Genomic DNA, 125,568 nt, shown 5'->3' on the forward strand with positions numbered 1-125,568 from the left:
AATAAGCCACGTGAGTTTTGTATTTTAAAGTCAAAAGGAACTTAACAATGTAACATTTCCCTAGTGTTTCAAGGATTAAGTAAGATTCCTATTTTATCCCTTATCAACAAACCTTAACATAGTTTTTGAGACCTTATGGATCATGTAGTCCAATACTCATTTAGAGATGAGCCAGTTAAGGCCAAGAGGAAACATTTATTACTTTGATCACAATAAATGTTTATTGAAGCCTATTCTGGCTTGTTGGGGGTATAAAATACTCACAGCCTAGTAAAAGAAAACCATAAAAACACTGGACAATGTTAAGATCAACTTTCAGATTACGATAGTCAGCAATGTAGAATATAATTTGGGAATTAACAATCCAACCGGCAGAAAAGTAGTACTAAAGCACTGACTTCAGTCAAGCAATCCTGACTGCTAGTTCTTTTTTATTTCTGACCCATTATTAGTAATACTACTGCTCATAAGCCTCTTTCCCTAATAAGAAGCCCAGGACATGGGTCCTAAGCCACAAATAGAATCCTTGAGACAAAAAGGGTACATACATCAAAGCAGACAGCACCAGGGAGAGTATGCCACTTGAGAACACCAGAGGCAAACAGACCATTGTGTCATTTTTTATTGACAAAAATAATCCAGCAAACAATATTCACAGACGGCGACCACGGCGACCACCCTTTCTGCGAGTACTGTCAGAGGGGATTGGAGTGACATCCTCTGCGGAAAGGAAGAGATAAAACATTATGTTCCTGGGACCATATAATACTAGGAAGTTTTAAAATACATAATCAACACAGTATCAGAGCTGTAAGAGACCTTAGAACCTTCTAAAATGGTTTCTACCACAGAGCAGAGAATAGCAGAACTAGGTCAGGCAAAAGAAACAAAAGCCTGCTGAGAAAAGGGGGCAAAACACATTTGGTGAAGAAATGTCATGTGATACTTCTTGGTAGGAACTGTCTGATCAGAAACCAACACCTTCAACAGACATTCATCTATCTTTGAATAGAACTACAGGTAATCTAATCAAGTTCTCTCTGCAATCACGTGTAACCCACAAGAAAGGAATAACTCACCAATCCGCCCGATCTTCATTCCAGAACGTGCCAGGGCTCTCAGAGCTGACTGTGCACCAGGGCCAGGGGTCTTAGTCCTGAGAAAAGTCATCAAGTCAGAAAAAGTTCCTTCATCTCTCCCTGAGCTAAAAATATAAGGCTTGAACACTTACTTATCATCATGGGCTCCAGTTGTATGTGCAACATTATACAGCATTTTACAGTTAGAAGAGACCTAGCACACATTGCCTTCTGTCCTCACAACAAGCTGATAAAGTAGGCAAGGCAATTATGGGGGACACTGTGATCCCTATTTTATGGATGAGAGGGTGAAGTACTGAGGGTTCTACAGTAATAACCTACATGGCCTTTAGGCATATCTTCTTCCTGTTTCTTGCTTTCTTCACTTGATAAACAGAAATCATAAAGCCTACCCAAGCCCACATTTGCTTCCCTCAAGAGTTTGTTCTGAGGATCCACTGAGATGGCTGTAAAAGTGATCTGAAAAATCCAAACCCCTATACAACTTCACAAGATGACTGATCTTCTATCAGCTTTCCTGTGATGCCTTATGGTGGCATGGAAGTGACACAAGGTACTAAGGCAAAACAAAAGGAGCCATATACACCAAGTTGAAAAAGCTCTGACTCTGTCTCCACTAAGTCAAGGGCTGAACTTTCCTATTTACCACTATTCTAATGGAAAACTACGTACAAACTTTCAAGGTGTGAAGGTATCTAAGTCTTTTGACTAGAGAGAAAGTACTCATGCCAAAGACAAGTAGGCCTGGCATACCTGCCAGTGAGGTACCTTTCATAGGCCTCCAGGGCAAGGTGAGATTGACTCTCCAGGGCTTACCTAAATGGTAACACAAACTGATAGCCTAAAGAATGGAAACCTCTTCTACCCAGTTTCTCTTCATTTCAGGCACTTAGCCCACCATTTCCTGGGCTAGAGTCCTCTCTTAATACATATTTTAAAAGACCCTAGCCTCATGCTCCCTCCGTAGTAACCAGACTAGTTGCATTTCCAACACTACCCTGAAAACCACAGTGTGGCAGTTCAGACAACATGCAGGGCTGTCTGGGCACAGTATGCCCAAAGATTTGATCCAATGGAATCTTAAGTTCTCCCCTGTATTGTGGTGCAGAAAATACACCTGAACCTAGAGCCAGGGGACCAAAATCTGAACCCTAGTTCTTTTGCTTACTACCTATACAGCAAGGAGCAATTCGCCAGCAAGTCCCAGGGAATTAGTGGGAAAGGTTACCATAAGCAAGGTGACAGTTTTTTATTTTCAAGATGGCACTCTTTCCATGAGACCATGCCATCTCACTGAAGATACCAGGAAACACACACCTATTTCCCCCTGTGGCCCGAAGTTTGATGTGAAGGGCAGTGATGCCTAGTTCTTTACATCTCTGGGCAACATCCTGAGCAGCCAACATAGCAGCATAGGGAGAAGACTCATCTCTGTCAGCCTTGACCTTCATCCCACCAGTCACTCGGCAGATGGTTTCTCTGTAGACAAAAATGCCATCAATCATTCATCGAAATGAAAACTCCCAAGGGACACAGATAGCTAACATTCTTAGTGGGACTTCTATCCAGATACTCACTTGCCAGAGAGATCAGTCACATGGACAAAGGTGTCGTTGAAGGAAGCAAAGATATGGCAGACACCAAACACATTCTCTCCTTCTGCAACTTGAGGTCCAAGGCTGATGACCTGCTCTTCCTTCTTTTCCTTCCCCTTGCGAGGTGCCATTTCTGGGCAAGAGAGAAAGATACATTTTCAAAGATATTTTCAAATACGTGCCATTTTTACACTTGCAGGATTTCTTCCCCTAGGACCAGTCGATTCAACATTTTCACTTACTTCAAAAACATACCACATGGAGGGAATGCACAATGAAACTACTATGCTATAAGGGAAATCAGGTTATAGCTTCACACAAAAGCTAACAGGTCAAAAACCACTCATTTAAAAATGGCTACACACACCAGGCTTTTCATATAGTAGGCACACAAACTTCTGGGTCAGGCAGTGTAGAATAGTTAAAAGATTGCTAAACTGGTAAGCACTTTAAGACCTGAGTTTGAATCCTGGTTGTCAATAATCACAGGTTCTTAAATAGTCACTTCACCCCTCTGATTTCCAGTGTCTACTATTTACCCTGTCATAAAGAAAGAAATGGTAAGTGCTACATAACTGTGAACTATTATTAAGTGTTAATAAGATGCTAGTAAAATGCTTTACAAAGCTGATAATTTAATCTGGATGAAAAATATAAAATCAATCATGTTTTTAAAAAAGCTTCTAATTTGCAATCCTTCCAAAAGAATGAAGTATATATAAATAGTAGTAAAAGAAAAAAAAACTATATAATGATAATACAGGGTCTGGAAAACACCTTGAGAGACCTCTATTTTACAACTGGAGAGACTGAGGACCCAAGAGAAACTGTGATTTGTCTAAGATCTCACAGGTCATGAACACCTAACTTTGAAACCCAGGTTATCTTTACCAGACAACTGCTTAATAAATTTTCCCCCTTCCTCAGTCATTACCACCCCTAGTACTAGCTGCTATTAGAATGACCTAAATTTTTCAACAACAAGAATTTCTTTGGGACTCATGTGACAGGCAGGAGGGATACAAATGAAACAGTCCCTACCCTCAATATGCTTACATTTTTAATGGCATATTTAGATAATTTTCACATGCTACAATTTGAAGCACTGGGTCAGGAAACAAGCACAAAATAAAAGCTCTTGATTAAATGCTTTTGGTTGCCAAGAGTTCGATTCCAAAAAGTGGTGTATAATATGAAGAATATTAAGACTCAGTTCCACTTCTGAACCTGCCTCCCTGTCAAAGTGTTAAAGAGTCAAAGGTGAACCAGTATTATCTGTTAGACTGGGAGCTTCCCAAAGACAACTGTCTTATTCATCTTCCCTATGCCCCAGCTAGGAAAGTGCTTTGCACATAGGCTCACTGACTTAAGAGTTGGAAAGGACCTAAGAGATCAACTAGTCTACCCCTTTAGTTTTACAGAAAGAAGCTAAGGCCCATAGATTAAGTTATTTACCCAAACATGCACAGGTAGTGACAGTTCTGCAACTTTAAGCCTCTGAATCCAAATCCAATGTTTTTCCCATCCAACTTAGCTTTCCTCCTTTCACAGGGTGGAAGAATTTTCCACAGCACCTCCAAACCCCAAATAGTTTCATCAACATACTAATTCTGCAGAGCAACTTATCTAAGAAGGGACACTGCACTCCACTCCAGGTCTGACTAGTTTTACACTTCAAACTGAAATATTAAGCTCTTGTTGGTCTGTAATATAAAATTCAACTACAATCACACAGAATGATTACTGGTGTCTGAACTCCTAAAGAAGTTTGGTGTCCAAGCTTCCACTTGGACAGTATCATGCTGTCTTTCTTCCATTACATTCTCCTGAGGTAGGTAGTACAAATAATATCTGTGTATTTCAAATGCAAGAACTAAGCAGGGCTTAGAGGCTCAATTCTCACCTAGTCAGTGGGAGAAAGAGGTCTCATCTATTTAAAAAGAAGTTGGAAAGAAAAGAGCCAAATGTACAGGCCATTTCTCAACTGAAAAATGGGTCAAAGATATAAATAGTCCCCTGAAATCCAAGCTATTTATAGTCATGAGAAAAAATGCTCTAAATCACCACTAATTAGAGAAATGCAAATTAAAGAAATTCTGATTCCACCTCATACTCATCCAGAGCAGCAAAACATGACAAATAAGGAAAACAATAAACTCTGGAAGGGCTGTAAGGAAAAAGACAATATGTTGCGCTGTTGGTGAACCTGTTAACAGATCTGGAAAATGATTTGGAATTTGACACAAAAAAATTACTAAGCAACGAATGACCCAACTATACCACTGCTAGGCCTATGCCAAAATGAGATCAAAGAAAAGAAAAAAGGTCCTTCATGGACAAAAATTTATAGCAGCTCTTTTTGTAATGACAAAAAAACCTTAAAACTAAGGAATGCTGATCAATCAAGGAATGGCTGAAAAACCAGTCTGTGTGACAGAATACAACTGCCAAGTCAACAAGAAAATAGAAAATAAAAAAGACAAGTAAAGACTTAGATGAACTAACTGATGCAAAGTGAAGTAGGCAAAAAGCATAACAATTTATGATATTATTTATCATCGATATTATAAAAACGAACAATTTTGAGACACTTATAAACTGATTAAGAATGAAATGAGCAGAACCAGGAGAACAAGTTATACAGTAACACCAAGACTGGAAAAGCGTGAAAGCTGATTCCTGAGATACATAATTTATTTTGCTAACTACGAATGGTTACAAGAAATTTCCTCTTCTTTTCAATAGGGTAGGGGCAGATTTCTGGTCATTTCAGAAACGGTGGAGGGGGAGGAGGTGTTGGCTACAAATGTGACAAGTTGCACGCTTCCTACTGGGTCACTGTATTTATTAACGGTGTGCTTGTTACAAGAGCCTTCTCGTGAAGCGAGAAGAATAAGTGCATGTAACGTAAAATGCACACAAACGTAAGCTGGACTTTACTCTGACGCTGCCTCCAGAACTGGCAATGTAGCCTCAAAAATGCTCCTTTCCACGTGTTACTCCAAGAACTACGCCGCGCCGACTCCCCCTCCCGGCCCGGGTCGCCCCACACTGTCCAGCGCCCTGAGGCTCTCCCTGAACCGGGGCCCCTACGTCCCCCAACCCCGGAGCCGCAGACCTCTCTTCCACCGCTGATCCCAGATTCCCTAGCCGCACCTCCCCCCGCCCCCTTCCCCAATGGCGCTCCCGCCGGGGCCCCAAACCCCCCCTTCCCTGCCCGTCCCTGGTCCCCGCGCCCTCCTTCCCAAGAGAAAGCGGCGGCGATGAAAGGGCACAGTGTCAGCTTCTCTCCTGAGAGGTCCCCGGGCACCCCCGAGGCTCCTAATCCAAGGATGGGGACCGATGGTGGGGAGGCCGCAGCCCCTTACCTGTTCCTCTGCTTGGGCCGCCACCACCGGAAAGGGAAAGCAGACGGTCACGGGGTCCTGGGTCCCCTGCGATCACCCGGAAGTTGTACCTCGGAGAACAGGAAATGAATGGAAGAGCTAAATTCCCCTCATTTCCTGAAGATAAAAGTAAAACTTACATTCTAAAAGAGACACGAGTCATTTGCCGGACGTCGGAAAAAAGTAAAATTTAAATAATTTGGAGATGTTGTCTTATAACTTAATAGGGGAAGAGGAAGAGGCGTGTCCCAGAATGGCGGCGTCCGGAGGACGACATCGAGACGCCTTTCCAAGATGGCCGCTTCCATGCTAAACTACTTCCTCCGTACATCTCCTCCCCTCCCCCCAAGTGGAGGGGAATTAGCTTCTTTAAAACCTAAAGTGATAAGGGGGAAAGTTGTGATGATTATAACTAACAAAAATGACTCTTTTGTATGCTTTCTTAATGTCTACAAAACAATTTCTTCGCAGCAAACTTCTGAAGTAAATATATCTTTTTTTCTTATTGCACCCATTTTGCAGAGGAGGCTATTGGAGGCCTAGGGTGGAGAAATGAGTTGCCCAAGGTCACACAGCTAATGAGAGTCAGGGTCCAGATTGTGACTTCACTATAGGTTGGGAGCAGCTATCTGCCTGCACCAGTGGAGCTGGTTTTCTTACAGAGCCTTTAGTCCCTGTTCCAATGAAATCCCAACCTGGGCCACAAAAGGGATTCAGCAGTTGGTGAGGAGGGCAAGGCCAAGGCCCCGGGGGAGGGGGCGGGGGAAGCCTGGGAGCAAGGTTACCAGGAGGCAGAAAAGGAAATAATTAATCAATAAGCATTTATTAAGCACCTACTATGTACAGGGCACCATGCTAAGCGCTTTACAAGTATCTATCAGTAAACATTTATTGACCATCAGAGCTAAGGAACACTCTGCCATAGTGGGAAGATCTGGGCGCTGGCGGGAAGGTGAGGTCAGAAGACCTAAAGTGTAGTTCTTGCTCTGCAATTAACTTTCTCTGTAAGACTGGACAAATTATTAATCCTTTTTTGGCCTCCGTTCTAAAATAAGTGAAGCATCCTAGATCGTCCCTTAGGTGCTTCCAGGCTCTGACATTCTGTACGCTCAGAGACTTTACAGTGTGGAAGACTGGGAACTCACATCCTAGGGCCATATTTGAAAAGTACATTTCCTTTCTGCCCCAGGATTGTCTAACCCTAAAACCCTTGGTCCCTCATCTAGAATCACACAGATCCAAGAAAAGATGGTTATCATTCTCTTCTCTCTTTTTAATCCTTCTCATTTTCCCCTTCTCCACCCTACCACCCCCCAAGCCAATATCAATTATACTCTCCCAGCCCTTTCTTCATCTCTGCTCTGTCCCAGGCCCTTTGCTTTTACCTCCTTCCCCATTAGCTGAAACCCCTCCTTCTTTCTTTTTTTAGATTTTCAGTGGCCCCTGGCTTTATTAACCATTTCTATGGCACCTTTGTCCCTCGGTCTTCAGCCTCATTAATCTCTGAGAAAGGACCACTGGATGTAATGGCTGTGGGGCCTTGTGATCCCAGAGTGTGTCAGTGTGATTGACCAGGATAAGAAACTGGGTTCCTGCTGTCGCTCTTGGCTCCTCTAATGCACAAAGAGGAGCTTTTGTTGTCTCTGTCATTTTCCCACTCTTAAAGAAGGACATTCCCTAAGCTCTGTCCTCTGCCCTCTTTCTTCCTATTCCCTACTCACTTCTGCTGTGGTTTCAACTGTCACCTCTGTCTAAGACTTACAGCTCTTTTTCTCTAGCCACAACCTTTCCCCCAAACGTCAATCCCATATTCCATCTGACTGCTGGCATCACCAGGCCTTTCAAACTTAGTACACCACAAATTGAGTTCTTCAGCTTCCCTCATATACTAGCTTCATCTTTTTCCTTCTTCTGTCAAGGACATCACCATCCATCCCATCCTTCCACAGTTTCCCAGGTGTACAACTTCTGAGTTATCCTTAATTCCTCATTTCCCCCTCAGCCTCTATATCCAACTGGCTGCTGGATCTTATCTCTCCCAACTTCACATCTTTTGTACCCATCCCTTAAGACTTTCATTACCTCTCACCTGGATGATTGCAATAACTTCCTAAATGAACTGTCCCCTTTAAAGATCTCCCCTCTCTAATTCATCCTCCACATAGCTGCAAAATTGGTAAAGCACATGGTAAGGTGCAGGTCTAATCATGTCATTCCCCTGCTGGTAGGCAATCCTACTAGATCTGCCTTATCCACTCACTCCTACTCTGCTCTGTGACTCTTCCAAACTTTCATCCCTCCTCAAACCTCCAATGACTTTCCTCCCACTCTCTTAGCTGAGAATTTTTCCTCACATTTTATAGAAAAAAAATAGAGGCTATTTAATGTGATCTCCCTCTTCTCTCCTCTTCCTCACCTCATATCACTCATTTTTTTCTTCTTATGAAGTAGTAGCTTCTTATGAAGAAGTAACCTTACTCCTTACCAAGGCTAGCCCTTCTACTTGTACAAGTAATCTCATTCTATTCTGTTTCCCCAACAGATTGCCCCCTCTGTCATCCCCACTCTCGGTTATTTTCAATTTCTCCTGGTTCACTGGCTCATTCCCTACTGCTTACAAGCATGCCTCTGTTTCCCCTTCCTGAAAAAACCTTCACTTGATCCCTCTATCCCTACCAAGTGTCCTCCTATATCTCCTCTGTCCTTTGTAGCTAAACTCCTCAAAAAGGCCATCTACAATGGGTGCCTCCACATTCTCTCCTCTCCCTCTTTTCTTAACCTCTTATAATCCAGCTTTCATTCCATTGAATGACCTTATCATTCCACTGAAACTTCTCTCTCCAAAATTACTAATGATTTCTTAGTTGCCAAATCCAATGGTCTTTTCTCAATCCTCATTGTCGTTGACCTCTCTGGAATCTTTGACACTGTTGGTCACTCTCTCCTTTTTGATACTCTCTTCTCTCTAGGTTTCTGGGACTCCATTCTTCCCTTCTTGGTTCTCCTCCTATTTTTCCAACTTCTCCTTTTTCTCACTTGCTGGATCTTCTTCTAGATTGTGCCCTCTAACCTAAGGTGCCCTTGAAGGTTCTGTCCTGGGCCCTCTTTCCTTCCTCTTTACTACTTCACTTGGTGAACTCATCAGTTCCCATGGATTTAATTACCATCTCTATGCTGATGATTCTCAAATCTACCTATCCTGCCCCAACTTCTTTGCTCAGCTCCCATTTGCATTTCCAACTGTCTTTTAGGCATTTTGAATTAGATATCTAGTAAATGCTCCCCCATCCCCATCCCTGCCATCTTCCCTATCACTGTAGAAGATGTCACCATCCCAACCTAAGAGTCATCCTCAATTTTTCACTATCTCTTATCTCCCGAATAATCAGTCTGTTGCTAATGCCTGCCAATTTCACCTTTGCAACATCTCTCAATACTCCCCCCAACAACTTATCTCTCCTCAGATACTGCCACCACTCTAGTACAGGCCCTCATCATCCCACACCTGGACCATTACAAGAGCTTGATGGTGGGTCTGCCTTCCTCAAGTTTCTCCTTCCATTCCATTCTCCTTCTCCAATCCATTCTCCATTCAGCCCATTTTTTCCTAAAAAAGAAGGTCCAAGTATGTTACACACACACACACACACACAGAGCACTACCACCACCACCACCATCACTCAGTACTCTCCAATGACTCCCTATTTCCTTTAGCATCAAATACAAAATCATTTGGTTGGCATTCAGAGCCCTTCATAACTTAGTCATCCTACTTTCCCAGTCTTCTCATACCTTACTCCCAGACAGGTACTATTTAATCCAGTGACCCCAGCCTTTTGGCTATTCCACAAACAATTTACTCCTCAAAGTTCCAGACACATTCTCTCTGGCTCTCTCCCAAGCCTATTCTCTCTCTCTCTCTTTCTCTCTCTCTCTCTCTCTCTCTCTCTCTCTCTCTCTCTCTCTCTCTCTCTCTCTCCTGCTCTAATGATTGCCCTCCTTGGCTTCCATCAAGAACCAGCTAAAATCCCTTCTCCTATAGGAAACCTTTCTCAACCCCTATTAATTCCAGTTCTTTCCCTCTATTAATTCCAACTTATCCTATATATCTATATCTATATGGATATATAGATATGGATAGATAGATATACACACACACATACATATATATGTATAGCTTGTATGTATATATTTATTTCTTCATTGTCTCCTGATTAGTTTGGGAGCTCCACGAGGGTAGAGACTATCTTTTCCCTCTTTTTGTACCCCAGTGCCTAACACACTGACTGGCAAATAGTAGATACTTAGTAAAGGCAGCTAGGTGGCACCGTGGATAGAGCACTGGGTTTGGAATAAGCAAGACTCATTTTCATGAATTCAAATCCAGTCTCAGACACGTATTAGCTGTGTGACCCTGGGTAAGTCACTTAATCCTGTTTGTCTCAGTTCCTTATCTGTCAAATGAACTGGAGAAGGAAATGGCAAAGCATCCCAAAAGGGTCATGAAGAGTTAGACAAACAAAAGTGCTTATTAAATATTTATTGATTAATTGATTTAAGGTTCAGCTTAGGCACCATCTTCATCAAGAAGCCTTTCCTGGACCACTTTCAAGGCCACTAGATGGCATAGTGGAAAGAAAGTTGGGCCTGGAGTCAGAAAGAACTGAGTTCAAATCCAACCTCAGACCTAGCTAGCTAGCTGTGTGATCCTGGGCAAGACACTGAAACTCTGTTTGCTTCATCTGTTTCCTCATCTGTAAAATGGAGATAATAACAGCACCTACCTCACAGGATTGTTGTAAGGATCAAATGAGATAATATTTGAAAAGTGACACATAATAGATGCTATATAAATGTTTATTTCCTTCTCATCCCCTTCCTCTGCTTCCAAGTTTTCACTCAAAGTAGTCCTTTTACAGCATACACACTTATTCCATCCGTGAAGCCAATGCTCTAAATATTGTTAGAATAACTCTCTGACTCTCTGAATGACCATCAAGACAGATCTTGAGGCAAAGAAGGGAGGAGACGGGGATCTAGGTAATAAAGTTACTGAGCTAAGTTGAGCTGTCATCTACTCCACTGAGAATACAGTCAAACTGTAGAGCAAGGGTATGGCAGGAGCGACAAGGCTGGAGATGTGCCAGGCAAAGCTTCCAGATGTATCGCTTGATCCCAGGTTACTACCTTTTCCCTTATCCTCACACCAGTAAAGCAGACTTGAAATATATTGAACAACAAAATGCCAACTTCTTGATATTGTTCAATAACATCTCTTTAAGGAGATAAAGAACAACAAAGATAAGATGGTTAGGAGACATCACTTACCCTCTCTGGGTTCAGTGTAAAATAAGGAAGTCAGACTAAATGGTCTGTAATGACCTTGAAAGGTTTAAGACCTAAAATCCTATAAGTCTGTTTATCATATAAACTTAAAAAAAGAAAGTGAGAGAGAATTTGGAAATTCCAGGGAGGCAGATTTCAGTTCAGTATAAGAAGAGCTTCCTAACATTCAGCTCCCAACAATGCCTCATGAGATAGTGAGCTTCCTGATCTCGAAATTGGATACTATAAAGGGGACTCCTATTCAGGTATAGGTCAGAGAAGATGCTCCTGAGATCCCTGCTAACCCAAATTCTTTAATTCTAATGTCTTCTTGTGTCTTATTCTCTCTCTTCATCTATGAATTAAAGGATGATAGAAAATAAGTACTGCCATAAACATCTATTTCATTTCTAATTTTCCTACCAAGGAGGATGATCTTTAGAATGCAAAAGATGGAGCAAAGCTAGTTTTGAGGGCACTGGAACCTACAGTATGTGAGGAGATGATGAGAAAGCACCTAGCTGCCCACGTTGAATTCAAGTGGCTAAGCCCAGATGTATTCCATCCCAAGGGAGGACTGAAAGACTGGTTAATGTGATTGCTAGACAGTGATCTTTGAGAAATCATAGAGAAGAGGAGAGGAGCTAGGAGATAGATGAAGGATAACTTTTTATTTCACTTGATCCTCACAACAACTCTGTGAAGCAGATATTATTATCCCCATTTTACAGATGAGAAAACTGAGGCACAGAGGAAGTAAATAAATTGTTCAGCTTGAAATATTCAATGGTAATTAGTGATGTGAGACTGAACCTCAGGGAACAGACTGGGGTTAGGAGTCATCTACTCATAGAGTTGATGAGGTTACCAAGAGTGAACATAGAGGAATAAATGAAGAAAGACCAAGAAAGAAACTGGTGGAAGACCCACAGTTGAGGAACCTAAAGTGGAGGATGACCCAGTAAAGGGTCAAACAAATCAGGAAGTGTTCCAGGAGAGACAAGTATCCAAAAAAAAAAAAAAGCAAAAAAAAACCCAAACAACCCTAGGGAGGAGAGAGTATCCAGGGGAGAAGGTGGTCAGCAATGTCAAATACTGCAGATAAGTCAAGAAATAATAGGGTTGAGAAAAGTCCTAATTTCATCAGATTCAGCAATTAAGATTGAGCATCAATCAGTACTTTGGAGAGAGCACTTTCAGTTGAGTGACAACAAAAGCTTAATTAGAAAGGACTGAGGACTGAGTGAAGGTGAACAGTGTAAACAACATTTTTCTTAAGGAGAAAAGGAAGCTATATGTTAAATATCCTTCCCTTGCCCTCCTTCAAGAATTCAGATTTAACAAACACTTCATACCACTTACTATGTATAAGCCACTGTTGATGCAAAATAGAAATGACATCATGCATCAAGAAGATGGAACTGGAATGTTCTTTGTTCCCCATTGCTACTTACAAACTTTTTCTCTGCCACCAATTCTCAATAACCTCTTCTCAATCCATATTTACCACCTAATCAAGATTTTAGTAGCTGTTATCTACTCACCATGAAGACTTTCTCCTGAATGAGTTCCCTGCCTGGCTCATACTATCTCTCCTCCTTCCCAGTTCCTGCCCTCATACTAGTGTAGTTCAACATACATGTTGATACTTCCTCAAACACTCCAATCTTCCAGTTTTTCAAATTAGGTACTTCCTGTGATTTACTTCTGTACCCTACCTCAGCTACACACACTCTTGATCTTGCCATCACCCATAAATGTTTCATTTCCATGTTTATGAACTCTGAAACTCCCTTATCTGATCACACCCTGTTGTCATTCCACTTGTCCCTACACCCTGCCATGATCTTTATTGTGACTTCTAATCCCTCAACCACTCGGTTCTTTCCCAGGCCACATCACTCCTGTGCTGGCTATCTTCTCCTCCCTACCCAGTCTTCATTCACCTTTGCTGAACTATAGTTTTCCTTTCTACATCTCAACTTTCCCCATCATGGTTTCCATATGTCGTGGGTCAGCACAAGAAATTAGATGGGAATTTTGGGAGGATTTTGCAGAAGCTAAAGATTACACCCAAAAACCAGTAGATGACACACACAAAGTGTCAGAAATGCATAAAATATATGTATAGTATTGTATAATACTGATATAGTATTGTATAATACTGATATATTTTATATTTTGATACCATAATAATTTAGACTTCTTCTCTGGCACAAAGGGAGGGTCAAAACATTTTACATGGATTTTCCAGATCACCAGGGCCTCATGCCTCTAACTCCCTTGATGGGAAAGGGATAACTATAGTTCAAGCTTTCTTCTTCTCTGAAGATCATGCTGTGCCAAGCCTTAGACTTGGATTAATCCTATCATCTGATGCCTTCATCCCTATTCATGTGCTGCTGAACAGAGTTGATGAGAATCACAAAACCATGCTGATTGGGTCCAGTCCAAATTTACATTATATAATCTCAATTGGATGTTCACTCCTGCTGCAAGACAAACTTTTTATACATCTCTAATTGATTCACTATCCCACTCACCACATACTTCTTGACCAAACCTTTCCATTTTTATTCAAACCTCACCCTCTCAGCGAGAGTCTTATATCTTATTTCACTGAAAAAAAATGGAGGCCATTAACCCAGAACTCTCCTATATCCTCTCCTCAGTTAATATCACTTAGATGCTGCTTCCTCTCTTTTGCCCATCTCACATGAAGACCTTTCCCTTCTCATTGCCAAGTCTAAATACTAAATAGTAATCGTTTCTCTTTTACCCAGGAATCCTGAGGGTCTTCTCCTCCCAGTTTGATTTTTTTTTTTTTGATTAAAGGGGCCATCTCTTGAGCAACTACTTAAAGAAACCAATTCATTGAATGGGTGTATCTCACTCAAAGTGAGAATGCGATAAGACCTTAGCCTGAAGGAGCAAGGGTCTCCCATTGCATCCTGGACCTTCTCCAGTCATCCTGATGAATATCAGGCCACTGGATCCAGATGGCTCAGGAGAAGAAAGGGAGGCTGGTGACCTTGCACAGCCCTCTCTCATTCAAATCAAAGTCAATTGCAAGTCATGTCATCATCTTAATGTCATAGTCCTCTTTGAGAATGAAGGACAAACACAACAACAACACAACAAGCCAAGTCTAATCCCTTTTAATGTGATCCTATTCCATCCTTTCTTCTCCAGCATTTTGCTTCCTCTATCATTCCCATTCTCTCACTAATCTTAAATCTGTTCCGTCTATTGTTTGCTTTCCCACAGCCGTCAGATACACCGATGTCTCCCCCATCTTCAGAAATCCCTCACTTGAGCTCTCCATCCCCAGTAGACATAGTTTCACATCTCTCTTCCCTTTTCTGACTAGACTCCTTTTGGACAGTTATAAGTCCTCTACTTTCCCTCCTCATACTCTTCTTAAATCTCTATAGTCTAGCTTCCAAACTTCTTATTCAATTGAAACCACTCTCTCCAAAGTTACCAGTGATCTCTTAATCACTTAATCTAGTGGCTCTTTCTCAATCCTCATCCTTCTTGATCTCTTTATAGCCTTTGACATTTTCAATGACCCTCTTCTCATCTCTTTAGATTTTCGTGACACTGCTCTCTCTCTTGGTTCTTCTCTTGCCTGTCAGACTTTGTCTTTTGAGTTTCTTTTGCTGGCTCCTCTTCCAAGTTCAACTAACCGTGAGTATACTCCAACGCTATACCTTACACCCTTTCTTTTCTCTACTATTTTAATTGATCTCATTAGCTCCCATAGAACTCAACTTTCCACTATAATCTCTATGCTTATGATTCCTAGATCTACTTATCTAGCCCAAACCTCTCTTGGTCTTCTGTCTCTCCAGCTTCCAATTGTTCATCTTGAACTGGATATCCTATAGACATCTTAAACTCAACATGTTCAAAGCTGAATTTATTATTATTGACTAAAAACCCTTCCATCTTCCCAGTTTTTCTCTTACTGCCATCTTCCCAATCTTCCATCCTCAGCTCCTCACTTTCACCCTGTTCTATATCCAAACTATCACCAAGTTCTGTCAATTCTACAGTATATACCCCTTCTCTCCTCTGACATTACTACCGATCTAGTGGTGATTGGAGAGAATTCCAAACGCAAAGACAGGGATAATCATAAATAAAGGATGGCAAGGGGGATGAAACAGGGACAGAGAGAAGTCTAGTTTGCTCAGACAGAAAGTAGGTAAAGAGGAACAGTATGAGATAAGGAAAGAAGCACCTACTATAATGCCAGGTACTGTGTTAAGCTTTTACAAATATTATCTAATTTAATCTTGACAGCCACTGTAGGAGGTAGGTGCCATTAGTATTCCCATTTTATAATTGAGGAAACTGAGGCAGACAGAGGTTATGTAACTTCCTCAGGGTCACTTAAGTGTCTGAGGCTAGATTTGAGCTCAGGTCTTCCTGACTCAAGGCCCAGCACTCCACCCATTGTCATCTAGCAGCCTCATGAGGCTGAAAAGGGAGTCTGGGGCTCGACTATATGAAACCTTAAATCTTAGGCTAAGAAGTTTGACTTTTCCAATACTAAACTGATGATCCTTTAGAAAATATAGAGTCTCTGGGGTGGGGGGGGGGGGGAAGGGAAGGATATGACAAGATTCGTGTGTCAGAGTGATGTCCATGGGAAAGATGAGAAAGATAGATTGGAGACTGGTGGCAGAATGACTGGTTAGGAGGCAATTATATTAAGTGAGGAAAGAAGTAATGAGGACCTAAACTGAGGTGATGGCAGTAGGAATAGAAAGGAGGGGCCAGATATGAGAAATTATGGTAGTAGAATCAAGAAGACTAGACCAATTTATTGGCTTTGCATGATCAGGGACAGTCTACATGTTGTTTGATTCCCTGGGGGCCACCTCCAGTATCTTAAACTACTATATTAATGCATAAAATAAAAAGGAGTTTTATTTCTAATAAGCATGTCTAGAAGTAGGTTTCTATGCATAAAATCAAATCTATCATTATTTACAAATGCAATTTGAATTCACAATAATATATTCAGTTACTCCAATAGTTCACCGTAAGCTTTTAACATGGATAAAAAACCAATACGACACAAACATTTTTAACTCTACAATTTTGAATTCTGTAGAATTGGGGATATGTGAAAAAGCACCTAAAGAACCTCACTGAAATAAATACAAAGAGGTCTATATTCAGTTTTCACTCTAAAAATTTAAGACAATGCTGTTCTCTTTCTCTGGTCTTCAGTCTCTTCACTCTTCTCTCTTTGAGGAAAGCGATTGTATAATTTTTTAATCTATGTGTACTGGGGGTCTGGTGCATGTGCCCAGTGCCTTCTATAGGACCTCCCTGCTCTGTTCCCAGAAGAAGTCTCAGCAGGATCATTATATCACATAAGGGATAACTGCCTTGGAGAGACTAGAGCATTTTAGACATTCTGTAACTGATTGAGATCAAATATGTGGAAGATCAACTATATGTGGAAGAGGAGGCTTTTTGGCTTCAACATTTAAAAAGACTTTCATCAAAGGACACGAACAAACAGTTCTCAAAAGAAGAACTGCAAAGTATTCACATAAAAAATGCTCTAAATATCTAATAATAAGAGAAATATAAATGAAAACAACTCTTACATTTTGCTTCACACCCTGGAAATTGGTAAAAATGACAAAAATGGCAACAGTCAATGTTGGAGGAGCTGTGGGGACATAGGCACACTCATACATCATTGGCAGAGCTGTGAAAACATTTGGGAAAGAAATTTGGAATTATGAAAATAAAGTGACTAAAATGTCCATACCCTTTAAGCCAGAAACTCCATTACAAGGAAGCCATCGATAAGAAAAAGTTTCCATATACTCCAAAATATTTAGAGCAGGATTTTTTGTGATAGTTAAAAATTGGAAACCAAGTAGGTGCCCATCAATTAAGGAATGGCTAAATAAATCATGGTATATGAATATAATGGAACATTACTGTGCTATAAGAAAATATGTGTGTCAAAATGACGAATATAGAAATATGTTTTGCATGATTGTACATGTATAACCTATACCAGATTGTTTACTGTTTCAGGAAGGGAGGAGGAGAGAAAGGGAGGGAGAGAATTTGGAACTCCAAATTTTTATAAATAAGAATGTTAAAAATTGTTTTTACATGTGATTGGGGAGAAATAAAATATTATTTTAAAAAAGAAATGATATGTATGACAAGAAGCAGAGAAGCCTGGAAAGATCTATATGAATTGATGCAAATTGAAGTAAGCAAAACCAAGAAAACAGTATACACATAACCACAACAACTTAAATGGTAAAAATGACACACCAAAAAATTAAGGAGTAATAAAAATCAAGTAGAACTTGAAGAGATATGAGAAGACACCTCCAACCTACTTCTTCCGAAGTGGGAGGTTCACAGATGTTACACATTGAGCATGTTTTTGGACTTTCTCAGTGAGGACTTTGTACTGATCTCTCTCTCTCTCTCTCTCTCTCTCTCTCTCTCTCTCTCTCTCTCTCTCTCTCTCTCTCCCTCTCTCTCTCCCTCTCCTTCTCCCTCTCCCTCTCCCTCTCTCCCTCCCTCTCTCCGTCTCTCTCTCTCTGTCTCTCTGTCTCTCTCTCTGTCTCTCTGTCTCTCTCTCTCTGTCTCTGTCTCTCTCTCTGTCTCTCTCTCTCTCTGTCTCTCTCTCCCTTTCTCTCTCCCTCTCTCTTTCTCAGTCTCTCTCTCTTTCTCTGTCTCTATCCCTTTCTCTCTTTCTCTCTCTCTCTCTCAAAAAATACTATTTGTCATATTGGATGACTCTGTGAAAGGAAGTAAGATTTTCATTTTCAGGGAGGAGGACTGAAAAGGGGGGAATACATGTGATAGCACGTGATGTAAGAAACAGAAGATATCAACAAAAGTAAAAAGACCCACTAACTTCAGCTACAGTATCTTTGCCTTATTTGACTCTGGGGCATCTCAGTTACTCCTTCATTCATGGTTTCAGGTGAAGGGAATGGGGTCTCTGACTTTGAGAGTAAAGAGAACAAGCTATAGGATTCCAGGACTTCGAGGCGAGGCCAGATATTTCAGCTATCCTCTCATCAATGCCCAGAGAGTCAAGGAGCAATCTTCCAAAGTGACCTTCTGGACATATACTAGCAAAAGCTGAAATGAGGACTCTTCTGGAAGAGGTCCTGCCTTTGCACATGAACTTGGTGCACTGCAGGAACTGAATTAAGTTTGGGCTGATGGGACCTGGAGAAGAGTATGCCCCCAGCTATTTGGGTGGTAAATGTGCTTTGTTCTTGCTGTATCTTTGAAGTAAATATTCCTTTGTAAAAACTAATTGATGTTAAGTGGTTAAATGGAACTGGGTTACTAATCACTGTCTCTTAATAGTGAGGGAAATACAGCTGGTGGAAACTCCATTAGGGGACCGTAGTGAAGGTATGCTGTCCCCTCACCAAGCCTGAGGGGCGATAGAGCTGGGTAGGTCCAGACAAAACAGGACCAGAGAACTTTGGGACATTTGTATTCCTGCAGAGGAGTAAAACAGAAAGATGTATTTGCTGAAGTTATTTGTCACTACAAGGAGATTCAGCAGCAGTTAAAGTCAAAGAGAGGCTCTTTTCGTATTATAAAGTCTTCCAGCTAAGCCTGTTTGTAATCGCTTTATGCAGATTGCTTCAATCAACAGATCAATCAACGGATCACCGGAATTTATTAATTACTTGTTACGTTCCAGAACCTGGAAATACAAATATAGGAGCTAGAGAGTCCTTGACCTCAAGGGGCTTATAGGATACAACATGTTCACAGAGAAGTAAACATAGGTTGTGTACAAAATAAATACAAAGTGATTGGGGGAAGGTTGGGGGTCAGGGCAAAGAAAAACTGTGAGCACCAGTAAAGGCTTGTTGAAGGAAATGGGACCTGAGCTAAATCTTGAAGAGAGTTAAAGATTTTCTGAGGTGGTGGTAAGGAGAGAGAGCAATGGGGATGGCAGGGAAACAAGAGAAAGCAACGTCCTGTATTGGGAATAGTTGATTGGTCAGTTTGGCTAGATTGGAGAAAGAGAATGTGTAGACAGCTGGAAATACAGGCTGGCATCAGACTGTGAAGGGCTTTAAATCATGAATGCAGTGGGACAGTTTGTATTTTATTCCAGAAGCTATAAGGAACCAAAAAACTTCTTCCATTGGTCGGTGACTTTGCTTTAGGAACATAAATTTGGCAGCTGGGTAGAGAATGGTATATGGAAAGCAGATTGGAGAGGTGAGAGCCTAGAAGCTGGGAGACCACCTGGGAGGCTATTACAGTAGTCTAAGTGAGAGGTGCTGAGGGATTAAACTAGATTTCATGATTATGGTGTAAGTGGAAAGAAGAGGGTGTATGCAAGACAAGTAGAGAACAAAGAGTGAAAAAAAACCTTGCAACTTGGGCATCAATACCCAGAACGTTATAGAACCTCCTAATGAGAAAGATAACCATTCAGGAGTGTTTGGCTTAACCATTCACCTGAGAAAAACTAAGTGGATGAAGCTGGTACCTATTGTAAAAACAACACTGAAAGACTTTGGAACTGTCATCAATGCAGTGAAGAATCATGACTACAGAAAAGTAGCGAACTATTTCTCCTGCCTTATGATCAGTCAATAAGTAAACAAGCACTTATTAAGCACTTTTATATGTCAGGCACTATGCTAAGTGCTCTGAATACAAAGAAAAGCAAAAGACAGTCTCTGCTGTCAAGGAGCTCACAATTCAATGTCTCATTGCAGTATGTAATAAGGTATGTTTTTTAGACATAGGCAATGTGTTAATTTGTTTTGCCTGGCTGTATAAGCTATAACTGGGGACTGTTTTTTGTGTGTATGTGGAGTTCGTAGTAGTAGTAATAGAGATATAAAAAGAGAAAAGATCAGTAAACTTCTTAAGTGTATTTATTGTCTTGTTGTCCAGCTATTGATAGATGGTTGACTGGATATCAGAATACATATCACAAAATCACAGAACTTCTGAGTTGGAAGGAACCTCAGAGGTTGTCTAATCCAACTCCCTCATTTTATAAATGAGATAACTGAGGCTCAGGAAATTTAAGTAACTTGACCAAGATTTTGCAGGTAATAAATGTCAGAGGAAGAATTCAAATCCAGATCTTCTCACCCCATAGCCAGTACAGTTTCTGCAATACCACATTGGTCAATATACAAAAATGAATCTCTATAATAACACAAGTGATCTTCCAGTCTTCTATTCTCTTCCCTTTGTGACTAATGACATGCACCTTTGTAAGATTGTTGGCCAAGCTCAAAGCAGGAGACAGTGAGGAATCCATTTGTGTGGTTGAGGTTCAGTGCAGACTGTTGTTGGAGAATTTATCTATGACTTTTGCTTTACTTGTACCCATGCTGTGAATACAGATAGATCTGTCTATGTCCAGGGTACCAAAAAGGACTTATTTTCCTAAGCTTCTGGTCCTGTGGGTGGACTGTAGAGGATACTTGTATGGGAAAATGAGGAAATAAACCTCTGGACAATATTCACAACTTGGTGGAGAGGCAACAACATGACAATGAGGTGGTGTATAGAGTGCTGGGGTTGGAGTAAGGAAGACCTGAGTTCAAATACGTCCTCAGCTGTGTGACTCTGGGTAAGTCACTTATTCTCTGTTTGCCTCAGTTTCCTTATCTGTAAAAAGGAGACAATAATAGTACCTCCCTCCCAGAGTTGCTGTGAGGATCAAATGAGATAAAATTCATAAAAGAGCTTAGCACGATGCCTGACACATAGTAAGCACTATATAAATGTTGGCTATTTGTTATTATTATTATAATGACTACTGCAGTAAAATTCTGGGTTCAAGTCCTAGTTCCAGCTCTGTGACCTTGAGATGAGCATCAGTTTGAGAGAGGTATGTGGTCACTCAGCATGGGCAGGTAGGGATGGGTTGTGAATTGGATTTAAGTGAGATAGGGTTGCACACAGTTGTCAGCCTCACTCTTATTCTGAGTCATCAAAATCCAGTGTCAAGACCCAAGTCAAGCTGACTGGTGATGGCCCAGGATGCAGCGGATCAAAGACCTTGGTTTCTTTGATGTTTGACCAAGCTTTCCACAGCGCCTGCTTCAGCTAGCCTCATGGCTGATGGAACAGGCAGGGGGAAGCTTTCACTCCCCTAACTCAACTATGGGCTTGAGGCCTGTCAGTTTCCCTCAGCCTGGTTTAGGCTGGTCTGCCAAAACAGTTTACCTGAGAGGTTTCAACTGGAGTGGGGAGGAGTTGGTGAGTAGTAATAGTGATGAGAAATAGAAGAAAAGAAAGAAAGGAGTGACAATGAAATGATAAAAAAAAAAACAGAAGAGAACAGAAAGGAGTTCAGAAAGGGACTGAGAAGCAGAAATTTTATTTTTATTTTGTTAAATTTAACATACAAACTATGTAATAGAAGTTCACATTTTCATTTACAATCTTCTTTTCTTTGTACATGGAAATCTTGATGTTTCAGTTCATAATAAAAATAAAAAAATTAAAAATTACTTTGTATTCACCATGCAGATACTTTACTTATATCAGCATACATTACTCCCTTTATAGAAGGTTAAACTTCTTGAGTCTGGAAACGGCTTTTAAAAATATTTTTATTTGTACCACCATTGCCTAACACAGTGTCTGGCACATGTCAGGAACTTAATAAATTCTTGTGGATTGATTTGATTCAAAGTTTTCAAAAGAAGAATTGCAGAGTATAAATAACTATTTGAAAACATGCTCCAAATCATTAGTAATAAGAGAAATGGCAAGTAAAGCATTTTTGAGGTTTTCCCTCACATTATTACATTTTTAAAAAATTTTTTTTAGAATGTTGGGAAGACAGGAACACTAATAAATTATTGGTGGAGCCGTAAATTGTTCCAACCATTCTGGTTATCAGTTGGGAATGATGATAAGAAAGTAACTAAACCATTCATATCTTTTGGCCTGCTACTGAGCACGTAACTCAAAGAAGTTGAAGACAGAAGCAAAGGTCTAATATATAAAATATAATCTGAGCAGCACTCTTTGTAATAGCAAGAAATTAGAAACAAAATGGGTGCTTGGCAATTGGAGAATGAATAAAAAAAATTTGACATATGAAATGTAATAGAATACTATTATATAATAACAGCATTAAATTAGCCTTTAAAGTTTGCAAAGTACTTTACAAATATTAGCTTGTTTTAGCCTTGGAATCTGATGAGGTAGGTGCTATTATTATCCTCATCTTATAGATAAAGCAAGTAAGGCAAACAGTGAAGTTACTTGCCCAAGGTCACATAGCTAATAAGAAATGACAATATACACAGTGACAGAAACAATGCAAATGGAAAGAATAGCTACCACAAAACAGGTGAAACTAAATGCTGCAATAGGGTAAAGAATAAGATTGGTCTCAAAGAATAAATATAAGAAAATAACTCCCTCCCCCACTCCTTTGCAGAGAGTGGGGTCCACAGATATGGAATACTGCCTATCATGTCATATTTTGGAAATGTATTGATTCATTTTGCTAACTTTATATATCTGTCTATATAATAGATATATGTTTGTTTTAAGGAAAGTCATTGGAATCAATCACCCTACCCTTCGTATGAGGTACAGTGAAAAAAGAAAGGATCCTGAGAGAATTTAGAGAAACATGGGAAAATTTATATGAACCGATGTACTTAAACAGAAGAACAATGTATGAGATGACTATAATGATGTAAATGAAAAGATCACTAAAAGAAAGCAAAACTCTAAGTGAATTAAAAACCACTGATGACCAGGATTTCAGAGGAGTCACTATGGAACATGCTGCTCATCTCCTGACAGAAAGGTGGTGGACTCAGAATGCAGAGTAAGACTTTTCTTTTCTTTTTTGTTTTTTGGACATGACCAATTCAGGAATTTGTTTTGCTTGAATATACATGCTTGTAGCAGGGATTTTGTTTCTCTTTCTCAGTTGGAGGGGAGAAGGTGGGAGGGAGATAAGAAGGATTTTCTGTAATTGAAAAAAATTAATTAAAAAACAGTTATGATCCCCAAGAAGAGATAATAAAACATATCTCTGTCTTCACTGTTGTCAGTCAATAAACATTTATTGCCTCCTATTTGCCGGGCTGCAAAAGGAGAGAAAGTACTAGAGTAAAATATTGTTTACTATATGTTATCGTATGTTTTATATCTTCTTGGCCCTTTGAGGCTAAGATCATGTGTAGTATATCAGATGTGTTTATTGTATTTAGGTGGTGCTGTAGATGGAGGGCTGCACTTGTAGTCCAGAAAATATGAGTTCAAATCTTCATCTTAGACACTACTCTAGTTGCCTTCAGTTCCCTATGTGCCATAGGCAAATTACTTAACCTCTCCTCGATTCAGTTTCCTTATCTGTAAACTAGAGACAATAATAGCACCTAGCTTGGGAAGATCAAATGAGATAACATGAAATATTGTTGTTGTTGTGGGATGTTTCTGCATGACTGTTTTAATTTGTGCAAAGGAAGGGTTTCCTTTCCCCTCAGAAATGAGTGTGATGTGAAAACAAAAGGCATCAAGAGTCTCCATATTGAAGAAATCATGAATCCCTTGGTAGATGTAACACTGGATCAGCTAGGTAGCACATTATATAGAGCACCCAACCTAGGGTCAGGAAGACCTGAGTTCAAACATGGCCTCAGACACTTACTAGTTGTATGTCCCTGGGCAAGTCACTTATTCTTTGCCTCAGATTCCTCATCTATAAAATGGAGATAATAATAACACCTACCTCCCAGGATAGTCCCCAAACAAGACCCTCTATCTCTTGGCTGTGGGCATTTTTTCTAGCTGTCCCCCATGCTTGGAATTGTTTCCCTCCTTATCTCCACTGACCGTATTCCCTGGTTTCCTTTAAGTCCCAAATAAAATATCATCTCTAGGAAGCTTACCCAACCTCTCTTAAGTTCAATGTCTTCTCCCTGTTAATTATTTCCTATTTATCCTATATAACCTGTTTGAATATATTTGTGTGTTTTTTATCTCCCCTTTAGGTTGTGGGCTCTTTGAGGGCAGGGACGGTCTTTTGGTTCTCTTTCTATACCTATTGCTTAGTATAGTGCGCAGCATATAGTAAGCTCTTAATAAATGTTTATTGATTTATTGTAAGATAGTCAAATGGCTATTTGGTAATGGGTGCTGTTTAACCTTTTTATTCATGACTTGTTTATCCAAATCAAAGATGACACAAATGGGATGACAGAGTCAGGATCCAAAGTGATTTGCATAGGCTAGAATAAAGGAAGGAAATAAGCATTTAACAAGCATCCACTAAGTGTCAGACTCGGTGCTAAGCACCTTTTACAAATATATCATTTGATTCCCACAACAATCCTGGGAGGCAGGTGCTATCATGATACCCATTTTGTAGTTGGGAAAACTGAGGAAGACAGAGGTGAATTGACTTGTCCAGATTTACCTAGCTAGTTTGGTCTGAGGCTAGATTTAAACTCAGGTCTTCCTGACTCTAAATCCAGTGTTCCATCTATGCACCACCTAGCTGCAATTGAGTTAGGTTAAATTAAGATGAAATAGGCAGAATGGAAGATGTTACAGTTGAATTTTTAAAAATCAGCTTCCCCAGTACAACATGTGAGAAGCATGACTAGAAAGATGCTGATCTGAAAAAGATCTAGGGGTGGGGTCAGTAGACTGCAGGTTCAACATAAATCAACAATCTGATATGGCAGCCCCAAAAGCCAATACAAGCTTAGGCTACATTACAGGAGGCTTGGTACCCAAGACTAGGGAGGTGATGCTTCTACTACTCCATATCCAGAGTATTGTATTCAATTATGGAAGGATCTTGGGAAGGATATTGACAAGCTGAAGATCTTCCAGACCGGAATGGTCAAAGGTTTTGAGATCATGCCATAAAGTACCAGGAGAAGATGGAACGGGGGAAATGTGAGGTTTTACATTTGAATTCAATCAACTTCACCAGCATTCCATGTGGAAAGAGAAGGCTGGGTAAATGATACCTGTTATCAAGTATTTGTCATATGGAAGAGAGGGACTCAGATGCCCTAAGCCTATCTTCCAAAGGCAGAATTAGGAGGAATGGGGAGAGATGTTGGATCAGAGGCAAACTTCCTGTTAGAGCTATCCCAAAGTGGGGAAGGTGCGGGTTTAAGTTGATTCATTTCAAAGAAATATTAAGCACGTACTTTTTGCCAGGAACTGAGGGCACAAAGACAAGCTGGTCTCTACCTTCAAGAAGTTTACATTTTAATGGAGGACTTACAGAACTCTTTTGAGCAAAGTCTGAGTGAGCACTTGCTGGATATGTTGTAGAGAGGATCCTTCTTCAGGTATGAATCAGACCAGATGGCCTTTGGGGTCCCTTCCAATGCTGAAATTCTACAATTCTGTGGCTACTTTCAGGATTTATAAGTCATTTTCTGATTAATAGAGTTAGAATCCCTCAAAATAGTTTGTCTCTTAAGTAGGTTAAATATTTCCTTAACCTCATTTGAACTATTAGTTCCTAGCCAGTCTTTTTCTTTTAAACCTATAATAGCATAAAGACAAACTTTAGCCCTGCCCTCATTCTAATCAGCTAATGAGTAGGGTCTGAATTAATGAGGCATTACTGTGTTAAGTAATAATACTAACTGGATTCCTTTTTGCTTTGGGGATTCAAATAACTCATGTTTACCTTATACCTGGCAGCCAGTAAGGTGTAAGAAGACTGGAAAGGTGAGAGAGGGCTAGGTCAGGAGGGGCTTTGAGCTCCAAGCAGAGCCTTTTGTATTTGCTCACGAAGACAATAAGGAGCCCCTACAGTGCATTGACTGGGCTGGTGATGTGCTCAGACCTGTGCTTTATCGAAATCACTTTAGTGACTGAATAGAGGATGTATTGAAGTAGGAAGTGATGAGGCAGGCAGACCCACCAGGAGGGTTTGTGCAATACTGAAGGCAAAGGATGATGAGGGCCTGTACCAGAGTGTGGCAGTGTCAGAGGAAAGGACTGATATAAAGGTGAAATCAACAGGCCTGGGCAACAGATTAGATATGAAAGGGAGAGAGATATTGAGGAGTTGAGAATGACTTCTAGGTTGGGAGCATGAGAGTGGGAGGATAGTGATGTCCTTTACATTAATAGGAAAGGTAGGAGAATCAGGAAGGGTTTAGGGAGAAACAAAATGGTACTGGACATCTATTTCAAGATGTCTGAAAGGCAGTTGGGGATTTGAGATTCAGCAGAGAGGTCAGAAGAGAATTTGTGGCAGAATAGGTCGATTTGAGAATTATCAGTAAAGAGATGCTGATTAAATCCATGGGAGTTGATAAGATCACCAAGTGAAATAGTGTAGAGAGAGAAGAAAAAAGGGCCTGGCCCAGGACAGAGCCCTGAGGGATACCTATAGTTAGTTAGGAAAGTGTGATCTGGAGGAGAATCCAGCAAAGGAAACTGAGAAAGAACAGTCAGATATGAAGGAGGAGAACCAGGAGAGAGTGGTATCCTGAAAACCTAAAGAGAAGACAGTATCAAAGAGGAGACAGTTATCAATAGTGTCCAAGGCCAGAGAGAGCTCAAGGAGAACGAGGACTGAGAAAAGACCACTGTATTTGGCAACTTGGGAGAGAACAGCTTTAGTGGAATGACCTAGGTCATTCTACTAGAGACATTTTAAGTGGACACCGAATCACGATCTAATAACCCTGTTTTGTTTTTTTTAAGTCTTAAAATGTTTTTTTTAAAGTCTTTTAAGTCTTTTGATCACTTTAAAAAAATAAGATAATCCTAAAACATTCTTTTAACAACATGCTCTAGCATTTAGCTTGGAATAAAAATCAAGCTGACTGGCCTACAATTTGAACACTCCATCCTCATCTTTTTTAATTGAGACATTTGGCCTTCTTCAATCTTGTAGTTTCCCTCCTGTTCTCCAGGATCTTTTAAAAAATTATTAACATCTCAGCAGTCACACCTCTCAGTATTTTCAGTATCCTCAAATATTTTTCTTTTTTTAAAAATTTATTTATTTATTTTTAGTTTTCACATTCGTTTTTAAATTGAATTATTTTATTTGTTTTCAGTGTTTGACAATCACTTCCATATATCTTAGATTATTTTCCACTCCCTCTCTCTCCCTCTCCACTCCCTCCCCACTCTCTCCTTAAAACAGCATACAATCTTATATAGGTTCTACACATATATTACTATGTTGCATGTTGCATCAACATTCATTTCCACAAGGTTTTGAATTCCAAATTTTCTCCCCATCTTTCCCCTTCCCTACCCTGAAACACCATGCATTCTGATTACCCCTTCCCCCAATCTACCCTCCCTTCTATCACATCCCTCCCTTCCCTTATCCTCATCTTCTCTCTTTTCTTGTAGGGCAAGATAGATTTCTATACCCCATTACCTGTATTTCTTATTTCCCGGTTGCATGCAAAAACAATTCTCAACATTCATTCCTTAAACTTTGAGTTCCAACTTCTCCCCCTTCCTCCCTCCCCACCCATTCCCACTAAGAAGGCAAGCAATTTAATATAGATTATATATGTGTAGTTTTGCTAATGACTTCCATAATAGTCATGTTGTGAAAGACTAACTATATTTCCCTCCATCCTATCCTGCCCCCTATTTATTCTATTATCTCTTTAGACCTTGTCCCTCCCCAAAAGTGTTTACTTATAATTACTCTCTCCTCCCATTCGCCCTCCCTTCTATCATCTCCCCACTCCACTTAACCCCTTCTCCCCTACTTTCCTGTAGTGTAAGATAGGTTTTCATACCAAATTGAGTGTGCATGTTATTCCCTCCTGAAGCCAAATATGAGGAGAATAAACTTCACTTTTTGCCTCTCACCTCCCCCCTTTTCCCCTCTATTGAAAAAAACTTTTTTTTGCCTCTTTTATGAGAGATAATTTGCCCCATTCCATTTCTCCCCTTCTCCTCCCAATAGAATATTTTTCTTTTGGCCTCCTTCTTTTTTTTCCTCTGTGAATTCTGCTTGCTCTCCTTCCTACATTGTAGCTGCTCTAGACCATGCATATATATATATGCATGGGCAATCTTCTCCTTCCCCTTTCTTTTCTAGTTTAAAGTATTCTTGCAGATAAGATAGAAGGATATGAACAAGATGATCATATAGTTTGGTGGATTCATAGCTCCCCCCAAAATGTTAATTAATTGATGGAAATCTAGAGGGAGCTCTCTAGTGGGAGCTATTGAGTTCTGTGCTTGGCCCTGCCCTGTTCAACATTTTTTTTTTTACCAGGGTTGGAGAAATGGTATGCTTATCAGATTTTCACACCATAGGCTCATAGATTTAAAGTTGGAAGGAACCTTATGGGAACGTTATCTAATCCAGCTCTCCCATTTACCAGGTGAAGGAACTGAGACAGAGAAATTAAGTGACTTGCCCAAGATAATACAGGTAGTAAATCCAATTCAATAAACATTTATTAAACACCTACTATGTGCCAGACTCTGTGCTAAGCACCAGGGATACAAAAAGAGGCAAAGACATTCCCTGCCTTCAAAGAGTGGGGCCATCCCCTGACTATTTCTTAAACAGGCCTATTCAATGAATGGGTGTTACCTCAACCTAAGTGAATACCTGCATAGACCTTGGCCTAAAGGTCCCAAGGTCTCCCAGTGGATCATGGGTCATCTCCAGTCATCCTGATGAATATCTGGTCACTGGATTCAGATGTCTGGAGGAGAAGTGAGGCTGATGACTTGCACAGCCTTCCCTCACTCAAAACTAAGTCAAGTCATCATTTCTCTGATGGCATGGTCTTCTTCAGCAACGAAGGATGAATACAACAACAATCTACTGGGTAGCAGATACAGAATTCAAACTCAAGTTGTCCAAAGACAACTCAAGGCTGGGAAGGATAGTGAATAGGCAGGATGGCAGAGTTGAGATTCAAATCCCTCTCAATAGGTTGGAATGATAAAATGAAGTTTAGAATACCAGAATTGGCAGAAGCTTTGGAAATCATAGATTCTAGCCCTCTCCTGATATGTGAATCTCCTCTACAATCCTTATCAGGTGGTCTTTCAATTACACCCAACATTTATTGAAAGTTCACTGTGTGCGGTGTATGGTACTCATCACAGAGGAGTGAAAGTTCAAGGGTCTGAATGTCATGTATTAGCTCACAATTATTTCATTGGAGAACTGATTGAAAGAACTGGGCATGTTTAGCGTTTATTCCTTATTTCCACTTGTATCTCTGAAGTAATCTCTCCAGACCAGAGAGAGGTGCCTGCAGTTACGCAGAGGCAAGAACAGATTCCAACAGTCGTAAATGGCCCCTGTGCTGTGTATTTATTTTCCAGAAATGCTGCTGTTATCTTGTCCCAGTGAGCCTGGGGTTGCCCCTCACTCTGCTTTTACAACCTTACGGCCAGTCCAGCCGGTGCTTCTGGTGACAGCCTTCCCTTTCTCTGGCTCCCTCGCGTCTTTCTAGGTTAATTTCACCCCTTCTCCTGCCCCTTTCCCTTCTGCTCTAACTTTCCCCTCTGCAGCCCTGGTCTGTGTGGCTTCCACTCCATTTAAAAATCTTCCCTCCAATACTTGTACTAATGGTCTTTGTTCCACTTCATCCCTTGTGGATCCTCTTTCTGGCTTTTCCAGAACAGTCTTCCGGTGATAAGCTTTCTTTGACCCGAAATAACTTGTTAGTTTAACTAAAAACTCCGGCTGGCTTTTCCCAGGGTCAGCAGTCGCTCCGGCCCCAGCCTGTCCTTGGCCCCGGCCATCGCCCGGGTCCCACATCTGACAAGCACCCCCCTCCCCCCTTCCCTCCCATCCTCCCCACCCCTTTACTCCCCTCCCCTCCCCAAATCCGCCCCCAGACAGGGGTCAAAGGCAGACCCGAGCATCACGTGTTCGCACAGCACCACAAAACAGCAAAGAATCCGCCTTTGGAGTCAGAAAATCCAGTAGGAGATTCCGGAATCCTGCTGGGCCCCGGGCTCGGAGATTCCCTGCAGAATCGGGGCTGAAACCTCGGGGGAACCTACGGGATCCATCCCGGAACGCCAGAACCGGGGTGCGCTTCTCGCTGGGGAGGGAAGCTCTTCTGGGGGGAGGCGGGGAGAGTCCCCCCTGCGCTCCGCGTGCGCCCTATTGTGTGGGAGAACCCCCGGGCGGCAGCCCCCAGGGAGCGGCGGCCCCGGGACCCTCACAGCCCGAGCCCAGCCTTTCCCTTCCCGGGAAAACTTCCCGGCTCGGCCTGGGGGTGCCCTGCCTAGGGCCCGGGGGCCGGGCACCGGGAAAGAGGAAGGAAGGAAGGAGGGCGGGCTGGAGGCGCTGCGCTGTCGGGGAAGGGTTACCCGTGGCGGGGGCGGGGGGCCCGGGCCCGGGGGTTGCGGCGGGGCCCGGCCCAGGGCTCAGGCGGGGGTGGCGGCGGCCCCCAGCTCGTGGGGACGCGGCTCGGGGGCGCCGGGAAGCCTCGGCTGCAGCTGTCTGCGCCCTCTCCCAGGGGCGCCCGGAGCTCGGCAGAGCAGCAGGTAAGACGCGAGCCGGAGCCGGGGGCCCGGGGCGGGGGTCCGGGGGACCTCTCCCTCACCCCCTCCGCCGGGCTGGGGAGCCGTGCAGGCCGCGCAGCCGGAGCACGAGCGCCGGCGGCCGGGAGCCCCGAGCTCCGGCGTGTCCCGGCCGGGAGGGGCCCAGATACCGGGCCCCGGGAGGGAGCGCCCAGCCCCGAGCGCCGAGCGGGGGAGGGGTTGCGGGCTGGAGACAAAGGGGAGGGGGCTCCCCGGGCCCGGAGCTCCCCAGGGAAGGGGGCGAGGGGGAGCGAGGTGCGGGGCCGGGGCAGCGGCAGCTGGAGGTCACAGATAATGTCACTTGTGAGGAATTTTCCCCACCCCCCGGCCTCCCTCCCCTCACCCCCTCTCCACCCCCACCCCCCTTTGCCTCCTCTCCAGAACAGGGAAAACTTTTGTCTCGTGTGTCCCAGCTTCGTGGAAAGGGAATGGGCTCCTAAGGCAATGCGGCCCAACCGGTTTTCCCCCCAATGGCCTTTTCTTTTTGGGAAGACAGCGTGCGCCCTGCTCCCCAATCTCCTCCCTTCGGAACCCTTGGGAAATATATTACCCCTTTATAAGTACTGGTCCTTTCTTTTTGGAAATGAAGGTCAGGGAAGGCGAGAGGTCCAGGCCTCATTGGGCACCTTGTAGGCTTCAGTGACCCTTGGCTCGGGGTCCCGGGAGCTGGACTGTTTGTCCTTCGGCTTGGGGTTGAGACTACTTGGGATAAATTTAGTTCAATTTCCATAAACATTTATGGAGCTCCACTAAGTGTGAAGCCCTATGCTAGTTGCTGGGGGTAAGGAGGTGAAGTCAGACTTAGCCTCTGCCCACAAGGATGAACGTTAAACTTAACAGTACTTGACACCATTCAGCACCTTCTTCTCTGGACACTCTTTCTTCCTTAGACTTCTGGGACACTGCTTTTTCCTTCTAATTGTCTGATTACTCCTTTAACGACCAGTCCCTCTTCTTGTCCCTCAAGTGTGACACCCCTAAGGCTCTATCCTATAACCTCTCCATACTCTCTCCTTTGGTGATCTCATCGGATCCCATGGATTTAATTATCATTTCTATGCAAATGATTGCCAATTTGTATTAGCCAATGGCTCTTGCACTTGAGTCCTGCATCTCCAGCTGCTTTCTGGAAATTGCCACCTGGATGCACTGCTTGGCCCATCAGTCTTAACATGTTAAAAACTGAACTCTTAACCATTCCCTCCTAATCCTGCCCTAACTTCTAACTTTGAGATTTATTTTGATGGCATCACCATTTTCCACTTATGGAGACTGGAAAAGCTGGTACTGTCTTTGACCCTTACTTGTCCCTCAGAATCAAATCAGTTACCAAGTCCTTTAGAGACTGTACGTTCTTCAGATCTCTTGTATTTGTTCTTTCTTACCACCTTTGGCTAAGTCCTCATCACCTCTTTCTTGGACTGTTGTAATAGCTTTGTAACTAATTGGTCTTTTTGACTCCAATCCATTTTTTTTACACAGTTTAGAAAAACCTTTCTAATGTATAGATCTGATGTAACAATTTCTGGACTTAAACATTCAGTGGCATCCTGTTGCCCCTAGTTGAAAATATAGACTCCTCAACTTGATACTTGAGGTCTTCCAGATCTGGTTGTGGCCTTCCTTTCCAGCTTGAGTTCATGTTGTTCTCTGTTACACGCTCTGAATTTTAGCTGAACTGGACTTTGAGCTGCTGTTTGAACTTGATATGAAATCTGCCTCTGTGCAGTAATGTTGGCCTTTCTCCGTACCTTGAAGGTGCTTCCTTAACTCTGACAATGCATCCCTTCCGTGCAGACTCAATTCAGATGTTATCTCCTCTTTGAAATCTTCCTTGATTCCTCCATCCCGAAGTGTTCTTTCCCTCCTCAAAATTTACTTGGGTGATTTTCCAGGGTTTTTCCTTTTTACCTGTTACATTTTCCTTTGTATTACACTTTTGTCCATCCATGTTATAGTCATCCCCAAATGGATTGTAAGCTCCTTGAGGACAAGGGACTATGTCATTTAAAAATCTTTGTAATCCCCAGATTGGAGCTAAACTGAATCTAATTAGGTTAAGAATAGCAGTTCCCCTCTGGAAGTGTTAGTAACAATTGTTCCTGGTTTTTTGGCCCCATTTTGCTTTTACGTCCTTGTAAGGTATCTTGTGTCAAATAAGTATCGTTATTGCCCCTTCACAGATGAGGCACCCTCACAAACCTTACCTTCTTGCTTTATTTTGTCCCAGATAGAACACTGAGTTCTCAAAAGCTCAGCCAGTGAAACCCAGACTCTGTACCAAGCTGGAGAGGCTCCCAGTGTAGACCTGGTGAAGGACTAATTTTGTCATCTGAACTACTCTATCATAGAGTCTTCATGGACAAGTTGACCATCATCAGCTGATGGAAGTTTTTTGGTCCATTGTAACTCATGATTACAGTTCTACTGCAAGGCTGAGGAGATGGGGATGGGGGTGGCATTTGAGGGGAGAGAAGAGATTATAATATAATCTTCATCTGTGGAAAGATTATATATGTTGGGAAACTGAGACTCAGAGAATTGAAATGACTTTCTTGGGTGACTGGAATTTGTCTTTGGACTTTGAAAACAGTGTTCTGTTATTCAGAATACTTTGTGGTATCTCCTGCGTGGAGAAAGGTTTCCTTTAGTCCCCTCCATCCCCTTCCATTGTAGAAGCTTTGTTTAGGTTCAGTGTATTCTTGGATCTCTGAAAGAGTGGATAAGGGAAGTACTTGAATACTTTGATTATCAGTGCAGTTAACAAAACAAACATTTGCAGAAATGCTAGTTTGTAGTAAGAGTAGGTCAAGCTACATTTTCAGTGATCAAGATCCCTGGATAGCTAATGAGTTTGTAAACAAGGGTTCTCCAGGCCATCTTCTTCTGAGGACACCTTCCTTTCTATCTTCAGATTAGCAGGGGCCTGGAAAAGGGATATTACCTGACTTCTGGTTTGTAATGGTCACATCCATTTTGCAGCTGAGAAGAGAGCTCAAGTATAGAAACTCAGCTTAGCCAAGAAAATAGATAAGCCACTTGTGGCTCAGAGAAGAGATTCCAGCAGCCTCAATACTCCTTTCTTCTGAAGGGGGTTGCTTGAGGAACCTCTCAGTGCCAATGTGAGTCAATTAAAAGGTACCTGACCATGGGCAAATCTGAACAAATTTCTGTGTTTGGGTCTCAGTTTTATGGTCTGTGCAATGGACTAGGTGAAATCTGTGGTCTTTTGAGCTTTAAAACTTTTAACAAGCATTTATTAAACAGCCACTGTACCAAGTGCTTTACAAATATTATCTCACTTGATCCTCTTAACATAAATAGATGCTATTATTATCCTCAAGTCCTTTAGGGATTGTAGTTCTCCAAATCTCTTGTATTTCTTCTTTCTTACCACCTTTGGCTAAGCCCTCATCACCTTTTTCTTGGATTATTGTAATAGCTTTGTAACTAACTGTTGAGGAGACCGAGGCAGACTTGCCCAGGTTTACACAGATAACTCACCCAACTATCTATGATGACTACATGAATCTGATCCTAGGCCTGGGTGTCCTCACCTCAGTTGAAAATCCATGTAACTGTTGACAGCTCTTTGAGCTGGACTTTTCCCTTCTTAGAATTGCTTAGCATTTGAAAGGTTGAAGATGGAGGATGACGATGAAGTTATATAAGTTCACCAGTTTTAAACTCACCACTGTGCTGTTAATTTAAGCCTTGATTGATACCAAATCCCTCAACCTCCTCTCCCCTCTGATTGGAGGACTTTAGGGTGGAGTACCAAACTCCTCCCAATGCCTTCTTTTGTAGAGTACAAAAACTGGACTTCAGCTCCCTCCACTTTGCATCTCTTGCTCTTTCTGGTTTCAACTCCATGGAACCAGATGCTCACTCCCCAAGACCCTTCTGGTGTGCCATCCACTCTCCTCCCTTCTGCCTCCTCCTGTGTGTGATCTTCTTTGGAATATAATCTCCTTGAGGGCAGGGAGTCTTTTTAATTGTATCTCAAGCTCTTATTAAGGTGCCTGGTACATAGTAGTACTTAACAATTGTTTATTGGTTTGGATTGATAGAAATCTTGATGTAGGCTTCACATGTTCTAGGTGACCCTGTAGATAGAACCACAGACTTAGAATCAGGAAGACCTGAGTCACTTACTAGTTGTGTGACTCTGGACAAGTTACTTAACTGCTCACTGCCTCAGATCCTTCATCTGTAAAATGAAAGTAATAATAGCACCAACCTCCCAGGATTGTTGTGAAGTTTAAATGAATTAACATATGCCTAATACTTGTAAAACCTGGAAGTGCTAAGTAAATGCTAGCTATTGTTATTAGCTGTTACATTCTGGCATCCCTAGATGGTCGAATAGTTCTTGCAGGATGCTTGGTCTGTGGTCAGAATGCTTGTTGATATGTTCTTGGGTGTCATAGGTGAAAGAAAAGCAAAGTAACAATAAGTATGAGATGTCTAGTGAGACAGGTGTGGCTTTCAGGAGGCAGCATCTCAGGTGTGATGAGATCAAATGAGATAATATTTGTCCAGCGCTTAGCATGGTGCTTGGTACATGGTGAATGCTTAATAAGTTCTGGTTCCCTTCCCTCCTCTGTCTCCTCTATTAGACTCCTCCCTTTACTGTTTATGAAATGAAACCTGGAACTTTTCTTCACTTTACAGATGAGTAAAATGAGACTCAGAGAAAGGAGGTAACTTGCCCAAGGTCACACAGAGTTGGATTTGGAATCTTAAATCCTGTGCCTCTCAATCCTGCTTTGTTTCCTTTGCCACTTTGCCTCCTCATGGAGGTCATCTTCCCACAATGCAGATTGTAACCCTTCCTTCTGTGCTGTCTTTATGCAGTTTCTGCCCATGTCTTTCGATAAGTCCTCCGACGAGGATTCAGCTAATGCACTGAAGACCTTCCTCTGGTCCTTTTTATATTTCAAGGGTGTCAGTGGGGTACTTATGTTGCTCCTCTCTTACCTCTCATTTTTACCATATTTCCCTGCTCTTCTGGTCATATGTGCCCTTGACATTGTCTTCCCTGGTTCTGCTGTTCAAGCTCATGTCATTGATAATATGCTACAATTTCCTTATGTCTTTCATAGGTTTCTCCCTTGCCTGTTAGATTATTTGTAATTTGTAATTTTTATTCTTCTTTTATTCTTCTGGGATTTTGGTAGTCTTTCAAATCTTTTGTATACCATTGGGGTATAAAAAAGATGCATTTGAGGCAGCTGGTAATGCCATGCATAGAGTGCTGGGCTTGGAGTCAGGAAGACCTGGGTTCAAGTCTGATCTTAGATCCTCATTAGCTCTGTCATCTGTAAAATGGGAAACATAGCATCACTTACCTTACATGATTGGGGTGAGGATCAAATGAGATAATATTTGTAAAAGTGCTTAGCATGGTGTCTGACACAAAGTAGGTGTCATAGAAATATTTATCCCCCCGTTTGAGACATCAAGGAGTTTGGAATCAAACTTTTCCAAATGTCATCTAATTTTTCCTGTTCACTAATAGGGCATAACTTACTGTCGATTTGTAGTACCAGCTCAAATTATAAACTTTGGTGTGAGGAAGTGAGGTGTGGTAGGGAGAGGGCTGGGTTTGGACTCAGAAGTTAGTTGGTCTGTCATGTCTGATTCTTCATGATCCCATATGGGGTTTTCTTGGCAAAGATACTGGAGTGGTTTGCCATTTCCTTCTCTAGTGGACTAAGGCAAACAGGTTCAGTGACTTATTCAGGGTCACTCAGCCTAGTGAGTGTGTAAGACTGGTTTTGAATGCAGGTCTTCCTGACTCTGGGCCCAGTGCTCTATCCTCCAAGCCATTTAGCTGCTTCCTTGAGAACAAGAAGCTTCCTCAAGAAGACCTGAGACTCTTACCCAGAAGACCTGGATTCCAGTGCTGGTTTTGTCATTTACTGCTTGTATGACCTTGGGTAAGTCACGTAACTTTCCCGAGCCTCCGTTGCTTCTTCTGGAAAATGAAGGGTTTGGATTGGATGATCCTGAAGGCTCCTGTCCATTCTAAGTTTTGGTTCATAAACGTGGAAAACGATACCCAAGGATATCTGAGTCTTCTCATATCCCTTAAAATTCTAAATCTATGATCCTGTATACTTGATGGGCTCTCCATCCCAGCTGTACAAGGCCAGGGAAATATGCATTTCTCATCCACTCTATTTTTTTCAGTATGGTTTGTTAGACTAATTGTTTTTGAATTGCTTGGATTTTAGCACAGGCTTTGTAGTGTCCTAAACTTTGATAGAATTGGTTCAATGCCACCTGTGGACAAGAGCATTTAGGGTAGATGTGTCAAATTTGGGGCCTGCAGAACTCTGGAACACTGCTGGAACCAGATGAAATTGAACTGGGAAATGTTTTAAAAGACAAAAATACAACAAAAATAATGTAAATTCATGGTTTTCTAAATCATTGTTGCTTCTCTCCCACTCCCATTTCATTTTTACACCACTGATTGAGAGCATCTTACAATCAGATTGGATAGAATATTTTTACAAATGTGTAGGCTGGAAAGTCGTTTGTTTACTGAAAGCTTTGTGATATGTGGACACCAATAGTTCACATTTAAATAAGTTTTAGTTTACAAATAATTTCTCTAAGTCTTTTGAAGTAGGTTATGTAAATAATCTTCCCTATTTATAGATGAGAAAACTGAACCAAGAGAGGTTAAGAGAATTGTCCGGTGTTTATTGTGTTAGAGCTGTGTCTAACTCTAAGTTTTCTGAATCTCTCTACTTTACCAAACACTGTGCTCCTCATCTGACAATTTAATGTTCATACATTGAGCTGTAGGTCCTGTTTTTCCCCCCTTACGTTTCTCCCTCCCCAAAGATCATCTGAAAGCATTTGTTAAATTCCTTTCTATGCTTCCTAGGAACTGAATTGGGAGATATAATGGTGTTATGAGTTAGGGGACATGGCTTTTAGTCTTAATTGTGTCATTAATTCATCGTGTGACCTTAGGCAACTCACTTCTGGGCTCAGGCTGTCTCCTCATCTGTAAAATGAAGAAAGAATTGGACTAGATGCTTTCTGAAGTTCTTTCCATCTTCCTGTTCTTAGGTCCTGTTTAGTTCTGAGTAGTTTTTTTGATGTACTTTTTTTTTTTGCTTAAAATGTTTTTGATCTTGATTTTTTTCGGTTTAATCTTTCTGGACCTCAGTTTCCTAACCTATAAAATGAAGGGTTTGTTTTGTCTGACTAATAAAGTCCTTTTTAACTCTTAAATCTGTAATCCTCTGAACCTGTGTCCATTCTCCTGCTCAGAGATTTTTAATTGCTCCCTGTTGCTCATGAATAAGAATTCCTTATTCTGCCATGTGAGGTCTTGCTCAAATGGCTTTAGCCTCTCTCACTTATCTATGGCTTCCATTTGTATACTCTGCATTCCAGCCAAAGTGGACCTGCCTCCTGTGCCTGATTCTCATGTAGCTCCTTCCTATCTATATTTTATTGCTTATGCTTGGACTTCCTTCATATCATTCAGTTATTTTCAGTTGTGTCTGACTCTTTGTGACCCCATTTGGGGTTTTCCTGGCAGAGATAATGGAATGGTTTGCCTTTTCCTTCTCTAGCTCATTTGACAGATGAGGAAACTGAGGCCAAGAGGGTTAAATGACTTGCCCAGGGTCGTGTGTCCAGTAAGTGTCTGAGGCTGGATTTGAACTCAGGAAACTGTCTTTCAGACTCCAGGCCTGGCTTGTGCTAGCTAGCTGTCCCTCTTCATGTCTATATCCATTGAAATCCTTGCCTTCTTTTAAGGTTCAGTGCCAGTGCTGCCTCTTCCATGATGACTCCCTTTAACCCTCCAACTATCAGTAATGTCTCCCTTCTTAGATATATCATACTACTGTCTGAAGCTCTACTCTACTCTTATTTTATAACTTGTATTAGTTATATTAGATGTTTTCTCTTATTCATCTTCGTAATATTGCAAGCTCCTCTGAAGATAGTAATTAAGGAATTTTTCATCTTTGTATCCTTATTGTCCATTGTAGTACATAGCATGTAACAGACATTTAATAAATATCTGTTAAATTGAATTAAGGCCCAACCTGGGTTCTTGGGAAATGAAAAGGAAGAATGAAAAAGGACTTTCTGCAGATGGAAATGAAAGTAGCTTTTTGGGCAGACACAGACTAGATTAGTTTAGATGGAACAGAGGCTTGGTAAACACTAGTACCTGACTGTGGAGGGCTTTGAATGCCAGGAGCAGGGTTAAAGGTTTTTAAGGAAGTTAAGTTAAATCAGGAGGTGTAGTTCTTTCAGAGGATAAGGCTCAGGGTCCTCTGGATAGAGTGAACAAATTAAGGAAATAAAACCCAGAAATGTGAAGTGATTTCCTGGAAATTGCATAGCAAATTTGTGAATGAATCTGGACTAGATTTCAAGTGTCTTTCCCCTGAGGCCAGTTTTCATAGAAGAGAAAGAGGAGGATGGAAGAGTCTCTTGGCTGGGAGGTGCCAGTACTAGATGATATTCAGTTTGGTAGCACCCTGGGCAGTGGGCAGTTGCCAGAAGCTGATGCTGGGTCATTGAATGTCAGAAGTGGAAAGATTTGATGCCTCTGAGGTTGAGGGGACTTTTGAGATCATTCTTTCATTTTCTAGGGGAGGAGATTAAGGTTAAGAAGAGGAAAGTGACTTGTCCCCAATCTAATTTATGGGGGAGCCAGGATTAGGACTTAAGTCTCCTGACTCCTAGCCTATTGCAAGTCTCCTAGTCCCCAATCTCCTCCAAGCAGAGACCTTCCCCATTTGCCCTTCTTTCTTTTCTGCTCCTTTTATCTTGGATCTTATATCCTTCCCTTGGGTCCTGGCAGAGGGTAGATACTTCTATTAGGAGGTATGCCACCACCTTCCTGTCCATAGGAATTTGGGCTTGCTCAATCATAGGGGGCCATTCAGAACCTGCCACTTATCACACTGTTCCATGGCCTAGCCCCATATATATCTCAATTTGGGAGGAACCTAAATTAAAAGTGATAGAGCCTGCTTGGTGGCTTAGTTGGAAGTTTTCTTCCTTTAGGCCCATGTGAGTTTCAGGTGTGGCATTTTTGACCTAACGATGCCAACTCCTCACCTGCTTAACCTGCTTCTTCTTGGACCTTGTGCCCTTGGGATTGAGGGGCCTTAGCTTGTGTACGCAGAAAACACAAACGAGAGACCGTGAAAATCAAGCCAAGAGCCACCTGAAGCAGTGTTTCATCAGTTTCCATGAGTCTCACAGCTGGCCTTTTCCCATTTCCCCTCCTGCCAGAATTTCAGGTCCTAGCATTCTCCATCTGTTCCACTCTATCTAGAGGCCCCTGAGCCTTATCTTTGAAAAGGAGCAGAACATTCCCTTCCAGTGTCCTGAGCTCCTAAAAAAGCACAAAGCATATTTCTTCGAGTCTGTAGCCCAAAGTCCCTAATGTAGTTAAAGAAAGAAGATGAAAAGGTGGGAGGCTAGTAGGTACCAGGAAGAGTCAGGAGACCTGAGTTCTAGGTTTCACTCCTTAACTGACATGCTGCTTAGCTGTAGGCAGGTTTTCCCCCCTAGGTATCAGGTTATTTTTTTTCCCTGTAAAATGAGGGTTTAGATTAGACTAGGTGATCTCTAAAGGTACTTTTAAGCCCTGACACCTATTTATGATGGGACTGTGAGGGTACCAGGCTCCTGGGAACAGTCTGCCATATAAGCCAGCAGTTTGAAATCCATCCTCTTGAGTTTCCACTCCCTCCCTGAATTCTTCCTGGATTTCTCCACTTTAAAAGTGATTTTTCTTTTTCTGTGACATATGAGTGGCAACTAGGCTATCTCCTTAAAAAATTTCTTTTTACATTTTTTTCAGTCAGTAAGCATTTATTTCCTCTTCTATCTCCCCCATTGGGAAAAAAGAAAAACATTTTTTTTTTCCATATTGGCCATGCCCTTAAATGTGTGTTTTATTTTGCATCCTAAATCTTTGTCAGTTGTCCTCTGGAATCCTGGTTGGTTAGTGTATTGTTCAGGGTTCCGAAGTCTTTTAATGTAGGTTGACAGAGACAGTCTTCTACTGGATCATCAGTTATGGTCAGCCTGATGGTATCCATTGTTGTTTTGAACCTTTCCTTGTCTTTTTATCTCTAAATCGACGATTAAGTCAACAACCTTTATTCAGTGCCTAGTATGTTCCAGGTACGGTGCTAAGCCCTGTATGATCCTGTGGCTTCTTTACACAAAGGTATTCTTTTAACCCAGTCCTAGTTAGGGTTCTGAGAGGACAGAGATCTTGTTTGTTAGCATTTTCCACAGTACCCTGGGCACATAGTAAGTACTTGGTAAAACTTTGTTAAATTTAATTTGATGGATAAGGGAAAAACCTGTACTGAGCTGGTGTCTGGGATGGTGGGGTGGGGTAAGTAGTAAGGCTTGGGGGAAGAAATGAGTTCTGGTCATTTTCATAAGGGTAGGTACTCCTGGAGTAGGAGAAGCTGGTATACCAGCTTTTAAGTAATATCTGCCCAGACACAATCCCAGCTTTTGCAAGGTTCACAAAAATGAATCATGATGGAAGAGAAAAAGCCCTTGGCAGGAAGTCTTGAGACTTGGGAATCTCCTGGGATCCTGTACTAGCCTTGCCAGTAAATGACTATATGACCTTAGATCAGTGACTTGAACCCTTTGGTGTTAGATTTTTTTTGTCTTTAAAATGAAGGGCCTAGATTAGATGGATCTCTGAAGACCCTCCTAGCTCTGTGATTCTTTTCTTTGGGTCTCAGTTTTCTCTGAAATGAAAGGGGCTGGAATAGGTCATTTCTAAGTAAGGTCCATTCCAACTTTGTGCTCTAAGACTTCCTGTGTTATGGACAAAGTTCATTAAGAATTCGAGTGTTTCATATATAAAGCATATCAAATCTCTTGCCTTCTCATTGAGGGGGCAGAGGAGGGAAGGAAGAGACAGAGGGTGAGAATTTGGAACTCAACATTTTAAAAGACAGATGTTAAAAATTATTTTTACATGTAATTGGGGAAAAAACATTTTGGAAAATAGGAAAAAATAGAATTTGATTGCTTCCTGGATATCTAGTACTGTACTAAGCACTATCAGATACACAGAGCAACGATAAGACATGAAACTTGAGGTTCTTACATTATGGTTGGAGAGAAGTCTAAAAAGCAGGGGTGGAGAGCCTGTGACCTAAAGGTCACATAGGGCCTTGTAGGTTCTTCAGTGCATCCTTTTGACCATAAATGTGGATTTAGTCAAAAGGCCAAACTTAAGGCCCCATTTGGGCTTAAGGCCACAGGTTCCACCCTGATCTAAAGTTATATTATAAGACAATATATGCTTTCAGAATTACTGAAGTGAACAGTACAGACCATAAGTGCCACAGAAGCTGAGAGAAAGGAATGAATGAGTACTGGACTGCAGTGCTTAGAGAAGTCTTCTTGGAGGTGGGAGGACTTGGACTGAGCGTGGATTTGAAGGCTGAGCCTGGATTTGCAGGGCTCAGAGTCAGGAATGTCTGGGATCAAGTCTTTGATACATATGTACTAGATTACCTTGGGCAGGGCACTATGGTTGAAATCACAGTCCAATTCCCATTCCTGTGATTTGGAAAAAGAGAGATGAATGAAGTGGTCAGTCTACATAGGGGGACTAATTTGGAGCAACAGTGTAGAATCAGGAGTGAGATAAGGAGACAGATGTGCTTGTTTGAAGCGGAGAAAGTGTGTTTGTTAGGGAGGAGAGGAAAATAGCTAGATAGAGATTAGCTTTGTAGAATGTTAGCTTTGAAAGGGACCTTAGAAAATAATTAAGTGTAACTTTGGAAAGATGGGGAGACTGAAGGAGAGTGATTTTCACAAAGCAAATCCAGGATCCAGATGGGAGGTCTTCATTCTTCCTATGTAATCTTTCCCCTTTGTATACCAGTGGTCGGTCAGTCTCTCTCTCTGTCTCTCTCTCTGTGTATGTGTATTTGCAAGGTTGTGTCAGGTGGGCTCATGAGACTGGGTCTGGTAGGACTTTGCTCTTCTCCAAGATTCAGGAGTGGTCCACTGTAATGCTCTAGCAAGGACTGGCAAGGATGGGGCTTGTGCCTGGAGACAAGGGTTCTGCACTTCATTGTATTAGGGCAAGGAGGAGCCTAAATGGCTGCCAGCCAGATAGGGAGGGAGGAAAGACTGAGAAAGAGCCCAATGCTGAAGGAAATCATGTATTTTCCAAGGTCTGAGGATACTGGAAACAATGGGGTAGTGGGGAGGAGGAACTGTTAAAAGGACCTGATAGTGAGGGGAAAGGGGAGGTGGGGAAGGAGAGGGTGGGGAAGAAGGGAAACAGACTCTTGGACTTGGCTTCTGTTTCTTTGAAGGATGTTTATGTAATTTCCCTGGAACTATAGGGCATGATCTCCTGTGCCCCTGTAGGGCTATACTCACTGAACAGCTGTCCTGAGTTGGGGCCTCCCTCCGTTTCCCACTGAGTTCAGTTTTTCTTTGCTCAATCACTCTGCAGCCGTTGGGCGGGGGATTAGTACAAGGCTGGGGAAAGCTCAAGGCATCGCTGCCTACTTTTATAGTCTAGAAGTCTTGAGATCAGACCATGTCAGAAGTGGATGAGATCTTAGAGATCATCTAAATCTAAACCTCTCCATTTTACAAATGGGAAAACTGAGGCCCAGAGAGAAGTGATGTACCCAAGGCCACATAGAGGGGAGTTAGGAAAAGAACTCACATATCCTAGTTCCCAGTACAGTGGGTTTTTTACCCCCTTCCCCATTAAATTCATTCAGTAAGATGCACATGTGAGGAGCTGTAGGGAAGTATTTTAGAGATGCTGAGTCTTACAGTAAATAGCATGCTATTTCCTACACAAACTTCCCCAGTTAATGAGAACTATCTGGAAATTAACTTATCTTATACATACTTTATATTTATTCGTTTGCATGTTGTATCCTCCCCCCGCCCCAGTAACACATAAGCACCTCCAGGGCAGGTGTTATTTTTCATTTATATTTATATCCCTGGTACCTTATTTTTAAATTGAATGGAACATCCATTAGAAAAGGCTTGAAAGAAATTATGAAGAACAGGCCTGGCTCAGAAGATGAGACGATAAGATGCATCCATCCCCTCTTTTGCAGAGGTGGAGGGTTCACATTGTGCAGTGCCTTTATTTTCAGATCAATCACGCAGACCCCTCCCCCTTTGTATTAAAAAATACTACTTGTTATGGGGTGACTCTCAGGGAAGGGGAGAGATTACTAGAGGAAACTATGGTGATGTAAAAAAACAAACCCAAAATATATCAGTAAAAGCTCATTTTTTTTTCAATAGAGAAGACTTGGAAGATAGAGAACAAGAGGAGAGGAGAGATAGCTCACTGGCAGGCATGCCTAGGAGTTAGAGATCTTTGTGGGGGGCAGGAATTCTCCAGGTGGCTAGAGAGAAAGTACTTTCAACTGCTGGCTTCTCTGAGTCTTCATCCCCATCCCTTTCCTACTCCCACTTAGATGAGTAACTGAGGCCTTCTCGGAGGTGTCAGGTTAAGGATATGAGCTGTGTGTTCTCAGCCTTATCCTGTTTCCTCAACATTCTGTGTCATCTTGCCAAAGTTCTTACCTGGTGCCTTTTTAAAAAACACTAAGTTTTTACGGATGCCTTCTGTTTCTTACATTGTCATTATCCCAAGTATCCCAGGTAAAAAATAGCATATTTTAGGGAGGAAAAAAGTTAGCACAATTGATCGGTAAAGAAGTTTGAAAATGTGCGATGAATTGCACTTGTGCACCTCCCACCTCCAAGAAAGGGTGGGGTGGGGGTGTCTGCTCATCTCTTCTTTGAGTTTTATATTTTGTTACATTTACTTTTGCTGTACTGGTGTGTCATTGTTCTTTCCATTTACATTGTAGATACTGTGTTGGTTTTCTTGTCTGCATCAGTTCATCTAGATCCCATGTTTTTCTGAATTCATTGCACACCTTTTCTTACAGCATAGTAATATTCCATGTACATTCGTGTACCTTAGTTTGTTTAGCCATGCTTTGGTTTTGTTGAGAATGGCATCCCCCTTCCATGGGCACGAGCACCACCTTCTAACTGTAGTTACTACAATTGCTGGCATTTATGGTGCTTTAAGTTTTGGGGAGTCCTTTACATAGGCTGTCTCAGTTGATCCTCGCAACAATCCTTTGAGGTAGGTGCTATTATTCTCCCTGTTTTGTAGATGGGGAAATTGATACTGAGCAAAGTTAAGTAATTTACCCAGAATCATATCACTTAAGCGTCTGAGGCGGGATTTTAACTGAGGTCTTCATGACTGCAAGTCTAGCACTCCCTCCACCGTACTACCAATCAGTCTTCTGCGTGAGTCCTTTCCTGACCTCTCTCACCTCTTCCCAAGCTACAGGTGCCTCTCCCCCAGTTTGTATTTATTTTGTATGTAGCTATGTACGTGTTGTCTGCCCTGATAGGATGTAAAGGCTTTGAAGGCAGGGAGTTTAAATTTCATTTTTTATTCTGGGCATTTAGCATAGTACCTGGCTTAATTCATTGACTGACTGACTGGAGAAGATGGTTGAAGTGTTTAAATTCAGCCATCCTTTTTAAATGTGTGTATAAAATCATCTTGTTATGTCCTGGAACCATAGGTCATAGGTCTAGCTAGAACTGGAAGAAGTTCAGAGGCCAAACCTCTCATTTTACAGATGAGGAGACTGAGGGCCAGAGACATTCAGTGTTTTGCCCAAGGCATATAAGTATAAAGTGTGAGAGGCAGGATCAGAACCTCTCTGGCTCCAAAACCAATTCCTTTTCCAGAGTACCTTGCTACTGCCCCAGGGAGATTAAAAAATGAATGAGACAATCCCTGCTCTCATGGGCTTTTTATATATCTTGTAGAGGAAATTCTGTGAATTTAAATAACTGCAGTGGTAAACAGAGCAGGATAAATGCAAAATTCTGTGTGAGATTGAAAGATTGTCTCTGACTGTAATGGTCAAGGAAGGCTTCTTGGGGTGGTGGTGGCGTTTGAGCTGGTAAAGAATGGGTAGGATTTCAGTCGATAGAATTAGGGGTAGAAGGCATTCCAGGATGAAGGGCTTGTGTGAGCCAAATCATGAAGATGTTTATGGAAGCCAGTGGTATTCAGTTCACTTTGGGCAGAATAGGTATTGGGGAATATCATGAAATAAGGCTGGAAAGATAAGATAGAGGGCTTGAATACCATGCACAGGAGTTTGGACTTGATTCAATAAGCCATAGAGATTCACTAAAGGTGTTTGAATAGGGGAGCAATCTGATCAAAACTCTAGATGAGTAAGATTTATTTGACACTTGGGTAGGATGATTTGTAAAAGGGTAGGGGGTGAAACCTGCAGTCCTGGAGACCAGTTGCAATAGTCCAGGTGATTGGACCTTGATTTAGGGGAGGGGTAGTAGGAATAGAAAAAAGGTGGGGGCAGAGATGAGAGACACTGCATGGTAGAAATCCCCAACCAATCTGGTTCCCCACATTGAGTTGGCAGGGGACATACCTGTTATGAGGCAAGGCTGGTTCCAGTGACTTTTTTTTTTAACTCATGTGAAAGCAGTTTGTGAGAGAGGGCCAGAAATCCATTTGCTTGTCCCTGTGGCAGTCCTTTGCCTTCCTGGCCCCAGATGCTGAGGCTTTAGATACATTGCATGTCATTTCCAGGGCAGCTGGGAACTGTGAGTCACATCCAGTGGACATGGAGCAACAGGGCTATTGTCTGTCATGAATTCCATTCTTCTGGAGGTGTCTCTGCCCTCCCCCACTCTTGGTCTAGAAGAATCTGAAGAGAATAGATCAGTACCAAATCATAGATCAGTGTGCACAAATAAGATGTAGCCCATGAAACCTTTCCTGCTCACCTTTGTGGTGGTTCTTCAGTTATTTCTTGTGTCCGACACTTTGTGATCCCATTTCATATTTTCCTGGCAGAGATAGTGAAGAGCTTTGCCATTTCCTTCTCCAGCTCATTTGACAGATAAGGAAACTGAGGCAAACAGGGTTAAATGATTTTCCCAGGGTCACACAGCTAGGAAGGGTCTGAGGCCGGATTTGAAATCAGAAAGGTGAGTCTTTCTGACTCCAGAGCTCTATCCATACTGTGTCACCTAGCTCTCCCACCTTTACACTTTCCAAAATGACCCAGGTGTTTTCTGATTGTCTTTTTCCCTGCCCATCCACTCCCCAAATTCCCTTGGGAATTGGAGGTCATTGAGTATTCCTTAATTTCCATACCAGTTTTGGGGAGCAAGTCTGGGCTTGTTATCACACTTGAGGAGGAAGAAGCATCAGGATTAGTTTAAAGAGCACTAGTCTTTCTCTGGGCAGCCAGAGATCTAGGTTTGAGTCTTGACTGTGCTGTCAGATTACTCTGTGATTCCAAGCAAGTCACTTCTTTCCTCTAGGCCTCAGTTTCCTTTCCTGTACAATAAGGAAGTTGACTAGATATTCCCTGTTATCCCATTTGTGCCCTGACATCCTGTGTTCCCCAGCTGTCCTTTGATTTAGAATAGTTTCTTTTCTAAGATACTGTGGAACTCTGCAGAACATTGCATGGTCTAGAGGCCTGACTAGCGCTCATAGCTCTCCATTGGTTTTTGATGAATCTTGGGGGCAGGGGAGGATGTGACAGGGAAGGGAGCCACATGATTTTTAAGGGCCTGAGTGCAGTCCCTTCCTGGTACTGCTTTGCAAATAGCTTTGTCACTGAAGCCTGTGTTATATAACCAGCTGATCCTGACCTGGCAGTAACTGGAAGAAGATTTTTCTGTTTCATTCTCTCTCAGGCGGTAGAGACTCCCCTAACTTTGCCTCTAAGCCTCTTTGGCACTTGCCTTAGATAACTTGTTAGCTGGCCTTGGTGATGGAAATTGGACCCTAGCTATTCTGCCACTCGATTTATTTAATCTCATGGTTTAACAGGCCCTTCCTTGTCCTGCTGGTTTTTGTTGGAACAATGCAAAAGTATCTGTAGGCTGTGTGAGGGACAAAGATATTTATCAATCCCTCTGGAAAAAGCTCCCTCCACAGCACACACCAAGCAGCAGGCAAGAAGCCTGTTTTGCTAACATGTGACTGTCTCCCAGCCTTTCCTTCCCTGGGAGTTCCCCTGATTTGTAAAGGGGTCCTGTTCTCTCTCCTGGAAACCCAAGTACTTGACAAACCTTGACCCTATATTGAGGGTGAGGGGACCTGGATTGTAGTCCCAGCTCTGCCATTGAATCCTATGTGACTTTAGAATAAGTCACTTGCCCACATTTGATCCTCAGTCTTCTCTATAAAAGGTGATGGACTCTATGATAGCTGAGGTTTCTCCTTGATTTTTTCTGTTTCATCAGATTGCAGGAGTCACTTGCTGAGGCTGAAGATAAAACCTGAACAGAAGGTAAAGCCAACAGGTAGAATTCTGAGAAATGGAACCAAGGTACAAACAGTCCTGCTTCTAAGAAGCCTGGGAGGAAGGATGCACTGACCAGTGGCTTTTATCTTCTCAGCACCCCCTCAAGCATCTTCATGAAATTCCAAGACGCTTGTCCAGGTATGAGGAACAATGCATGGTAGGAATGATGATCATGAATTTAGGATCCCTTCAGTCACCTTCATATTCTAGTATTTTATCCCACTGTCTTTAGGGCACTTGGGGGTGAGGGGAGGGAGAAGGGAGGGGAAAAGGGACAGCATCTACTTTCCCTCAAGCATAGGACCAAGAATCCCTTTCTGTTTCATTCTCATTGTTCTAAGAGTTATTACAGCTGTCCTAGGCTCCTATTCCCTTTCAGTCTTGAGTTCACCATCTAAATGACTTGGGAGACCAGAAAGATCTATCACTAATCCCCCACTCATAACTTGCCCATGGTCATATTATAGACATGCTATATGTGAATTTAACAAGGCATTTGATGAAAGCTCTTGTGATAGCATTATAGGCCAAAATGTAGAGTTGTGGACAGACATTAATACCAATAGGTAGAATGAGAACTTGTTGAAAATAACAAGATGCAAAGAATTGTGATTAATGGATCAATGTCACCATAGTGGGAGGTTTTTAGTGACCTATAAACAGAGGTCTGGCCTTGCCTCTGTCAGCATTTTTGAGGAAAGCATAATGGCATAAAATCACTAAATGATACTATGATATAAGGGGATGGCTAATATGTTGGATAGAGAATTGGGATATAAAAAGAACTTGGCCAAAACAAGGGGCCAAATCTTATTATATATTAGATAGTATTCCCCTTATTTGATGAAATGTGATGGGGACAAATTTAAAGTCCCACACTTGGGTTCAAAAAATCAACTACTTACTATAAGATTGGGGAATAGGTGTCTAGAGAGCAGCTCATGTCATGAAGATTTGAGGGTTTTCACGTTCTGTGAACTCAAACTGAGTCAACAGTGTAACTTGATAGTAGTCAGTAAAGCTCCCAAGCGTTTAGGCAACTTAGTAGTTGCCTAATGTCCACAACCAGGAAAGTTATCAACTTGCTGTGCTCCTCCTTATTCAGACTGGAGTTCTAGGAGCCAAAACTGAGGAAGGACGTGTTCAAAAGAAGTCAAATGGTGAATTGGGTTACTTACCTGGAGAACGATTGGATTAAGGAAGAAACAAAAGATGTTTATCCTGGAAAAGAGAAGGCTGGGAAAAATATCTTTCTCCATTGGAGAGTATTTTGGATGAAAGAAAGATGAGATTTGTTTCCTTTGATCCCAGAAAACAGAACTTAAAGTAATAGGTAGAAATGCAGGGATACATTTCAGCTCAGTGTGAGGAAAAACTTATGAGAGCTTCCCAGATGTGGTGAGCTACTTTAGGAAGAAGTGAGGTTCTCATCATTAAAGGGTACTCTTCTGGGGTACTGCAGAAGCAGAATGATGGAAGGAGCCCTGGACCTGGAGTCAGAATCTGAGCTCAGATCTTAGCTCTGATACCAGCTGACTGTGCTCTTTTCAAATCTGAGACTCTGCATGATTATTTTGCTGGTTTCATCCTTAATTGACTTATAGGATTGGATCTTTTAAATTTTTTTTTAATTTACTGAGCTTTTTTTTCTCTTTCCCACCTTCCCTGCTGGGGGAAAATGATAATAATAGCTGACATTTATATAGCACTTACTATGTGTCAGGAACTGTTTTAAGTGCTTTACAAGTATTACCACTTGATCCTCACACCAGCCCTGGGAGGTAAGTAAAGTTATTATCATGTCCATTTTAAAGATGAGGAAACTGAGGCAAACAGAAGTTAAGTAACTTGCCCAGGGTCACCCCCCCCCCACTGCTATTAAGTATCTGAGGCTGGATTTGAACTCAGGTCTTCTTAACTCTGGGCCTGGCACTCTATCTACTGCACCTACCCCAGGGTTACAAAAACTTTGTAAGAAATATGCACAGTCAACAGATTTCCAAATTGGTGAATTTTGTAATATTAGAGCTTGAAAAGGACCTTAGATCATTGAGTCCAACCCTCTTATTTTATAGATGGGAAAACTGAGGCTTTGGGGAGGGGAAAGAGTGACTTTCCTCAGGTCACATAGTAAGTAACAGCCAGCATCAGCATGCAGGTCTTCTGGGTCTTTCTCAGTTCAGTGTACTCATGTTCTTTCATGGAGTTCATTAATGAATAACGTCCACAGGGAGATCTAATCTTCACCAGAATCCCAGACTTTTTCTGAGATGGGGCCAGATAAGAATTGGAGTGTGGACACTAAAGTCAGGGGTGGGGGGGGTGGGTTTCCAGGCTCCTAGGGCACACAGAGGCACAGTGTAGGGTGTGAGCCCAGTTAGAGGTGGCAGCAGAAACTACTAAAACGTGACAGATTTCAGTTTTCTGCTCTTTGAGTTCGTGTCTGGGGAAATCACAGGACTGTTAAAAAGACAGGGCTGCTTTTATGTTTTTTGGGGTCCTGGAGAACCCCTTGTCACAGTTGGCAAAAGTTATTTTAGGGGATATAAAGTGTTTATAGGCCTGGGGCCAAGTTTTATTCCTCCTCCTCCTCAACTTTCCTTTCCCATCCTGTCTCCCCAAGTACTAAAGCAACAGGATCTGTTGGAACATAGTTCTGGCTCTAATATGGATTAATTTCTTGACTCCTAACTGAATGCGAAGTTTGAAATGTATGTTCACTCAGAATGTGAAACAGAATCTAGGACATAGACTCTAGACAAAGTCACTTCTTGGTGAACCTCGCTTCAAAAGATGCAAAGGGCCATGGAAGCCAGAGTTGAAAGGAGCTTCAGAGGCTGTCTGGTCCATTTTATAATTGAGGAAACTGAGGCCTGAGGCAGTTAAGTGACTTGCCCAAGGTCACACAGGTAGTATCAGTGATGGTTTAGGTTTCCCAATGGCAGTCTTTCAGCATTAACAAGTTGGCTGCATATATATCATTAAGGATGTTTATAACCCCAAAAGTGGGTGAACCGGTCATGTAACAAAAGCAAGGAATAACAAAGCCAGAGAGCTATATCCATAGGTTATTAAAAGAACCAGGAAAAGCTTATCGTTGCATTTGATGGGTTCTCTTTGTGGAAGATTTACAGAAGAGTATGGACAACAATCAGAAATAGGAGGAGGACCTAAATGGGATATAGCCTACGCTGGAGAGGATAATCCCCTTAAGCAGTGGAGGATCTGTGCAGGTATTGAAGTTGACTGAATAATGTTTAAGGTCTAGCATTCTGTGATTGTAGTTGTGTGTAGATGGAATGATGCGACTTTGTGAGGCAGGCTGCGTCCAAAGGACCGTGGGGGGGTGAGAGGGGGTGTGTGTGTGTGTGTGTGTGTGTGTGTATGTGTCTGTCTGTGTCTGTGTGTCTGTCCGTGTCTGTCTGTGTGTCTGCTGGCTGTGGTGATAATGAAAACTTAATGTGTAATCTCTCTGTGCCACTGGCTGTCTCCTTGCTTCGCATCTCTAGGCATTGACACTAAAACCCTGGTTGTCTTTTCTCAGCGTCCAGCCAGATAGATCTTCTGTGATACCTATTTGGGCCATCTTTTTGCCTGGTGCTTTAGGAAATGTGCCTCATGCCTGGAAGTGGAGGGAGGCTCTCTCCATTTGGGGTAGAAGCCTACTTTCTTCCTGGTTTTCCTGGGATGATGGAACTTGAGTTTGAAATGGTCAGTGGACCAGGGATATACATATGGGACCGCTGTGTAGATCTTCTGAGGTCTGTGGCAGTGACAGGTCATAGGATTTTGGGCTGGAAAGGACATTAGAGATTATCTAATTAAAACTCCCTCATTTTCCAAATGGGGAAACTGAGGATTGCTGGTGGGGGAAGGAGGATTACTAAGCTACGGTCCTAACTCTGAAAACCTTCCTTCTTACTGAGGATTCTGGTTCTTGGTCCCTTCCTTCATTGTCCAGCAGATCTCTTAGCTTCGAGTTTCCTTCTCTTCTCCTTTGGAGTGTAGCTTAGGATGAGTAATTTCAGTTTCCAGGAAATGTTTGGCTCATTTTCTCCTTTCTCCTTGCCCTGAGCCCTTCCTGACTTGATCCAGGCCTGGGGAGTATGGAGAGACTTCCTGTCTAGGCTGGGGTGCGTGCATGCGTGCATGGATTGTCCACTGCCCTATTCCCACTTGTTCCTGGGTACAGGTGATAGGTGGAGGACTCTCAGGTTAATGTTACTTGTCCCAGATCCTTTGACCTCATCAGTTTTGCCCTCTCTTTCCTCCTCACCCACAAACCAAAGAGTTTCTTAAAAGTACATTGCAAGGAGGGGTGGGAGAGGGCCAAGTATGGTTGTTTTTTGCCTAGGGAGGAGAGGTATTCTGACTGCCCTGCTTACTGGGCTACTTTCCGAATTTTCAGGGTTGCCATGGTGTCTCCATGGACACAGGAGCATCTCATTCATTATTTCCAGCACCTTGTTGGGTGGATTAGGGTCTGGGGGCAGAGAGCAGAGCAGTCAGACTTACTGCTGAAGGCTACTTACCCATTTTTCCTCTCCAACTTTGCCTGGGGACTGGTGGTTGATGTGGTTGGTATTTCACACTGAGAGAGATCTTGCAGTGCCCTCCAGGCTCGTGGGTAGCTATACTCTTTTCTTCTTATACAATCTAGCTCTGAGGCTACCTTTGGGGTAGGCTGAGGCATTAAAGGGGAAGCCCTTTAACCCCAGCTGTTTCAAGGAGGCAAGTGGCCCCAGTGGGATTACAAAGCCCTGACTTTTGAGATAGTGATTTAGCCCCCTGTAACACAGTGCCTTTGGTAGGTGGGTGTGTGTGAGGCAGGCACCCTGCCCAGCCCTCTATTGGGAACAAGCCATTTAGTGTGGGATTTGTGTGTGTGAAGGGGAGAGAGGCTGGAGCTGGAAAGAATCCTGCCTTCCTGGGTGGTCAAGGTTTTATTTACAAAACAACTGTGTTCCCCTACCTCCATCACCATTCCAGGCTTGGCTTTACTGAAATGCTTTTCCCTTATCCTCCCCCTTGATGCGTAAGGGAAAACCTGGTATCTTCTGTCCTGCCCCTCCCTCCCACATGCAATTAACCTGGATAGGACTGACAGGATTAGACAGGAAAAGTAATCAATTAGTTTTATTCTGAGTAGGTGGAGGACATTAATCTTCTTTGTTGGGGAAGGGTTTGGAGGCTGTGCAGTGAGAGTGGAAAGATGAATTGGAAATCATGAGACCTGGGTTCTAGTCCCATCTCTGCTACAAATCTGTCAGTGAGTAAGCATTTATTAAAAGCTCCTACATGCCAAGCACTATGCAGAGGACTGATACCCCCTTATTGACAGCCCTTTCGACCTTAGCACTTGCAGAGACTTCTGTAGCTCCCTCTTTCAGTGACGGGGATGGAGAACCAGGTTCCTGGAGGTGAATTTTCAGTAGGGAAAGGAACATGACTCAGTTGGCCTATAGAGCTTCAGTACACAAGTGGAATAAAGGAGCAGCAGAGCTCTGGTGTTGTTGGGGAACAAGCCCTAACTGGCCCTGCTGGCAGCTGATTCTGGCTGGCTGGCACACACTGTGTACAACGCCTGTCGCCAGCTGGGGCTTCTAGTGGCTAGTTACTTATTGAGAATGTGAGGCTTGACCATGTCCCACCAGAGAAATAGCTACCTCTTCAGTGATGGAACCCTGGAAGCTCTAGCCTGTCAGAACATATAGGAAGAGTAAATGCTGTAGCCTCCCTGCTCCCAGGAAGTAGAAAGAATGCTAGACTTGGGGAAGAGAGACTTGGGTTTAAATCCTGGCGCTGACAAACCGTACAAGTCAGGTAAAAGTCATTTAAATGCTCCCATTCCCCCCCACCTAGGGATAGGCATCCTCAGACTTACTTCATTAGAATGTAAGTTGTTTCACTTGTGTCTTAGATTTCCCTCAAGCTTGACACATAGTAACACTTGCACAGTATTTGGCCCACAGTAATAACAGCAGCATGTGTATAGAACCTTCATGTATTCAGAGTTACTGTTGTTGTCTCATTGGATCCTTGCCAAGGGGAGGGTGTGGGTGTGTGGGTGTATGTGGGTGTGTGGGTGTGTGGGTGTGGGTGTCTGTGTGTGGGTGTGGGTGAAATGTCCTGACTAGGATCACGTAGGTAGGAATTGTCCATGGCAAGATTTGAACTCAGACTCCACCATGTGATTACTGTGGGGAGTGCTCTTCATTATACTTAAAGCATTATAGAAATGTGAGTTGCAGTTAATATGTTCCCTTATACTATGCTGTGGAGGCACTGGAGGGCAGCATGATGGAGCAGTTTCAGGTGGCCTGGCTTCCAAATACTGTCTCTTCTACTTGAGCTCTGTGACCCAGGACAAGTAGTTGACCTCTCTGACTGGTGGTTTCCTTCTCTACTGAGGGGGTTAACTATTTGGTCTTTCTTAGCTTCAAATGCTGTGAACCCCATTCCCATTTTCTGGGGTTGGGAATGGTCTGGAGAGGAATGGGGGGGTCTTTTGATGCCTCATACTATATAATATAGTATGACATTCTTTTTATAGTCTCTTACAGGTTGGAAGTAAGGGTGTTGATTAAGCCCCGGAAAGATTCAGTCCTTCTAGGGAAGTTGGTCTTGGGTGGCAGCCAAAGTTAGACCAAAGTGATGCTATGCCCATTCAGAAATGAGACAGTCTTGCCACTTAACCAAGACAAGCAAACAAAAAAGCACCTTTCCCTAAGCAGAATCTGGGGAGGAAAGGGCCTTTTTGGATATAGGTATAGATGTCAATCCCACAACCCAGAGTCTTGTCATTTTCCCATCCCTTTCCTTATTGAGGGAAGGTGCCAATGACAGGACAAGATGGTGCTTTTAGGGACTGTGAAGTTTAGGGTTGGGAAAGCAGCAGCAGCTTTAGTGAACACCTCCTTGGGTTGCTATGTGATTGGGTTGAGAAACTTACCCATCCAAATGGGGAGAGTGATTTCATTCATTCATTAAGTTAAATGACACTGGGGCTCAGTTCCTTTAATGGGGAAAGCCCTGAACATGAGGTATGGAGGGGAGAAAGAGAAGGTACTATTTTGCTTCTGTGCCTCACGGATGGGGCAGCTAGGTGGCACAGTGGATAGAATGCCAGGCCTGGAGTTAGGAAGTCTCATCTTCTTGAGTTCAAATATGGCTTCAGACATTTACGAGCTGTGTGACCCTGTTTGCCTTAGTTTCCTAATCTGTCAGATGAGTTGGAGAAGGAAATGGCAAACCACTCCAGTATCTCTGCCAAAAAAACCCCAAATGGAATCTTAAGGAGTTGGAAAAGATTAAGCAAAAGCAAAGCTGCGTGGATACTTCTAAATCCTGTAACCATCTCTCCATCTGTTTCCTCCTTTGTACCTCACAAGGTGACTTTGGGTTCCCTTTGCCCAACTGTAGCCTCTTGGTCTTGATCCAGGCATGTATCCTAGGAGGGATGGGGATCCCAGAAGAACTGTATTAGATGTCAGCAATTCCCCTGAGGAATTTTCCTTACTCACTGGACTTGGAATGGAATACCTAGTTCCAGTCATGCTTTTTTACCAGCTCTCCATATGACCATGGGCAACTCACTCCTTCCTTTGGGCCTGTTTCCCCATATGTAAAATGGGGCTGATAACATTTACATTGCTTCCTTAGTGCTTTGCTTTAGAAACTAAAATGCCATGTGACCTGTGACCCTCCTTTTTTTTTCTTCTCTGACTCATGTCTACCTGCTCTTTTGCTGGCTTGGTTCCAGCTAACTCATTTGATTACTTTTTCCCCTTCCAGAGCTGGCCTCCACAGCTGCATCAGGCCCACCTGGACAGCATGAAAGCCCTTCCCTGCATCAGGGTGTCCCTGGACCCCTACTCCAGGTTCCCCAGGAGGCGCTGACGCCCCTGGGCCAATTCTGCTCTGCCCCGGGACTAGGAGCAGATTTGCCATGGTGACATAAACAGGGCAAAGAGGAAGGAGAACAGCTCAGTCCATGGACCACCCTCCCTGGTGGGAAGAAAAGACACCCTCAGTCCCTACTCATCCCTGTGCACAAACAGCTTCTGTTATTAATTATTTTTAATTTATTACTTTGGATTGAACCCTTGTTTTTCTTCCTGTGAAAAAAACTGGGGGGGGTGGGGGGTGGGGGAAGTGGTTGCTAAGCAACATTGAGGAGCCAGGATGACCATCCCCCTGTGCCCAAGGAGGCTTCGCAGGCAGGCGTCCCCTCAGACCGTGCTGCTCCTGCTGTTTGCCTTCTGCCTGCTCAGCGTTTTTGTCTCTGCCTATTACCTGTATGGCTGGAAGAGGAGCCTGGAGCCCTCAGGTGAGGTCACTGGGCCTGACTGTAATGAGGAGCCCCAGATCACTCCATCACGCCTACTTCCCCTCAAGACCCTTAAGGTTTCCTCATCATCACGAACTGATCCCCTTGTGCTGGTGTTTGTGGAGAGCCTGTATTCCCAGCTGGGCCAGGAGATTGTGGCCATTCTTGAGTCTAGCCGATTCAAGTACCGGACGGAGATTGCTCCCGGGAAGGGGGACATGCCCACTCTCACGGACAAAGATCGAGGTCGCTTTGCGCTCATCATCTATGAGAACATCCTTAAGTACGTCAACCTGGATGCCTGGAACCGGGAGCTGCTGGACAAGTACTGTGTGGAATATGGTGTTGGCATCATTGGCTTCTTTAAGGTAACTGGGTTTGGAGAAGAGACATCCTGGAAAGGAAGGGAAAGGCTGGGGCAAGCTAGGGGGGTGGTTAGTGCTGGTATCTTTGACCTGGTGTCTTGGATGCTGGAGGGGGCTGCCATAGTGGGTGGAGTAGTATTATTCTGCGGTTGGCCGAACCTGTTAACATTTTTCTGTTCCCTAGCCAGTCTCAGATCTTTTTCCCAGTCCTGGCCCTTGCCAGAAGGCTTGGGGGAGGGAGAGAGTATTTGCCTTAGCCAGCTGTCTCATAGATACCTGCAATGAGTTATAAGAGGTCCTGAGCGCCATCTGCTAGAGATACAGTTCAAAGCGTGCATCCCAGTTAGGGTGGAGTCAGAGTGCTATCTTTGGATACAAACGATAGACTTAAGTAGGAAGCCACAGTGACCCGGCCTCTGGAGCGTAAGCCCTACTTAGGATCATAGGATTTACTGCTGGATGCCTCTAATGGCTTTTTCTGGGTTCAGCAGATGATTGAATCAGCAAGTTCTAGGATTGGGGTTTAGAGTACAAACTTTATAGAAAGTTGGGCTGAACACTCACAGCTCTGTCTGGAAAAAAAGGGGGTTTTGTTGGTTTGTTTGTTTATCCCATTAGAGAGGGCATGATGCGTCCATTTTACAAATGAACAGACTGAGGCTCAGTAAGGTCAGGTGACTTGCTCATGGTCACATGGGTGAGTCCTGGTTCTGGGGTTCTAGATCCAGGTTCTTTTCCTTAGAATATGAAGGTTGATCTAGGATTTTGTTGAGGGAACAAGGAGGAAAGGATCAAGAGGGGTGAGGCACTAGGGAAAGAATAATTTTTGCTGCTAGAAACAAGGCTTTACAAGTCTTAAAAGTATTTTATAAATATTTGTAATTTTTGTTATTATTGTATGGAAAGAGAGTCCAGTGTCCCTCCTTGAGCTCAGGTCCTAGTGAGTCTGTTGTTGTTGTTGTCTGTGTTTTGTTCACGAAGAGGACATCAGGGAGGCGATCCATGACATGCAAGTGGATTGGATTTAAGTGGGGCAGGGCTGTGCAGCCTCACTTGCTCCTCCAGAGCCATCTGGGTCCTGTGGCAAGATATAGATTGGGATGACTGGAGATGGCCCCCAATGATTCTGTTAGTGGGTCACAAGATTGGAGGAGTGAGAGCACTTATACAGAGTGTCCTAGAAGGTTTAATGTAGTCAGTAAGTAAACATTTATTAGGCACCTACTATGGGCCAGGCTTGGTGCTAAGCACAGGGTTTACAAAGTCAGTGCTCTCAAGGAGCTCACAGAGTGCCGGGGGGGATGGGGGACCGACAACATGCAAACAACTATATACACCCAAAGCTCTATACAGGATAGATGGGAGAAAATCAGTAGAGGGAAGGCACTAGAATTAGGGGAGATTAGGAAGGTTTCCTATAGAAGGCATGATTTTAGTTTGGACCTGAGCAAATCTAGGGAAGCCAGGAGGTAGAGATGAGCACTAAGAGCATTCTGGTCATGGGGACGGCCAGTCAGGGAGAAAACCAAAACCAAAAAACTACATTAATTGTTTGGGGACAACCTGTCTATCTAAGGAAACACCAGTGAGCAGATGTGCAGGAGGATAGAGAACATCTGGCTGTAGGGGAAGGTAAACAGAAATGTGGGAATCTCAAGGGAGGAGGAAGGCAGTTACTTTTGGAGAGGCAAAATGGTCCTAGATATATAACTTAGTGAGGATATTTAAGCTTTCCTTTGAAGGAAGGAAAAACATGTAAGTTACTATGGCTATTAAGACTGCTGTAGGGGTCTACTTTGGGGTGGGGAGAGTAGGAGGAAGAAGAGAGAAGTGGTTTCCGTCAGTAGAAACGTTTGAGCAGAGGCCAGATGATAATATCGCAGAGATATTTGAAGTGTAATAATTTCAGAGCGGTGAAACATAGTGAAGTTCAGCTCTCTACATTATCTGACTTTCGTCCGGCCTGGACTCTGAGCTGTCTTGTGCGATTAGCTTAATCAGATACTGCCCTCTCACAGTGTGGGAGTGGGGTGACGTGGTATCAGGAAGATGAGAGAGAGCGCAAAACTGGTAACCCAGAAATGAACTGTTACATAAAATACAAATGCTGGGAGTCCTTGGGGTCGGGAAAGCAGAAGCCCAGCTTTCCTCATGTCCAGGAGAGTTCCCCATCTCCATTATCGTAGCCTCCAGACCTGAAAGGGATTTTAGAGACTGTCTGCCTCACTTACCAGCTCCTTCCTCCACCTGCTCCTTCGTCTGGAAGAGTCCGAGCTCCTCCTTCTTAAGTTGTAACTCAGGGCTGCAAGCCGTGCCATTTTACTCAAATGTGTTGACTGGTGGCCATGATATGTCACAATTCCACACGCTGTGGAGCAAAACTGGAGCCTACCACTCCTGGGAGTTTTAGGCCACTTTTTGATCTAGTAGAAGGAATCCAGGGCCTGTAATTCTCAAGTTCCAGCTCGATGTTGACTTCCATGGGCAATATAAAGGTCTGAAGATCATATAGGGACTTTAGAGATTATCTAGTCTCACTGTCATGTCTAAGAGACAAAGCCAAATCCAGATGTCTGGTCTCCTGATGTCCTGTCTGAGACTATTTTCATTATAGTATGTTATCTCCCTTTGGTCTCTAAACAGTGTAGGATTCCAAAAATAACATATAATCAATCCCTCTCCTTTCAGGAGTCAACAGTCAGATTGGGAGAGACAGCCCATAGAGATACCTACCAAGTCAGGCAGTACGTGAGAAGCGTAAAGAGGAACATAGAGCCTGAGTGTTGTATTGAAAGTCAGAGGAGAGAGGTTATTGTGAAATAGTCAGAGAGGGCTTTCTAGAGGAAATAGGACTCAAGCTAGACCTTGAGGTCTGGAATAAAGGGAAAAAAGGGGCAGGAGCACTCTAACCATTGAGAATAGTATGAACAACCACTGAAGTAGACTGAGCAAGGGGATAAGATAAGGTATGGTTAGATCAGTGAGGAGACCTTTATGGCTACAGCAGAGGATGTGTTTTGAGTAGTGGAAGATAGTATTGGAAAGATAGCTTGGAACTAGATTCTTGAGGGCCTTCAATGCTGAATAGTTTGGAATTTGCCTTTGTGATCATAGAAGTTTTTAAAGCAGGAATTGTCTTGGGAGGTTGTAAATTCATTGTTAACTTGAGGTGTTAAGTTAGAGACTTCCGGTTGAGGATGTTGTAGAGGAATTTCATTTATCCAGCAAGTTTGGACTAAATGACCTTGGAGACTGCAGGGGCCATCACCAGTACAGAAGGACTTGGCTTATAGTACAGGGAGATGGTACATGTTTGGGAGCTCAGGTGAATTCCATGCTGTGATTCTCAGAGGCAAATGTTCAAAGTGTGTAAAAAAATGCTTAGCTGTGCAACTTTGTCTAAACATTTGCATTTCCTAGTTCTTAATGATGAACATTGTATCTCAATATTCCTGCTTCCCGTGGTCTTCCTCATCTTTCCAAGCTCTCTTTTCTTGTGAAGGGTGTGGTATAAAAAGCTCTGGGCTCAGAGTTAGGAGACGTTGGCCTGACTGCAATGTCCTTGCTCTTTGGAGGCAGGCAAATCAGTTTCTCACTCTGACCCTCAGTTTGCTCCTTTGTAAAATGGGGATAATGAACTATCTATCTCATAGGGTTGTAGTGAGGATCAAGTGAGGCAAGAATCTTTGTTAATCATAGGGTATCATATAAATTCCAGCCATTATTAAGGCCATTCCAAGACCCTGGCAAGCCAGGTGGCTGCTCAGGGGACTATGTTTTAGGGGGTTGCCAAAAATAATGCCTTTGCACCGTTTTTGCTTTTGCCTGGAATGCTCTCCCTCCTCACCTCTGCTTCTTGGCTTCCTTCAAGACTTTGCTCAAATCCTGTCTTCCACAGGAGCTCCCTCCCACTTATTCTATCTGCTAGTGCCTTCCCCTGTGAGATATCCTCTCATCTACTCTGTATAATCTTGTATATACCTAATTATTTACATGTTTTCTCCCTCTTGGAATATAAACTACCTGAGAGTAGGAATTGTCTCTCTGGCTGTGAATGCAGTGCCTGGTGCAGAGTAAGTGTTAACTATCTCTGGAAACATGGTGGTGTGGAGTGCAAGAGGGGTTGCATTTGGAGTCAGGATGCCCTGGATTCTAGTCCTGGTTCTGATGTTTACTAGCGGCCTAACTTAGAAGGTTTCAGTGAGGAAAGCCTTTTTACAGATGTATAGAACTTGACCTCTTCCAGAAGGTGCAGGTGTTCATCTTGCTGGGGTGCTGCCAAATTCCTCATGGTTATGTGTAGGGCACGTAAATAAGCCAGTCAGTGTTATCTCTCCCTATCTCTTACTATTCTCTTCATCCCAATAGGCCAATGAGAACAGTCTGCTGAGTGCTCAGCTCAAGGGCTTCCCTCTCTTCCTCCATTCGAACCTGGGTCTGAAGGACTGCAGCATCAACCCCAAGTCCCCACTGTTGTATGTGACCCGGCCCAGCGAGGTTGAGAAGGGCCTCCTACCTGGGGATGACTGGACCGTCTTCCAGTCCAACCACTCCACCTATGAGCCGGTGCTGCTGGCCAAGACCAAGTCAGCTGAGTCCATCCCCCACCTCAGCGTCGGTGCGGCTTTGCACACCACAGTGGTGCAGGACCTGGGGCTGCATGATGGCATCCAGCGAGTGCTCTTTGGCAACAACCTTAACTTCTGGCTGCATAAGCTGGTCTTTGTGGATGCTGTCGCTTTCCTCACTGGCAAGCGCCTCTCATTGCCCCTGGACCGATATATCTTGGTGGACATTGATGACATTTTTGTGGGCAAGGAGGGCACCCGGATGAAGGTGGAAGATGTGAAGGTATGGTTAGGGACCTTGGCATCTTAGCCTGTGAGGGAGGACTCCTGAGAGACCTGTTATTGAATGACCCAGGCCGAGGCATTATTTGTGTACTTAAGTCTGAAGGGCTGTATATGCATTGGGTATTGGAAAGAACATTGGATTTGGAACCAGGAGGCCTGGGTTCTAGTTCTGGCCTGGTACAAACTTGTTATGTGACCTCAGAAAAATTACTTCCCCTCTGGGGGCCTCAGGTTTACCCCAATCCAAAACTGGCTAGCAAGGAGGGGTTGGATTTGTGCTACAGAATCTCTGAGAGATCTTTGAATTCTGTGATTTAGTGAAATGTCACAGCATCCCCATCACATTGTTAGGAAGTATACCCAGCTGCCTTCCCTTACTCCTTCCTGCCATACCCGAAGCCCCTTCCCCCTTGTGAAGAATGCAAGTTGTGACTCCTGCTGCAGATGCCACTCAATGGGGGCTGGGTCCTGTTACTGACTTTCTGTGCGTTGTCCATTTCCTTTTGGGGTCCTTGTTTATCCCACCTTTGGAAAATGGAAGGAGTAACAGTCTGTGTTTGAGTCAACTCTCAGAGCTGTGGAAAGGACAGAAGGAAGACTGAGTGTCTGTAACCAAGAGTAGGTGGTGGGAGTAAACCCAGTGAACAGTTGGGTGAGGGAGCAGGGGTAGCGTTCATCCTTTCCTTCTTCTTTGTTTGCTAGGCCCTTTTTGACACTCAGAATGAACTTCGAACACACATCCCAAACTTCACCTTCAACCTGGGGTACTCAGGGAAATTTTTCCACACAGGTAAGTAAGTGTGCTAGAACTGTGACCTGGTCCATGAAGCCCTCCCTCACCTGTACCTTTAGCCTACTGTCCCTAAGCGGTTGGACGTAAGGTATAGATACACCCAGGACTTTAAATTCCCCACACCAATTTGAACTCACCATGATAGGGGGATGTCTAGGACATTAAGGAGGCAGTTATCAGCCCCTGATTTTTGGCATCATATCAAACAAAAGTTCGGGGGGATGTCCCTTGTACTACCCTGCGATCTGCTCAGTCAGTGACTTATGCTCCCTTTTTGAGCTGAGCTCATACCCCACACTATGAATCTGCATTCTGTGAGTCCTGGAAGTTTTGAGCTTCTAAACACCCCTATTCCAATTGAGCAGGGCCCAGTGTGGATGACCCAGCCTTTTAGAATGGTTCTGAAATCGAGATAGAGATTGAGGCTGCCTGTGTATTCTCTTCAGGAGGGAAATCTGAGGTGGAGGAGCAGGAGCACTTAACCAGAAGCCCAAGTGAATTCTAATCCTGATTCTGTCCTTAACTCATGGTGTGATCCTGTTCAAGTCACTTCCCTAGACCTCAGTTTCCCCATCTCTAAAATGAAGGGGTTAGACTCAGTGAATTGTAAGCTCCTATTCTGGAATTCTACAAAGAGAGACTCTTTATGCTTCTGGCATGCAGGAGTCCTGTGAGAAGCCCTATTGGCTTACTCACAGTTATTAGGGCGAGCAAACTGTACCTGATTTTCCTTCCAAGAATCTGTCCATTCAGGCTTTTGTACAGCAATCCATGTGGGCAGCAGAAAGGTACAGTTTTGTGGCTTGGCTTCCCTGGAGTTGTTGTCTCCCTTTTAGATGTTTTTGGACGGTAATTACTGTGTTTGCTTAGCTTGAGGAAGCACTGGTCTTGTTAACTGCTTGCCAGTGGGTGTGTGTACATGTTGGGGAGAACCACTCCTTAGGTCACTTTAAATCTCCCTTAAAGAAATCCGAGCAAACAGATTTGTGTTGATCTCTTTATAATACCTGGATTTCCCACTGGGTACTCCCTCCTATAGTAAAGAGTGATACCAAATAATAAATAATAATGTGAGTATAATAACAAAGAATAGGAAAGGGGAAAAGAAAGTCCTCCAAAATTAACCAATAGAGCAACAAATGCTGATGTTTTATATATATATATATATATATATATATATATATATATATACATATACATATACAGCATTCTATAACTGTTTTTCTTGTCCCCCTTCCTAACTCCCAACCAATGAAGGATTGGAAGGTGGGGATAAACCTCCTTTTCTGTCCCTGAGACTGACATCTGTCAGGTGGAAAGCATCTAAGAACAGAAACCTCATGAAAGATTTGAGTCAGTGAGACTGTTAGTAAAAGGGTAGAGGCAATCAGGAAGATTGAGGTGAGGTCTTGCTCCTGACACACTGATGGTGTGACCCAGGGTGTCATTAAATTCTTAGGGCCCCGGGCAACTCTGAGGCGCTGAGGTGAAGAAAAGGTGCTGATCTGCTTTGACAGAGAGCATTTTCTCATGGGAAATTTCCTACACGAATGAAGTCCCAGGTCTGGACTAGAATAAAAAATATAGGAAAAGAGAGTAGGATGATTACACATGCATAATCTGTATCAAATTGCTTATTACCCTCTCAGGGAGAGGGGAGGGAGGAGGAGGATTTGGAACTCAACATTTTAAAAAACGAATGTCAAAAATTGTTTTTACACATAATTGGGAAAAATAAAATAATATTCCAAAAAATGGTTTAAAAAACGGACCTGGGTTCAATCTGACTTCTGATAAGTAGGTGTTAAGACTCAGGACAAGCTGAGCTCCTGCTCCTCCTGTCAACTTTTGACTATAGCTTGTCAAACAGCTACTGCCCTGTGTTGGTGGAGAATCTCCTGTATCGATTAAATCATAGAACTGAATCCCCCAACAGTAGATGTTTGTGTAGGAGCTGCCCTTTTAGGCTGATTGTGGATTACTTGGCAAGAGACACAGATAATGAGCTAATTCCTGATGTGTGAGCTGGGGTCCGTATCTAGACATGTTCCTGTGCCGCACGTTTGACCTCATCAGTGCCTACTTTGCTGACCTCCTCTGGCAGTTTGGGGCCCAGATAGATGTTAGAGGAGAGAGAGCTGTGGTAAATGCATAGAACAGACCTCTGAGAGGTGACTGGACTCACTTGGGAAAGTTGGATGTAGGGGCATATTTCAGGATGTGATGCTGATGCATGCTAGGGAAAATGTAGTGGCAGCAGATTACAGAAAGACACAGAAAGGGTGGCCTTGAGGTGACAGGTATCACTGTCTTCCCATGGAAAGTATTGGTTCAGGCATCAGTTGTAAGAACCATGAGCTTCCTCCTGAGCTGTGAGGGAGAGATTGACTAACTTAGGGATGAGGGAGAGGAAGAAGGGGCCTATGGCTGGGTTTTCTGAAGGGACAGAGGGAGACGTAGGAGGGGGGATTAACTATTATAAACTGACAGAATCTTAGAGCCATAGACTAACAGGATAGAGAGGAACCCTTCATCATTTTAATCCAGCCTTCTATCCAGCGTAGGAATATCCTCTTTATTTTTTTGAATAATATTTTTTCCCAATTACATGTAAAAACAATTTTTAATACTCATTTTTTAGGAATATCCTCTTTACCATCATTTTTAGGGTCATCTGGCCTGTGCTAGCATATTCCCAGCGGGGCAGCTCACTCACTTTCTCATCAGGCAGCCTGTTGGCATCATTGTTGGATGTCTCTGATTGTTAGGAAAGTCTTCTCTTATATTAAAGAATAGACAGAGCAGGGCAGCCAGGGTGGGGAAGAGAGGAGAGGGCATATCTGAAAGACTTCCTCACATAGAAGGTAGGGGTCAGTTTTATTCCCTTCCATCCCAGAGGTTGGCATGAGGAGCAGTGGGTAGAAGTTGTAAGGCACCAAATAGGAGCTGGAAGGGAGGAGAAAACCTTCTAACAATTAGAGCCATCCAGAAGCAGAGTGGGGGCTGGGTTTCTGTCCCTGGGGGTCTTCAAGCAGATGCTGATCTAGTGGGCATAGTGGGAATTCTTCATGGGTCAGGGTTCCATTGGATGGTTGCTGAGGTTGCTTCTAACTCTGCAATTTCATGAATCTAACTCTCACCTATTATTCCTAGTTCTGCCCTCTGGGTAATTCAGAATAAATCTTAACCCCTCTAAGAGCCTTGGATATATTTGGCTATAGTGACCATATTTCCCCTGAAATCTTTTCTCCTCCAAGCCAGACATCCCTAGTCTGTTCCTTTGATGATATATTTACCAGCCCTTTATCCATGTGAGTCCCCTTCCTGGATACATTTCAGACTGTCAGTATTAACTAGGATGTCTGCATCTGAATCCAACACTCCAGTTGTGGTTGGATCAAAAGCAAAGAGCAGAAAGAACTCTCGATTAATGGATTGTAAAATACACACTAATGGCTCTTTTGTGCCTCCTCAGGTGGTTGGAGCTTTTTTGGTTGGTTTGTCATGTCTTGCTGTTGGCTTGCAGTGCTCCCCCCACCCCACAATACTCAGTTGACTTGACAATGGGTCCCTTGGGAATATACTAGTTCTTTTGGGCCTTAAAGCAAATGTACTTCCCTTGGTGCATATGTTGCTCCCAAAGTCTCTGCCATAATCAGGTGGTAGGGAAAGGTGGTGCTTGTCACCTACTTTTAATCTCAGGAAGTAGAGGTTAGGGGTTCACATTTGGTGTGCCTGTCGTCTGTGTTCCCTTGCTAGTCTGTGCCTCTGCTAGACCTGTATGTGCTGCTGCTGTTACCTTGGCATCAGCCCTCCTGGGTACCCCAGCCCACACTGGATTCCTGCTTTTCCAGCAGGTATCAGGAGCTTTTCCTGATTCCTTGCTCTCAGTTGGGGTGTTTATATGTGTGTATGGGGGGAAGGGGCAGGGAAGGCAGACAGTCCTCTTTGAAATCTCAAGGGCAGGTAGAACCTAATGAGAAAGGTAAATTCATCAGAGGGAAGAAACCTTAGACTGTATTCCCAAACCAAAGAGGAATGATTTGGGGGCTGTCTTTGCTTTGGGATTGTCTCCAGCTCCCTCCCTACTGTTTGAATTAGTATGGATAATTAGAAGTAGATTCTGTTCCTTAAGCGCTATTATTTAGATTAGCCTTCATCTCTGAAAACAGGCATTTAGGAGGCAGCATGCTACAATGGAAAGAATGTTTGCTTGGAAGTCCGAGGGTCTAGGTTTAAATCCCACCTCGGATATCTGCTGCCATGTGACCTTGAGTGATTCCCTCATGTAGTAGGAATAATAAATAGTATAAAATATGTCTATAGTGTCTATTTGCTAGGCACTTTACAAAAATTCTCTCATTTAATCCTTACAGTAGCCTGGGAGGTAGGCACTGTTACTATCCCCATCTTACAGATGAGGAAACTGAGGCAAACAGAGGTTAAGTGATTTGCTTGCCTAGTAAGTATAAGGCCATATTTGAGCCTCTGAGGTCCCTTCCAACTCTAAAGCTATGATTCTGCTTTAAAAAAACTTATCTTTTAAAAATTAAAAACTTCATTTGAAAAATAGTAATACATATAGCGTGCTATATATTATTTTGTCTTTTCCCTTATTTATGGGGTTTTGCAACTCTGTCCCTTTCTCTCTATCCTGCCTTGGTCCATGGTCTACAGTTCCCATGTTGCAAACTTGATCCTGTCTGCCTTCCCTCGGCTTTTGTTGGTCTCACATACTCCCCCAATGGCCAGTCTGGCTAGGGCGTGACATGACATGACATGCCATTACCAGGTACAGATGCTGAGGATGACGGGGACGACCTGCTCTTGTCCTATGTGAAGGAGTTCTGGTGGTTCCCACACATGTGGAGTCACATGCAGCCCCACCTTTTCCACAACCAGTCTGTGCTGGCTGAGCAGATGGCCCTCAACAAGAAATTCGCTGTCGTGAGTAAGACCCCTCCCTGTTCCCCTTCCCTGCTCCTCCTTCCTGCTCCCCCTCCCTCCCCAGTTAGTGTACGTACTCAGCCTTGCCCCGTGACACAAAGGAAGGAGATTGTGACCTCTGTTAATAGTTTAGCTGAAGAGGGAAGATGCACACATTTAATAGTGAGAGATAGTCCAAGACAGTATGTGATCAGGTATTAGACCAGATATTAAAGACGAATGAATAGATACCTGGATGAGTTCCATAGAAGACAAGAGAAATATGTTCAAGGGTCACTTCCTTGGGGGAGGTAGGGCTTGGAAAAAGGGCAAAATTTGATCTTCTCATTTTCATGGGAGGGAGAAATGAGAGAAATCAGATTTGTTTTAGATTTAACAGATTTTTCAAATAAGTTAAATATACAGTTGCAACTGTTTATATGCAAAACATCTAAAAGGGTTTCATTATTCCTTTTGTCCACTAATGAGTTGTGTATAACTAGAGTGGGGGGAGTGGCCAGGGGGAGGCATTCTGATTTTTCGTGTTGTGTGTCTGCCCCACACCTACCAGAGCCCCTTGAGTGGCAGGATCTGAGGAACTTTATGTGTCCAGAGAGCCACATAGATCTCTTCCCCACCTAGGACTGGTTGGACCAAGAGCCTTGAGGGCTGGCAGTGTTAGGCCCGAGGGAGCCTGGGCAGAAGATTGGTAATTGTGCTAATGCTCCCTCTCCCCTGCTTAGGCCCCTTGCCCATCTGCCTCATTAGCCATCCATTGAAACAGACTTCTGTTCTCACCCTGATTCCAGTTTTAGATGACCAGTTTAAAGTAACCCCTGGATTTGCACTATTGCTAAATGCTGCAGCCAGATACCTTAGTCTCCTTTGGAAGCGATTTGAGATTAGTGTTGGAGAAGGAGGGGAGACAATAGTGGCTTAGGTGTGTGGAGTTTGAAAGGCCACATTCAGAAGTTGGATCTGGGGTTTGACTGGAACCTTTTGGGAGGAAGTGACTGAAGGAGCAGATGTGGAAGGGGCTTGAGTCCTGGTATGAGGCTCTTGAGGTTAGGAGCTGAGCATGATCCAGATGTGAGGTAAGACATGAGATTTGACCCAGGAAGCTGTATCTGCTTCAGATCTTAAGCTAAACCAGGACCTTCTCCAACTCAAACATTCCTCAGGAGGATCAGAGAGATACATTGGAAAGACCTTTAGTTCTGGAGCAGAGGACCTGCTTCTGATGCTTACTACCTGTGCGACCTTGGGCAGGGCACTTAGCTTCCCTGAACCTCAGTTTTCTTGTCTGTAAAATAAAGAGGAGTGGACGAGATGGCTTTTGAGATTCTTCTAGCTCTAGTTCTGTGAACTTATGTCTCTATTTGGGGGAGAAATCTGTCACCTTCAGTATGCGTGGTATGTAACTACTAACAGTCTCAGTCAGCTCCTCAGTAGAGGGGGAAGCTGAGGCCTTCAGGGAGAGAAACTTCCCAGTGACATGTGCTCACTGCCCTCCCTCGAACTGCCCCTGTTTTTAGGAGCACGGGATCCCCACTGACATGGGCTATGCTGTGGCTCCCCACCACTCTGGCGTGTATCCTGTCCACATGCAGCTTTATGAGGCCTGGAAGCAGGTGTGGGACATCCAGGTGACCAGCACAGAGGAATATCCCCATCTGAAGCCTGCCCGTTATCGCCGTGGCTTCATCCACAACGGGATCATGGTAGGATAATGAGGATTACCTGCTTCCTTCTGCTGCTAGAGGGATTGGACACTCAGGGAAGAGGGGCTTCTTGATAGGTATGGTAATGAATTCGTTTATTGAGGTATAGACAAGGTTGTTCAGACTACTTGGGGACCTTCCCTGGAGAGGGTTGTACTGGGGCATCTGTTTCTGCCACTTTGTTCCTGGGTACTCCCAGCCTGGATGCCTTACCCAGTTCAGTAGGAGGTCCACGCTTGGTTCACTCCCACTGGGAAAGTGGTTGCTTTGATGGGCTTACAGGAAAATCCTCCACCATAGACAGCACACCCTGGCCCATTCTGGAGACCTGGTGTTTTTGTGGACTAGAGGGCATCTGGTTGAACTGTACTTCAAGACTTGCCCCTGCTAGCAAGGTGCCAATTCCTTTTCTTCCCCTCCATTTCCCCACCTAGGTCCTTCCCCGGCAGACCTGTGGCCTCTTCACCCACACCATATTCTACAATGAGTACCCCGGAGGCTCCAGTGAACTGGACAAAATCATCAATGGGGGAGAGCTCTTCCTCACTGTGCTGCTCAATCCTGTGAGTGCCAGCCTCCTCCTTTGTGCAGTCAAATGGGGTCTTTGACAGCCTCAGTTCTGTCTGTGGCCAAGGCAAAGTGGGCCCTGTAGGCTCCATTATAGGATGGACATAGTGCTGTATATTGGAAATGGGTGGGGAGTCAGGAGATCAAAATTCTAGTCTTGTCTCACCTTGGGTGAATCAGTTAACTTCTCTGGTCCTTCATTTCCTCACCCCTAAAATATAAAATACTATAGATAATAGTAATACTTTCCTTAAAAAACAAAACAACCAGGAGTGGAATTTCATAGGTCGAGGAAGTTCCCAATTTGTGATCTCCCTCTACCAGGGTGGAGCTGCAGCAATTCCTTTGTAACTTAGTCTCAGAGAGCTGCCTGGGGCTGAGAGGCTAAGTAAGGAATTTGCTCAGGGCTGCCTAGTTGGTATGTCAGAAGTGGGACTTTGACCTCTTGATGCCAAGGCTGGCTTTATTCACTATAGCTTTCAAGCCTTGGCTTGCCTTATAAAATATAACTTATGTGTATAACATCTGTGCACAAGCACACACACACACACACACACACACACACACACACACACACACACACACACACACACACACATACACACACTCTCTCTCTCTCTCTCTCTCTCTCTCTCTCTCTCTCTCTCTCTCGCTCCCTCTCTCTCATCCCATGCTGATCTCTCTTTCCATTTAATTTGTCCAGCTGTCTGTTTTACTCATTTCAACATTTGGTTGAAACATACTGTCTTGGACTCTTTTCTTTCCTCCCTGTAGGGTTGTGTGTGTGTGTATGTGTGTGTGCATGTGTATTCATATGCATTATGTAAATTTATGTCCTTATCGTTATATGCACACGTGTAAATACACGTGTGTAGACATGTGAGTATATGTATATATTAGGGTAGATATGTGTGTAAGTATATGTACATATGTATATATACATACATATAATGTGCATATATGCATGTATATAAAATATGTGAACTCTACATATATTTTTTGCTTTAAGGAATAATCCCATGGTCCCTGCCCAGCAGTCTTATTCATGGTCTTACCGTTGTTTTTTCTGCTGCAGTGCCTGGCACACAGTAGTTGTTCAATAAAAGCTTTGACTGACTAGTAAAAGGGATAGTTCAAGGCCAACATGTCTAGGGCTCTTTCTAGGAACCGTGTGCTTTAGTTATCGACTTTCAGAGTCAGAGGGGATTTTAAGATTATAGAATTTCAAAGTTATTAATGATATTAGAACCTAGAACATCAGAGCTGGAATGGATATTAGAGATCATTGCTGTTACTTTCACTATTTCCCCTTGTACAGCATTAAATATGAAATTATTTAATATCACAGTATTACAAATGGTGAATTTTTTAATGTAAAAAAATGTTTTATTTTACCCCCAAATTTGGTTGACTGTTCCCTTCCTCTCCTTATACCATAAATATTTCCTTTTACTAGCCCTTCCCTGGTCAGGACTTAAGAATTTCATAAATATATTTGAAACCCAAAAGTGGTTATTTTTATTTTTAACTAAAAAAATTGGACTTCCCTATATTGCCCAGCCTGGGAATGCAGGACACAGTCACACTTTACTTATTTGATTGGCACAGGAGCTTAAACCTGCTTCCTTTCCAGCTTGGCCTGGTTTATCCCTCCTTAGTCAGCCTCTTGGCAGCCCTCTTGTAGGGGCCCACCACATCAATGCTGAATTGAATGAGAACACCTGATGAGGATGCCTTGTCCAGTGCTCCTCAGAACTCCCCAGCTCAGGAGAACCATCAGCCTCAGACTTCTGGGGTGCAGGGGTTATGGGGTGAGCCACTGCGCCTGGCTCCAAGAATGGTCCATGTCATTCTTAGTTTGGGAAATGCTTATCTAGTCCAGTACCCTGATTTTAGAATTAGAGGGGAAAGGACTCCCCCAATGTCTTTGGCACACTTTGGTCTGAGTTGGGAGTGGTGGGAGTTCCTGCCCCTCTTGCTGAGAGACGCTTGCTCAGCCTCCCTTCTCTTCCTTCACTAGATCAGCATTTTCATGACCCACCTGTCCAACTATGGAAATGATCGTCTGGGATTGTATACCTTCAAACACTTGGTGCGCTTCCTTCACTCTTGGACCAACCTGAAGCTCCAAACGCTGCCTCCAGTCCAGCTGGCTCAACGATACTTTCAGATCTTTTCTGAGGAGAAAGACCCCCTGTGGCAGGTAGGGGGAGTAGGGCTCAGGGTCTCAGGATGGGGCTTAGTACCAGTGGGAGAGTTATGGGAAAGATCAAGAGGCATCCCCCTACCCCTCCACCCATGGGTGAAATCTCAAGCTCTAGGCTCTCATTTACCCACTGCCAGAGCCAGAATGTACATTCACTGAATGAGTTCTTTTAAAGATCAGAGTGCTGGCTTTTATGCAAGATACCAAGGTAAGTCAGATAGTTTTCAGTCTCTTGGTACTCACAGTTGGGTATTGAAGGTGAAGGGAGGAGAAAAGTTCACTGATACTAAGCAGAGTATGAGGAGCGTAGCAGTGTAAAAAACTAGCTGCTCAAGAAATAGAGCAGGGGTTCTTAAACTGGAATCTATGAACTTAAAAAATATATGTGTATGTGTATAAAAATTATCTATGATATAGTAATGTACCATCAATATTATGTATCTTTCAATTTAATTGATTTCCATTATAATCTTATTTTATGCATTCTAAAGCATTATTTTAAGAAGGGGCCCATATATATGTATACACATAACATATTCATTATTTTGGAAGTTTTGCATATTTTATGTAATACAAAACTTTCAATATAATTGGTTTCCATTACAAGCTTATGTGTTTTATGCATTTCAAAGCCTTCCTCTGAGAAGGGATGCATAAGCTTCCTCAGACTCCCAAAGGGGTCCATGACACACAAAAAGGTTAAAAACCCAGGAGAGGGTTGGTGCAGGTGGAGCAAAAGAGAGAGTTTTACCACCCTCCACGATGTTTGTCTTCTTGCTTTTAAGGATCCTTGTGAGGACAAGCGGCACAAAGATATCTGGTCAAAGGAGAAAACATGTGACCGGTTCCCAAAACTCTTAATCATTGGACCCCAAAAAACAGGTATTCCTCCCTCTGTTCCTGAGCCTGGCTGGCTTGGCTTCCCTGACGCTCCCTGTGTACCTAGGACACCCATGATAGCGTATAGAAGTTCTCTGAATCTTAGTTTGTTGACTGAATCTACATACAGTGCCCAACCTGAGTAACAACCTCAGGCCCCTGTGTACTGAGCACTGAACTCAGCACTGGGAGAAAGGGTACCTGCCCTCATGGAGATTACCATCCCATGGGGGAAAAGACAAATGCAGACAACTACAACATGGAATATTACCTGACAGGTGCATCAGACAAGTACAAAGTGCTGTGGGAGGCCTAAGGATGAAGGTTTTTACCCAGCAGAAGAATTAGGAAATCATCCTGGAGAAAGTGCTATTTGAGATGGGCTTTAACTAGAAGAACCAATCAGGCATGTTAAATAAGACAAAAAATTTTTACTTTGAAATAAAAATGTTCATCATCCTACCTCTCATTTTCTTTATGGGTTAAAAAAAATGCACTGTGTTGATTGATGCAGCCTGACCCCTTGAACTTTTCTTAATTTCCCAATCTTTCTAGCATTAAAGGATAAGGAGAATTTTACAGGCAAAGAGGGAAAAGGAAAGTCCTACAAACAGAGGGCACTATGTGAGCCTAGCCACTGAAAGAGGAAATCAGTTCACTTGTTCAGGGCCAACTTTTCTCTGGGCTTTAGAGTTTGTGGAGGTGGGTGATATGAAATAAGACTGGGAAAAAAGAATGTGCCAGGTTGCAGAGACCCTTGAATACCAAGGGAAAACATTTGAGCTTTTTACTTTGGGAGACAACTGGAACCACTGAAGATTTTTGAGACCAGATGATTGCTGGGAAGTCTCCTTATTCCTCAGGGGTTTCTTGGTGTAAAAGGGAGGAGCTGTGTTCTGGGAAGAAACCTTTGGGAGTACTTGGTGCCCTCTTGAGTGACTAACTGCCTGGAGGTGTTCTCAGTGTACTGTTTCTTCTCAAATTCTGGGTACTTTCACTCTAGCAGGATTCACCGGAACTAGACCTCCTCGTGTGTAGCCATGAAAATGAGTATATAATCGTGTAGTAAGAAACTGGAGAGCATTTAGGGGTACTTCACCTGGGATCTGTGACCTTATTTTTTTCCTTTTAATTTTTTGGGTAACTGGTTTTCTTTATAGTCCTACATATTATAATTTATGCTTTTAAAAGCATTATTTTGAGAAGGCATCTGTACATTTCACCAGACTCCCAAAGGGAGTATATCCATGATATAAAAAAAAGACCCATGATCTGTGAGGAAACAGATCTAGAGAGAAGTGATTTGGTCCAGATCATACAGCTAGTTAATGGTGGAGTGAGATCAAGAACATTGATTCCCTAATACCTACTCTTCTCCCTACCTAGTATGGTATCCTCCCTTCTGTATGCTACTGCTGAGGTCCAAGGACTACCCCTGTCTCCTCTGTTGTGCAGGCACTACAGCCCTTTATCTGTTCCTGGGAATGCACCCTGACCTGAGCAGTAACTACCCAAGCCCAGAGACCTTTGAGGAGATCCAGTTTTTCAATGGCCAAAACTACCACAAAGGCATAGACTGGTGAGCGGGGCTTTCCATCCTGGTTGGCCAGCTTGGGACGTCAGATCGGAAGCTCTGCGTTGGTGTCAGGAAGTGTCTGGAAGCTGTTTACACACTGATGGGGTTCCTGTTGTAGAAAGAAAGGGGACAGAGTTCAGGCAAGCTGTGCAGAGATGGGGCCCCTATCCCCCAGAGGCCAAAGTGGTAATGCCTGGGTCTCAGGATCTGAAACCACAGCTGCAAGAGAAGCAGTGATGTCTGAAATATTCTTGTGCCAATGTAATAATAGAGCAAAAATATTTCTTCCCCATGTGCTTATTTCTGAGGCCTTCTGAGTATTTTATTTGGTTAGTATCCCTGGAGCCATAAGGTAAGAAGGGTAATGGAAATCTCCATGGCTAGAAAAGTGTTACCAGTCAGTAATAAGGGTTGAGAGAGGACCTCAGGTCTGTTATGTGGCTCCAGCCAGGTCTTATCAAGGGAGGTTTCTAATCATTCCCTACCTGGCCTGTCTCTGAACTGCCCCCAGGCCAGAGGTGGGGATATTTCCCAAGTTCTGAGCCCCAGGCCAGAGGTAGGATGCCTTGATCATAAAATTCTTAAAATCCCACTGCTCCAACCTTCCCCCAAAAAGGATGAATGGGGAAGTGGAGATGGTAGAATGTTCATCAAGCTCCCAGCTCATTTTTGGAAGAGAAAGTGTCACCCAGCTCTCATCCTCATGAAAGCCCTCTAGCCAAACTACAGCCCTCCTGGTCCTGCCATTGGGGCCCAATCCTTCTGGTCCTGCCCAGCTTGCATCTCTCTCTCTCTGGGCCCTGAACAGGTACATGGAGTTCTTCCCTATCCCCTCCAACACCACCTCTGACTTCTACTTTGAGAAAAGCGCCAACTACTTTGACTCTGAGGTGGCCCCCCAGCGAGCAGCTGCGTTGTTGCCCAAGGCCAAAATCCTCACCATCCTCATAGACCCTGCAGACCGAGCCTATTCCTGGTATCAGGTGAGCCATGTTCCTTGGGAGGTGTGTCAGGAAGGCGCTTCACTGAGGATTTGGCCTCTGCTTCTTTTTTGAGTTACTGTATTTTGTAGGGGGATGGGGGTGACAGTGTTATTTCCCACAACTGCTTTCTGCCTAGGTTTTAGAGTAGGAAGGAGGGCTTCCTGCCTTCTCTTTACCCTCTGTGCCTCCTGGTTAGAGTGTGATCTCTTATGAGGAAGAAGTAGTCGTTGGTTTAGGTTTTGTCATAGCTGGTGGGAGTGTTCCAAGTCTTGTAGGAAGAATGGGCATTGCTAATCTGAGTCTCTTGCTACCCAACAGCATCAGAGAGCCCATGATGACCCGATTGCCCTGAAGTACACCTTCCATGAAGTGATCACGGCAGGGCCTAATGCCTCCCCAAAGCTGCGGGCGCTTCAGAATCGCTGCCTTGTTCCTGGCTGGTATGCCACCCACATCGAGCACTGGCTTAGTGCTTACCATGCCAACCAGGTACCTACTCCCCCCAGATCCTTCTGGCATAGTATGGGACTCAGGGTTGGTTTTTACATAAGTGAGGTGATTCAAATATGGATATCAGGACATAAACCCCAAACATTTCCCCTTTATATATCACCATGTCTCCAGTAATGGAGATTTATGCCTTTGACAGTTAAAGGTTTTTTGATTTCTTACTAAAACGGGAACTCTGTATCATACATAGGCAGATTGATTGTCTTCAGACAGTGGAAGGGTGGCTGATTTTGGAGGTGCCTGAGCATTATTATCCCCTTTCTCTCCATCCTTTTGACATTTCCAGTAGACATCTTAAACTCAGTATATCCAAAACAGAACTCATTATCTTTCCCCTGAAACCCTCCCCTTCCATTTTACCAGTCCTCAGGCTCACAACCTGGGAGACGTCTTGGACTCCTCACTTTTTCTCATCCCTCCTCTCCTCCCGTAGCCACGTTCTTGCCAAGATCTGCCAATTTCACCTTTGCAGCCTCTTTTGAATACATCCCTTTTCCTCCTGACATTGCCGCTACTTTAGTGCAGGCCCTTATCGCCTTACTCCTGGATTAGCAATAAACTGCTGGTGGGTCTACCTGCCTCAAGTTTCTCCTCTCTGCAGTCCATCATCCCTTCAGCCACTAAAGTGCTTTACCTAAAACACAGGTCTAAACGTCTTTCCAGTCCATCCTCCACACATTCAATCTAGTGGCTTCTAATGGGGAAGTCCTAACTAAAATCCCAGCTTTGACAGGAAGCCTTCCCTGACCCCTCTTCATTCTAGGGCCTTCCCTCTGTTCGTTGTTTTTGTATTTATTCTGCATATAGCTTGCTTGTATGATATTCGTTTGCATGCTGTCTCCTTGAGGGCAGGTTCTGTCTTTTGTATCCCAGTGCCTAGTATATAGTAGACACTTAATAAAAGTTTATTGGTTGGTTGATTGATAGCCCAGCATCAGAAGGCCCACAGTGACCCAGTTATTCTGAAGTATATGCTAGGAGGAATCACTTCCTAGGCGTTAGTGGTCAGCTGACCAGAGCGTTATGGAACAGGACATAGAGGAGGCACTGGGAGGCCCAGGAGAGTTCACAGGGGAGGTTGGGAGGAAAGGTAAACTTGGCTCTTTTGACATTTTGGCCAGCTCTACTGAGCCTATGCCTCTTTTTGAAATACCTATTTCTTTCTCCTATAAAGAGAGCCAGTTAGTACAGTGGATAGAGCTCTGGAAGACCTGAATTTAAATTCAGCATCAGATACTCCCTAGCTGTGTGACCCTGGGCAAGTCACTTACTTATAGTCTTCTACTGTAAAGCAGGGATAGCAGCAGCACCTGCTTCCCAGGGTTGTTGTGAAGATCAAATGACATAATATTTTTAAAATTTTTAGCAGAGTGCCTGGCACATAGTAGGTGCTTAATCAGTGTTTTTTCCCTTCCTTTACTACCCTTTCCTCCTTTTATTTTCCCCAGCCCCTGGGTCCCATCCCCACAGTGTCCTCATGCCAACATTTCATTTATATTGGTGTATTTTTCCTCAAAGAGGGCGGTTAGCCAGCTCCTGGGGGTGTCTCTGTTACCCTGCTGAAGTATCAGCTTCCATCAGATGTTTCACAGCTGTACAGATAAGTACAGGAAACTCGAAGCTCATTGTGTGCCCTTGGTTGTTCCTCTCTAAGGGACTGGATGCCTGGCCGAAAAATGTTTCTTATCCCGAACAAGCAAAGGTATGAATTCACCTGTGTCTGCTTTCCTAAAACCTCCTGCAGGACACACAGCCATCTCAGCCTTCCTCAATGGCCTAGAAAGAGATAGTCATTCAGACTCAGAGGACATCTGACCCACTTTGTACCAGCCTGTAGACAAGGCTGGACTTGGGATCAGTGAGACCCAGGTTCAAATCATGCTTCAGATACTTAATAGCTTTCTGACCCTTAACCTTAGTTTCTTCATCTGTAAAGTGAGAAGATTAGACTCAATGACTTCTAACATCCCTTCCAGCTCTAAATAATTATAGCTAGCATTTGTTTGTATATCACTTTAAAATTTACAATGCACCTTACAAACGTTCTGTCATTCGAGCCTCATAACCACCCTGGGAGATAGGTGTTATTACTGTGCCCATTTTACAGCTGAGAAAACTGAGGCAAAGACATGAAATGACTTGTCCAGGGTCACACACCTAGTATCTGAGGCTGAATTTGGACACACATCTTCCTGACTCCAAGTTCAGTGCTCCATCTACCATGCCACCTAGCTGCCTCATTTGGTAGGGACCAGTGATTTCTGCAGAGTTTCTGTCATTTCTTTCCAAGTTATCAAGTCTTGCCCTTTTGGAGCTAAGCATAATATAGCTTAAACTCTTTTTTACATGACGGCCCTCCAAATTTTTGAAGGCACTTTTTGTATTCCTCCTAAGTCTTCTCATTTACCAAATATTTATTCTCAGTTCCTTCAGCTAATGCTCCCGTTACCTCATTCCAGGTCTGTCTCCTCTTTTCTTGGTTTCCTTCCTCTGTGAAACTGGGAAGGGCTCTAGTTTTTTGTTTTGTTTTTTCAATTATTTTCAGTTCCAAATTCTCTCCCTTTTTCCAGCCCCCCTCCAATTAATTGAGAAGACAAGAATGCTATACTCCTTATCCATATGAAGTCATGTAAAGCATATTATACATTAGCCAGAATGGCCCTAGTTTGAAGATGAATCTAATGGGACTGTCCATTTGGGAGAAAATTAGCTGACCCAGTCTAGTTTTGAGGATTTGCAGCCAGTGCCCTTCTCACTGCCACAGCTGGTCCATCACACTGGCAGATCATGGGGTAGGGAGAGGGTAGGGAAGGGATTGGACCATATAATAGTTTCCTTACTACTCTTCTAGATCCTGGTGTTAGATGGCAAACTGCTCCGGACTGAACCCGCCAAAGTGATGGATACTGTGCAGAAGTTCCTCGGGGTGACCAACATTATTGATTACCATAGAACTCTGGTGTGAGTGTTGTCCTAACCGCAAAGCCTGAAGACCCTTCTGACCTGCCCTCCCTTGTCTGCTGTGCTTTGATGTCAGAAGCACATCCCCAAGCTCAGGAGCCAGAGTAGTTGGATCCCACTGGCCTCTTTAGGCTAGGCAGTGTCCCTCGTGTGCCAAGATGCATAGCTGTTTCCTTGGCAGGAACGTCAACATTCATAAGCAAATAAATACAATAGCCTAGTGTTTGATAACCTCAAAGATCCCTAGCTACCAGAGTAAAAACTCACCATTTGGCAAAGACTGCTGGGAAAAATTGAAATCAGTTTGGTAGAAAGTAGGTGCAAAGCAGTACCATATATTAAGGTAAGCTCCTTTGCAGAAGCCTATGGATAGAAGAAAGATTCCTATCACATCTGGCTTCACATTTCCTGGGATTCATCTCTCTTTTGTATGTATATTGTTGAATTTTTAAAGAAACTTGGAGAAATACCAGTAGTGGGAGCCAGGAAATCTGGATTTTCGTTGTATCACTGACTCACTTTAGAACCTTAGGTCAGTTCCTTCCCTCTGGCCTCAGAATCTGCACCTGTAAAATGAAAGGGCATGGTTATATGATTCTTAAAGTTCTTCCAGTTCTAATGGTCTTTGATCTAAGGTCTTTTCAGCTTACTTTTGGAAAATGTACCATTTGTTTTTGTATCACTTTAGTTCTTAATTTATTCCTTAACAAAGAATAAAGAAGAGGTGGGGAAAAAAACAGAACAGTTTAGCAAAACTAACCAGCACATTGATGAAATCCAATAGTACCTTCAGGGTTCCACATGTGTAGTTGCCCCATCTCTGCAAAGATCCCATCTGCTTTTAAAAAAGAAAAGCTTGAGATATAGCTGAGATGTTGTCAGCCTAGATCTCTTCTACACTTGTAAGTTTTTCTTCCATTTTTGGTTTAAATGTTTCTGTTCTCCCCTACTAATAATCCTTATTTTGGGTACATGTGGTGCCTGTTCTTTCTCTGTAGCTTTGATCTGTCCCTAAAGGTGCTATAATATGTAAGCCTTCTAGGCATACTCTTTATTTTCTCTCCTAAGATGATGATGATAGCTATCCACCTTTCTGTAGCATTTTGAGGTACAGAGGATTTCTTCACAGCCCTGTGAGGTCAGTAGTACAATTGTTCCCATTTTACAGATGTGGAGACTGAAGCCCAGAGAGGTGAAATCCCTTGTCCAAGATCCGTAGCTAGTAAGTGACAGACCCAGAACCTGAACCCTGATCTTTTTACTTCCTAGTCCAGTGCTCAACCCATAACATCACACAGACTGGTCCTGGTTTGTCTCTGTAATGTTGCAGTCCTCAGCCTATCTCTAGGGACCTAGGTTTGAATTGTACCCTGTATAAGAAAATGTCTATCTCGTAGGGGAGGTATGTTGGGTGGAGGTAATGTATTCTATCTGCCTGCAGGTATGATGCAAAGAAAGGATTCTGGTGCCAGCTGCTTGAAGGAGGGAAAACCAAGTGTTTGGGCAAAAGCAAAGGCAGGAAGTACCCAGAAATGGATTTGGATGTAAGTAGCTGGAGCTGCTTCATTGGCTGATGTGGAGGGTGATGCTGTAGCTAGGTTAATTCAGACCATAGGGACTTTTAGGAAAGTTCATTAGGCCTTCTGAAACAAAAACGTTTCTTGAATCTTATTGGAATTCATTGGAGATTGTATTTATCTAGAAGTACTAGCACAGGAAGTAGGACTATACTAGTTTATGCCCCCAAATATACCCTCTGCTCTCCTGCCCTGGCTTTGCTGCCATGCTAATCTTTATCCCTCAAATGCCCTCCTTTTGCTCCTTTGCCTTTAGCATCTCTTCTCATCTGCTGAAATCCAGGTCAGTTGCCTCTTAACTTCATCAACCATTCCTTCAAGTCTTCCCTCTCCCCACCATGAAGAGAGGTCATCTACTTGGATTTTACCTAGAAGCACTTTTTTTCTACACTTGTTCTGCACCCCTCTGACAGACTTATCATGTAATAAACACTTATTAAGGGTTTACTATGTGCCATGTGCTACACTAAACTTCGGGAAACAAATAAAAACAAGCAAGAGTTTGCATTCTAATAGTGGAAGAAAATGCATAAAGAGGGGCCAGAGGTAAAAAGATGGGGACATGATGCTAGGCATGGTTCCTGGAACTGTTTGGCAATGGACTGGTATGGTCTAGGATGAGATAAAGTAAAAGGCTCATGTGTCTAGCATGGATTCCAGGGACAGAGCCTAATTTCTTATGAGAAGAGGAAGGGGGAGCATTATGGCCAGAGATCAGGTGGCTTGGTTGGGAAATGGCCAGGAGACCCTGAAAAATCACATAGATGTTAACTATCATCATCATTGTCATCATCATCTTACGAGACTAAGTTCTTGAAGGCAGGGACCATATCTTTTAAAAATTTTGTACTTTACCCAGTGCCTAAAATGGTAGTTCTGTGCATATTTTTTGCTGTTGAGTCATTTCAGTCATATATGACTCTCATGACTTTTCATGACCCCATTTGAGGTTTCCTTGGCAAAGAAAACCTTTTCCTTTTCCTTCTCCAGCTCATTTTACATATAAGGAACTGAAGCATACAGGGTTAAGTGACTTGCCCAGGATCACACAGCTAGTCAGTGTCTGAGGCCAGATTTGAACTCAGGAAGATGAGTCTTCCAGATTCTAAGCTCCGTGCTTTTTCTAGTGTTTCACTTAGATGCCCTATATTGATTCCCCAGTTTTTATGGCCAGATACCAAAAGAAATGCCAGATATTCTTTACCCTTAGTTAACTTTAAAATGCATTTGGAATAGATAGACCTGGATAGAGTCAGAAAGACGTAGGTTCAAGTTCTCCCTCTTACACAGATTAGCTTCGTGATCCTGGGCAAATCACTTCAGTTTTCAGTGCCTCAGACTGTTCTGTAAATCTGTAAATTGTAGAACAGATACAGATCAGCTTTGTGGAGGGAGTTTCCTTATTAGGAGTTTCATAGTATACCAGTGAGGTCACAAACCCAGTGGTCCAAAAGAATCCAGTTAGGGAGCGAGACAAAAGATTTGTTGTTGTTGTTGAGTTGTGTCTAACCATCTGTGACCCCACGGCCTGTTCATGGGGTTTTCTTGGCAAAGATAATGGAATGGTTGGCCGTTTCCTTCTGTGTGTCACCATTTTACAGATGAAAGCTGAGGTAAAAAGGAGTTAAATAACATGCCCAAGGTTACCTAGCTAGTGAATGTCTGAGGCCACATTTGAATTCAGTTCTTTCTGACTGCAGGCTTGGTGCTCTAACCATTGTACTACCTAGCTGTCCCCCAGAAGAGCATAGTAACCCTTTGAAAGAAATAATGTATTACTAAGATTGTTCATAGATCATGATATAATGATCTCTCATGGGATGCATACAGGGAGGAAGAGGTGAGTTCTGAGCAGACCACTGACATTGTGGTTTCCCTTTCTTGTTACAGTCACGAGCCTTCCTAAGAGACTATTACCGGGACCATAACATCGAACTTTCTAAGCTGCTGTATAAGATGGGCCAGACGTTGCCCACCTGGCTGCGGGAGGACCTCCAGAATACTAGGTAGCTGCTGCCATCACCATGACCAGAGTGAGCATTCATGATGGCCAGGGAGCCCCCAGCCTCACGCTGAGCCACCCTGGGGGTGTGGAACATAGCCCAGAACTGCCAAGCATTTCTGAGCAATACCTCCCCTAGGCCTGACCTGGGAACGGGAAGAAGAGCCCAGAGCAGCTGAAGAGAGCTCCAAGCCTCCCCCAGCCAAGGCCAAGAGCCAGGCATGTGGCCCCAAGCACTTCTTGAGACCTGCTCGAAGCTTCCCTGGGTGTAAGGTCGCTTCCAGTCTGTGTGATGCCACTGCCTTGTGAGAGGGATTCTGTACTATTGCCCCCAGGCACTGTGCCCTTCCCCTGGGCAGAGTACTCCCTCATTATTAATTGCTGTGTTTTCCAGCAGCTGGACTATGAGGGGGTAGGGGTGGGGCAGGAAGGACCTTTTGCTAGACAGAATGGGGGACTGGAACACACCCCTGTCCATTTCAAAAAAGGCCCTTCAGAGAGATAGGTCTGGTACTCAGAGCTAGTTACCAGGCCGGACTTAAGTCTGATGGCCTCCAGAGAGTCCTGGAGCCCATCTGATCAATACCTTCCCCTCTCTGTCCTTAAAATGTCTTCGGTACCTGCAGTATCTACTCAGTCCCCAAGGGATCTTTCCAGGGGATGTTTTTAACCCCTCCATCCTAACATCCTGACTCCTAGGACCAAGTCCTGGAGTTGTCCCAGAATACTCACCTTAACCTCTCACCCCATTTCCTTTCCATATCATCAGATATGACTTATGTGGTGTTTTCTGTGGTAAAAGACTGAGGTGACCCCAGGGTCCAGCTACCAGAACCCATTCCAGTGTACATAAAATGTTCCCTCCAGCCCCAAGCAAAGGCTATGGGCAGTGAAGATGGTGCCTACAGCCTGGTACCTCTGCCTCTGTTCCTGCTTTGAGCGGGTTGAGGCTTCCTGGAGAACCTTTTAAAACCTCTCAAATACTAAAAGCTGAAGTATTTTAATATTTTGGTTTTTGTTTCTTGGTGCCAGAGTTTGTACCCTGATTACTGGGGCTACACTGTGTTATTTTATATAAACTCTCTCTTGTCTGTAGCTTTCTCTGTCTCTCATCTTCCTTCCTCCATCTGTCTCTTGTCTCCTTCCCTCCCTCTTTTTCTCTCTTTCTATTTCTCTTCCCCCTTTCTTTTGTTGGGTTTGTTTTAATCCAGCTTGCTACCATAATCAGGGTGGCAGGGCATCTAATCAGTGGGGTCAGAAAGGTGGCATTTGCTACCAGTAGCTCTAAAGGAGGGTGACAGTTTTCTCTGTCTCACCCTGAGGCTGCTTGATTTTTATCTCCTGCAGGCAGCAGATAAAATCAGGGAGGAACAGATCCTCTAGGCCGGTGTTTAATCACACTAGGCTGTTATCCTGCAGTTGCACAGCCATATATATGTATGTTAGAAAGAAAAAGAGAGGAAGAAACAGGCCAGACTTCTACACCAGGGCTGTGTGTTTTCAGGGATCTGGTTCTCCTGATTCGTATGTCTTTATTACCCCTGGGTTCCTTTTGCACATGGGGAGGTCTTGTGTGCTGGGTAAGTTGCCTGAGGTCCCGGCCACAGAGAGAACATAAAAGGGTTTTAGTAAAGATGACTGTCACAAGGTCTGGGACCCCCTATGTTTTTGTTCCTCCCTGTTCTTTTGGATACACCTGTGTTAGAGGTCATGAGGCCTTGGCAGTAACACCAGTTTATTGACCATTTAGAAGACTGGAAGAGGAGACATTCATGGGACCAATATGAATGTATAAGGGGGTAGGGAAGGGAAAAGTTCCGCTGGATAAGCAGGAGATCCCCAAGTCTGTGTAATTGGGCATCTGCTGACAGAAACAGGATTCTCAGAGTTGGTAATACTAGATTCATCATGGCTTATGTTTCTATCTAGTTCAGCATCCCTGATCATTTGGCCCAGCTGTGGAGAAAAGGAGCCTGTGTGGAAATGGGAGAGTGTTGTAAGCTAAAGCAGATCAAGGCAAGCCAGAGACCTTAGCTTCCCACTGTGGGCACTGTACTTCTAGGGCCCACCAGAGCCCATGTTTTTGGTATAGGGGCCCCAGTCACTTGACCTGTTGGTATAGTTGCCACTATCCCTGCCTCTGTGGGAGATCAGATCGATGTACCTCCCCTGGATCAGACTCCTAGGTGAGTCCGAGAGCCCTCCCATAGCAGTGGTAGGTCTAATTCCTGAGTCACCTGGGAGGGAGGGCCTGCAAATGACAGTATGAAGCCTGAGAGTAGGATAGAACCCATCAGCAACTTGTGCCCTGAAAAGGGTAATCTGAGAAGTCTTGTATTTGGGGATATGTGGTTGGAAATGAAGAAAGAAAACCAATGAATAGTAACTTAAATCCAAGGCTCTATCCTGGATGGAGAGAAGCTAGGAAACAAGAGAATGCCAGTATAATTCCTCCATACAGAGAGGATAGAGGGAATGATTAGAATGGTCCTTAGTACTACCCTTTCTTCAGAAGGACAGGAATGAAGATGAGTTGAAGGAAAAAGAAACTTAAAAACATGAACTACTTGGGGCAAAATACTTTTTACAAAACTGCTGGGGAAACTGGAAAAGTCTGGCAAAAATAGCGACTGGTGGCCAACACCATCTACCACCATGAGGTCTAAATGGATAAATGACCGTAAAAAAATAACATCACAAAAGAAAAAGGGCAGAGTACCAGACCAAGCACACTCTACAGTAGGTATTTACATATGCAGGCAGGATAAGTGAGTGGTCAGTGTACTATTTAGTTCTCTGTTAAAGGCAGAGGGCATGTTACCTTCTTCCCAAGAAGAGAAGTAGGGCCATAAGGGGGTAGGAGTGGTAGAACTGGGCAAACGAAGGGTAGAATTGTCTCAACTACATATCTTGTCCAGGTAAGCTGTAAGGGTTGGAAGGCCACACTTGCTATCTGATGAGGTCCCTATGCTCTCATTTTGAGCCTGTCCATACACAGTTGCTTTAAGTAAATAAGAGTCAGAACTGGTGTGTATTACAATCTAGCTCTGGGCTGACTAGGAAAGAATGAGAAAGATGAGGCCAGGTGAGAGTTCTTCATCAAAAAGCAATGCAACTTCTGGGGATCTAGGTGTTTCCTTAGTGGTTTTCTCTAGGGTTCCCCTGTGTGGTGTTGGGAGATAAGACCCTTTCTGTGGGTGTGGCAAGGCAGCTGCAGCTGTGACAAACCCTTGGACCCTTTCCCTATGCTCTTGAGTGAGTCTGTGTCAGAATTCATGGAACCTTGACACAGAATAGCTCCTATTTCTGGATCCAAATCTTTCTGATCAGTGGGGGAGACTTGATGGAGTGGATGGAATCTGTCAGTTGTTTGGGAAAACACTAATGAAATGCTCCTGGTGAGCCTTCCTCTTCCTCTCAAGGTATAATGTCAGGTCCCAGGAAACAGAAGTCCCCAAGTCAGTCTGGAGGAAGGAGAGGATGGCCAAAGATGGTAGATCATCTGCAGAGTGAAGTTTTTTCTCCTTTCTGGAAACCTGACCATGTGATAGGTCCATGCAGCTCAGATGTTGGCCAAAGAAAAAGGGATATTGTAGTTCTGGTAAGGTGGAATAGGACTGCAAAGACTGATCCTGGCTTGGATATCTATGGAGCCAGCCCCATTTGAGAGCCCAAGATAGAATGGGATTCTCACCCAGTACCAAAATGTTTGAATGATTACAGCTTTGTAGTATAGGTCCCTTCTTTCCCATTTTTGGGGATATTTTGATATTTTTTTGATTGATTCCCTTGATATTCTTGACCTTTTAAAAAAAGACTTACCTACCCCATCTCTTCCTTAACTTGGTGCTAGCATGGGCTTTACCTCAGATCCCCAGTTGCTGTCTTAGTGGGCAGAGATTCTTGTTATTGCCTGTCTCGCCAACAGCAGGCACATTGGTATCTTTTCCAGCTAAAAGTCTTGGCTGGGACATTGGGCCGAAGAAAGAGAGCTGACTGCCTTCCTCTGGTCTGGTTGCCTTGGGTTATCAGGGGCAAGTTTATGGGCACAATGATTGGCCCATCTGTATTATTGCTCTGAATCAGGAAGCAAGCCCATGTGGTGGTATCTTAGCATCTCTAAGCTATTTCCTGATAGAGGAGTCAGGTATCTTCCCACCAATCCTAACCCACTTAGAAAACTGTGAAGTGACTCAAATGTAGTATTCCCATTACCCCCACCTAACCACTACTGCTTGGTTCATTCTTTCACTAACGTCCCAGGGAGACTGTTCTGCCAAAAGCTCTAAGGAGAGCCCTGTCTGGATCATCTTGCATCATCACCTGGGCCTCACTAATTTTCAGGTTTCCCCACCCCCCCCCTTCTTATTTACAAAGCCAGAGAGAAGTGACTCCTTCCAGGCCAGGATGCCTGCATATCAGTGTTTGCTACCCCAGACTTTGGCTTCTGACTTGGACTTCTCTCCTTTGAAGGGCTTCCCAGCCTCAGGTTTCTGTGCCTTCTGCTGCAGTTCTAGTGTATTCTTGTCTTGTTAGAGTCCTAGTGATGTTGGAACGGAGATGAGGCAGAGAGAAGATAGTTCTAGGCCTGGCTGTCCAAGAAGATATTCTTTAATTATACAGAGCTACCTAAAGGAAGGAAAGCTCAGGTGCCTGGGGAAAAGCAAAGGCAGAAAGTACCCAGAAATAGGACTGGATGTGAATAGTTGGAGCTGCTTCTTTTAGATACTGTGCTAGTGGAATTGACCCAAGACCTGGCTGCTCTGGGGGTTGAGGTAGCAGCAGGGTCCTCATAGTTGTAATTTCCATTTGCGTCTAAATAGGCATTGTGGACCTGGGAGGAGAGGAGACTTTGTTGGAGCTGTAGCTCTTGCAGTTGAAGGCAGTACCCACTACATTTGGGTGGGAAGCTGAATGATATGGGGCCTATTGCTGTGGCTTAGCTGGGACATGCTGGAGACAGAAGAGCTGTGCCATCAGAAATAAAAATGAAAACCAAGATATGAGCCAGGTCAAACTGCTGCAGTCAAGCTAAGATTCGTGATGGGATGGGGAGAGGTGAACTTAAAAAACTTGGACTGGCCTAAGGAAGACAAGTTGATAAGGATCCTGTCTGCTATTGGTGCTGCTGCTTCCTTTGGATGGAGCTGGAGAATTCTGTCCTGTAGGATCTGCCATACTAGGCCTGGAAGCCTGAACCTGATGGGTTAATGTCATTGTGATTAGAGCCATCATAGTTCCTTTGCTGGTGGAGGAAGACCACAAAGATAGCGCAGCATGCTCACCAAAATCCTTGAGCTGAAATCCTTGAGATGTCTTTCTGTCCTCAACTTAAGCTTGGGCCCCTGTCGTTTTGGCTGGACACTTGGAGGTCAAGGTAGTAGGTGCAATGCAATTCATGTTGCCTTTGACATAAATGGCCTCCTTCAATTCTGTTCTTCCAAATCTCCCTACTGTAAGTACCTCTCCCCCAAGTTAGGAGCAGGGTTGGGGGAGCCAAGAGTATAGGCTCAGGAGGTTATGACTTAGTTGTGTGGCTTTCATTGGCACCATTCAGATTCTGCATGATTTGCATTTCCAGTGTCCCCTTCGTAGGTTTCCTGATGCATCTTCCCTTTCCCAAGGCCCTCCCCCAAGTAAGGCCTCCCTAAGAAAGGACTGTACCTGGCAAAAAAGATACCAAGTTTTAGTGACTGATCCCATCAGCTGGACTTGAGAAGAGTATGGCCCTGCAGTAGCTAAAGATCAGAGCTTCCCTGACCATGATTGAGATACCTTTATGCATTGCAGATGACCCAACAAAGCTACATGGGAAAAGAGGGATCCAGAAAAGATCTCAATAGGCTAGAACAATGAGAAATTGTATTAGAATTAAATGTAAATCCTTGATCAAAAAAGTCAACTTCACAATTACAGGATTGGGATAGGGTGGGTGGGCAGAAAGATATATTGATGTGGGGAAAAAAGTGATGCAGAGATGAGACCTATCCCTACCATTCATCATGAAGAGGCCTCAGACCCCATTAGAGGGAGTGTAGCTCTCATCTGTAGTGCTTTTCTTTGCCTCCCTCTGCCTTGTGCAGATGGAAGCTGTCATCTTTATCAGTAAATCTTCCTGCATTAGAAGTTAGGTTGGCAGAATCAAGAGGTGATGTTAACAGCTCTTTTCCCAACACAGGCTAGAAAGCTGAACTTCAAGCTCTGGCTGCTTCTAAGGCTGAGGGTGTTGTTGCTGCCACATGGGTTAACCAGTATTCTTTATCTGGGCTGCTGCTGGTACCAGCCCTCTTGTAAGGATGAAGCGCCTACTCTGTATATAATCATGTACTTGGTGCAGCTTGGGAAAAAGGCATAAAACCTCACCCTGTCCATAAAGTCATAATCTAATAGAGTAAATACATTTAAGAACCCAAAACAACCACTTACAAAATGATAGTGTCATATGAATGATCCACATAGTAAAATCTAAACTGAGGAGGGGGAAGTGATCCAGGGCAGAGGCAAGTTAGACAGACTCTACAGAGGTGGAATTTGAGCTCTTCTGGGCATTCACAATGAATAGAAGTTCAGGTGGAGATGAAAGGGGAGGCATGGGGGTGGGACAACACAACATAAAGGTAATATGCTGAGGAAAGGAAATAAACCTTCACTACATCTTTCTGCCTTTGGTCCAAAGAACTATCCAGGGTTCTCAGAAGAGGGAATTTCCTGTTGAGCTTAAATTCTACCCACTTGAACTCAGGGAGAGCCTGGGAAACATATGCTTTGTCCTTTCACCTTTGAGTTCACACTGGCTGGAACAAGGCCTGATATGCTTACATGCATAAAAAATGAGGAGTCAAATCCATGATTTCTGTATATCTTGCTCCTCTGGGTCTTGGGCAGGAAAAATGGAGAGTGGGAACTCAGGCAGTTGAGTCTTAATAGTCTAGGTGAAACAAGCTACATTTTCCCACTAGAAAGCTTCCCTTACCCCTACCTCTTTTTCTCTGGCTCTGGTTCAATGACCCCTACATATATCCAAGAAGAATCTAGGGGCAGGGAGAGTGGAAAAAGTTATCTGGAAAGTGCAAAAAAATACAAAGGTTTGTACAAGTCTTTGTTTTTATTACCTCTCCCTTTTCCCCTTTTGCCAATTTTTGAATAAAATCCATGTCTCTTCCTAGGGAGAGTAAGCCTACAGTTGGGATGGGGGGTGGGGAAGGGAGGAGCAGTGTTAGGGAGGATGGGGGGGATGTCGAGATAAAGCTCAACCCCTCTCTCCTGTTTCCTAGTGCTCTTATAGCAGCCTTTTGGTTTCATTGGAAAAGAGAACCTTCATCACTAATGTACAATCTTGAACTAACTGCTAATAAAATGGGATTGTTTGTATTCATTTCTCCAGGCTGTTTGATTTTCTTTTTGTTAAGTGATGTTTGAGAATAGAGATTTCCCATTGTTAGTAGGATAATGTAAAGGGGAGTAGTCATTTGGACACTCAAAAAATTTTCTTTGGAGTTTTTGAAGATGATTTTTTGAAGTACTTTAAATTTTTAGATAGAAATGTCCTAGGAATTCACAGAATTTCTAGTGAACATGCATTAATTAAGAAAGTCAGTTCAGTATCCCCAAATGAAAGCTGTCAGGTAGACTGAATTGCCTAAAGAAAAGAGCCTTGAACTGGGATTAGGAGTTCTGTATTCTGGGTCCTGGCTATGTCACTAAACTGACTTTAAAAGGTCACAAGGCCATTTCAGATTGCTGTAAGCCTCATTGGGAGGGAATGGTAGTTAGAGGCTACAACTCCAGCGAGGAACCAATCATCTTCCCTCTACCTTTTGAATATCCCTGGTACTACTATACCTGGGATAGCAAAAAGAGCTCTGAATTAGGAATCATAAGACTTCTGTTCCTGATTGACACTAACTCATTGGGACAATTGGCAAGTCATAGAATCACAGACTTTTAAAAAAAGATAGTTTTTGTTTTTACACCACCTACATTTCTCTGTGAATACCTTCTCTCAACACCTCCCAGGAATCCATCCTTTTTATAACGGGAAAACAGTTAAAAGAGCTAACACTTGAGGAAAGCCTTAGATCCATCTGTACGATTCCATACCCATGCCATATTTCCCCACCTCTCTGCAAAGAAAGGAGAGAACTTCCCCCTCATGTTGTTTCTTTGGTACTCAGCCTGGTCACGACATTGAGTTTAAATTATTTTGTTCTTTCAATTTACATTCTTGGAATTGCGTATAGTTTTCCTTCTCTTGCTTCCTTCACTACAGATCAGCATCTATGTCTTCTGCTTCTCAGTATTCATCTTGTTTTTCATTTCTTATAATATGGTAGTGTTCCTTTCCATTCATGTACCATGACTTGCTGAACCATTATTGCCTGCTGAATCATAGACTCTTAGCGCTGGAAGGCCCTTTACTTTAAAGAGGTCATTCAGTCCAGTCCGTGTCGTGAATCACATAAATAGGGGTCATCCAGCATCCTTCTTGAAGAGTTCCAGTGACAGGGAGCTTCGCTGAGCAGCCCATTCCATTGACAAACAGCCAATTGATAACAAGAAACACTGATTAAGCTCAAATATGCCTCTTCCATTTTTGGTACTACTTTTGTTCTCCAGGGTCAAACGGAACAAAAATATAACTCCTTCCACTGGAAAGGCCTTCAGAGAAGACAGACATATAATCACTGGTGTAAACTAAGTCTTCTTTTCAGGCTAAACATTCAGAATTTCATTAACTTTTTATAAGAATACAGGTTCCAGCCTCCGCATCCCAGCCATCCTCTTCAGTTCACCATTGTCCTTCCTAAAACATGGTTCCCAGAACTGAACATGAGACTCCATGTGGGATGTGACAAGAATAGAAGACAGTGGGCTTATCTCTCCTATGTTCTTGACACTATAATTTTGTAGTAGCTCTTTTGTCCTATACCTACACTGTTGACATATACTGTGCTTATTAATCACTAATATCCCCAGGACTTTTTCATACTAACTGTTGTCTAGCCTGGTCTTTCCCTTCCTGAATGTGTACAGTTGATCTTTTGAATCCTAAGTTATAGGACTTTCCTGGGTAATAAACTAGAAAAAGTGATGAAGGAAAAATGAGGATATTTTGGGGGCATCCTTCAACTTTTATACTGATACCAAAGAGGACAACCAGGTTGCTTTATAGCATGTCCTTTGATGTCTGTTTCAGAGACAGAATCCTGAGGTACAGGGTGGGTTTTTTTAAAGTTTTAAATGTCATCTTAGAACATCAGATGCTCTACCCATTCAACCAAGCAAGCCTAGTGAGAAAAATTCATTAGACATTTTTGACCTAGTTGGGTGTCTTTAGGGAGAGAGTTTTTAAAAATCCACCCCACTGCTAGATACGTGGCTTATGGGGATCAAAGACAAACGATCAAAAGGCAAAAAAGAAAATGGCCCATATATCCCAAAATATTTATAGTAGCACTTTTTCTAAGAGCAAAGAAACAAAGAACATGTTCATCAGTTGGAAAATAGCTAAACAAATTATGGTACATGAATGTAATGGAATATTAATTAGTCTAGAAACACTTATTAAGCGTTTAGTGCCAGGCACTATGTCAAGTGCCAGCAATACAAAAAAAGGAAGAAACAGTCCCTGCTTTCAAGGAAATCACATTCTAATGGGGGAAGATGGCATACAAACAATTATATACATATAAGATATACAGACTTGAGGATGATCAGGAAAAACCCTGAAGAAGGCAGAATTTGAGTTGAGACTTGTAGGAAATCAGGAGATTCAGGAGACAGAGATGATGAGGAAGAGCATTTCAGGCATGACAGACAACCAATGAAAAGGCACAGACTCAGGAAGTGGAGCTTCGTTTAAGAGGCACGGAAAGAAGGCGGGTGTGAGTGGATCATAGAGGATATGGAAGAGAGCAAAGTTAAAAAAACAGACACAACTTAAGAGGTACAAAGGAGCTAGGTTGTGAAGGGCTTTAAAAGCTAACCAGAGGATTTTATACCACTGGCATATATGTACTTCAGGAAGATACTTTGGCAGCTGAGTAGAGGATGTGAGAGAGGAAATACGTGAAAAGAATCTTTTTAAAAAAAACATTAATGAAGGAAGGGATGGGAGAACAGGAACCATATGAACCTCACTCTCATGTGAAGTGTATAAAGGAGGGTTTAATACAAAATGTTTGGCTTAGTAATGATTCATTAAGGAAATAGGAGGGGAGAAGAGAAAGTAGAGAGGGAGTGGAGAAAGAATAAGAGGGAGAGTTGAGTCATAGAACTCTATGGAATGAGTGGATGTATGAAGAACAAACTTCATTTTCTAGAGAAAATTGGAGTAGGATCAATGGTGCATGGGTTGGCCTTGGCACGGAGAAGGGCCACCTCTCTTCATTTGAGACCAAAGTGAAGGAGAAGGTAGTGGGAGAAGACAAGGTGAAATGAGAGGAGCTCTTGGTGAATGGTTTTGACTCACAAAACAGAAGAGGATGATAAAATGGGTTAGAACACAATTCAAGAAAAAATTGTTTACAATTAGGATACTTGAAATATAAATATTCACTGAGTTAAAAATGGACTGGAGGAAAATTTATCATGCTTTAGGTGAACTAGAAAAAACAGACAAAGCAGTCATGATCTAAGACAAGGCAATAATAAAAGTAGACATAGTTAAAATGATGAATAGAGAAATTACCTTATACTTAAAGGCATTATAGACAATGAAATAATATCAGTACTTAGCATGTATCCTTCATTGCATGCAAAAGTTAATTGAATTGCGGGGAGAAATATATAACAAATCATAATAGAGACCTCAAGGTGTTTCAGAACTAGACAAAAAGAAAAAGAACACAGAAATTAAGAGCTTGAATAGAATTTTAGAAAAGTTAGATATGCTAGATCTCTGGTTATTACTGAATAAGAATACAAAGGAATATATGTATTTCTCATCTATGCACAACATCTTTATAAAAGGTACATATGCTTGATGGTGGATCAAAGAACAAATCAGAAACAATGCAGAATTTCATGTAAGGAAATTATAGTGATGAAAAGATATGAAATGTTTTGGAATACAAGCAAAGCAACCCTGAAACATAAATTTGTATCTCTAAATTCTTTCAACAACAAAAGAGAAAAAAACCATATCAGTGAATTGGGTATGTAATTGTATTCATTCATTTATTTATTCATTCATTTATTCATTTATTTATTTTTAATGTTCTACAATCACTACCATAAAACTTAGATTTCCCCCCCCCACACACACACCTACCCCCACCACCCCTCTCCCTCCCCAAGACACCATACAATTCTATATATGATCTACATACGCTTTCCTATTGAATACATTTTCACTATAGTAATGCTGTATAGACGAATTAAAATAAATGGAAGAAATCTTATAAAAAATCAAAATATAATACACACACACACACACACACACACACACACACGAACAAGATCTGCTACCTTCTGCAAATGAATTCCATAGTTCTTTCTCTGAGTGTAGAAGGCATTTTGCCTTAGAAAACCATTGGGAATTATTTTTTTTTTCTTAAGTTCTTACGTTATTACAAAGTTCCAAGATTACCAGAAAAAAACTCTCACACACTGTGGTCGTTGCTGTGCACAAATTTCTCCTGGTTCTGCTCCTTTCGCTCAGCATCAGATCATATAAGTCCTTCCAGGCCTCTCTGAAGTCTTCTTATTCATCATTTCTTATGGCGCAATAGTATTCCATTACATTCATGTACCACAACTTATTCAGCTATTCTGTAGTTGATGGGCATCCCCTTGCTTTCCAGTTTTTGGCAACTGCAAAGAGAGCTGCTATAAATATTTTTGTACATGTGGGACCCTTTCCCATTTTTATGATCTCTTGGGGATACAGGCCTAGTAGCGATATTTCTGGGTCAAAGGGTATGCACATTTTTGTAGCCCTTTGGGCATAGTTCCAAATTGCTCTCCAGAATGGTTGGATGAGCTCACAGCTCCAGCAACAATGAATTAGTGTTCCAACTCTCCCACATCCTCTCCAATATTTATCATTTTCCTGTTCTGTCATGTTTGCCAATCTTATAGATGTGATGTGATACCTCAGAGTTGTTTTGATTTGCATCTCTCTAATCAAAAGTGATTTAGAGCATTTTTTCATATGATTATAGATATCTTTAATTTCTTCCTCTGAAAATTGCCTTTTCATATCCTTTGATCATTTATCAATTGGGAATGACTTGGATTGTTATACATTTGACTGCGTTCTCTATATATTCCAGAAATGTGGGTATGTAATTTTAAAAAAAAAAGTGACAAATTAAAAAAACACAACAAAACATGAAAATAGAAATTCTGAAAATATAATATGAGATTAACAAAAGTAAAAACAAAATTACCATTGAATTAATAAATAAAATTTGGAACTGTTTAAAAACTAGTCAATGTATAAAAATCTGATTAAAAAAACTCAGTGGAAACTCAAATTACCAATATAAAAGTGGAAAAAGTATCCATGGCAAATGGAAGAGAAATAACAGCAATTGTTAGAAACTATTTAACCAACTATATGCAAAAAAACCAACCTGAAATGGCATGGATATTTACAAAAATTTAAAATACCTACATTAATAGTGCAATTTTTACAATTCATATAACTCTAAGTTGAACAATTCAAACATTAAATTTGTTAATTCACAAAGGGAAAAACCTAGGCTTGGGTTGATTTGCAAATTAGTTCTATTAAGTATGATAACAAATCCCAATATTTTATAAACTATTTGAAAAAATAGGAAAAGGAGATCCTACTGTACTTATTTTATGATGTAAATAAAATAGAGAAAGGAAGCTATAAATCAATACCCCTAATGAATACTGATGCCAAAATATTGAATAAAATCTTAGCAAAGAGGTCACACCAACTTATTTAAACGATTATAGGCTGCATATATTATCAGGGTTTTTTAAAAAAATTATTGATTGGTTTTGCTGAACTTTATTTCTTCTCTCTCTTTTAAAAAGTTCTTTGTTATAAAGGATGGCTCTCTGGGAAGAGTTGGAGGAGGGATGCAGAGAGAAATCTCAGTCATTTAAAAAGAAAACATATCAATAATTTAAAAAATATTGGCCAAGAGAATAGGGAATTGACAAAGACATTGAGACAATTAATAGCAAAGTTTCAGGCTACAAAATGAACCCTTAAAAATCAATTACATTTCTGTATAATAATCACAAAATCCAAGAAGCAATAGTAGTAGGTTAACCCCATCCCAAATAATTACAAAATTCATAAAATATCCAAGGTTTGACCTACCAAACAACACAAAAGACTTGTGTGCTTTCAATTACAAAGTGCTCTTAAGAAAATAAAGAACTTAAATAGCTGGATGAATATGCAATGCTTATGGCGAGGCTGTGCCAATATAATAAAAGTGACAATATGACCAAAGTTAATTTACAGTTTTAGTGTTAATGCCTTTTAAAGGTATACTTTTTAGAACTTGATAAAATAATAACAACATTCATTTGCAAAGGCATAAGATCTAGAACATCAAGGGAATGATAAGAATTAGGGATGAAGTGAAAAAATAGCACTCCAAGACCTCACAGTATATTATAAAATAACAAACATCAAAAATATCTAGCACTGGTTAAAAAACTGAGAGATAACTAAATGGGACAGACTAGACAAGGAAGAATCCAGAACAATGAAATTCAATAATTCAGTATTTGATAAAGTGGAAAACAAAATCCCTCAGAAAAAAACTCTTTATTTGATTAAAAAAAAAAAAAACCAAAACAAAACCTGCTGGGAATACTGGAAAGCAAACTGGCAGAAATTAACCTTAGACCAACACTTATACCATAGTCCATAATACATCTAAATGGATATGCAACCTTTATATTGGAGATCATACTATAAAAAAATTAAAAGAGAAGCAGATCATATACCTTTTACAGCCATGGGTAGGAAATGTATTCTTAACCAAAGAAGAGATAGAGGCAACTGCAAAAGATAAAATATAATCCTGAATACACGAAACAGAAGAGCTTCTGCACAGACAATATACAGGCCATATAAGTGTATCTAGGATAAGAAGGGAAGTAGTTGAATGGGAAAAAAAAACCCAACAACTAAACTTTGTTTTAAATTTCTCTGATAAAGGTTTAGAATCCAAGATATGTAAACAATATCTATCTATCTATCTATCTATCTATCTATCTATCTATCTATCTATCTATCTATCTAATCTATCTTGTATATTTTTCTATGTTGTATATATCTCTATCTCTCATCTGTCTTTCTAATATCTATCTATCACTGATAGCTATTCTCCAATAAATAAGTGGTCAAAGGACATGAACAAACAGTTCTGAATGAGAGAATTGCAAAGTATTCACAACTATGTGAAAGAATGCTCTAAATTACTATTAATAAGAGAAATGCAAATTTTAAAACCCTGAGGTGTCACCTCATACACTGATAATTGGTAAAGACAACCAAAACAAATGGCAATATTCAATGCTGGAGGGTTTGTAGAATGACAGACACACTAATATATTGTTGGTAAAACTGTGAAATGGCACAATCATTTTGGAAAGAAATTTGGAATTATGCAAATAAAATGACTAAAATGTCTATACTCTTTGAATTAGACATCCTATTACTGGGTTGACATCCCAAGGAAGCCCTCAATAAGAAGAAAGTCCCCAAACACACCAAAATGGAGCAACATTTTTTTATGAGAGCAAAGAACTGGAAACAAAGTACATATTCATTGACTGGGAAATGGTTAAACAAATTGTAATACATGAATGTAATGGGATATTATTATTATTTTATAGTTTTATTTATTTTTTAGATGTTTGACATTCATTTCTACAAAATTTTGAGTTCCAATTTTTCTCCCCATTGGGATATTAATTATTATTGTACTGTAAGAAATGATGACTATGATGAATGCAGAGAAGCATGGAAAGATCTATGTGAACTGATGCAGAGTGAAGTATGCCGAGCCAGGAAAACGTATACACAAGAACAACAGTGTTAAGAGGAAAGAACAGTCAAACACACAAAAGTAATAACAATAAATTACAATGATAAATTATTCAAGTTATACTTTCATGATTGATATGAGAGGACAGCTTTCATATACTCAGATCCACAGGTGTTATATATTACCCATATTTTTGGACTTTTATAAGGTATTAATCAGTTGGGCTGATTTTTTCTTTCTCTTTTTCTTTCCTTTTTTTCCTTTGTCTTTAAATAATGCTAGTTTTTTTAGATATGATGGCTCTGTGGGTGGGGGAAGAGGAGGAATACTGGAGATTACTATGATGATGTAAAAAACAGAAGACCAATAAAACTTTTTTAAAAGAGTCTATATCTATATATTAAAATGTAGTGAACTATGGCCAGGCTTGATTTATACCAGGAATTCAGGGTTAGTTCAATATTAAGGAAAACAAATATGCTAGACAAAAATTAATAATAAAGACAATAAAAACTGCCCAGCTATATCAATAGATCCAGCAAAAGCTCTTCACAAAAATCCATTTATGATTAAAAAAAAGAAAACATTAAAAAATTTAAGAATGAATGGGGCTTTCTTTAATATAATCTTTGAATTATATAGTATATGTAATATGATCTTTACAATTCTTTAATATAACAATATCTGTCTAAAATTCAGAATCAGCAAGTAATGGAAAAATGAAATTAACCTTTCCACTAGGTAAGGAGGAAAACAAGAATGTCCCTCATCACTACTACTGTTTAGTACAGTTCTTAAAATGCTAGCTAGACCAATAAAATATGAAAAATAAATTGAAGGAATAAGCATAGGTAAAGGGGAAATAAATTCTATCTTTGGTAGGGAGAGGCAATTGGAGGTAAGGAACTTACCCAGGGTCACATAGCTAGCAAATATGGTCACATTCGAACTCAGGTCCTTCTGACTGCAGGGCTAGTGCTCATCCCAGTGCACAACCTAGCTGCCCCCATAAAGTATATATTTTTGAAGAGTATACTTAAAGAATCCTTGAGATTCAACTAAAAATTAATTTAAACAATTAATAATTATAGCAAAGTAGAAGATTCCAAAATAAATCCACATGTCATTACCCTTTCTGTATATTACCAAGGAAAACTAAGCAAAAAGAAACAGAGAAATTCCATTCAAAATAAGTAGAGACTATATGAAATATTTGGGTGTCCATCTACCAAGACACACACTAGAATCATAGAAATGTATCTATAAAACATTCTTTAGAGAAATACAGAACTAAATAATTAGAATTCATTACTCATGGCTGAACTGGACTAATATATTAAAATGACATAAAATTAATTTACTTATTCAAATAAGCTCTCAAAAGAGCTATGAAAATGAAAAAAAATGGAAGGGGTCTTGGCAGTATCACATCTCAAATTATACTACAAAGTAGTAATCAGTCAAATTCTTTGGTACTTTGAATAAATTAGCTTCATAAGAGTCAGAAACAAATGAATATAGCATAATTTTTGCTAATACTCTTCCCAAATTCCAACTACTAGTAAAGATTCACTACTGAACAAAAACCTCTCAGAAAATTGGCAAGTAGTCTGGCAGAAATTAGGTTTTTACATGAACATATCACATCATATACTATGATAATCCAAATAGACACAAAAAATGAAATCATAAATTTTAAAGTAGCAGAGAAGGAGATACTTTTTTCCTGTTATGGATAGGAAAGAATCCTTGGTCAAAAGAAGAGACAGAGAGACTCACAGGAAATAAAATGGGTAATTTTGATCATATGTAATTGAAAACTTAAAAAATCAATGTAATTAAAATTAGAAGGAAAACAGTTAACTTGGGAAAAAATCTCTGCGCTAAGTTTCTCTGATAAAGTTTTATCCAATAAATATAGGCAATTGATTAAAATATATATGAACAAGGACCATAGCCCAAAAAATAAAAGGTCAAAGGATATGAATAGGCAGTTTTCGAAAAAGAAAGGCAAACTATCAACAACCATATAAAAAATCCTTCAAATTCCCAATAATTAGAGATATACAAACAAAAACAACTCTGAGGCACTCACCTCATACTCATTAAATTGACTAAACTGACAGAAAAGGAAATTGACAAATGCTGGAGGGGATCTGGGAAAACACATCTGCATTGTTGGTGGAATCGTGAACTAGTTCAACCATTCTGGAGAACAATTTGGAGCTATGCCCCAAGGGTTATAAAACTGTACATACCTTTTGACCCCAGCCTTATCACTATTAGCTCTATACCTCATGGAGATCTGTATATACAAAATCTAAGCAAGAAGAGGCACAGAAATTCCACTCAAAATAGCTAGAGACTATATGAAATATTTGGGTGTCCACCTACCAAGACACACAGTGGAATTATAGGAATATATCTACAAAACATTCTTTAGAGAAATACAAAAATATTTATAACAGTTCTTTTTGTAGTACTAAAGAATTGGAAACTGAAGGATGTCTATCAATTGGGGAATGGCTGAACAAGTTATAGTATATTGATGTAATGGAATGCTATGGCACTGTAAGAAATTATGAAGGGAATGGTGTATCAACAGGGACCTGGCATACGTAGGAGGACCTGCTGTATAGGTTCTTAGATTTGCTTTTCTAAAAGGAAAGAAACTTTTGAGAGGTCAACAATCTACTTTAGTCAAGCACATACATCATTCACTTAGCTCAGGGGGAAAAGTCAGCACCCTGAACTTCAGAGAAAATACAAACAGAAATTACAAACAGAAAGACCAACAGGCAGGGCTTCCAATTGTCTGACCATAGTCAATATATACATCATTATCAGAGAGAGAAGCACCAATATCTGGGTTTTCAAAGCTGGGGGGCTTCTTAAAACGGCTACCCAGAGTCTCATCTGGCACATGAACCTTCTTCCAAAAAATAACCCCCAAAGCAAAACCTCACCTCAGAATATACTCTTTTCAGGGCTGGAGGGCATGACCTGGTACCTCAAAGATGTCTGAGGCTTATTAGGCCTCAGGGATCTGAGGCCAAATCTTCCCCCCATTAATCTTACAGATGATTTCAGAAAAATCTGGGAAAACTTACAGATTGATGAAAAGTGAAGTGAGCAGAACTAGGAGAATAACGTACAAAGGAACAGCAATATTGTAAGGATGATCAATGGTGAAAACTTAGTAACTGATCAATACAAGGGAGGACTTAAAACCTGTTACCCCCCATGGCGGGGGAAGTGATAATAATACAAAAAGAAATACAAAATTAAAAATAAAATTAGTAAGCATTTTTTAAAAAAATGCCTAGAAAAAACCTAGAAGGTTCTTCAAAGGGAAAGAGACAAGTAAGCAGCTTTGGAACCAATGGGTTGAGTTGATTATATGTTTTAAAAAAATTACCGAAGTTAATCAGTATAGATGTTCTTTCTTTCATAGAGTTAAGTGACTTGTCCAGGTTCACATAGCTAGTAAGTGTTTGAGGATGGATTTGAACTCAAGTTCTCCTGACTCTAGGGCCAGTGCTCTATCCACTAAACTGCCTAGCTGCCCCTAGGTGTTTTTTAATTCAATTTTATTTTATTTTCAGTTCTGAATTCTCTGGTTCTCTCCTCCTCTGATAAAGCAAGAAAAACACAACCCTTTACAAAAATATACATTTGTGCAAAATAAATTCCTGTTTTCACAATGCCCACAAAGGAAAAAAAGAAAGAGAAGAAAATATACTTTATACCGTACTGAGTCCATCAGTTCTCTACCCAGAGGTGGATAGTATTTTTCATCAAAGTCCTTTGGAATTGTGATTAATCTCTGTATTGATCAGAGTTACTAAGTTGTCCAACCTTTCCCCCAGTTAATGAACATCCTCTCAATTTCCAATTCCTTGCCAACACAGACACACACACAAAAACTACTATGCTTATTTTTGTACATATTAGTCCTTTTTCTCTTTCTTTGATCTCTTTGGAGGTTTAGACCTACCAGCAGTATTGGTGAGTCAAAGGGAATATTCGGTTAATAGCTCTTTGGGCACAGTTCCAAATTGCTTTCCAGAATGTTTGGACTAGTTTACATTTTCACAAACAGTACATTAGTGTACCTGTTTTCCAATAGCCCTTCCAGAATTATGATTTTCCTTTTTTTGCCATCTTAGTCAATCTGATGAGTGTGGGATGATATTTCAAAGTTGTTTTAATTTGAATTTTTCTATTAATTTTTTTAAAAGTATAGTTATTGATAGCTTGAATTTCTTCTTTTGAAAACTCCATATTCATATCTTTTAACCACATTTCAATTAGAGGATGCTCTTTTTCTTGTAAATTTGGCTCATATATTTGAGAAATGAGACCTTTATAAGAAGCTTATTGAAAAGATTCCCGCCTCACTACAGATTACTTTTGTTCTATTTTTAGCTACATTTGGATGTTTGTTTAAATCCTTTTAAAGTAATCAGAATTTTACATCTTACCTCCTGTGAACCTCTCTTATCTCTTGTTTAGTCATGAACTCTTCCCTTATCCATAGATCTGACGTATAATTTCTTTCATTCTCCACTAATTTGCTTATAATGCCACCTTTTATATCTACATCACATTCTCATTTTGAGCTTATCTTGGTATACAGTGTGAGATGTTGGTCTACCGTTTTCTCAGCTATTTTTGTTGAATAATGAGTTCTTGTCTCAATAGCTGAGATCTTTGGGTTTATCCATTACTAGGTTACTATGCTCATTTGCTTCTGTATATCATGTACCTAATCTGTTCCATTAATCAACCTCTATTTCTTCTGTTATTCAGTCATTTCAGTTGGGTCTGACTCTTCTTGACCCCATTAGGGGTTTTCTTGGTAAAAATATTGGAGTGGCTTGCCATTTTCTTCTCCGTTGGTATTTCTTACCCAATACCAAATTGTTTTGACAGTTGGAGCTTTGCAGTAAAGTTTAAGATCTGGTACTGATAGGTCCCCTTCCTTTCCATTTTTTTTTTCAGTTCCCTTGATATTCTTGAAGTTTTGTTCCTCCAGATGAATTTTATTATTTTTTTCCAGCTCCATAAAGTAATTCTTTGGTAGTTTGGTTGATGTGACATTGAAAAAGTAAATTAATTTAGATAGTATTGTCATTTTTATTATACAGACTTGGCCTATTTATAATCAATTTAACATTTCTCTAATTATTTAGAAACATCTTTGTGTGAAGAAGGAATTTGGGTTGCTCTCTCCTCAAAGAATGATGTTATGTTATGCATATACTTTCGTGTTTGTTTAAAGCCATTTGGCTTCCCTGGTAATAAGTTGCTATGTTATATATTCTGCAAATGTGAATTATGTTGTATTTACTTAAGAAATGTTAATGCCTATTTGTTCCAGGATCCATGGCCATTTAGATTGTAAGACCAAGAGTCCTGGAAGGGTGGAGTGTAAGAAGTGTAAGGGTAAGCAAAGTAGGATTTTTTGCTGTTTTTGTTTTGTTTGCCTCTGATTGAATAATGTGATTAAAGAAGATCTTTCCCACCCATTGATGGGTGTGCCCATCGAGGGAAGATTGATTAGGCAGTTGTTCTGTAGGAAGGTCCCAAGTATCTTTTGTTTTTTTCCTACTGAGGCACTGGGTCAGAGGATCATGCCCTCTGGCTCTAGAAAGTGCATAAATACTTTGAGAGTGAGGTTTTACTTTGAGGCTTAGTTTTTGGAAGAAGCTTTGGGTGCCAGATGAGACTCTTGGAAGCTGCTAAGGAGCTCCTGGCTTTGAAAACCCAGCTGTTGGTGCTTCCCTCTCTGGCAACTATGGTCAGACAACTGGACCTATCTATTGATTTTTGATATATGTATTGCTTATATCAGACAGTTTGGAAGCGCTGTCTGTTGATTTTCTGAACTAAGTTAATGATATATGTGCTTGATTAAAGGAGATTGTTAACCCCTCAAAAGTTACCTTTCCTTTTAGAAAAGCGGATCAAAGAACCTGTGATAGCAGGCCCCCCTCTGTATGTCAGGGTGCTTACTGATATACCATCCTATTAATCTGAGGAATTTATATTTTTATAAATATTCATCCCTTTCATTTGGATAGTCAATTCTATTGACGCATAATTAGGCATATTATAACTGAAAATAACAACAATCAAACTGTATGACATGGAGATTTGTGGAATCATATATAATATTTTTTATTCTAATTTACACATAGAAATGCAATTTTTTACATCTGTCAAGTTCAGAATAACAAAATTAAAAATCAAAGCAATCATAGTCAAAATTATTCAATTGTCTTTTACTATGGTTTAACCCAATCTTTAAGTAATAATTCTTTCCCTCAATATAGTTATTTAAAGTATCTCCTATGTTTTGTCTTGTAACATTTTCCATGGCATGAACTTTTATATTTAAATCCTTATATACATATGGGGTTTACTGCAGCAGATAAGCTAGCCTAGATGAAGCAGCAATGTACCCTGAGAGAGAGATCAGAAGTAGTATGTTCCAGGCAAGTCAAACCACCACCATCCCCTTGATCATCATCTTTCCCTTCTTTCTTCATTTCCACCGATATGTGTCTTTATTATCATCTCCCAACAGGAGAAGTCATTCACTCTTTGTATCTTTTGGTTCAACTTATCTGATTTATGTTTGCTATTTATTTGGATAAATAGGTTTGCTTGCAAGTCATTATTTTGTAATGCTCTTTTGTGTAATTAGTATTTGATGGGAAGGAGTAAAACTCATGAGTGTAACCGATGAGACTAGAAAAGTGGCTTTTTGTTTTGAATCAAATTGTGCTTCAAGACCAGAAATATGTATGGGGAAAGAAAGTTATAATTCTAGTCCAGCATCCCTATAAAAGACAGAAGAAAAGACCACCCAACCTCATAGCCCTTACTCTGTTCCCCTCAGGCAGGAATTTAGTCTCCCTTGGAAAGTGATGGCAACATTCCAAAGACATCTAACTATACCTTCTACCAGCCACATTTAGAGAACCTATGTGAACATATACATGTTAAATGAGCACATACACACATATATACACACACCCCTTATATCTGTAAGAAGTGATTTGTAGTTATAATTATATATGTCCTTTATCTGTCTTAGTAATAGACTCAGGATATTTTATACACACTGTAGTTACTTTCTTTTCCTTTTTCTTGCAAATAGTATTATATTTTTTTCCAATTACATACAAATACAATTTTTAACATTCATTTTAAATAAAATTTTTGAGTTGCACATTTTCTCCTTCCCTCCTTCTCCTTCCTCTCCTTTTCCCCCTCCATAGTCAGCAATTTTATATAGGCTATACATGTGCAATCATGTAAATATATTTCCACATTAATTATGTTGTGAAAGAAGAAACAGAACAAAAGAGAAAAGCTGCAAAAAAAAAAGTGAATATAGTGTACTTCCATCTGCATTCAGACTTCATCAGTTCTTTCTCTGGATGTGGATAGTAATTTCCATGATGAGTCTTTTGGAATTGTCCTGGATCAATGTATTGCTGAAAAGAGCTAAGTCTGTCATAGCTGATTATCACGCAATGTTACTGTTACTGTGTACAACATTATCCTGATTCTGCTCACTTCATATGTCAAACCCTGAAAATAAATAACCAAAGAGTCACAGAGGTTATGTAATCTCTGTTAAATCTGAAAAATGCCAAAGAGTTCACAGAGGTAACGCCCCAACTGTTAACTCTGAAAAATAAAATAAAACCAAAACAAAGAGCTAGCAGGCAAAATACATCTTTTATTCTGTTGGAGGAGGGAAAACAGACACACATGCTAGGGTCTCCTCTAGGAGAAGCCCCACTTGCAGCAAGGCCCAGCCTTAATACATATGAGCTGCAGCTGTGGCAATGAGGGGGTAACAGCAACAGTGAAAGAGGTTTGAGTCATAACAGGGCTTCATGACTGGAATGTGGCTCCTGCAGGTGCTTATCCAAGCTCAGGGACCACGTGGGGCTGATGTGAAACAATTCTGGGATTCTGCTGCAGTGGAGCTCTTCCAGAGGGTGAGTGTAAAGGATTCTTGTTATGCCAACCTCAGGGCACAGCTTGCTTGCTGGATTTTAGCCCTGGAAAACAGGGTGTCTCCTAATAATAAAAAGAGAGGGGTGGTCTTGGTACAGGAATCCTGATACTTGTATCAGTTCATGTAAGTCTTTCCAGGTTTTTCTGAAATCCACTTGCTCATCAATTCTTAAAGCACAATAGTATTCTATTACATTCATACACCACAACATGTTCAGCCATTCCTCAATTGATGGGCATCCCCTTAATTCTCAGTTCTTTGCCACCAGAAAAGAAGCTGCTATAAATATTTTTGTATGCATAGGTGCTTTTCCTTTTTTTCCTCTCTCTTTGGAATATAGATTGCTGGATTAAAAGGGATGCACAGTTTTATGGCCTTTTGGGCATAGTTCCAAATTACTCTCCAGAATGATTGGATAAGATCACAACTCCACCAACAGTATCTTAGTGTCCCAATTTTCCCACATCCCCTCCAACATTTATCATTTTCTTTTTCTGACATATTAGCCACAATGCCAGAGAAGGCAAGCTGGTTCTTTCATTCTGCAGATAAGAAGATGAAAGCCCTTAGCTTAAAAAGTCCAAGGTCTCACTGCATCCTGGGCCACCTCCAGTTGTTCTAGTCTATATCTGGCCACTGGACCCAGATGGCTCTGGAGGAAAAAGTGAGGCTGGTGACTTTGCACAGCCCTCCCTCACTTCAATCCAATTCACCTGTAAGTCATGTCATTCTCTGCCTGATGTCATGGTCCTCTTTGAAAATGAAGGGCAAGCAGCAACAGCAACAACCTATTAGCCAAGCTGATAGCTATGAGGTGGTACCTTAGAGTTGTTTCAATTTGCTTTTCTCTAATCAGTAGTGATTTAGAGCATGAACAGGCGTTTTCAAATTAGTGAACTGTAGCTATTTTCAATGGGATTTCTTTGTCTGCTTCTTCCAGATGGTTTTTGTTAGTACTGTGCAGAATGGCTGATCTTTTGTGTGGGCTTATTTCATATCTTGCTACTTTATTGAAGTTAATGATTTTTTTTGGTTAACTTTTTAGTTGTATCTCTAGGGTTTTTAATGTAAATTATTTTAGCAGTAGCATTCATTTCCGGGTCCTGGGGGATTGATCTAGGATTGATCTCTAGCTGATGTCCACCCACTCCTGCTTCCAGTCAACTCCAACTAAGACATATGTGCTCCTAAACTCTCAGATTCACAAGGTTTCCTCCAAGGATGTATGTTGCTCTCCCAAGATCCCTGTTCAGTCACTTATGCTCAGGGAAGGAAATATGAAGCAGAAAAAGTAGGTAAGGGCTCTAGCTGCCATGAGAGAGCATTTTAACATTTTTTAAGCCTCTAAGGAAAGGCTCAAAAGAGTCCTGATGTGAGCAGAAAGGAAGAGGACAGTAAGGACAAGAAGGAAGAGTCTCTTCCTTGAAGGTCCACTCCATGGGTCACTCTTTCTGTCTTAATAGCCGACAGACTTTGATGCAAGATTGAAGCAGCCTTCACTACTTCAGCCATCTTGGTATAGGGGATCAAGTGACTTCCCCAGAATTTACTACATTACCCCATAGTGACAAGCTCATTTGTTTTGAGTCTTTTTCCTACCTTCTCCAAGTGGTCAGGAGACAGGCAGGCTTAGCATTCCATATATGGGATGTGCTCTAGCCACAAAAGACCAAAGCATCTGCTGTGTAGTTCCCATTATGCTATCATGGCATGTGCTCCATTGGCTTCCTATGAAATCCTATGTTTGGCATTCAAAGTACTTCACAACTGTCTCCCTCTTTTTCCACTCTTCTTACACCTTACTCTTCACCATGTTCTCTGCAGACCCTAACTCAAACAAGATACGCCATCTCTTGACTCTTGACTCTGGGCATTTTCAATGGCCATTCCCCAAAATATTCTACCTCCCTGTTTCCGTTGCTTGGGCTCCCTGGCTTCCTTCAAATCCAAATTAAAGTTCTACCTTCTATAAAAAGAAAAGCTATAGGATTATGAGCTCCTTGAGGGCAGGGATTGTTTTTAGCCTTTTTTTGTATCCCCAGTGCTTAGCACAGTGCCTGGCACATAGTGGTCACTTAATGTTTTTTGACTGACGGCCAATTTCAATAATTTTCCTTCTTTTTTGCATGTTCCCTCAATTCTTTTTCCTGACTGTAATTAGCATTTCTGGGACTATATTTAATAGCAATTGCACCTACCTTTCTAGTCTTATCTCAGATTACACCCCTTCAGAAACTACATTCCCAGCCACACTGAATGACTCTGTTTCCCCCCAATTTCCACATTCATCACCTATGACTTTATGTTTATTTCTGCCATCCCTCATGCCTGGAATGCATTCGCATCCTCATTTCTCCCTCTCATAATTCTTAGCTTCTTTCAAGGCTCCACAGATATTGTCTACTCCATAATCTCCCCAGTGGTTAATCCTTCTACACTCTCCAATATTCTTTGTACTATACTTTTTGTGTGTGTTTAGGTTGTATTCCCTCCCCCTTCCCTGCCCCCAAGTAACATGTAAACTCCATGAGGGCAGAGACTTTCATCTTTTTCTTGGCCTTGCCTGTAATAGGTTCTTAAACCATTATTTGCCCAGTTGAATTGATAAGACCACATTGACTTAGACTCAAAAACCTTATTGATTCTTTGTTTCCTCTCCCTCATGACCTATGTCCATTCAAGTCACTAAATACTACTAATTCCAAATTTATAATATCCCTCCTGCCTCTTCTTACCTGGACTAATTTAATAAATCTGACTAGTGTCCCTGCCTCTGGTTTCTTTCCTCTTTAATCTATCCCTTACACATCTGTCAAAATTAGCTTCTTATGGCAAAGGTCTGACCACTTCATGCCTGTCTTTAAAAATCTTCAGTGATTCTCTATTGCCTCTATGATAAAATCTAAGTTTCCTAGACTGGCAGTTAAGGCTTTCCACAGCCTAATTCAAGACTCCCTTCCCACCTTATTTCATGATTCCTCTTCAAGGGAGGAAACTTCTGTTAAACCCAGCTGTTTCCCTAACTCGATGTGCTGCCTCCAATCTCTGTTTGTGCAGTCCTTTCCCTGTGCCTGGAATAGAATTTCTCATTTTTACTTTTCAGAATGTACACCTTCTCCATAAAGCCTTCTCTGACCAGTCTCTCCTCTCCTCAACACTTGTCATTTCAGCCAAAATTATTCTTTCCTCAATTCTCCTTGAGCACTTTGGTTCTTTCCTTTGCCTAGGCTTAATGGAGGAGGTAGCCTCTGATCTGAGCTTTGAAGGCAAAGAAGTCTGAAAAGACGGAGTAGCCCTTTTTTAATGATGTCTGATTCTCTTGTGTTTATTCTTTCTTGATCTAAGGTGAATGGATATCTGAAGATGGAAGGGACCAAGTTATATGCTCTTGTGGGCTTCAGAAAGTCAGAGGCACCATCAGGAGTCCCTTCAGCAGCCAAAGTTGGTGGCAGACCATAGAAGCCATACCAGCAACAGCAGCAGTTTGGTTAGGGGCTGGCCCAGGGAATGCCTCACTTTATCCAACACATTGGGTGTGAGGGGGGAGGGGGGTGGGGTGGAAGAGGTAGATCAGGCAATAGAGACACAGAAGCTGAGCAAGCAAATAATTAAGTCCTCAGCTTCTGCCACACCCAGAAGTGAACTTGGGAGCGGTTCCTTGATTGGAGAAAAAGAACCCAAGGGCCACATGTTTTTCCAATATGGGAGCTTCACTACCTTCTCCCTTCAAATCTGGGCATCTTCAGGGACCTTGTGTAGAGGGGAGAGGGTGTTTTAATTCCAGAGTGGATTGGAAGGGAATATTTTGTACCTTTATGTGTAAAATTTGGACTTGCTGGGAGCACTCTAGGTTTGAAAGAAATATTTTTATAACTCTTGCTCCTGCCATATCTCCTTCTTAAATATCCCTTTATTAAAACTATGCTTCAGAGAGCGCAACTCTGATGGGCTGGCCATATTGTTTGAATGCAAAATGTGCGCTTGCCAAAAAGACTATTTTATGGAGAACTCACATGGGGCAGGCGATCACCTGGTGGTCAGAAGAAACAATACAAGGACACTTTCAAGTTCTTTCTCAAGAACTTTGGATTTGACTGTGCAACGTGGGAGACGCTGGCACAGGATCGCTCAGCATGGCGTGCCCAAATCAGAAAAGGTGCTGTGCTTTATGAGCAAAGCAGAATTGAGACAGCGCAAAGTAAACGCAGGATATGCATATTTAAGATATCCACCCCAAACATTCAAACAGACTATCTGTGCCCAACCTGTGGTAGAGCATTCCAAGCTCGTATTGGTCTGATCAGCCACAGTCAGACACTGAAATTTCACTTTTTCATGGTGTTATCATTTTGGTCCTCTTCAAGAAAGAAGGACAACAACCATTATCCCTAAGAACCTCTGGGGAACCAACCTGTTAGTGGGAGTGGGAGCTTGCCCCACCCACCCACTTAGCTCAATGCCTTGTAGGGAGGGGATAGGTACTCAACACCATTTCACTAACTTGGTGAACTCCCAAATGAGAAACTCCCAGGAACAACGAAGATCAGTACTTTCTTTGAGGTTAAGCAATTTTCACAAGATCTAGTATATGTCAGAGTTTGAACCTGAGGTCTTCCGGGCTCTGAGGCCAGTGTTCTATCTATTGTATACTACCTGCTGCCTCTGGAACACAGAGGCAACTAGGTAGCATAGTGGATAGGACCTGGACTCAGGAAGATATGAGTTCAAATTCAGTCTCAGACACTAGCTATGTGACCCTGGGCATTTAACCTTTGTCTATCTCAGTTTTGTCATCTGTAAAATGGGAGTCATAACACTAGTTACTTCACAGGGTTATTGTGAGGTTAAAATAAGAGAATATTGGTAAGGTACAAGCCTTAAAGTAATATATAAATGATGGCTATTATTGATAAATATTTATTGATGGAATGTTTGGTGTTTCTAATCAGCCAACAAAACTATTAATAACATACTACCATGTTTTGCAATGATGTGTTTTGTACAAAGTAGGTGCTTAATAAATGGTTGTTGAAGGAAAGAATGAATCCATCAATCCTGATGAGATTTTTTTTCTGATGAGATTTTAAGGAAGAACTGTAGTCTCCTTTATGAATTTCATGCTGCAAGAGCTAGTTTAATCAGGAATCTTTTGCAAACCATCCTGTTAGAGTACGTAATTTATGTATCTGGCCAATTACATCCTAGGTGTCAAAGTGGATAGAGAGCAGGGCTTAGAGTCAGGAAGAGTCAACTTCCTGAGTTCAAAATCTGGCCTCAGACATTTACTAGCTGTGTGACCCTGGCCAAGTCACTTAATCCTGTTTGCCTTAATTTCCTCATCTGTAAAATGAGCTGGAGAAGTCAATGACAAACCCCTCCAGTATTTTTGCCAAGTAAACCCCAAATGGGGTCACTAAGAGTCAGACGCAACCGAGCAACAATAGTAACAATCATGTCCCCCTTAGTTTGATTCTTAAAGAACCACAAAGTGGCAGAGCTGGAAGGAATCGTACAAAACAGAATGTCAGAACTAGAAGGGATCATAGGACATAGAATGTTCTGGAAGGGACAGCACACAGACGGAGCTGATAGGCTGCCTCCACCTCCTTCCCTTTCACCCTCTTCTTCACTCCCTACAGTCTGGATTCAGATGTCATCATTCAACCAAAACTATTTTCTTCAAAAGTACTAATGATCTCTTAAAAATTATTTGCTAAATTATTAAATAATAAATGCCGGATCCAAATGCCTTTTCTCAGTCCTCATCCTTTGACATGGTTAATCATCCTTTTCTCTTTGATATTCTTTCCTCTTCAAGTTTTTCTCTAGTCTACTTTTTCCTTGTTTTCCTTCTACCTGACTGCTCCTTCTCAGTCTCCTTTGCTGGATCATTATCACTAACTGTGAGTGTTCCCCAGTGTCCTGGGACCTTCTTCTGTTCTCTCTGTATATCAACAGGATCTTGGATGGGGGCGGGGGGGGGCGGAGAATGTACACAAAACACACTTTTTAAAAAGTTTTATCTGCATTATTAACATCACTTTCTTAAGTCTAGACAATCAGGGAAACAATAAATCAAGACCTGGTTTGTAGCGTCTATGTTGATTTCTAAGGTGCAAATGCTTACACTGAAAATTTAACAATTGACTCATGAGCTAGTATAAGCTAGCTTTCATATAACCCCTGCTCTCTACGATTTCACTTGCTGGTCTCATCAGTTCTCATAGATTCAGTTAGCATCTCTATGTTGACGATTCTCATCTCATTCAACCCTAATCTTTCTCCAAACCAAAACAGAATTCCTCCATGCTCTCTCGCCCTCACACCCTGCCCCAGTCCTCATATTTTCTATTACTGTTGAAGATACCATTGTTGAAGATTTCACCCAGGCTCACAAACTAGGTATCTTTTATTTGATATGAAGATTTTCTGTTCCTAGTCCACTACTTCTCACAATCCTGGTTGTATTAACTTAATTTATACAAAAACTTTTCAATTTCACATATTCAAAATTATCTATTTAATCATTTGTAATCACCTCTATCCCTTCTTTGGAAAAGCATTTACTCCCTAGTCACAGCTTTGAAAGCAAACTGATATGGTCATATTCTAATTTTTTAATGTTATAATTTCTAATATTCAATTTGTAATCAGTTTGAGTTTGTGGTATATGATGTAAAATGTTGTCCTGAACCTAATTATTAGCAGACTGTTTTCCACTTTTTCCAGCCCAGCAATTCTTGCCAAATAATGAATTCTTTCCTAGGTAACTTATATTTCCAAGGTTATTGAACACTAAGATATAGAATTAGATAATTTCTGATTCTTCCTTGTCCAATTTCCTCTATTGATCTAGTTTTCTTTCTTTTTCAAAACCAGCACCAAATAATTTTGGTGATTGTAATGTAGTCTGTAATGTAATCTTTATAATGTAGTCTGAAGTCTGAAAGTGTTATTCTGTGTGACTAACTTTCTATGTGGCCTTGGATAAGGAATTTGTCTTCAAGTTTCTTCCTCTGCAAGATAAAGTCTATGTGACCTTGGGCACATTTTTACTCCTTTCCAAAATAAATAAGTTACATTGACTAAGTTACCTCCAAGGATCTCCTCCTCCTTTGACATTCTTGAATCTAAAATTGCAACTTTGCTATAATAAATGTGAAGATATTAACGGTACAAAGTATTTACAGATAAGGTAATCAGTCATTCCAGAGTTATGTTTTAAAGAAAGGTATTGCTGATTTCCCTTGTCTGGATAGCTCCTTCCAGGCTTACCCCTCGGTTCCAGGGCCCTAGTCATGCCTTCCTGACCAGCTGATGCTCTTTTTCCTCTGAACTAAGTTTCCTCCTCCCCAGCCTGCTCAGAGTAGAGTGCAAAGAACAAAAAGTCAGATCAGGAAAATGGACTTTTATAAGTCTGGTTTTGTCACTGACTTGCAACGTAATCTTGCAGACAGTAGTGTGTAGTGACTGGCTAGAAAAAAAGATTAATTATGACTACATCCCTGCCCTTACAGGACTTCAGAGTTTGATAAGGAGAACTGATGTATATAAGGAAGAAAAATACAAAATTAAGCATAATTGCCACTCAAGGTCCCTACCACCTTATTATACTCTTTCTGGCTACCCACCTTGCTACTGGGTGGCAGTTCTTTATCCTTCCAGGAGTCACTTATATAACTTCACCCTGGTTTGACCAAAATCCAACTTCTGTTTAAGGCTGGTTTTTCTCACCCCTAGGAATTCTAACAGCCATGAGGCTCCTACTTTAACAGAAATTTAGCAAGACTTCATCTAGCTTGCTAGATTCAGACTGAGTCCCCGTCTCACAATTTCTTTTCAGGGAAGTATTACAATACGTCTGATGTCTCTCTAGTTTACAATACATCTGATGTATTTTCCATCTCTGATATACGATCTTCTAAACCTCCTTCGGCTTTAAAATTCTATGAATATGGAGGATCCCTAAGCCTATCTCCTCCTTAAAACCTCTGTTCCAATGTTGTGGTTGGTCTAGAGGATTCATTAGAAACTGGGCTGATGATCTAGGCTAGTTCCAAAGCCTTTATCAGGTTAAACTAGGCAGGACCAGATCAAGAAAGGGCCTTATTGGACTCTTCTTCCACTCTCAATACACGTCTCTACCATAATTCAGGAGAATGATAATATGCCCAAGTCAGGTAATTACTACTGATCTTTTCAATGGTTGGGAAAAATGAGTGGCTTTTAAAGGATGCTGTCTTTTTAACTTGTCCTGTGGGAGCTGGGGGCATCTCCTATTCCTAATCTTGCTCTATTCTGACATACAGGAGCCCCTGATCCTTTGTCTTTGTCCTTCATGCAGTCTACAGCATTCACACCAGGGGGCATCAACACCCCAGTAATGGCTGCTTCGCACTCGGAAGGAAGCAGGCAGGAAGAACCTGAAATAGAATCTATGGCCTCTGGTGTTCTGACTGCCTCAGTGAGGGTGGACTAATCACAACATTGGGCTAGAAGTTTTGGAGAGGAAAGAGGCTTAGGGATTCTTCACATTTATAGACCTTTAAAGCAGGACACAGCAAAAAACACCATGGCAGGGCTGGAAAGCACCCCACAAGAAATCTAATCCATCTCTTTATTTTACAATGAGGCTCATAAAGACAAGGTGCCCACCCTGTCATGGCTAATGTGGGCAGGTGGGCTTCTAAGTGTCACCTGGAAACAGAGACTGATGATTGAGAAGGGTACTCAATTTTTTTCTGGTCTATACCCTTACCCCCAGACTTGTTTCTGGCTGAACTTGGAGTAGGTGATGTAGATTCCTGGCCAATACATCCATTCAATAAATGGTGTCCTGAAGTACTTCTCATGAAAAAGGTTCCTAGTAGGCTGTTAAGAGGAGTGAGAAGAAAGGCTCTACCCTTTCAAGTGAGCACTATGATTAGGACGCTTAGAGGCAGGCCTGGCTATGGATAGAGTTCTGGGCTTAGAGTCAGTAACACCTTAGTTCAAATCCAGCTTCAGATACTTCTTGTGTTACTCTGGGCAAGTCACATAATTCCTGCCTGCCTCAGTTTCCTTAACTGTAAAATGGAAATAATAATAGCACCTACCTCCTACCTCTCAGGGTAGCTGTGAGGATCAACTGAGATATTATTTGTAAGAGCTCACACAGTACATGGCTCATAGTAGGTATTTAGTGACTCTCCCCTTCCCTTTCTCTTAGTCTTGCAAGGGGAAATAGCTCTTCCTGGCTCTGTTGAAATTTTTCAGTAGAATTTGAGACTCTTGAGGGTGAGAACTAATTGTTTTCCTTTTATTTGTAGCACCTACTACAGTGTTTTGCTCATCGTAGGTGCTTAATAAATGTATGTTGATTTGAATTTCCATCTGGGCACGTGTGTTTTGTTGGTTCATAAAAAGCCTGCTACTTTTGAGTGTTACCATTTAAAGCTATCTTCCTTTATATAATTGTACTAATTCTTTATCTGTTCAATTCTGCATCATTTCATATAACTATACTGATGGACCATATTTCTTTGAATTCTTCATGTTTACCATTACTTACGGCACAATAATATTCTATTACATTCACATGTCACAATTCATTTATTTCCCAGTTTGGGGCACACAATTTGTTTCCAACTTTGGCTGTGTCTACATGAAAATTTTCATACAGATAAAGTCTTTGGTGGTTAGTAAGTTCTTTGTGATAGGAATACAATAGTGGAATTGCTTAGTCAAATAATATGAACACTGCTTTTTGGATGGGGAGTAACTATGATTGAATAACACCACATAGACCTATGAGTTAATGAACATTTAAGTGCCCATTGTGCTAAGGGATGAGAACTCAAATAAAAGAAAAAAAAATATCAGTCTCTGCTTTCAAAGAGCTCTGTCTAGCAGGTAGGGAAGACACACAGCTATGTACAGACAAGATATATACGGGACAAATTGGAAATAGGTAGCATAGGGAATGCATTAGTATTAGGAATATCAGGAAAGGCTTCTTGTAAGAGATTTTGAACAGGACTTGAAGACAGCTGGGGAAGTTGAGTCAGAAATGAGGAAGAAGAAATTTTAGGCATTAGAAACAACCAGTGAAAATGCACAGACTGTCAGACTTGATATATTAATTAGTTTTGCTGAACTGCTTTTTCCCCTCTTTTCTTTATTCTACAGAATAATTTTCTAGGTAAGGGAGGAGAAGGAATATTTGGAAATGGAGGTGATATAAAACCAAAATACATTAATAAAATTAATTTTATAAACAATTATGAAAAATTTTGTAAACTTCATTGCATATTTCCAAAATTAGAAAAAAAAATTTGGATCAGTTTACAGCTCCACCAACACTGAATGCGTTTTCTTACTTTCCTATCAATAGTGAATTTTTTCATTTTACCAGTTTTTGCAATTTGCTGTGTATGAGGGAATAACAGCATTATTTTAAAAAGCAATCCTCTGATTACTAGCAGCTTTGAGCACTATTTTATCTTAGATGGCTATGAATTATTTGCATTTCATTTTTTGATATCTGTTCATTTCCTTTGACAGGAGTTGGGAATGACTCCTAATTTTATGTGTTTGTGCCAAATCTCTACAGTTTTAGGATGGCAGGCTAAAATTGCAAAGCTATTTTGTGCAAAGATTTGCCCCATTTTGCTTCTTTGCTTTTTATTTTAGAAGTTTATTTGATTTGTACAATATTTGTACAGTAGATCAAGGGCAGGAAGACTTATGTTCAAACCCCATCTCTGACAATACTGCATGTGACACTGAGCAACTGACCCCACCTCTTGGTTCTCTAGGCCACACTCTAATACTAAAAATTGCAGAGAAGGTGCTGATCTATTTTGTTAGAGGGAGTTTCCTTGCCCAAGATTCCCCATGCCAAATTCCTAAATGCCAAAAATCAGAGGTCCAGTACTTATCCCCAACTAGTACAAAAGTGCTACAAGAGATATTTTGGTTCATATGAAGTCTTCCTTTTTATCACTGACCTCCATGGATTATATGCCAGAGCAGGGGTGGGGAACTTGGGGCCTTGAGGCCACATGTGAATCCAAATGTCAGTCAAAAGGCTTCTAGAGCTGAATAGAAAATTTAACTTTCAAACACAAGAATCAAGAGAAGTATGAAAAGGTAAACAGGAAAGAGAAACCATAAGGGACTTACGAAAGTTGAACTGTTTTCATTCCTCCATGGAAAGATAATATTTGTAACTCTTGAGACTTTTCTCAGTATTTGGGTAGTTGGAAGGATTATACACACACACACACACACACACACACACACACACACACAGAGGACACAGGGTGAGCTGAATAAGAAGAGATGATATCTAAAAAAATAAAATTAAGGGGTGAGAGGGGAATATATTGGGAGGAGAAAGGAAGAAATGGGATGGGGCAAATTATCTCTCATAAAAGAGGAAAGAAAAAGCTTTTTCAATGGAGGAGAAAAGGGGGAAGGGGAGAGGCAAAAAGTGAAGCTTACTCTCATCACATTTGGCTTAAGGAGTGAACAATGTGCTCACAGAATGGTTGGACCAATTCACAGTGCACTAATGAGTGTGCTCATCTTTTCAAACACCTCCAAAATTGACTATTCTTGGCATTTTTTGCCAACTTGCTGGGTATAGGGTGAAATCTTAGACTTATTTTGAATTTTTCTTATTATGAGTGATTTGGAAAATTTTTTCACGTGGCTATTAAAAGTTCACAATTTTTTTTTTTTGGAGAACTGTTCATTTCCTTTCATCATTTATCTGTTGGGAAATGATCTTATCTATTTCTTCCCATATATTTTGTCAGAAATATCTGATACAAAATTCCCCCACCCTGTTCCTCCCCCAGTGAAATGCTTCCTTATGTACTTTAATAATTTTGTTTATTAAAAAGTTTTTCAATTTCTCATTAATCTGTTGAGAACACTATGGAACTGTTCAGTCCATCTCTCTAGAAACGTGTCCTTATCAGTAATCAGTGTGGCTCCATCAGCACTGAGTAATTGAGATACACCATAAGTCTTTGGCCCAGTAGTAGCCTTTAGAGCTTTGTATTGTTACTATTGTTACTAATAGCATAAAACTGAATTTCATCTACCTTCTTATTGAGCTAAGAATCCTGAATCTCTCTAAGCTTCGCCTGTACTTTATTTTTGATGAAATTAAATGCTGCCTTCTTAAGTGATGGATAAATTGTCCTGCTGGTAAACCCTGTGGAATTCTCAGTTTTCATTTAGCAGCTTCTGAATTTCCCCATCATTTTCATCAAACCATTCTCAAAATCTTAAGAATTTCAGAATTGATTATGTGACATTGGAGACACTGGTACAGGACCACCCATAGCGTGCCCTCATCAGAGAAGGTGCTGTACTTCTATGAGCAAAATAAAATTGAAATAGCTCAAAAGAAATGGGAGATATGCAAATCTAGAGAATTCACCCTAAATGTTCACAGGAACTTTTGTACCCAACCTGTGGTGGTGGAGCATTCCTAGCTCACGTTGATCTGATTAGCCACAGTTGGATGCATTGTAACTTGACTCTAATATAGTGATATTATTTAGGTCCTCTTCCAGAATTAAGGACAACAACCAACCAACCAGTTTCTCATAGTTAAAATGATCTCTGCTGAAGTGGATGGAGTCCTCTACAGTGTATCTGGTTGGGCTAACTTTGAGATACTGAATGTATTTTGTTATTTTAAATGTTACTTCTCTCACTCTTCTTTCTGGTTTTGTTTGTGATATGAGGAAATGTTTATAATTTTGTGAATTTATTTTGTGTTTTGCTACTTTCCTGCAGCTATTATCTCAAATTTTCATTGATTCTCAGGGATTCTCTAGGTAAAGCACCATTCAATTCAATTCAGTTGGAATCACCATATTGTCAGCAAATAGAGATGATTCTGCCTTTTCTTTGTTGATTTTTATTCATTATTTTTTCTTGTTTTATCTCTTTAGCACAGAGAGAAGAAACTAAGAGTTATAGAAAAAGTAGCAACTTACATTGAGAAAGACAGTTTTCTAACCTGGGAGTGCCCCATATCAATAAAATGACAGGTCCAGTCTCTATTCCTATCCCTAGCATTTTTACTAGTATATTAAGCAATGATGATGACAGTAAGCAGCCTTGCTTCATTACGTATCTTTTTGAAATATTATAGTTTCTCTTCTTTATAAATAGTGCTAACTCTTGGTTTTAGATAAATAGTTGGGATCATGTTAAGGGAAGGTACTTATACTTTTTTTTTGCTTTTAATAGATGAGTTTTGAGTTTTGTTGAAAGCTTTTTCTGCATCTATTGATATAATTATGTTTTTAAAAGTAATACTACTTGTGTATACAATGTTGAATTATTCTTGCATTCCTGGTATAAGTCTAACAGTCATAATGATTTTTGCTATATTGCCATCATCTCTTTGCTAGTGTTTTATTTAATATTTTGGCATTAATGTTTATCAGTGATACTGATCTACAATTCTGTGCTTTATTTTCTTGATTTGTGAATGAAGACCATATCATGTCATAAAAAGAGTTTTTTGGAGTGCCTTTTTGCTTTATTATTTTCTATTTAATATTTTATTTTTCCCAATTATGTGTAAAAACAATTCTTTTTTTTCAAATTTTGAGTTCCAAATTTCTCTTTCCCCTCTCCACCTCATTGAGAAGACATTTGCTCTATTTTTAAAAGCCATTTATGTGGCACAGGAATTGCTTTGTAAAAATGATAAAATTCACTGGTAAATTGATTTGGAGCTGGAGGTTTTTCTATGGGATTTCATTAGGGTTCAATTTATTTTTTTTTTGAAATTGTATTATTTAGGTTATTGAGTTAATTACTCAATAGTTATTGAGCTATTTTCTGCTTTGTTAGTTTGGTTATTTTAAGTCTTTGTAGGAAAGGCAGCATGGCACAGGAAATGGAGAGCTATTTTTGGGGGGCAGGAAGATATGAATTCAAGTCATACCTCTGGGGGGGACTAATTTCACCATCTGTATGTCCCTGGATACATCACCTCAGCACTTAGTGCTTTAGGCAGCTCAGAAGACAGTAGTTGCAGTTCATCTTTGTTAGTACAGAGAGTTTGATCTGGGAGTGCTCTATATCATTAAAATCACTGTTCCATTCCTTGTCTCTATTTATTCATATATATTTAGTATATTCATCTATTTCATTTTGGTTTTCAGTTTTGTTACTAGTACTGTTTTATTACTATTCAGTATAGAAGTTTCTGTTAATTTAAAAAATTTACTTATTTGTTGTAAATTCAGTTTTTAAATTCTTGTTTTTGTTGTTCTTTTTAATCAAGCTGCCTAATGTCTTATCTATTTTGTTAGTCTTTTAAAAAAACTAGCTTTGTCTTAGTCCAATTATTTCTCATATCAAGTTATTTAGACTACTTTAATTTTTGAAAGCTATTTTGTACTTATTTTGGGATGACTAATTTGTTGTTTTTCCAGTTATTTTTTAACTATTATTAGAAGTCCTTTCTTTTTCTATTTTGTTAATATTAGCATTCAGGGTTATACATTTTCCTGTAAGGACTGCTTTAGCTGCTCGACATGCATTTTGGCATGTTGTTTCATTTTTATTATTTCCTTTAAAATAATTTTCAGTAGCTTCTATGATTTGGTATTGGTTCACTCATTTAGGTAGGTTTTTTTCTCTCCATGTCTGTCTGCATTTTTTGTTCTCCTTTCCTTATTTTTGTCTCCATGCCAGTTTGCTTCTTTTGTTCCTATTTACTCAATTACAATTTTTTAAAATTATATTACATATAATCTGTAAAAGATGTATTTATGATATCTTGCTTTCTGTATCTATGAATTCTTTGTGCCCTAGCATGTAATTAATTTTTATAAATCCCAAGGCAGAGTGAGAAATACATAAAGACTCTAATTGTCCAACTTAGAAGTATCTATAAGATTATCAAATCCAATTTTCCCATGTTTTGTTCACTTTTAATTTCCTTCTTATATACTCTTCAGTTGAACCTGTCAAGCTCTGAGAGAGGAAAATTAAGATCACCTAAAATTAGTGTCTTAGTCTCTGGGTCTTTTTTTCACGTCAGTTAATTTTTCTTTTAAGAATTTGTTTATTGTTTAGTCTGGTGCATAAAATTTTAATATTGATAATGGTGTCTTTAGACTTTTGGAGTTTCCTGACTTGCTCTACTATCATTTTATCACCCATCCCTTAGCAAAGTGCCTGATACATTTCAGGTGCTTAAAAAATGCTTGCTGAGCCATTTGAAGTCATGACTGTACCTCCTGCTCTTTTTTTTTTTAATTTATTGGATGCATCATAGATTTCATTTCAGGCCTTCACTCTGAAATTACATAGACCTCTATGCTTTCATATGTACTTTTGTAAGTATTAAATTGTTGGACTGTTTTGTTTATTTTTTTTTGGTATGATCAATCAAATTTGCTTAGTAATTATTTATACTCAAATTAATTTATCTATATAAAATACCAAAACAAATTTTCAGACACTTCCTAGGTCCTCAGGACTTAAAAAAAATAATTCATTCATTTTTATTTGCCTTTTCTCTTATATAGTTGTAGTTACTGTAAACTCTATTCTTCTAGTTCTAACCTTTTCCCCAAATCCCCCATTTTGCATTACTTCACAAATGTCTTTCCTAATTTCTTTATATTCCTTATACTTGGTCTAATTGCATTATAGTATTCCATCATATTAATGTTTTTGCTTTTCTTTGCATCCCTAGCATTTAGCACAGTGTCTGGAAAATAATAGATGCATAATAAATGCTTTCTTATTGATTTAATGTAACAAAATTAATTATTTCCCTATTGTTGAACATTTAGGTCATTTCCAGTTTTCTTTGCAATTACATGTAATGGTGCTATGAAAACTTTTGAAATCTTTAACCAAATACTTTTATTTTTCTTAACACATTGTTATTTATTTTGTTAAATGGTTGTTGTCCTTTGTTCTTGAAGAGGATTAAAATTACATCACTATGCTAGAGTCAAGTCACAGTGTGTCAGATTGTTGCTAATCAGACCAATACAAATTCAGAATGTTCTATCACAGGTCAGGCACAAATAGTCCATGTGAACTTTTGAAGTGGATTCTCTAAATTTGCTCATCTTGCATTTCTTTTGAGCTACTTCAGACCATGTGCTATATGTGCTCTATTTTGTTAAATATTTCCCAATTACATGTATATTAAATTAAAAAATAATACTTTAAAGTTGGGCTTTGTTTCTAACCCATTCTTTAATTCAGTTCTTTTTTAATTAGTGAATTCATCTCATTAATATTCAAGGAAAGAACCAGTTAAGAAATAGTTGAACAAACTGTGGAATGACTGGAATATTATTGTGCTTTCAGAAATGATGATTTAAGAATTCAAAGAGACTCCAGAACACTTGTATGGACTTATATAAAGTGAAGTAAATAGAACTTGAAGAATAATTCACATGATGACCACAATAATATAAATGAAAGGACTATTAAAAGACTTTATATCAAGTCATATGATGAAACAGCACTCTCTCCTCTCAGCAAGGAGGTGGGTGATCTATAAGTTCAGAATGAATTCTACATTTTCTAACTTGGCTAATGTATTTATTTTGCTTGACTTAACTTATTTGTTATAAAGGGGTGGGACTTATGGAGCAAGGAATCAGGAGGTGATGCTGATGTAAGAAAAGAAAATATCAATAAAACATCTTTAAAAAAATCAAGGAGACACAGGCTGTTGTGGGGGCTAGAGGATGAGTCAAGAAGACCTGTGTTCAACACATATTAGCTATGTGACCGTACATTTAATCTCTTGTTGCCCAATGGAACTCTTTAAAACTATAGTTTCTACTCCGTATCAGGTGTCCCCACACTGATGAAATCACAGGTCTGGACCAAAAATAAGCCCACAAAAAATTCTGAAAATTATAATTGCTGAGCTTGGATTTCTCTCCATTGGACACTATTGTTACTTTTTCCTTTTTCTTGGCATAAGGTATCATGCCTCCTGTTACATTTTTAACAACCCAATCTCATTCCCTACTGCCCACACCAAACAGATAAAGCTTATCTAGTTTGTAACAGTACAATCTTAATCACATCCTATTCCTTTCTCTGCTCACTTCAAACAGAGATCCTGGGATTCTGCTTTCAAGGATATAAGCTCTTAAAAAATGTCTTTGTTTATTTAATCTTCTCTAAGGTCCTAAATAGGAATATGTGCTTTGGATAATACTCTCTTCCATTCTCTCTTTCCCCTTCTCTTTGATTACTGTTTACTTGTAATCAATTTATTTTTACTTTTTAAAATTATATTGATTTTGTATTTTTACAAAACAATTAAGAAAAACCTACTTACACAAGGAGTCTGTCAGGTGATGGAAGTGATATTCCACACTCATATTCCCCCACCTCTCTACTGAAAGAAGGAAACTATTTCATTATTTCTTCCAAGATTATCCAATATATTTTAATCCTGGTTCTGTTTTCTTTTCTTTTATCAGTTCTTACACTTTCCCTATATTTTATGAAGTCATTATACTCATAATTTCTTATGATGCGATGCCCAATTTTAAGAAATATTATTATTTCACTTCTTCAATCTCTTCCTGTCAGTCCTCCAGATGATCTAATTCTGCCAAAACTCTTTTCAAGGAACTCTTCCCTTAAACTCCCAGTCTTTGCTTTTCAGGGACACTAATACCAACTGTGACTTAAGAACTACAATAGATATTATCTCCTTATTGTATATTAACATTGAGTTCTATTTTGCTCTTTAATTGCACTCAATTCTAAATTACCTTTTTAAAGTTGCATTTGCTTGGACAATTTGCATTTTTAAAACCTTGTACAGTTCTAGATTTCTCATCAAGAAGTAAAATTTCTGACCTCATTAAAGAGCCACTTTTCCCATGGTGTAGTATTCTCATTGTTTCAGAGCAGATCATTTTTAGATGCAAGCCAATTTCTCTTGCTTTTTAGCATATCACATTTCAGCATAGTCTTTCATTCTTGTCCTTAAAAGTAATACCCCTAATCAATCTATCATTGTCCTATTCTACTTCTAGATTAGATTTAGGGGGTTATTGGGTTTAAGGTACTCTTTGAGTCTAACACTCCTAAAATTGTTCATGAGGTTCCACAGGTATATTAGCTTTATAATATAGTCATCCAGAGGATACAAATGTGGAAAGGAATAAACATTCATATAGGGGCCTACTATGTTTCATGGATCATACTAAGTGCTTTGTAAATATCTCATTTGATACAACTTTAGAATTAAATGCTGTTATTATCTATTTTACATTTGAGGAAACTGAGGCAAAGAGGTTAAGTTATTTTCCCAGGGTAATCCAGCTAAGTAAAGATCTGAGGCAAGATTTGAACTCAGATCTTTCTGACTCCAGCTGAGCCCAGAATTCTATGGCCTGTGCCATCTGTCTGCCCCCCAAGACATCTACTGAGATGGCATAATAAGAAAAGTAGGTACAAAACATTCTTCTACTCTGCCAAAAAGTACACTCTCCTACAACTCTATAAACTCCTAGTGGGAAGAGTGTTATGTGTGCATGCATGTATAAATGTATGTATGTATAGTTTCCACTCATAGAAAACACACATGACTCAAGAAATCCACACCTTCATCACAGCGGAGCCCCCATGTCTTTTTCCATTACGAGTAATGTTTCTGCTGAGAAGATCAGCTGGACTTCCTAGACCTATGTTTCTGTAGTTCAACTTTTACTATTCTGGCTCAAAAAGTTCTATCAGTTTTGTGCCTTGATTGCAAATAGTATCTCCTACTTAAGCAAGTATCTCCATTGCAAGATGCTATCCATGATCAATGAATGAGCAGGAGATCAAGAGAGCAAACCCTTCCTGTCTTATATGAGGAATAGTTTCCTCTCACGGGCTGAATCTTTCTTTCACAGTTAGCTCTTTTCTCAGTTCATAGAGCTCATACTCATCAGAGATATCTTCTGCCTTAATTCTCTGTCTTGTTGTTTGTCCTTCATTCTCAAAGAGCACCATGATATCAGGAAGGTGATGCCATGACTTGTCAGTGAATTGGATTTAAGTGAGGGAGGGCTGTGCAATGTCACCAGCCTCATTTTCTCCTCTGGAGCCATCTGGGTCCAGTAGCAAGATATAGATCAGAATGACTAGAGGTGGTCCTGGATGTAGTGAGAGACCATGGCTTTTTTAAGCTAAGATCTTTCCCAGGTCTCTGTTTGACTGAGACAACACCCATTCAGTAATTAAGGCTAGGTAAGAAATAAGGCCATGAATGGTCTCTTTTACCTAGTCCAAAAAAATCAGTCTGGGAAGGGAAGACCTGCATGATTTCTGGCCAAAACAGAAAACAATTACTATTTACATTCACTCTGAGCAATCAGGGCCCAAACAATAACCCCTAGGGCTTGAGCTAGGACCTACTGTTGGCCAATCAAATTTTCTAGAGAAGAGGTTCCCAAACTTATTTGGCCTACTGTCCCCTTTCAAGCATCCCGTTGGAAATCTACTCTCTTTAACTTTTTAATTTTTTGGAAATTTGTATCATTTTAAAAAATATAAAATATAATTTTAAATGACATCTTAAATTTAATAATTTATTGTAAATTTGTGGGATTTTTTCCTGTACTGAAATTTTGATGATGCAATATTGCATGATGTAACCATATAGTATTGTAAACTAGCCATTGCACACACATATTCCTGCAGATGTATGCCGGACTTCCTGACAACGTGTGACAAATTTGCCTGCCAACACTTGCTTGTTAAGACCTATTGGTGGACTTGACCAATGACTGGTCAAAATTTGCATTTTGTGTGTTTATTTAGAAAATAATATTAACATGGATAACGAAAATAATGTTAACAACTGTAACAACACAACAGATGAAACATGTCAGAAGGGTTT

General features: G+C 41.3%; 2 protein-coding genes across 3 annotated transcripts; one reads left to right on the forward strand and one right to left on the reverse strand.

Moving 5' to 3' along the window:
• Positions 1-604: 604 nt before the first annotated feature.
• RPS14 (ribosomal protein S14) lies at positions 605-6,555 on the reverse strand. Its single transcript, XM_072630722.1, has 5 exons — positions 6,064-6,555; positions 2,678-2,828; positions 2,418-2,579; positions 1,080-1,156; positions 605-720 (listed from the first exon to the last, which is right to left on the reverse strand). Exons 2-5 carry the CDS (start codon positions 2,824-2,826, stop codon positions 653-655), a joined length of 456 nt encoding a protein of 151 aa, XP_072486823.1. The 5' UTR covers positions 2,827-2,828; positions 6,064-6,555; the 3' UTR covers positions 605-652.
• Positions 6,556-30,265: 23,710 nt separating this feature from the next.
• On the forward strand, positions 30,266-83,635 carry NDST1 (N-deacetylase and N-sulfotransferase 1). 2 transcript variants are annotated; one of them, XM_072630723.1, is made up of 17 exons: positions 30,266-30,464; positions 48,322-48,521; positions 56,178-57,080; positions 61,446-61,928; positions 62,633-62,720; positions 67,516-67,670; positions 69,185-69,370; positions 69,805-69,933; positions 71,958-72,140; positions 72,929-73,025; positions 74,478-74,601; positions 75,407-75,581; positions 75,900-76,070; positions 77,746-77,793; positions 78,943-79,052; positions 80,494-80,596; positions 82,520-83,635. In XM_072630723.1, the coding sequence occupies exons 3-17, from the start codon at positions 56,568-56,570 to the stop codon at positions 82,637-82,639; spliced, it is 2,685 nt and encodes an 894-aa protein (XP_072486824.1). In that variant the 5' UTR covers positions 30,266-30,464; positions 48,322-48,521; positions 56,178-56,567; the 3' UTR covers positions 82,640-83,635. The 2 variants fall into 2 exon arrangements, with proteins under 2 accessions (XP_072486824.1, XP_072486825.1); XM_072630724.1 differs by lacking the exon at positions 77,746-77,793.
• The last annotated feature ends 41,933 nt before the right edge of the window (positions 83,636-125,568 follow it).

Source organism: Notamacropus eugenii, chromosome 1, assembly GCF_028372415.1.
Source record: "Notamacropus eugenii isolate mMacEug1 chromosome 1, mMacEug1.pri_v2, whole genome shotgun sequence".
Taxonomy (NCBI): domain Eukaryota; kingdom Metazoa; phylum Chordata; class Mammalia; order Diprotodontia; family Macropodidae; genus Notamacropus; species Notamacropus eugenii.

What these genes read in the sequence shown, in the direction of transcription:
- RPS14 (XM_072630722.1), bottom strand. Translation starts at nt 2,826, where the DNA reads ATGGCACCTCGCAAGGGGAAGGAAAAGAAGGAAGAGCAGGTCATCAGC. An exon ending in CGGGCCACAGGGGGAAATAG is followed by an intron (nt 1,157 to 2,417) that starts GTGTGTGTTTCC and finishes GACTTTTCTCAG; the next exon opens with GACTAAGACCCCTGGCCCTG. An exon ending in AATGAAGATCGGGCGGATTG is followed by an intron (nt 721 to 1,079) that starts GTGAGTTATTCC and finishes TCCTTTCCGCAG; the next exon opens with AGGATGTCACTCCAATCCCC.
- NDST1 (XM_072630723.1), top strand. Translation starts at nt 56,568, where the DNA reads ATGACCATCCCCCTGTGCCCAAGGAGGCTTCGCAGGCAGGCGTCCCCT. An exon ending in TCACTGTGCTGCTCAATCCT is followed by an intron (nt 69,934 to 71,957) that starts GTGAGTGCCAGC and finishes TTCCTTCACTAG; the next exon opens with ATCAGCATTTTCATGACCCA. An exon ending in ACCCAGAAATGGATTTGGAT is followed by an intron (nt 80,597 to 82,519) that starts GTAAGTAGCTGG and finishes TTCTTGTTACAG; the next exon opens with TCACGAGCCTTCCTAAGAGA.